Genomic DNA, 144179 nt, shown 5'->3' with positions numbered 1-144179 from the left:
GTAAATTAATCTCTAACCTCAGTATGGAGAAAGGCTTTATAAATACTAACATAAAATTGAGAGGCAGTAAGAGATTAAAGAAGTTTACTACATAAAAAATGGAAGCTTTTTGCACTGGAAAAAACCATCATAATCAAAGACAAAAGACAATTAACTGGGAAAACTATAACATCTCAAAGATAAAGAGTTAGCATATAAAGAATTCTTAAAATCTGAGAAAGGACCAAAAACTCATAGTAAAATGGGAATGACATGAAGAATATTCATAAAGATATTCAGGTGGTCCTTAAATACACAAAAAGATATTCTACCTCATTCATAGCTAGAGATGCAAACTACAACTAATCTGAAATACCATTTTTTACCTATCAGATTTGGCAAAAATTAAAAAGCATGATGTAAACATCCTGTTGGCAAGGCTGTGAAAAGAGGCACTCCCATACATTCCTGGTGGGAAAACAAACTGGTACAAGCCTTTTGGAGGAGAATTTGGCAATATCTAATAAAAGTACATATGCACTTATTATTTTGTCCCAGCAATCCTATTTCTGGGAATTTAGCTGAAGGAAGATACATCGCAACAATATGAAAATACACGTGCACAAGGTTATTCAATTATAGCACTGTAAATGGGAAAATACTGGAAAGGACCTAAATGCCCATATAGATTAAATGCATAAACTATAGTATATTCACACAATGGAATAGAAGAGTAATTGCATAAACTGTAGTATATTCACACTATATAGTTATTAAAAATGTTTTTGGAGCAAGATCTCCATGAACTGGTAGTTTCCAGGGTATACTACAAAGTAGAAAAAAACCACCAAACTATAAAAGAGTTAACTAAAACATGCTACATTTCATGTAAGAAAAAAAGGGAAATAATATCCACTCAGCTATTTATTCAAAAGAGGCAGAGGAAGAATATTACAGAAACCAGAGATAGATTACACATAGGGAATAGGTGCAAGCAGGACAGAAAGGCTAGGAGAAAGAGAAGATAGAAAGGATAGGGAGGTTGGACATGTTTTACATACAAAAAAAAAAACATATTAACAAAGGAATGCGTAGCATTCACTATGAAATACAAACAAAACCAACTATTTGCATTACAAATCAGTAAAATAACCATACTGAAAGGGGAAGCAAAGAAAAGAATTAACCCACATTACTTTGTAAAACAGTATTTTGTTATGCACTAGAAGAGTAAAAAAAGGGAAATATACACAAATACTACACTGTTAGTAGGCTGTTTTTCATTGGTAGATAGACGAACTAGTAATTCTGAAAGTATCTTACATGTATTCTAGAAATTAAGCAAATAAAAGAAATGAACACATTACAGATAGATTTCCTACTGTTGGATAAAAGTTCCAAAAACAGAAAGACTACAATGAACACTGTGGTATTGGTCTGGTACTAAAAGAATCACTATGAATTAATGGATATACACACAGACACACGGTATACACATACATATAATACAGATCTAGAAATAGATATACACATAGATCTAGAAATAGATGTATATATTACATTTTCTAGCTCCGTTAAGCAGGCTAGAAGCAATAATAGCTCAGTACTGATGACTACATCTAGTGCTGACTTTGGTTTCTAAACACCATTGTTTCATAGAAGGAACTATGGATACTTAGAAAAATCAGTTTCCAGGGCTGGAGAAGAGAAAAGACAAGATGAGTCCAGTCTATCTTTTGTTAGCAGAAATTAAGGAATATTAAAAGTTGGACACATAAAAAGACATGAGGGTCAACTGGAAAGAGTTCCCATGGGCAAATCTGGGACATTCTGAGTAACAAAGTAAATAATGGTAGGAATGGGTTGTAACCTATAGAATAATGTTAGGATACACAGGCCCATTATCAATAAAATAAATAATGAATGGAGGGTAAAACCTTCCTCATAACAGAGTTTCAACTACTAAAAGTAGAAGGAATGATGGAAACAGAAAATCATCATTGGGCCAATACTACGCTAACAACTTTTTCAGGAAAGAAACATGGGAGAAAAAGAACCATGAATGCCTGCCAATAGAAATAGGGTACTTACACAGTCCCAAGAATTTCTCCATAAGATACTAATTAGAAAGAAAAAATAGTAATCTGACAGGGGAGAAATCTGACAGACACCAGCTTAACCAAATGATGAAAATTAATATTACTAGCCAGGGGACAAATTAACATCATGCACTTTCTGCTACACTGAGGACACGGCAGTTCTGTGCTATTCTTGCCAGAAATGCATACACTGAACTTAATCATGAGGAAACAGGAGGCAAAGCCCAGTTGAGAATCTTTTACAAATAACTGGCCTACACTTTTTAATCAGGTCATGAAAGACAAACACTGAAGAAGTGTCTCAGATTAAAGGAGCTAGAGAGACAGAGGACAACTGAACAATGTGTGATAAGGAAGTGGATCTTTGATGAGAGACATTAGTGGAGCAAATAGTGAAATGTGAAAAAGGTCTGTAGAACAATAGTAAAAGGTGATATATTAAAGTAATGTAATAGTTAATTCCGATTTTGACAAATGTCCTGTAGTTACTGAAGATGTTAACATTTGGAGAACATGGAAATATCTTATAATATATTCACAATGTTTTCAAAGTCTGAGGTTTTTTCAAAATGAAGTTTAAAATTCAAAAGTCCCTTCACTTAAAAGTAACTTGGACAACCCCTCCAAACTAAATCAAACTAACCTTGATTATTAGAGTTAGGGAACAACATTTGAAACTCAGCCTTTATTTGTAATTATTCAAATTAGAATAAATCTTAATTCTAAAATGGAGTTCATTTTTTTATTTACTAAGACCTGACCTATTGGGAAGCATTATTATAAACATTCAGAAAACATATTATATGGAGCTAATGGATGACAGACACCAGTATACCTTCTAACACTTAGGGATTTTCAAAGATATGGTTTGGCAGGATTTTCTATACCACAGACAGACAATACTTTGGCAGTGGAGAGGGAGGATTTTGATTAAGTCTTTTCCAACCCCAGATATTATGATGCTATAGAACGATGTGCTAAGTTAGGTAGACTCCAATAATTTTTAAATCTCCCATTACTTTGGCCAACAATCTGGAAAAGAGCAACAATCATAACATCTGTCTCTTCTTTTATGTTAAACAAAAACAAAAAAACCAGCAACAATTAAGCAGAATAGAAAATAAGAACACTATTGAGTTTGACAAATTTATTGGTATTTTAGTAAAGACATTCATCTCAGTCGTTTCTCTCCCATCTTGACCTTAGGTTAATATTTGAGTCAAGAGAAGAATATGTAGGAGAGGGATGTTATTTTAACATAAACAGTAAAATGGACAAGAGTGGAAAGTTTGCCTACATTAAAGCAAGTTAAATTCATGTATCTTGATATAATTAAATCATGTAAGAACTAATAGTTCTATATACATTTTCATTGTTTTACTTGGGGCTTACTCTAAACTTAAATGCAAATGAACAAGTGTTAGAAATATATACAGGCTGCTTCTCCGGAGTTATTACCTATTAAAAGAGCTTGGCGAGTAGTTCCCACCAATAAACTAGTCTGAAGCTGCCTCCAAATTAAACATTGCAGGAGTTCTCAAGGAATTATACTGTATGTTCGTTCTTTTATCTGTGACTATGCTTTTAAAGATGTGTTTAACTATCACATTAAAAAAGAATTCATATACAAAAATTTAAAAAAAACCTACAATACACAGATCTAACAACATATATGTGGTCAAAGATTCCATAAAATATGTTTAAAGATGCATTTTCTTTTTATCTTCAGTACCTAAAATGTGCTTTTGAGAGGCCATTAGTTAATATGTATACTTTCAAATAAACCATAGTACTGTCCTAAAATAAGAATTCTTGTATTAAGTTCAAATCAAATTTGCTTTTACAAGTTAGTAACTTAAATTAAGCTTTAACAAAGTTACAGAAAGTGCATCTTTCTCATTTTCATCTTCATACAATGTTGTCTTTTGGTGTTTCTATCTTTTAAAAAATAAAAACAGCCACATATTTAAGTATTATGTACATTTAAATTTTTGGTGGTGGTTTGTATTTTAAAAGAAACAGCTTCCTTATGATTTGCCTCAAGATCGGGTGGAAATACTTGCAGCAACTAGCTAATAACAAAAACCAAGAGAAGCACATTCAAAATACTGATTTACTTTGGTAGCAAATGGTCTTTGAAGACTAATGACGGTAGACAAGACCCGTTAAGATGAAGTAGGCTATTTCAAATACTCAACAATTTACATAAAATTAAAAAAAAAAATTTTTTTAAGAGCTAAGCATCTGTACCAACTGATAGTAATGCAATACCTAGTTTTTGATGACTTGAAACAAAACAAATGCCCAATAAGGGAAAAAAAAAGCTATATTTTAATTTTACCTAATGTACTTTCAGTCAATAGTCCAGTAACATTTTCCTCCCAACATAATACTCCCTCTCTATAAGGCTGTTCCTGGGAGCCAGACACTTTAGTGTAATAAGGGAGTTAAGAGTAATTGCTTGCAGTTTAAATAGACAATAACTTTTTGCGTCCCTCTTAATGTGCTAATAATTGTGTCTAAAAAAATATGCAATTCTTAGAAAGGTACCATTTCTGATTTTTTTATTATCTGTAACCTTTGGAAACTAATCACATGAAACTACAAAATTAGCAAATGTCTTGAAATCTGTATATAAAACATAAATTACCTCTAATTTCAAACTCTCATTTATTAGTGTACCACTCAATCTTTAAAAAAAAAAAAAAAGCGGCTCCAAAGATAGTCTTATACCATTCTTTAAAAAAGGAAACTGTTCCTTTTAACTTTACACCCACCCCACACCCCAATTTCAAAACACATCATTTAATTGTCTTGGTCATGGACATTTCCAAGATGAGATTTTATATTTCGCTCCCATAGCTTCTGGTTATCAGAAAAACCATGCTTTCCTTTATTGAAGGAGTTTGGTCCTGCTGATGTTGGTGTATCCCTGTGTTAAAAGACAGGAAATTTATTTTAAAAGTTATATAAAGCCTTTCAAAACAGGTATGTTTAGTACGTATTATGAACATAGGCTGAACATCAAAATCCCTACACAATTTTTAAAGAGTAGCCTTTCTATAAGACCCATTCCTAAAATTTCAGATTCAGTAAGTCTGAGGAGGGACCAAGTAAATCTGCAGTTTTAACAAATATGTAAGGTGATTCTGACACAGAGCTAAAGGTGGCAACCATCACAGTTTTTAAAACTGTTGCTTGAAACCCATTAATAGGGTCATAAAATCAATTGACGGCCTGCCATCAGCATCCATAAAAAAATGAAATCAAAGAAAACATGAAGATGTATAACACATAGAAAGGTTCAGTGCCATTGCAGACTTGTGTTTTATTTATTTCAATTCTGTTTTACATGTTTTACACACACACACACACACACACACACACACACACACACACACACACTCAAACAAACAAACTGGGTGTTTAGACAGGGTTCTGCAGTAAGTCAGTCTACAGTCTTACTCTGGGTCCCGGTATGAAAGGAAGGTACTCCTTTTCTCTTACCAGGAGGGAAAATAAGATCACTGACAGCTCACAGAATTGTTTTGCCCAAATATGCAAGAAAAGTCTTGAATGCTAAAAGATCATTCTCTACAATTTTTATAAAAAAGTATATACCTTCCAATATTCTTCATCCTCATCTTTGCTTCTGGAGGCATTTCCTCTGGTTCACTCTAGAAGGGAAAAAAAGGGCAGAAATGACCCATTACAGGTTTATTAAAATTCACGTACTAATAATGCTAAATTTTGTAACTAAGCCTTTTAGCATTTTCAATATTGTAAATCTTCGTAAAAGGAGAAAATTATATATCATAACTAAATTTTAAAAAGATACACACAGATCTTCAAGTGTACTGATTTTTTTGAAAGAAAAAAACCTGGTAAAAACTTGGTATTCCAGACCCAAAACCATTTGTTTAATATTGCTACACATACATATTGTGCCAAATTCTTTAATATGCACTATCTTTAGAGGCTTCTGGGTGGCTGAGTCAGTTAAGCATCTGACTTTGGCTCCGGTTGTGATCTCGTGGTTCAAGAGTTCAAGGCTCACATAGGGCTCTTCTGTGCTAACAGCTCAGAGCCTGGAGCCTGGAGCCTGCTTTGTATTGTGTCTCCCTCTCTCTCTGCCCTACCCCTGCTTCTGCTCTATCATTGCTTCTCCAAAATGAATACATGTTAAAAAAATTTTTTTTAATTAATAGACACTATCTTTTTTTTTTTTTTTTTTGAGAGAGAGAGACAGGGAGAGAGAAAGACAGAGCATGAGTGGGGAAGAGGCAGAGAGAGACAGAGACACAGAATCTGAAGCAGGCTCCAGGCTCTGAGCTGTCAGCACAGAGCCCACTACAGATCCTGTCTCTCTCTCTCTGCACCTCCCCTGCTCACTTTCTCTCAAAAATAAACATTAAAATAAAGTAAAACCCTAACCACATCCTAAAACAAAACAAACAAAAACCCTCAAAACAAATAAACCCTAACAAATCCCATCATCACTTGCATTTAATTAATTTGAGAGAGAGAGAGAAAACTCACAAGTAGGGCAGAGGGGCAGAGAGGAAATCTCAAGCAGGCTCCACATTCAGCTTGGAGCCCAACACCCTGGGATTAGGACCTGAGCCGAAATCAAGAGTTGGCTGCTCAGGGCACCTGGCTGGCTCAGTCGGTTGAGCGGCTGGCTTCTGTTCAGGTCACGATCTCACTGCGAGTCTGAGCCCCATACTGGGCTCAGTGCGGACAGCTCAGAGCCTGGAGCCTACTTTGGATTCTGTGTCTCCCTCTCTCTGCCCCTCCCCCGCTTGTGTGCCAGCTTGTGCGCCTGCTCTGTCTCTCTCTCAAAAATAAACATTTAAAAATTTAAAAAACAAAAAACAAAATACAATGGGCTGCTGGACTGAGCATTGCACTTTAAAGGTGAGGTAAACAAGGTTAGTTTGTCCAAAGCCACAAAGCTAATAAATAGCAAAAGACACAAAACTAATAAATAGCAAAAGAGTTGGACGCCAAAGCAAAGAATCTTTGTTAACTTTATGGTGTTGCTCCTTCTAAAAATGTCTCCTTTACTATAAAGGTATCTTGAAAGTTCATTCATTAGTACTTTTCCATACTTACAGAGATGTTGAAAAGATACAGGATAAGTGAAATTCTTTTTTTTTTTTTTAAGTTTATTTATTTTGAGAGAGCGAGCATACGCAAGCAAGTAGGTAAGGGGCAGAGAGAGAGATAGAATACTAAGCAGGCTCTGCACTGTCAGTATGGAGTCTGATGCAGGGCTTGAACTCACAAACCATGAGATCATGACCTGAACCAAAGTCAGAGGCTTAATTGACTGAGCCACCCAGGGGCCCCATTAAATTCCTTTTAAATCTGTTTTTATGTATAAATGTTGCTGCTGAGGTAAATTTTTTTTTTTTTAAAGTAGGCTCCAAGTCCAACATGAGCTTGAACTCACAACCCAGAGATGAAGAGTCACATGTATGTCCTATTGAGTGAGCCAGCCAGGCACCTTCAAATATTCTTTCTCAAAAGAGTGTTTTCAAGATCTAGCCTAAAGGGGTTTCTACTGGTCAAATCTGGAACAAACTGAGCATTGTAGCTTACTGAATAAAGAATCAATGAGCCTAGGAGCCCCTGGGGGCTCAGTCGGTTAAGCATCTGACTTCAGCTCAGGTCATGATCTCATGGTTCATGGGTTCGAGCCCCACATCAGACTGTGTGATGCAGCGCGGAGCTTGGAGCCTGCTTTGATTCTGTTTCTCCCTCTCTCTCTCTCTGCCCCTCCTTTACTTGTGCTCTGTCTCTCTCAAAACTAAATAATAAACATTGAAAAAATTAAAAAAAAATCAATGAGCCTACACTTACATAAGTAAGAGGAAGAGACAATAAATATACAAGAGATAAAAGAATGAGAAAAAACATTTGGCAAACATCATTTAATTGATTCTGGTAGGAATTCCTCAAAAGATGTTAAAATTCATGAGAATGTTTGTTTCTATTATTACTATTTTCTTAAATGTTTACTTTTGAGAGAAGAAGAAAGTGAGAAGGGGAGGGGCACGGAGAGCAGAGAGCCTGTTTCAGGGCTCAAACTCACAAATCGTGAGATCATGACCTGAGCTGAAGTCAGATATTTAACTGACAGAGCCCCCCAGGTGCCCTGTATTTTTTTTTAAATTACAGATTTTATTTTTAAGTAATCTCTACACCCAACTTGGGGCTCGAATTTAAACCCCAAAATCAAGAGTTGCATGCTCTACTGACTGAGCCAGCCAGATGCTCCCCATATAATCTTTAATTACAGAAGGTAAAACAATAATTTGAAAAGCAGAAAGGTGCCTCAGTGGCTCAGTTGGTTAAGCAACCAACTTTGGCTCAGGTGGTGATCTTGTGGTTCATGAGTTCAAGGCCCCTTCCCTTCTCATACTCTCTGTGTCTCTTTCTAAAGTAAATAATAAAACATTAAAAAATCTAAAAATAATAATATTCCTTATTTTCTGTCATCTCTAACATTCTTGAGAGAGAGATTAGGTAGCTTTTTGGTATGTACAGAATGTATGAGGGAAGGATATTATACAAAAAAGAGAACAACATGTGTAAAAAGGCTGGAAATAGTAAGCACCTACATAATAGTAATGGCTTATTTTGAATGCCTAACAATTTGGATCTTTTTTCATATAATTTTATTTTATCCTCCATATATTCTTGTAAATAGTTTGATGCAGTTATTTCTGTTTTGCAAATGGAGAAATTAACAAGTTAATGATGGAAAAGGATATTAATTTTAACTTGTCTCTTAGATAAAAGAATGTATGTATCTAAAGTCATCTGGTTTTTTTCTTCAGAACATAGTTAAGTAACATGGAATATATATTATCTGGACCTAAAATATATTTGACAAAGAGGACATCCATTTAATTATTTTTCAAATTTAAAAATATATTTTTAGTTATCTCTTTAGTCTCCTTCAATTTGGAAAATTCCTTGGTATTTGTTTCATGACATTAACATTTTTGAAGAGTCCAGGCCAGTTATTTTGTAAAATTTTCCTTTGTTTGAATTTGTGGGATGTTTCCTTATGATTAGATTCACATTACTTACTTTGGCAGGACTATCGAAGAAATAATACCAGGTTCTTAATGCATTATATCAGGGTGCACATGTCAGTATGTCTCATTACTCACAGTGTTAACTTTAATCTTTTGGTTTAAGTGATGTCTGCCAGATTTCTCTGCTTTTCAAGGATTTTTTTTTTAAATGTTTATTTATCTTTGAGAGAAAGACAGTGTGAGCAGAGGAGGGGCAGGGAGAGAGGGAGACACAGAATCCGAAGTAGGCTCCAGGCTCTGAGCTGTCAGAATAGAGCCCAATGTGGGGCTCAAACTCACAAACCATGACATCATGCCTTGAGCCGAAGTCGGATGCTTAACCGACTAGTGCCCCAGAAAACATAGAAATGTTGATACTTTTCAAACTTTTTTTGAGGGGATGAATGAAATACTTTTTTCCTCAATAAAAACTTACTTGGGTGTTCAAGTATCAAACAAATTAAAGAATAGCTACAAGTGAAAAAGGGGCAGGAGACCAGAGCCCTGCTTGTCAGGCATCACCTATGACCACAGCAGCTCCTGAGACATTTCCACAGAATCCTACAACTCTGACAAGTAGTTTAAAAATACATGATTTAGGGGCACCTGGGTGGCTCAGTTGGTTAAGCGTCTGACTTCAGCCAGATCATGACCTCTGGTTCATGAGTTCGAGCCCCATGTCGGGCTCTGTGCTGACAGCTCAGAGCCTGGAGCCTGCTTCAGATTCTGTGTCTCCCTCTCTCTTTGCTCTTCCCTCACTTGCTTGCTCTCTCTCTCTCTAAAAATGAATAAATATTTAAAAAAATGATTTCAGAGCGCCTGGGCGGCTCAGTCGGTTAAGCATCCAACTTCGGCTCACGTCATGATCTCATGGTTCATGAGTTCGAGCCCCGTGTCGGGTTGTATGCTGACAGCTCAGAGCCTGGAGCTTGTTTCAGATTCTGTCTCCCTCTCTCTCAGCCCCTCCTCAGCTCATGCTCTGTCTCAAAAATAAACAACAACAAAAAAGATTTAAACTGAGCCTTCATTTTACAACTGAAAAACTAAGGCTCCAAAAAGGTAAAGTGACTTATTTCACAGGCTTTAACTAGACAAGACAGGAAAAGAATCCAGGTCTTCCCATTGCCAGTTCAGTGCTGGCATCTAGTTACTTAGCCTCTCTTCTTTCCCTGAATTTCTGTATCATTTCATGTCTTCAGATACTTCTGACTTTTATGTAGTACTATTTTATGCCCTATGAGGCTGAGTTCCTGGAGGGGTGTGTCTGAATTATCGTTGCAATCTCCTTATGCCTAGCATATAGAAATTGCTCAAATGTGTACAATAAGTTAAGTGCGAAGAATTCAATGACAACCACAGTAATGCTTTACCTATTGATCTGGCTCCAATCACCACGTATTTATCCTTGCCCAAACTTCTCTACAGAAATCTCCAGTCCAGACAAATACAGCTGCTAGTATTTACTACTTGTCTTACCTTATAAAAGTATTCTTTGGTCAAAACCCTGCCTAATGTTTTAGTATCTAACTCTTATATATATTCTTTTATATTCTTCTCTTTTATATTCTTCCCAATCATTACAGACCACAGTGTGCTCCTCTGAATACGTAATTCTTATCCATATTGTTTTTGGGAGCAATTACTCATGTACTCTGTTAACAGTTAATTGTTACACAATGGGGTCACATCTTAAGAGGGGGTTAGGTTCTAAAGTCAGAAACCAAAGAAAGAAATCAGTCAAAATGATGCTTAAAATTCCATACGTTATTCATAAGCACAAGAAGAGGGAAGCTGTGAGAGACATGAAGAAGCTAAGACCGTCTAAGAGAATAGCAGATAAGCAACTCATGCTCACTCTGGAACACATGCTTGATGTATATAACTTCTAGCAGGAGCACTATTAGCTATTTCCTCATGGGAGAAAGCACTATAGCTGCCTTTTGTAAGTTGAATGCATGATGTCTGATTATTGAAGACTCCAACTATAAAATAATTAAAGCCAGCAGCATTAAATTTGTCTTTTCTTAGATCTTACATATTTTCTAGCACATATATATATGTATTATTATTTGTAATAAGCATTTGTTGATTTGATTCTTGAGTTCACTGCCCCCAAAGGCAGTTATATTTTAAATAATCCTACAACCACATAAATATAAATATCCAGATTTTGCAGGCATCACAAAAAAACTATTCAGAATTACAAAGAAAATTCACTAGTACCATTAATACAACCTATAATCTGCCACTAACTTCATTAAATAACTAGTTAAAGTAAAATAAAACCAGGTATCGACTTACATCTTCATCTTCATTAAAAGCTGCTGCTACTGACAGGGTTTTTGGAGCAAGAGTTGGAACAGTTTCTTTAGGCTTCTGAAGAAGAAACACATTAAGAAGTATCACATACTGTTTACACAGGATGTTTAATGATACAAATAATTTATCTTCAAAGATTCAATTTTACGTTTTCATAGAAACATAGTAAGAAACTCAGAACAAACTTTAAAGAAATTTTCTCCTTTTAAAAATGTGGTTATAAAAAAAATATTAAAAAAAAATGTGGTTATAATATGGGTAGCTTTAACTTTATAAATTATATGTCCATTTGTTTTCATCCTGTAAAAGATTTTCTAGTCAGGATCTGTAATTTAGTATCATTTAGCTAAGGAACACCTGGGAAAGGTAAAGGAAAATAATTGGTACTATTTTCCCAAAGTAGCAAAGAATGAACTGCAATGTGACTTGAGAACATAAAAGACACCGAGGCTCCTCTCCCTACTAGCTAGCTTTCTGACCTGTAATCTGTACATATGCTTCTCTTCCATCTAACCTAAGTTTTTAGGTAAAGTGCCCTCACTATCCTCAAACTCTAACCATCCATCTGGTCTTTAACCCACTGCAATCAGGTTTCCTCCCTCATTCTCCCATGGCTCCTCACTCACCTAGAATCAGGTGACCTTGAGGTTTTGTAGGGTTACCAATGACTGGTATGCTGCTTTTGACTCTAATCACCAGCTACTTTTTGACAACACTACTACCTTGACTTCTCTGACACTGCTTTTTATAGGCTATTCTAATTCTCTGACATTTTGTTCTTTGTTTCCTTCTGTTCCTCCCTTAACTAACAGATACCCAAGATTCTGTCCTTAGTGACCTTTCCTTCTCTGTACTTCCCTAGTCAACTCCATTCACTCCATTAGTTTTAAATACCAAATCCTAAATGTCTACCCCCAAATAGGATGTCACATGCCTACTGGACAGCTCTACTTAGAGCTCCCATGGGTACTTTAGTTTGACAGTGTTCTAAGTACCCAAGCCAGAAAACCTTTTCCTCAACTTGCACTCTATCATAAAATCCTGTTAGTTAAATATTTAATAGACTTACATCTCCCTCTGCCTTCCCATCAGCTACCATGCTACCGACACCTAAGGCTCCTTACCATTCCTTGCCTAAAAACTACTGTTAGAAATACCACCTCTCTACTTTCAATTTTTTTTCCTTCTAATCCTCTATAATGGTACCAAAGTGATATTTCTAAAATGCACATCTGTTTAAGGGTTAAATTTCCTTACAACAGTTCCATAGCTCCACTAGAACTTAAAGAATAAAACCAAACTATACAAGTCCTTAATGATTTGGTTCTATGGTCTCATTTAGGGGGCTTTCCATCCCTACATTTGAATACCAATTTCCAACTACAAACATTTTCCTGAATGCACCATGTGGCTTCACATCTAAACTACTTTTGAATGAAATTCTTTTTATCTGAAATGCCCTTTGCCTCCTGTCTATACAGTTAAAACCAACTCAAGCATCACTTCACCAGTGAAATCTCTGATCTGAAACAAAATGAACCATACTTTCTTTCTATAACACAAACACTTTGTATTAATAATGCTTGCTTTTGAAGGAATAAAAACCATTAATTTGGAGATTATGCATAGAGACTCTAGAAATACCCTTCACTCTTTTGAAAGACGTCAAGTATCTGATGTTGTACATACACTTACGACAGAAGTTAAATATCTGCTGATCAACTATCTTTTCATATCATATAATAAAAGCAATAGTTTCAACTATTTTTTGTATCTTACATCTCACTTCCCTAAGACGACTGTTTTTATACTACAGTTTATTTTATGAAAACAGGTTTTTGTTTTCCAAAGATTAAAAAGTGTTACTGAGTAGGCTTTTTCAAACAAAACCCTCCCTTCTAAAATGATCAGCAATTACTAAATCATGTCAATGATTTAGAAAAAGTAGGGATTTGCATATCTAATTTAGGGGTGTGCTGAACCACAGCAGAATCTATTAACAAGGGAAACATCTATATTGAAGTGTTTGAGTATACATATTGAATGACTATCAAAAAAACCCACAAATATTTATGCAGTTAGGTCTATGCAACTTTATAAAAAAACATATTAAACAAAAAGAAATCAGCTCAAATAGGAAAAATAGTCATGAAGTAATGAAGTTATAAGCAGAATGCCTTTTGTTCAGAATACATTTTTTAAAGAAAGGAATTAAAAAAACAAACAGGAAAAAGGCAAAACAACATAGGGTAGGAGTGTAATTCAAACACATTGACTCTAGTAGGTACCTGATCCATATCATAATTTTTAAGATCTTGGAATAAACACCATACACAAAAATATGTGCACCTGGCAAATAAGCATTAAGTTTCACAGGACATGAATAAACAACTCAAAAGCAGTAATCCCAGTAATTTCAGGATCATTCTCCTTATGCAAGAATGTAACTATTTTCTAAAGCCAACAGTAATACACTGTTTAAGTAACACTTTTTTCCGAAAGATCTATGTGGTCGAAGCATATGAAATTGTCACTTTTGTAGGTCAAAATTAGTCAAATATCAAAACTTCATAATAAGTTTCAATCTAATATTTCAAAACTCTCTAGATACTCCATGGTTAATAATTATTAATTCAAGGTTTATATTTAAAACAAGGCATCAAAAGTTGATCTGTCATAGGATATATACAGCTCAACATCCATTTGTAGCTCCAAACTAAAATGATCAGGAAGCTCTTCAATAGCTCACTAGTATTGATTTCCAGGAATATTATTTTTAATTAATGGAATTCAAAGATAAGGAAAAAAACTGAAATTCTTTCTGAAATTATTTTTCAGAGGTTTTACCCAACTTTACTCACTTCTAAGCTGTTACTTTATAAATCATATATTCCCTATAATAGTTGCTCTTCATATTCCAAACTGTTTTGAAAAAGTTTTACTGTGTTACAATTTTCCCATACTGTTCTTGAATACAGAGCTAATAACTTCTTAAATACTTTAATATGTAAGTTCATGCACCAAAGTACCTTTTAACACTCAATTTACCATAACCCCATAAAAGCAGCATGCCAAAACAAATTCTGAAGATCCACTATGCACATCATATAGACAAAATAACAACTCACACTTGATCCAAGTTTGATGGATATGGCTGAGGCTTTCTTTGTCGTCTGACTACCTATGGCAAATCCAAACTTGGAGATCTTTGTAGGCTTTGTTGGGAGGTCTGCAGCTTCTTCTTCAGCTGATCGCTTCTCAGCGCTGCGACTGGAACTTTCCCCTCCATTACTGGAAGAAACAGTCTTAGTTTTCACAGGTTTTTCTGCTTCTTCTTCAGGTCCTGGTGAAGTCGAAACAACTTACCAAGATGAGCTATTTTTACTGAGCAGACTGATGGGAGCAGCAACCTCAAAAAGCATCGTTATAAAGAAGATACCTCTGCAGGTGTCACCTACTGACCCAACAGTCTCTTCCACTGTGTGTTAGAGTGCACAGCAGGAACTGAGATTGTGTGGCAGAAGAGGCTCCCATGAATTAACTAGCATAAAATACAGAGCAATTTAAAATTATAAGCGTAGAGTTCGTATAAGGCCCTTCAATTAAACACTTCTATAGAAGTTTAATAACCTAATTATTTGTAGAATTTTGCTTTTTAGAAATTAGGGCCTGTAAGTTCTACATAAAATTAGTTTGTGAAGATTAGTCACATCACAGGAAAATGCATTTAATTAATAAATTCTAACATTCTTCAATTATGTACTACTAGTTATACAAAGTACCTAGCTATGAATGGCCCATTATTACCAGAGCTATAGAGTTAATACAGCCTGTAGTAATTTTCTTCAGTGATGTGTGCCTCATGTACCTCTCACACAATTTTTAGAGTTGAAAAGGAAACTCAAGGAAGACTTCAAGTCACCCCCTCTTATGTAATTTAATTCTACTTTGAAAGCTTGGTTATCATCTGTTTTAACAATCATACTTAGGTTCATACACTACTTTTTCTAATGAAAAAAAGATGAGCTACTATTTGAAAGATTACAATTTCAAATAGTAGAAGCCATACATATGTAGATTAGGAATGCAAGATGGCTTTTGATAATTTGGCTTGAGTTTCTATTAATCAATAAGTTTGTATCTTGAGTATCTTTGGTCCTTTGCACAAGAAGTCTACTTAAGAACATACTAGATGATATGTCTTCCAAGACAGAAATTTGGTTGATTATTAAAAATTTTATTTTCTTGCCCCAATTCACCCTATAGAATGTTTTCTGCTACACTAGATGGTTTATGAAGACAAGATGCTCTAAGCAATAGACCTGACAACTGTTAAGAAAACAGGACATTTGGCTAGAATGGGGGAAAGTGGGAAATCAAACACAAATAAATGGACAAGTAACATTAAAAAATCCAGACTATATATCTTAATCCATATATTTCGGGAATGATGAGGTCTCTAATAAGCACTTTGAACAGAACATTTGATTTTGTTTATAGGAAAGATAACAGGAACTCTTTATTCCCTTTGGACAGGTGTGAAAGTTATAATAACAATGTAGAGGAGGAATTAAGCAGGATTAGGTTTTGGGATTTCCCCAGGAGACAAAGATAGGAAGGTGCCATTCACTTATTCATTTAAGTTGCTGGAGGTGCCATTCACTTATTTAGATAGGAAATTACAAAAGCACCTGAAGAATGTTAAAAACAGTATTTGATAGTTGACATACAGAAATCAATTTAGAATTTCTTAAAAATAAGACAGTATTATGCCAACATTAGTTTGTAACTAAAAGCAACGTTCTAAATTTCATTCTGCATTCTGTTTATAGTTTTGATCAGCATGAATTATACTGTAGAACCCAACAGTAATAACTATTTCTTCGTGAATGATAGCTAAAATTGAAAACTCAGTCTCTACGCATGGGAATATATATGAACATATAGAAAATAAACTGGGTTTACAAAAAGAAACTATATATACTAGGGCACAAGTTTTGTGTAAACACAAACTCTAAAAAAACATCAAAACAAATAGCATAAAGAACATTTAGTCTTGACTCAAGTATATAGAACTCTGCTTTTGTACTCTGACCCAAGAGCTATACATAATTACTCAGGATTTCCAATTCTCTAAAAAACCTATCTTTTCATGGGGCACCTGGGGGCTTAGTCGATTAAGCATCTGACTTCGGCTCAGGTTATCTCACGGTTTGTGGGTTCGAACCCTGCGTCGGGCTCTGTGCTGACAGCTAGTTCAGAGCCTGGAGCCTGCTTCTGATTCTGTGTCTCCCTCTCTCTCTGACCCTCCCCTGCTCACACTGTCTGTTGCTTTCCAAAAAAACCCAAAAAACCAAAAAACAACAAAAAACATTTTTAAAAAACTATCTTTTCTTAATTTTAGGTCTCCTTTTAGCCAGAAAATTCTGGAAAAAAGAATCTAGAAAAACGATAGCATAAATATGAAACAAAGTGAAAAACATAAATCTTACTATAATATTAATACCATTAAGTGTGATAACTGGCTGAACTCATATGTGATAATATATGAAACACAATACTATCTGTCCAAACCCATGATGCTATAGGGAAGATTTCTATAGACACTGCTGTAGAAAACGTAACATAAACAGGAGAGGTGGGAAAATTACAATTAATTAAGTAAACCAATTGGCAGCAACTCTATTTTATTTACATCTGCCCTCTTGTCACCTTAAGAGGCAAACACTTAAGACCACCCACATTTCTGGTCTACACTGAAGATGAAACATACTATGCCTAGTAGGTCATTTCTAAACACGACTGATTCCAGATCCAGCAATTATTTTTGGACATAGTTAATTACTGCTTGGCCTCGCTCTTCTTTTTTTTTTTTTTAAACAACTGTACTCAACAGCTTTAGAAAACATCCACTCTTCAGCAAAGGGATGGGGAAAAGGGAGGGAAGGAGAGTAGGTATACTGTTAGCACTCATTACTTAGCCTTAAATGGTTCAATGTATCACATGGATTGGAGCTGCTATTTTTTTCTCTTTAGGTAATCTATCAATTATGTAGTAAAATACACAAAACATTTAGGAAATAAAGCAAATGGAAACAGCAATGAAAACAGAAAAATGTGGGGCGCCTGGGTTGCTCAGTCGGTTAAGCGTCTGACTTTGGCTCAGGTCATGATCTCATGGCTTGTGGGTTTGGGCCCCGCGTCGGGCTCTGTGCTGAGAGCTAGTTCAGAGTCTGGAACCTGCTTCGGATTCTGTGTCTCCCTCTCTCTCTGACTCTCCCCTGTTCACGCTCTCTCTCTCTCTCAGAAATAAATAAAACATTAAAAAAAAAAACACACAGAAAAATGTGACAGACAAATCTGTTATCAACGTGACTGTTATTACAGTTTCTAAAAATCTATAGTTCATTAGAAGAGAAAATTTATTTCAACCTAATGTGAGCTTTAAAATATACCATTAAATATCAACACTAATTTCTAGGTCCATTAAAGTGTTTTTCTTTAAATAAAACGTGCTACACTTTAGCATGGGGGTTAATCAAGAACTCTTGTTTTCAATTTATTTAATGAGATCTCTGTATTTTGCCAAGTGAAAAATTTTTTAGATGACCATGGTTTAGCAATGTGAAAATTTTAGAAATATGACTTATGTTTTCGTTATTTAATAGGAATTTGAAATTTTCTTTATTTCTTATTCACTGAATCTCACTACACATCCCTCATTAAAAATAATTCAAGGCTGGAGCTTTTAGATTCTGAGGGAGAAGCAAGAGTCATCTGTCAGAATATCCATACTACAGAGAATGTGACTTTTACTTATTTTTTAAAGCTATTTAAAAAAATGTTTATTTTTGAGAGAGAGCAAGACAGGGAAAGAGGAGAGAGTGCAAGGGAGGGACAGAGAGAAGCTAGAGGATCACTGACAGTAGAAAGACCAATGTGGGGTTCCAACTCAAGAACCCCAAGATCATGACTCTGAGCCGAAGTAGGACACTTAAATGACTGAGCCACCCAGGTGCCCCTATTTATTTTTTTAAGTTTATTTATCTTGAGAGAGTGAGCACACGCGTGTGCAAGTGAGAGCTGGGGTCAGAAAAAATTCCAAGCAGGCTCCGCACCATCAGTGCAGTCCCAAACTCACAAACTGTGCAAAATTATAACCTGAGCAGAAATAAGGAATTTGATGCTTCTGAGCCACCCAGGCCCCCAGTAACTTAAATTTTAAAGAACATGTGACTAGTTTAAAAATAAGAAAATCACAAATCAATTTATAGCAAAATATAAATGCATAAAATTATATAAAATATTAGATTCTTTATAGAGGAATATTTTAATAAAAATGATTTTTATCTAGTTTGTATTCATTCTGAGCAAAGTATGTAGATTAATGTGAAATCAAATTACACATGGTACTAGTATATTTTTTTATTTCCATTGGATAGTTGGAAAGGTGGGCCTTGGAGGACAAAGTTACCTTATTTTGAAAAAAAATTAGCTAATAAATTTTAAGTCCATAAGGGTTTATTTTTCATGTTCCATTTGTATTTTGGTAGCTTCTTCAACTGAAAAAACGGCACACAGCTACCTCCCCAAAATGACTGACAAGCAGTGTAAATGAGAACAAATTCAAGAGCCTCCTAGTGGCTGGCATAATAAATGCCAATTTCATTCAGGTAGTTCTTAGATAACCTGAAACAGTATGAGCGGGCCATGATTATGATATGGACAGCTTTTCAAAAATTTCTATTTCAAGGAGCTACAAAAATTTAGCCAAAGGAGGAAAAAAATCTGCCCAAAGCCTTATCTACCCCCTTCTTTAAGGTAAGAGCAAGATCAAGTAAGCAGCTTCTCTTACTGACATAAATTCATTCAGAACTACTTATAGGAAAATACACTTCCAACTTACTGGACTGTTCAATAGGTACTAAAAATCAGAATATTCTCTAGGTAAGACCCTAATATAAGCTTGATATTGTTTCAAAACAGTGACTACTTGCCACAAAATTAGCAATTCAGCAATATCCACAGTGTTAATGTTTTAGCTATAAGTGCTCTGTACTAATTCATTAAAAATATTTGACATTCAAAAATGGTTTATATGCAACAGCACTATTTTCTTGTAAAGGCAAGCAAATCCAAGGCAAATTATGACGCAGTTATTAAGGGATATTATTCTAAATCACCAAGAAGGATACCATAATAATTGTTTATATCAATCACCCAAGATAACTTTATAGCACCACCACACACAGAAAAATATGCTAAAATAGAAACATCAATATTCATACTACAGAGCTAATTATCTCTAACTGAAAGGGTGGTGGATAAATTACACGGTGGAGTTATGTTGACACTTAAAGTACATTTTGGCAACACATTAAACACATCTCCCATATTCAAGACACTTAAAAAGCTATTTTACAAAAATAAAAGATAATCTAAAAGCCAGGTAAAATTCTTTCGGTTACAGATCTTTGTTTATCCTCAGACTACTAATTTTTTAATGTAATTTTACTCAATAATTTCCAAGCCAATTTTTGAGAAGAAAAAAAAATCCCTAACAAGGTAGTACTAGATGGTTTAAACTGATGTTTAATTAAGTTTTTGTTCCCAGGGCAATTCGTATTAAACATCGTGTTAGTAAGGTCCTAGTAACTGCTTTCATATGCTATTAATCTGTATTTTCTCTAAATACTTTCTGTATTTTCTCTAACTTGAGTAAGTTAGAATCTGAGAGTAATATTTAAAACGTTCTGAAGACATTATGATCACCTCGCACGTGTTAAGTTACTTGCCTTGTTACGACAAAGCGGGGTGAGCGGGCGCCTGTAAAGAGGTTTCTTTCCCTTCGTGCACAAGGCCCAAATTTATAGGAGTGGAGGACACAGAATGAAGACAAGTGTAACCCGAATTCACATCGTAACAAAATACAGGAAAAGTCACACTACCCTATTAAGCCACCTAAGTATCGGTCAGCAGTTAGCTGGCAAGAACCTAATTCAGAAAAAGCAGACACTTAAAGGCAACCAAACCCTAACCCTAGGCTCCGCAGCTTAAACCAGCCGACAGGCAAAGGTATTCTTTCCCTCCATCTCCTCGACCCAACCCGTTACAGGGTCGGTATTCGGCTTGAAAATCAAAGAGAAAAGGCCGGGGTCGTACACCACTTCAGCCAAAAGGCAGAAGCAAACTAACTCCTAGGTGTAACCTGGGAGGCCAGCACCGTTGGAAACTCGGCCTGTGGCCAGTTCCTGCGGCCACTGCTCGGTGACTCGTACTGTGTGTGTGCGCGTGTTTTGTGTGATGTGCGTCTCCGGTGTGGCGGTAGCGGCTCCTGCACTGCCGCTCCTGGTCCCACCCCGAGTTCGATCCCCCTTTCTGATACCCATCTCCCTTCTCCTCGGAAGCAGGGCCTCCGCTGGGGCCAGCAGGTGACCAACAGTGGCCGGCTCTCCCCCGGCAAGGAGGCGATGTGGGCCAAGATCCCAGCGGGCCGCGCCGGGCGTGCCCGGGTCTCGTCTGGGCCCAGCACCTGGCCGGGTGAGCGCCAAATCCGCCCATTCTCGTCCCCATCCCACTCCCCCCACCCGGGGGAGCTCAAAGAAAAGCCCAGAGCATCCCACGCAGCCCGCGACGCTGGGGTTGTGTTCACCTCCGGCGGCTCCAGCTCGCTGCGGCTTCTCAGGCTTCTCCTCTCCCGCCTTCCCGTCCGCCATTTTCCCCGCCGCGGCCTCCCCTGCAGCCACGCCAAGGACGTCATGGCCCCGCCCAGCAACCATTGAGTTTCGGAGCCGGCCTGCGAGGCAGCAGCCTAGAGCGGCCCTGGAAAGTAAAAAGATGCCCTTTTGGAAACGGAAGTGGATGTGACGGCATCCACGAGCCACTTCTGAAGGAAGGGTGAGGGAGTAGGTTGTGTTGTGTCTGTGGAGTTCTGGTTAGCGGCTTGTCTAGAGGTTGTTTGGATTTTTATGGCCCAGAAAGTGAGGGACCACTCCGGAAACATTGGTGGAGTTTTGTGTAAGGTTTTTGCAGACTAGGGTGTGGCTACAGCTGAAGCGATCAGGCTTTATTCATTAGACCACGGTGCTGGACCACCTGTGCTTTATTTCAAAAAAATAAAAGGGAGGGCCGTGGGGGATGCGTGGCTGGCTCAGAAGAACCTGCTACTCTTGATCTCCGGGTTGTGAGTTTGAGCACCAAGTTGAGGTTAAAAATAAGTAAAACTTTTTAAAGGTTGGCGGGGGTGGGGGGTGGGGGTGGTGCATTAAAAAAAAAAAAATCAACGTTTATCGAGCGCCCTCTTGTGTCAGACACTATCTTGTTTAATCCCAATAGCCCGTTGTGGAATTACTCTCTATTAGCTCTGAGGGTTGAGGCCGAAGAGTTCTTTGTCTAAGGTCACGTAGCCAAGTCATAAAACTACTTTTTCTACAGGTCGAAATTTTCCTATCAAGAGAAGTTACCTCATTTATTTAAGATTGCAGCAATTTCCGCGTTACTTAGAAACCTTTAATGGATCCCTAGGGTTTTTTAAAATGAAGTCCAAGTGTTATATTGGGCCCGAGCCCCCAGCCTAACTTTTTAGCCTCATCTTCCCTTTCTCTCTGTATTTATACTACCCTCTTGTCAGATGGGGGCAATTCCTTGCCTAGGGAACTAGAGTTTGTGGGTTTGCCCTACATTAAAAAGTGGGTGTTCCAGAAAGTTAGTCTTGGAGTCACAACCTGGGTTTGAATCCGTGAACTGGCCTTTCTTGGCTGAATAAACCTTGATGGTTTCTTACTGTCTACAGACCTATGTTTTCTTTATAAAACAGAAATAATATACCTCATCAAAGGGTGGTCATGGGGATCAAGTGAGAGAATTTCTATATACCACTCTGGTCACTTTATATTTCCCTCAAGTATGTGTTTTGAAAAACGTCTCTACATGGCTTGAAAGTTGTTTGACAACAGACACACACAAAAATATTTTTCAGGGCTCCTGGGTGGCTTAGCCAATTAAGCTTCTGACTTTGGATCAGGTCATGATCTCACGGTTTGTGTGTTGGAACCCACATCAGGCCCTCTGCTGTCCCCATGGTGCCTGCTTTGGACCCTTTGTCCCTTTGCTCTCTGCCCCTCCCCTGCTGGTTCTCCTCTTTCACTCAAAGAAATTTAAAAAAAATTATTTTTCTTCACAGCTCTTTGTATTGCATATTTCATATATGAAAAGTTGCTTAGTATTTATCCATGAATGACTCCTCTGCCTCCAAGTCTGGGGAATGGAGAAAGAATCAAAGTTGTTTCCCATGAAAGAAGTAGAGCAGTTTGGTGGTGATACGGTGCTGTTGTGATCTGAAGTCCCTGGTTCACCCATTTATGTCAGTATATGTAAACTCCTCAGCAGAATATTTTACAAAACAAGTATTCACATTTGTTTCTTTTTCCTTAGATGTGTTAATCACTGAGACACATTATTTTTAAATGGAGATATAAACATGACATTCTTATGTGACATTAAGTATTTATTTGTAGATGCTTGTATTTTTGAATGAGGAAAAATGAAGTTCAGAGAGGTTCCATACAGCTATCTAGCAGATCCAGTTCCATATACCACCTATAGAAGTTAAGGATGGAAAATAGTAATCCATTCACTTGTCAGTTCCAGGAGGTCATATGGTGCTTATCCTGCATAGCATTGTTTCTCCAGTACCTAGAATCTACCAGTTTCGATAAATATTCATTGAAGAAATGAGTGCAAGCCTCATTAACCCTTTACAAATGAGTTAGGCAGTGGAGGGTAGGGCAAAGAGCAGCAGTATTGCATTAGACAAAAATAAATTTAAATTCTAACTCTGCCATTTGCTAATTCTGTGAGTTTAAACTGATAAAGCAATCTTAGTGAATATATTTTAGCTACAAAAACGTATTAATATAGGATTACTTAGAGGATTAGGTGAGATCATACTGGTGAAAATTGTGATACAGGGCTTTGCTCATGGTGGGCACCTGCTTCACAGTAGCTATTTTTTGTCACCTCTAAAGAGCTATTCAAATAATGGTTTAAAAAGCTGGAAATAGAAGGCAATATGGACAACTATCGTTTTATTTTGTTTTATATATATATATTTTAAGTTTATTTATTTATTTTGAGAAAGAGGACGGAGAGAATCCCAAGCAGGCTTCACACTGTCAGCACAGAGCCCAACACAGTGCTTGAACTCAAGAATTGTGAGATCATGATTTAAGCTGAAGTCAAGAGTTGGACCCTTAACCGACTGAGCCACCCAGGAGCCCCTGGACAACTATTATTTTAATGTAGATGTTTAATTTGTGAGGTGATAGTATAATATCCAACATTTATTCATGTTTACTACATACCAAGCATAATTTGCTAGTTTTTAACATGAAATCAAGTACATTAAATCATCACAACAACCATATGAATTAAGTGCTACTATTCTCATTTTTATGGAAAAATAAACTGGGACACTGAAAAGGCAAGTAAGAGGTGTAGCTGAACTTAGAATTCAGGCAGAGAAGTACAACAAAATCAGAGGAAAAGTAGCTGATCAGGGTTTCACTGACCTCCAGTAGATTAATGTGTTTTATTTAAAATTTTATTGTAGTTCACATACAATGTTACATTAGTTGCAGATTTACAACATACTATTTGACAAGTCTACACATTAGGCCATGCTCAATGCAAGTGTAGCTACATCTGTCACCACAGGATGCTATTAAAATATCACCAACTGCATTCTTTATGCTGTGCCTCTTGTTCCTGTGACTTATTCATTCCATGTCTGGAAGCTTGTATCTCCCACCGTGAGTAGATTCTTTTTGTTGTTGTTAGGTTTATTTATTTTGAGAGAGAGAGAGAAAGCGCGTGCGCACACAAGCAGGGGAGGGTTGGGGGTGGGGGGGAGAGAATCCCAAGCAGGCTTTGCACTGTCCGCGCAGAGTCCAGTGGGGGCTAAAACCCATGAAACATGAGTTCGTGACCTGAGCCAAAACCAAGAGTCAGACACTCAGCCAACTGAGTAGATTCTCAGTATAGCCCTGTAATTTTATTATAGTTCCCAGTACCATCCTCAAATTTGATTGTACATCGAAATCACCTGAAGGGCTTGTTAAAACACAGTTGAAACTCTGGTACTACTGCTGAGATTGTGACTCAGGTGAACTCAGTGGAGCCCCAAAATGTGCATTCTAACTAGTTTCCAAATGATGTTGATGCTGCTAGACTAGGGACCACCCATTGAGGACCACTGCCCTAATTCCTTCACTTTTTTAGACTATTTCACACTTTCTCTGCTCTCCACAAAAGTCCAGCAGCAGCTACTCCCCCTCAGCTGATGACTTTGCTTCTTATTTTCATGAAAAAAATAATAGAAATGAAAACAGAATTTATGCGTATTCTCACCATATCTGTGGTGTTGTGCCTGCATTTGTACTTCTGTTGTCTTTTTCTCTGTTATTTATGGAGTAGATCCCATCCTTCTTGCTCATGCACAAGGTTATCACTTCTCTTACTCCAGTGTTTCATCAGATCATCAGCTTCCTTCCATAACTGGGCTATTCCCAACAGCATACATACATGTTTTTATATCTACCATCTTTACAAAACCAACAAACACAGAAGACTCTTCATCATATCTCCCTCTAGCTTGTTACCATTTTCATTCATAGAGCAGCCCTTGAAAGGATTATTCACATTCACTCTCTCCAATATTTCTTTGGTATGTGGTACCTACTGTGCTACCACCCTGGGCCAAACCACTATTATCTTTCACTTTTGTTACTGCAACAATTTCTTAACTGGTCCCTGTCTTAGAATCTTGTCTCAATACAACAGCCAAAGTAATCCTTTTAAGAGCAATCAGATTCATTCATTACAGAAAATTGTAAGTGCTTATTATGTGCTAGGCACTGTACTAGGCCCTGGGAATATAGCAGTGAATAAGAAAAAAAAAAGTCCCTGCCCTCTTGGATTCTAGTTATCCTATTAAAACATCAGGAGTATGTCATTTCTTTGCTTAAGACCATCCAATTTTCATTCACAGTAACAACCAAGAGGCACCTGTGGCCAAGAGCCACCTCTTGGTGGCTCAGTCGGTTACGCATCTGACTTCTTATCAAGAAGCTCAGATCATGATCTCATGGTTTGTGAGATCAAGCCCTGCATCAGGCTCTGTGCTGACAGCATGGAGCCTGCTTGAGATTCTCTCTCTCTTTCCCCCTGCCGCCTAAAATAAATAAACATTAAAAAAAAAAAAAAAACCAAAATCCTTACAATTGCCTAAGAGGCTTACATGACAGACCTCTAGCTACGCTAACTTCGTCTTCAGCTGTCTTTACTCCCTCTGCTTCAGCTCCAGTAAACTCCTTGTGCCTTGAGCCCTTAGGCTTTTGCACTTAATGTTCCCTTCATTTGTTACTCCCTTCATGTCAATATATCTCACCCCCACTTCCATCAGGTCTCTGTTTAAATGTCATCTTATCAGTCTTTGTGCAAATTAGAAAAGGAATACCCTTTTGCTGGATACAATTTTTTGAGTGCATGGCTTTTTTAGTTTATTTATTTGGAGCAAGAGACAAAGCACATGAGCCGGGGTAGGGGCAGAGAGAGAGGGAGAGAGAAAGAATCCAAAGAAGGCTCTGCACTACCAGCACAGAGCCCGATGTGGGGCTCAAACCCACAAACTGTGAGATCATGACCTGAAACTAAATTAAAAGCTGGATATGTACATGACTGAGCCACCCCAGAGCCCCTTAAGTATGTGACTTAGAGGCAAATAGTGCTTTGGTCCAAAGAAAATGGTGCTTCATCCTTCTAGCAAACACGGCCCTGCACCAGAGTGCATGGCTTGGAGATAGTAGTGTGTGTGTTCTTGTGCAGTGAGCAACCTGCTTAGAAGGTGTGCCTCAGCCATGATTTATAAAGTAGTAATGCCTCCTCACCCAAGCATTCCCCTTTCTCCCTTAACCTTGCTAAAGTTAATTTGATATTAGGACTCACAAAATGTAGGCTGCTCCAGTGGCCCAGCCAAAGGCACAAATCTAAACCTAAGTCAGCCTGTGCCTATGGGAAACACCTGTCAAGGAAACAGAACAGAAATCAGTCACAGTCTTCCAGCTCAGCTTTATAGCAAGTTTATCTTACTTAAGAAAATAAGGCCTCTTAGCCATGTTTTTGAGTTGCTGCTTCTGATGCTTCATAAAACTCCCTTTTGCCCCAAATCTCTCAGAATAATGTTCCACTGTTATGAGGCACTGCACTCCCCCAATTCACAGATTGTTTTCCCTTGAATAAAGGACATTAAACTTGTTGCTAAACTACATTGCATTATTTTTGTCATTTGACAACCTTCATATCACTGATTACCATCTGACATTTTACTTATTTATGTCTGTCTCCTCTCTGCTCACCAGAATTTAATATCCACGAAGGCTGGAAATATTTTGTTCACTGCTGTATCACCAACACCTAAAACACTTCTGGGCACATTGTAGGTGTTCAATAAATATTTGAATGAATGAGCCAGTGAGGAAGATAATCTGCTAACGTGGGAAAAATAAGACAATTACTGTGGTATGGAAGTCAAGGGAGAAGCATTCCAAAGAGGGAAGAGTTCAGTGTGATATGCTACAGTCCGTTAATTAGTAAGAAGTGGCTACTGAATCAGACTGGAAATGACAGAAGTGATGTAAGCACAAAAACAGATCACAAAGTTACCAAGCAGTAGACTATATAGCTGCACTATTCAACATGGCAGCCTTTAGCTACATTGTGACTATTAAGCATTTGGAATGTAGGTAGCACAACTGAAGAACTTTACTTTTTTAATGTTTTATTTATTTTTGAGAGAGAGAGGCAGGGTGGGGGGTGCAGAGAGAAGAGAGAGACACAGAATCCAAGGCAGGTTCCAGGCTCTGAGCTGTTAGCACAGAGCCCAACTCAGGGCTCAAACTCACGAACTGTGAGATCATGACCTTAGCTGAAGTCAGACACTTAACTGACTGAGCCAACCAGGTGTTCCTGAAGAACTGAGCTTTTATATTACTAGACTTAAATTAAAAAAAAAAAAAACCCTGAAGCAATTAGTTTTTGTTAAACACAACTCTATTTTTTTGGTATGACTGCATTTTACTTTTACTTTAACCACTGAAAATTTAGCATTCAAATTAAGATATGCTATGACCACATCTTAAAACACATACCAGATTTTGGAGGCTCTCAGTTTTCATACTGATTACAAATTGAAATAATACTGTGGGCATATGGGTTAAATAAAACATATTAAAGCACAGAGCCCAATGTGGGGCTTCAACTCACAAACTGCGAGATCATGACGTGAGCCAAAGTTGGAAGCCTAACCAACTGAACCACCTAGGTGCCCCACCTGCTTGCTTATTTTTATGTGGCTACTAGGAATTTTAAAAGCACATTTGCTGTTGAATAGCAGTGTGGGGAGAAAATGGAAAGTGTGTTCCGAATACTTGCTTGAAGGATATGGCTTAGATATTAAGAACTTAAGCTGGGTAACATAATAGGAATAATAATTAACAAGTAAAGACTTTTTTTCAATTTTTAAAAATGTTTATTTATTTTGAGAGAGAGTGAGAGTGTGTGTGCAAGCAGGGAAGAGGCAGACAGGGAGAGAGAGAACCCCAAGCAGGCTTCATGCTGTTAACAGAACCTGATGCAGGGCTCAAACTCATGAACCATGAGATCATGACCTGAATCAAAATTGAGTCAGATGCTTAACCAACTGTGCCACCCAGGCACCCTAAGACTTTCTTTTAAAATTGTTTTAATTATTAAAATCTGAGAAGTTGGTAGCATGTTTGAAATGAGCAAAAGGAGAGAGCTAGAAATAGTATTACATGAAAGTATACAATAGGTAAGAAGAGGAGATAATTAGAACATAGGCAACAAAAATTACCTTCAAAGTAGAAGAATACTATAAATTATTGGGTGTTTGAGATAGAGAAAAGCCACTTAGTGACTGGGAAATTGGATCATTTAGTTTGGAGAAATTGAAGCAGTATTTGGGGGTTCTGTTAAGTTCCAAATTCCAAGACATTTGGAAAATTAAAACTGTATGACTTCAAACTGTGAATGAGTTTGCCATTGTGACTTATCTGCATAAGAGGAGTCTTAGAAATTAGTTACTGCTTAGCTATTTGGAAGGAATTTATTTTTTTAATTCTAGTGTTACCTCAGTGAAATACCTTAGCATACATACCATTACACAGCAAGAAATAAAAATATACTCCTCAAAAGGACAAATAACTTACATATACCAGTATTAGAAAGTATACATTTTGCTGATGCATAGGGGCACATATACTCCAAAGTTCATAGCAGCACTCTCAACAATAGCCAAATCATGGAAAGAGCCTAAATGTCCATCAACTGACTAGCGGATCAAGAAGACATCGTTTATCTATACAATGGAATACTACATGGCAATGAGAAAGAATGAAATCTGGCCATGTGTAGCAACATGGATGGAACTCAAAGGTGTCATGCTGAGCGAAATAAGTCAGGCAGAGAAGGACAGATACCATATGTTTTCACTTATAAGTGGAACAGGAGAAACTTAACAGAGGACCATGGGGGAGGAGAAGGGGAAAAAATAGTCGGGGAGAGGGAGGGAGGCAAACCATGAGAGACAAATACTGAGAACAAATAGGGCTGATGGGGGTGGGGGAGAGGGGAAGGGGGTGATGGGCATGGAGGAGGGCACTTGCTGGGATGAGCACTGGGTGTTATATGGAAACCAACTTGACAATAAACTATGAAAGAAAAAAAAAGAAATTCCATACATCTTGAAGGTAGTCTAAACTAGATAACTAGTTAATATTTTCCTTAGCATTTATGGGCCAGACACCATATTAAATGTTTTATAAGTCAAGAACTATTTATCTCCTTTTCATTTATGAGGAAAACTGAAATTTCAAGACATTAAGCAATTTAGGTAACATCAGAGCCTTGGGAGCCAAAAGCCAGGGAGTAGGGCTGGGACCTGGGAGATCTAAGGCACGCTAGGAGCCTTGTTTGTCTCACTCTAGGTGCCAGTCCTGCCAGGCTATCCTAATCCCGTGTTCTGAACCACTGTGCTACTTTATCTTCATTGTGTCTCTAATGGCTCCAGTATTAGCACTTTGCCACTTAGCTGTGTCTAGCTGTGTCTAACAGTTGAAATTCATTCAGATCACCCTTATTCTTTGTTTACACATCACTTTACAAGGCCTTTCCTGATCCCACTCACAAGCTTAGATTAGGCATCTAGTATATTTCAATTGCACTTCATACTCACCTTATTATAGAGGGTATAATTTATAGGTTAAAAACTGGGTCTTTATTTTTTTTAATGTTTTTATTTATTTCTGAGAGAGGGAGAGAGAGAGAGCGAGAGAGCAAGGGAAGGTCAGAGAGGGAGACACAGAATCTGAAACAGGCTCCAGGCTCTGAGCTAACTGTCAGCACAGAGCCCGACGCGGGGCTCGAACCCACGAACCTGAGCCGAAGTTGACGCCTAACTGACTAAGCCACCCAGGTGCCCCAAAACCTAAGACTTTAAAGTCAGACAGATCTTTTGAATTCTGAGACTACACTTAAAGGCTGAATTTTGGGTGAATTTTTCTTATCTGTAAAAAAGGTACTATTAAACAATTACAGGTAGTTACAGTACCTGTAACTTAAATAATTCATGTAAACTGCATATTGTTTGGTAGATAGTAGTATTTGGTAAGAGACTAGCTGCTTTAAGAAATGTATTAGACAGCATAGCTCGTTAATTTCCAGTTCAGAAACTAGGTAGAAATAGCCATCCATCTCTATTTTCCATGTTTTCAAAAATTTTAACAGTGCAGGTAGTTGGCAATGAATTATTTCCTAAAATTTTAGGAACAAGTACACATTTTCTCAAGTATATTAGGACTTACTAGGCAGAAAGAGGCAGAAACCCAGCTTAAACTGGCTTTGGCAAAAAAGGAGGATCTATTAGAGGGATTATTGCATGAATTTTGAACAACCAATAAATACTAAAAGGTAAACGTATAGCTGGGCCTCAGGGATGACTGGGAGCAGTGATTTAAACAGCTCCAAAAATTGGTCTTATTTTTATATGCAATCTTCACTCTCTACTACTATAGCCTGTCTTCCTTCATAGTAAGAAAGGCCATCAATTCCAGAGTTTCCCATCTGTTACAGTTCACAATCAGATAGTGACATAGGTTATCTTAGTTCTCAAACCCAAAAATACTAGAAAAGTGTTGTGACTGACTGACCTATCTTAAAGTCAGATCCCCATCTCTAAGTTTGAGTGAGGTTTCTTCTTTGGGATATTCAGCTGTGGCCAGAACAAGGTCTGTAAAAATATGGCAACTTCCATTCAAATCACATGGCTGGAGAAAAGGAAGTTTTTTCCTGGAAAGGGAAAGCTATCTATACTCCAATTAAGGAAGTGCTGTATGCAGTATTTATCAAACTTTTTTCCTAAGACAACAAGAAATGAATTTTGTTCCCTCGAACACATTTTTCATAACATGGCCAAATCCTATGACATGCTATGGGAGGTCTTAAACTTTTAGCTAAGATTCAGTTAAATATACTTTAGTGCCTATGACATGCCCAGCACTGTACCAAATGTTACTCTAATAAGTAAACCACCACCTGAAGTTTAAAATCTTTTCTGTATCAATTCTTGATGAAAGGGCAGTTGTTGACATGGCTAAAAGAACATCTAAGAAGGAAAATGGAGTCTGAGACTCCAAAGTATTCATAAAAAAGCCACAGCAACAGTACAATTGTTTTACTGTACTAAAACTTGGATGACTCTTTTTACTTTCATATTAAGTTTATAACAAACAAACTATATTTCCAAAGTCCTGTGGCAATTTAATTAATTGGGGAAAGACACACACTTCAGTTTTTATTTGGAAAGACAACCTTTAAATTATTTTTAAATGTTTTATTTATTTTTCAGAGCAGAGCATGAGGGAGGGAGACACAGAATCTGAAGCAGGCTCCAGGCTCCAAGCTTTCAGCACAGAGCCCAATGCAGTGCTCAAACCCATGAACCTTGAGATCATGACTTGAGCTGAAGTTACAAGCTTAACCAAGTGAGCCACCCAGGTGCCCCTGGAAAGACAACCTTAAAAAGAATTAAGTGAATTCCACTTAAGAAGAAATAGACCAATAGAATTGTATTTCCACTCCATGTGCCTTTTTTCCTCCTATTTTATGGAGAAATAATTGACATACATCACAGTAAAAGTTTAAGACATACATATTGTGACCACTTATTTTTTAAATTATCAAATATTCTCATTCAAGCCACCTTTTCTGTGCGTGTATATTTAGAGAGCTTTTTGGAAATGAATTAAAAGTCTTTGACTTCTTTAATCTGTTGACAAGGTCTTGAGAATGCTGAGAAATTTCCATATAACCAGTATGTTTTCTCCTAGGAACAAACTTCAGAGCCTCTTCCCAACTACCAGTGTTTTTCAGACATAACAAAATACGCATCATCTGATCTAAGGTGAGATTTTTGGTACCAGTGTCCCACTGTAAATACCTATCTAATGGAAGGCATTCTGTCGCCAGCCTCAGCCGTTTTGCCTTGGCTAGGGATGTGCCTGTCTGCATGGCCTTATCAACAAAAGATCCCACTATATAAATCTTATCATGTTTGAAAGTAGTCATAACATTAGGAGAATCTGCAGTTAAATATATAATACTATCCTTTGGGAATAAGTCTACATGAGACTTTTCTGTTGCTGTTATAAGCAATTTGCCCCATTTTTCTCCATAACGTTTAACTAACTCTTTATGATAAGCACCTTCTATTTTAAGATTGCAGAAGTAAATATGGAAAGGGTCAACATCTCTTCTGTTCCATCCTTCACTTTCTAAAAGTTGAGATATAGTATTCTGAAGTTCTTTTGGTTTCATATAATTTTCATAATCCATGTCAAAAACTAAAGGTTGTCCAAACTGCATGGCCTGAACACCTTTCCAGCCCATGGCAATGTCCATATTCCTATCCCAAAGTCGTAGAAATAGAAAGTTTTGCTGTTTATCTTCCTTAGTGGTTTCTAGCAACTCATCTCTTTTGGCTTTTTCCTTTGATGCTGCTTTCATTTCCTTTTTCATTTGCTTAGTTTTTTTCATTTTTTCCTTAATATATAAATATTTTAAGTATTTTTTTTTTGATGATTTAGAAACACATTCCATTGCAGTTTTGAGTTCTTCTTCACTGATGTTTTCTGGTACCTCTTTGCCGAGCAATCTCCACATCTCAATCAACTCCTTGATGGCAGTTAGCGGATCTTCATCCTTGCTACTTGAGACTGCTGAAGCAGCTTCTTCTTGCACATTAGATTTCATTGTAATTTTCCACCCATCCAATCCCAGCTGTTCAGGAGGTGATGTCCTCTCCTTCTTCGGATCAGACACAGTTGGTATTTTGGAAGACATATATCTCTGCAGAGTTGTTGAACATAAAACCCTTCTCTTCCTGTGAATGGTAAATGGCACCAAAAATCTGCCAAAAGATCTTAAGGTGATACTACCACTCATTTTGAGGAAAACAGGCATGTAAGAAAACCCCTATAAAAAAAGCAAAATGTAATAAAAAGTTAGATAAAAATTTTTAAAACCTCTCAACTAATTGTGCAAGTATAAATTTGAGACACCGAAATGCAACTGATATTTGAAACACACAATAAGCACAACTTATCTGTTGTACCATTAATATTTCCTAGTCTCCTGTGGCCTAGAGCCTGTGATCACTCACCAGGCAAAACGTTTAAACCTTATTTGGGATCTTATTTTAAACATGAATTTCACTATTGTTTTAGGGAAAAGAATACCTTAAAGATCCTTTTCAGTTTTGCAACTAGAGGCCCAGAATATCAGTATTACTGGATAACCAAGTTAAGTACTACTGATATGGGTGAGATCATGATGCTAAGCCCTTAACAGATACAGACGCAAACACAAGATTCTTAACATAAATAACACATGAAGACAAGAACATAAAGTGCAGAAAAATTATAAAGGATGGCAACTAGTAAAAAGCACTTAGGAACTGCTGTATCAATGCCCTCATGTTTTCAAAATAGAAATATAGAGATCTACTGATTTAAAAACAAAATAAACCTCTTTTCTCCAGTTCAGAATTTATTTTGCAACAAAAAATGTTATTGCCAAAAAAAAAAAAAAATGTCCAAAATCAGGGCAAATATATATAAGCTCCACAATTTTTTTCCTTAAATAGTTTATTGTCAAGTTGGTTTCCGTATAACATCCAGTGCTCATCCCAACAAGTGCCCTCCTCCATGCCCATCACCCCCCTTCCCCTCTCTCCCACCCCCATCAGCCCTGTTTGTTCTCCCCCATGGTCCTCTGTTAAGTTTCTCCTGTTCCATTTATAAGTAAAAACATATGGTATCTGTCCTTCTCTGCCTGACTTATTTCGCTCAGCATGACACCTTTGAGTTCCATCCATGTTGCTACACATGGCCAGATTTCATTCTTTCTCATTGCCATGTAGTATTCCATGGTATAGATAAACCACATCTTCGTGATCCATTCGTCAGTTGATGGACATTTAGGCTCTTTCCATGGTTTGGCTATTGGTGAGAGTGCTGCTATGAACATTGGGTACATGTGTCCCTATGCATCAGCACTCCTGTATCCCTTGGGTAAATTCCTAGCAATGCTACTGCTTAAGCTCCACAGTTTTTATCCTCAAGGACTGGGAAGTGTATTGAATAATGAAGATGCTTAAAAATGTGAAACTAGGGGGTGCCTAGGTGACTCAGCTGGTTAAGGGGCCAACTCTTGATTTCGGCTCGGGTGGTAATCTAGTGTTTGGTTGTTGAGATTGAGCTCTGCCTGACTCTGCTGATAGCTAGGAGCTTGCTTGGGATTTTCTCTCTCTCTCTCTCTCTCTCTCTCCCCCCTCCCCCCCCCATGCACGCACGTGCATGCTATCTCTCTCAAAAAAAGAAACTTTAAAAACTGTGATACTAGTAGGAGACTTGAAGAAAAAAATCAACTTTTTACAAAATGCCACTGAAATACTTGAAAAATTCCTTCCTCTCTTGGCTTCATTTAACGACACTGCATGCTCTGGGGGTGCCTCTCTAACCTATGCCCTGAACCCAGATGTCTTCCCCTTCCCTTAAAAGCAAATGTGCCTCTGAATTTTGTGCTTAGCTCACCCCTTTTGTTTTTGCAATCTAAAATTTTCTGTATGAGGTCTTATCCTCCTCTGTGGCTTCAATCACCATGCATCAGAAAAAACACCGCAAATGCAACATATTAAAATAATCTCTCTCCGGGGCGCTTGGGTGGCTTAGTTGGTTAAGCGTCCGACTTTCGCTTAGGTCATGATCTCGCGGTTCGTGGGTTCGAGCCCCACATCAGGCTCTGTGCTGACTGCCAGCTCAGAGCCTGGAGCCTGTTTCGGAGTCTGTGACTCCCTCTCTCTCTGACCCTCCCCTGCTTATGCTGTCTCTCTCTCTCTCTCTCTCCTAGAAATAAATTTAAAAAAAAAACATTAAAAAAATTTAAAAATAATCTCTCTCCCTTCCCTTTCCAATCTGCTTCTCCTTTCACATGGTTTCAAATGTTATCTGTCTATTTGCTTAAGCCAGAAACTCTACCATCCTCTCTCACATCCCCCATATCTAATCCATCTGATTATATTTACTTTTCTTTTTTATGTTTATTTATTTTTCAGAGAGAGAGAGAGCGCCAGGCAGAGAGACAGGCACTGAATCTGAAGCAGTCTCCAGGCTCCAACCTGTCAGCAAAGAGTCTGACTCAGGGCTCAAACTGATGAACCTTGAGATCCAAAGTTGGACACTTAACCGACTGAACCACCCAGGCACCTCAATTCACTTTGCTTTCTAAATACAACTTGATCCATTCTCTCCTGGATCCCATTACCCTAACTGCATATCCTAGCCTCCAAATTTGCTCTGCCTCATCTCTAAGCCATTTGGAGTTAGTGCAAATCTCGTCTATGCATTGTATCATCCCCAATGTGTTATTTTTAAGCTCACTATTGCCAGGTTAATTTCAAACTTAGAAACATGGCTTTTAAAGATTTCCACAAAATCACTCTTTGCCTACCTCTTCAGCTACATCTCTAGCTATTCTTCACCTCAAACGTTAGACCGAGTATTCCTACTACTAGTTCTCATAGCACCCTGTACCTCTCTATGGTAGTACTTGCAACACTGTTTTGTAATTGCCTGCTTACTTATTTGCCTGACTAGACAGTAAACTCTGTCAGGACAAGGACTGTATTTATGTTAACACTGAACCCAACACTTGGCAGTGTATGGCTGACAGTAATCACTCAAGTTTATTTTTCAAATAAATATCCTGGACCAATGCTTTTCACATTTAAAACATGTTCAGACACCTGTATTTTTAAAATATTGTTTTATATTTATTTTGAGAGATAGAGAGCATGCAGGAGAGGGACAGAGTGAGAAAAAGAGACAGAATCCCAAGCAGATTCCACGCTGTCAGTGCAGAGCCCTATGGGGAGCCCTGAGATCATGACCTGAGCTGACACCAAGAACTCCACGCTGAACCGACTGAGCCACTGAAGTACTTCTACCCAGGAGCCCCCAATTAAAAAAAAAAAAAAAATCGCCTTCGAGGCGCCTGGGTGGCTTAGTTGGTTAAGTGTCCGACTTTCGCTTAGGTCATGATCTCGCGGTTCGTGGGTTCGAGCCCCGCGTCGGGCTCTGTGCTGACTGCCAGCTCAGAGCCTGGAGCCTGTTTCAGAGTCTGTTACTCCCTCTCTCTCTGACCCTCCCCTGCTCACGCTGTCTCTCTCTCTCTGCTAGAAATAAATAAAACATTTTTTAAAAAAATCGTCTTTTTTTTTTTAATGTAATCTCTCCACCCAATGTGAGGCACGGATTCACGACCCCAAGATCAAGAGTCACATTCTCTTTGGATTCAGCTAGCCAGGGGCCCCATGTTCGGCCACCTTTTATAGGCAAAACAATTTAGACTCCCTGAAGTATTTAACCGGGAGTCTTCAATCCCATTATGAAAACAAGATTTCAAAACCAAAGGTCTTTTGAGTTTCGCCTTTATAACTGGTGAAGATTTTTTTTTTTTTAGGATATAATAGCAATGAAACCCAAATTTTAAAGCAAATAAGGAAATCATTTTTGGTAAACACTGCTCTCGTCCCAGGTATTGTACTACTTATAGTTTATTAAGTCGCTGGGCTTCCACTTATCTGTGGGCCTTCTTAGCACGCATGCTCCACTAAGAGTTTCTTTGAATGGTTTCCCCAGGCCTCCCACCGCAACACACACAATTAAGATGACAAGAAACATGCCCATACCAGGAGTGCAGATACAGTGGCTCCGGTTGGTGCAAACCGCGGAGACCCGGAGAAGACGCAGAACTCTACAGTGAAGCGCTGAGCAGAGAAATAACGCGCCTCTCACGCAGCTAAGCCTGTCGGTTCACTTAGTTTCCGTCCCTGCGGGATGACCCGCAGCCGGAAATCCCTCCCTCTCTTCTCGGCGCTTCTCTATGACGTCCCGCCGCAAGGGGAAAGCTTTCTGGAGTGAAAAAAAGCGCGGTCGTTGAGAGGGCTGATAGCCGGCTTTGGGGCCGTGCCCACGACCCTCTTCACAGGGTGTGCTTGTAGCTGGTTTTATTCTATGACACAACTATTTAAAAAATTTTTATTTTCCTCCTTATTCTCTTTTTGGTCCCGTGTTTATGAGCATTTACTCGCATGGTGTTAAAATGTTTTCACAAGTCGAACTCAACTTTAAACTGATATGAAACTTTGTGCCTAGTTTATCACCATTACCTGGAACAATGCTTGGCGTGTGGTAGGCAACACTAACTCTCTTACTCGCCTTACCTCATTTGTTAAATTTAATGTGAAAATGAAATTAAGCCACATAGTGCAAATTATTGGCCTTCAGGTCAAACTCCAGTCTGTAGGTGTTTTGTTTAGCCAGCACATTTTCAAGTATTTTAATTCAGTTGTCATTATTAAATCATAAGGCACAACATCAAACATTGGGGAAAAGGACAGTCTCTTTCAAAGAATAGTGCTAAAGTTGGACCCTTAAAACCATATAAAAATAAAATGGATCAAAGACTCCAACATAAAAGTGAAAACTGTAAAACTCTTAGAAGGAAACATAGGGAGAAAACTTAATGACATTGGATTTGGTGATGTTTTCTTAGATGACCCCAAAAGCACAGGCAACAAAAGAAAAAACTGACATTTTGGACTTAACCAAAATTTAAAACTTCTGTATATCAAAAGATACTATTGAAAGTTATAGATTTGGAATGTATTTAAGAGGTAAAATGATAGAATTTGGCGACTGATGGGGATTTGGGGCCAAAAGGAAGAAGAAGCCAATATTCTAGTTTGAGCACCAGGGTAGACATGACTAGTAGTGCAGCAAATGGGGAAAAGGAGTGGATGGGGTGAGGGCAGAGACAGTGTGAGCATTTTTAGACCTAATGACTGAGCTCCATTCAAAATCAGATGTCTCCTTTACAGTATGGCAGTTGGCTGCATGGGTCTAGGGTTAAGGAGAAAGAGAATGGACCAAAGGCAGAGATTTGAGATCTTCGAAAGAGGCTTCAAAACCAGTCTGTGAAACTATATGGGTGGAAAAGATTACCCAGTGTCTGAGTAGAAAGGAAGAGTAAACAAAGGAGACTGAAAATGAGCAGCTAGAGAGATAGGAAGAAAATAATAAGAATATGACAGAAGCCAAGGGAAGAGTGGTTTAAGGAAGAGGGACCTAATGGGTTTCAAATGGGTCAGCTGGGTCAAATGCTGCCTATACATTATGTAGCACAGACTTAAAAGCATCTGTTGCATTGGAACCATATACTGAGGCTTGGAGGCTGAAGCCAGATGAGAGTGGGTAAGGAATGAGTGGATTATGAGAAAATGGAGTCAGGAAGCATAAATGTTTTAATGAAATTTGGCAGGGGTAATATACAATGGATTCAGTCCCAGGTGGGGCATCCAGGAAATTTGTGTTAATTATTATGGCTGTTATGTTGGGAGAAACTTGACCAACTGATAGGATTGAAAGCAAGAGAATTAGGAAAATAAAAGATAATGAGAAATGTGAACATCTTGAGAAGACTAAAAGAAGTGGTATTCAGAGGACAATTGGAGGGAATTGGTCTTGGATAGAAAGAGAAAATTCTACTTCTTCTATAACAGGAAGACAGGAAGAAATAGGGGGAGATAGAAGCCAATTTGTAGATGTGGCAGTTTACTTTGCATTTCCATTTCTGGAAATGGAATTAAGTCTCTTATTTTTAATTTGTATTTGTTTTTATATTATGTGGAAGACAACTGGAAGGATTGGTCTTGAGAGTGACATGCAATCCTTTCCTCACTACTGGACTTCTTTCTCACACCTCAAGACCTCTGCATATGCTATTTCTTTGCCTATGAATTTGTTTTCCCAACTGCTATCGTCCTTCAAACTAAGCATCATTTTCTCATGGTGGTATTACTGGGACCCCAAGGCTGTTAGTTCTCATACTAGCTGTTCCATGCACATTGTATTTCTGAGCACTCTTCACACTTGCAATTTGTTGTTCATTGTAAACTCCACAGGGATAAAGGCAATGTTGGCCTTGTTTGTGGGTGTCCTCAATACCTACTATTGATGGGTACATAGTAGACACTCAAATATTAGCTGAAGGTATGAATAAACACCTTAAATAAACTTAAACATAAGAATAAATTCAAATAGAAGAACATAAACATATAAAAATGGAGTTTATGACAAGTTTTATGTTCACTTATAATTTTATTATGGCATTAACAACAGAAATCAAAGACTAACTTAGTATTTAATTTCTTTTTTTTTAAATATTTTTATTTATTTCTAGGAGAGAGAGAGACAGCGTGAGCAGGGGAGGGTCAGAGAGAGAGGGAGTCACAGACTGAAACAGACTCCAGGCTCTGAGCGTCAGCACAGAGCCCGACGCGGGGCTCGAACCCAAGAACCGCGAGATCATGACCTAAGCAAAAGTCGGACGCTTAACCGACTAAGCCACTCAGGCGCCCCAACTTAGTATTTAATTTCTATTAACTACACTTTTAGTGTCATTCTATTAAACCACAAGAAAAAAAAAAACCACAAGAGAGCCCTTCAAAATATCCTCGAACTTGACGAATACTGTAAAATATTTATCATGGCATTGACGGATGCCCAGCTCATCAATAGGCTGCAAAAAAGAACATATTCACTTTTCCAAAAAAGTAACACATCAAACCTCAAGCCAGAATATAACAATGTGTATATTCTTTTCATTACATAATACTGTGAAATATTCTTTTTCTTCTACATCTACATTAGCAACATTTCAGTGGGAAAAAAAAATCTTAGGTGACAAAATAGTAAGCTAAGCACTTTGCTTTCTTTTTGTGGAGCTTCTAGTTACTATTGGCACTCGGGAAAAATTAATAGTTGTTTTGGCTTTCAAAGCTTTTTTAAAGTATTTAAAAATTGACTGAAGGCTAGAGGAAGGGGCTAAGTTGTGTTTTTCTGTACCAGCAGAAACCATAGGAAACTCCTGTTTTAAAACAGTAGCTGCAGGCTTATCCAAAGGCTTAGGGCTTGTCACCCATTCACGGCAGTGGTGTTTTATCCAGGCTAATAACTGAACATCACTTCCCAACTGGTGTCCTACATGATGTTCAGAGTCAATAAGTGCAACGGCATATACTTTGTTCATCACCTCCCACTTTCTACGAACAAGTAAGTCCATAAAAACTAAGCCTCCATAACCATGCACAATGAAGGCAACATCTTTGCCTTCAGTCTTTGAAATGAAGTAATCCCAAATGTAACCCATGTGTTCTTCAGGAGTGTTGCTGCATCGTTTAGGGATGCACTGGAGAGGTTGCTGGAGAGATAAAAAATTCTCTGCTGGAACCATTTTTAGGGAAGAGAACCCCTTATTTTGTGTTATAAGGCCTTTCCACTCTTTTTCCATGTTTAGGTCAATGAAATTGTCATTGGGGTTTAGCACAATTACGTCATAATGTGCCTGCAATGCCATTTGAATACACGGTATCTGACTTCCATGCTGGAGACCATGATGTATTATTGCCTGCTGACTCCACTGACCAGCTCTGAAGACTCCATGGTCTTGAAGAAGAACAAGAAGAACAGAATGATGACTTGTTAATGCTCTCTCACTCATGAAAAAGAAGCTTCTTGGTTCCTTATCAGCCTCTGGTGGGATATATACTTTTTGTAATTTGCATACTTTCTCCAAAAGCTGATAAATATATTGTTCAAGCAAATAGCCAAGGGCCTGGTAGCGCTTGCTATTCCTCTCAAAAACATTTTTATAATAGTTAAAGACAAAAGGCCTTTGTGTCTCAGTGTGTCTCAATTCAGCTTTTTCATTGAAGTCATATTTAAGTTCTTCTAGTAAGTTGGATTGTTCAATAAATTTTTGAAAGCTCAGCTCCCGAATAACTGGTAACCACTGAAAGTAAAAAGCAATAATATGTTAATGGTAGAAAAAAATTAAAATTCTGCTTGTTAAATTATTTCTGTGGGATATAATGCTAAAATTAAGTATTTCACTAATACATTACCCTTTTAATCTATGCTAAAGACTTTAACTCAAAATAATTGTGAATGATGCAAAGTAGTAAGACACAATGAAGCACGGGGCAATGGCCAGACCATATATAATGATGGAACTGACCCATAATCCATAGCAACTTGCCCAGGAAGCCAATCCCTTATCTACAATAAATAGCCCAGGAAGCCAGCCTGCTATAAATCTGACTTGGTAGGAAGTCAGACTACTACCACTAGTGACAATCCAGGAACCTAAACAATAATGTCTGTTACAACTGGCCACAAATGGCCAAGACTTGACTAATAACTGAGAGCTTCCCTAATTTTAATCCCTGCTTCCAACTTAAGACCCATGAGAGAAAGCCAAATACGCATCCCTAACCAATCACACAGGATACTCTTTCTAGTCAGCTCACCTGCAGCTTCCCCAGGCCAATAGCCTCCAATCAGGACATACCAACAGTCTTTCTTATTCCCCACTATAAAGTTTTCCACTTTTCTGCCTACCTTTGAGTCTCTGCCAAAATGCAAGTGATGGCGGTTGACTACTTTCATATAGTGAGCACAGAATAAATAGTATTTTTTTCTCATTTGGTTGGGCTTTATTTCCACAGTCAGCATTTAATAATTTTTGCAGTTAAAATAAATGATGGGGGGTGGCAGTGGGGGTGAAATGTGAACCAGGCAGTACAGGTTATGATCAATTTATCTTACAGTGGAAGATATGGTTATTCAGATGTCTGAGAAGAAAAAAGTAACTGACTAAAGAGTTAATTTAAACAGTTATTGTGGATGAACCCTAGAGGGAAAAGAAAAGACTTTGAAAGGTTAAGTGGCTTGCCCTGAAGATTATTCATTAAATTATTATTAAATAAGTGTTGGTTATTCAGGCTGTCTGACTCTAAAATTCATGTTCTTAACAAATACATGAATATGTTCTCTGCTGAATTTCTTAACACTGACACTGGCAATCCATGACCTACTTCCAATAAGTAGCACTGAAGATGATTTTTAGTTACACTCAAGGTACTATCAAGGCTTATGGCAAAATTACGATGGTGTTTGCTTGGTTTATTTTCTTAACTCTTTTCTCACTTTCTGAATCTTATTCTGATTCCCATATGTAATGGCTATTTTACAAAGGTGTTTGGTTGTCCAAACCACCCAGCCTATCTAGACTGTTCTCTATTCCCTCCTGTTCCATTAAAAAACTTTTTTTCTTCTTGTGTTGCTGATCACAGGTGCCATTATGTAATTAATGTCTTTTTTCCAAAGTGTAAATGACAGATAGACCTAATTATTCTTTAAAAGGAGAAGCCTCTTGGAGGGAAGGTGGGTGGGGGATGGGCAAAATGGGTGCTGGATACTAGGGAGGGCACTTGCTGTAATGAGCACTGGGTATTGTATGCCTAAATTCTACTCCTGAAACCAATATTACACTATATGTTAACTAACTAAAATTGAAAGAAAGAAAGAAAGAAAGAAAGAAAGAAAGAAAGAAAGAAAGAAAGAAAGAAAGAAAAAGAAAGAAGTCTCTTGAATTAGATTGATTTAGTTTTAAACCCTAGCTTCAAATTTTGAGGTCAAGGGACTTTCAGAAGGTTCTTACCTTCTATGAGTTTCTTCAACTTCTGAGCTTTACTTTATTTATGCTATTTAATAATGATCCTTACTACTCTCTATCTTGCTACTGTGCTTTATTTTTCTTCATAGTCTACATTACCACTTAATACATAATTGCTTGTATATATTTTTTTTTTTTTTATTTCTAGGAGAGAGAGAGAGAGAGAGCGTGAGCAGGGGAGGGTCAGAGAGAGAGGGAGTCACAGACTGAAACAGGCTCCAGGCTCTGAGCTGGCAGTCAGCACAGAGCCNCAGGCTCCAGGCTCTGAGCTGGCAGTCAGCACAGAGCCCGACGCGGGGCTCGAACCCACGAACCGCGAGTACATGACCTAAGCGAAAGTCGGACGCTCAACCGACTAAGCCACCCAGGCACCCCTTGCTTGTATATTTTTAAACTTTACATCTTCCTTCACTAGAATGAAAGCTCTAGGAGAAAAGGAATTTTATTTAACTACTATGTCTTCAGTATTTAGAATGCCCTCTGGCACATGTTATATAAATATTTTTTGAACAAATAAATGCAAAATAGGGATAACTTTATGCATTTCACAAGGCTGTTGTGAGAAATTAATGCATGTTGGTAAAAACCATATTACATAGTGTCTCACACATGGAAAGATCTGTGAAATTAGACAGGATGATATTCATTTTTGAGAAATGTGAAATAAAAAACCATATGTATCTCTTTCCAGCCTTCCTTATTCGCTTTAACATTGTGATATTTATCCATGTTAATAAATGTATTTCTACATCATTCATTTTGTATGTTTTTGGTATTCCATTTCTTGAATATACTATAGTTTAACTATCTTCCTGTTGAACGACACTTAGGTTTCTCTAATTTTCTACTATTATAAACAAAGCTGCAATGGACATTTTTATAGCTATATTTTTGTGCACATGTCAAAAATTTCCCTACGCAATATACTTGAAGGTGGAATTTCTAGGTTATATCAGCATCTTTCACTTCACCAGACATTGCCAAATTGTTCTCCAAAAAGGAAGGTCTATTTTTTAAATTGGTATGGATGACAAGGTTTGCACAGAAAAGGATTAGTCTCTCAGATCTAAAATACCCTGTTTAGGGGTTCTTGACTAGCTCAGTAGGAAGAATATGCGACTCTTGATATTGGTGCTGTGAGTTCGAGCCCCATGGAAGGGGTAGAGATTACTTAAATAAAAAATTACTGTTTATTCAGATGCTGGTCTGAAAACTACCTTTTCATGTACTGAGATACAGTATATTTAAAACTCAAAGAACTAAGCAAAGAATCTTGTTAGCTAACTGTTTAACATTTCTTTTAATCAGAGAGTAAAATAAACAAAATCAGCACTTTCCTTTTTTTACATCAGTATTTTCTAATAGCACATAGCACAACATTTAATTATCTTTTCCACTTTTGTTCAGTGTTTGTACTTGGTTGTTGAGACGCTTCTCAGGGCTAAAGAACGAAGAGTTTGCAAACTAGAAAAGCAAAATGGCACATAGATATATAAAGGACAGGTGGAGATGGGATGGATAGGAGCAAGGTAGAGAGTATCTTGCAGAATGAAAACCTAGATGATTCTTTAAAATTTATTCAGCACATTTTGCTTGGTTAATATGCTCCAACCTGAAACTCTCCTCTAAATTCATATCTAATTGTCTACTAGGTATATTTACTTAGTTGTCAAATAGCCATCTCAAGCTTAACATGCCCCAAATACCTCTTTCAATCTACTCTCTCTACTCCTTACTATCTTAGTACATGGCAACTTTATTCTTTCAGTGGCTCATGCTTCAAACATTCCTCCTCTCTTTTACACTCAAGCCAATCACTCTGTTATTTGTTTTTTTTTTAATTTTTAAAATTTATTTTAATTTTTTATTTCTTGAGAGGGAGTGTGTGTGCGTGCTAGGGAACGGGGGAGAGGGACAGGGAGAGAAAGAATCCTAAGCAGGCTTCATCTCAGGAACGTGAGCTCATGCTCTGAGCCGAAATCAAGAGTCAAATGTGATACTCAACAGGCTGAGCCACCCAGGCATCCCTAGGCTCTGTTATCTGAAATATATCTGTAATCTAATCACTAATCACCTTTCCACCTCTATCACCCAAGTTGAAGTCAACAACAACTCTCACCTACATTATCAAGTCTCCTATACAATCTCTTATTACCATGCAGTCTGTTCTCCACAGAGCAGCTAGAGTGATCTTTTCAAAATCTCTAAATTGATTCTCACACACCAGTTCAAAATTCTCAATGGTTTCCCCTCTTAGAATAAAAGATTAGGTCCTTATCACTGCCTGCAAGGCCCCACATGACCCTTAGCTCTTCAATGTCATTGCCTTACTTGCTTACTCATCTAGCTATATGATCTGTGTCATAGCTCTTTCTCAGGTGTCATTTCCCACTATGCTTTTGCCTACTTCACTCTAGCCACACCTTGCCTTTTTGCCTCCAACTGTGGAGCAAGCTCCTGTTTAAGGGAGCTCCTTGCTGTGCCCACAGGTTGGAACACTCTTCCTATAGACATTTCATTTCCTTCACATTTCTGTCCACTTGTTATCTGATCAGAGATCTGAGCATTCTATCTGAAAGGACAATTCTAATTCTTCCTCATTCACCTATCTATGCTTAGCTCCTTATCTTCCCTTCTCTTTTCTCACTCTCTCTACCTCTCTTTTTTAAAGCACTTATTCCCTACCAGCTGACATATATTTGCTTATTTTCTGCTCCCCCTGCCCCCCGCCAACCCATTAGAATATAAGTTCCATGAGAACAGAAACAAAGGCTTTGATTTGTTCACTACTATATCTCTAGTTCTTGGAATAATGCCTGGTGCATACTAGGCACTTAAATATTATTGTTAGAAATTTATGATTTTTGCTAAGGCATAAGGAAATAAAGAGCAAAAGACTTCTAGCTGCATATACAGGAGAAAAATGTACACAAAGCTCTCTAAAAGTTATAGAGGCTTCTTGTATAATTTTAAAGTTAATGCCAATTTATTAATCATTCTTAGAGAATATCCCCTATGCATTTACATGTTTTATCTTTTACAAATCAAGATGGTTCATTTAAGTAAAGGAGAGAAATTAAACTGTTTTTAGTTGTCTAAAGAATGATTTGGAATAAGATAGCTTTAGGAATAAGATTATTAGAGCTGCAAAAGATGTTATTGGTATTCATAGTTAATTTTTCTTTTACAGAGAAGTGAGGCTTTTAAAAGTAAAATGACATCCCAAAGTAACTACGGCAGCTCTAGGAGCCTGAGAGAAGATTGATATTTTACTGGTGATCTTCAAAGTGCATAAAATTTAACTTATTTCATTTATCTGCCAAAAGTTTAGTTAAGGTATTTGTTAGATACTTAGTGTCTTACATCAAGTATCCTAGTCATTTTACACTGAATGGAATAATGGAGAATAATATATAATCATTAATGAGAATTTCAGGGGCGCCTGGGTGGCTAAGTCAGGTTAAGCGTCCAACTTTGTCTCAGATCATGATCTTTCAGTTCATGAGTTGGAGCTCCCTGTTGGGCTCTGTGCTGACAGCTCAGTGCCTGGAGCCTGCTTTGAATTCTGTATCTCCCTCTCTCTCATTCTAGTAACCTGGATTAGGTGGTTGACACAGCTGTTATTTTTTGTTTCAGGGATGGCTATTGTTTTTAATTATTTATTTAAAAATTGTGATATAATATACTAAAATTTACCATTTTAGCCATTTTTTTTAGTTGTAGAGTTCACTGGCATTGAATAGATTCATATTGTTGCTCCACTGTTACTGTTATCCATCCACAGAACATTTTTCATCTTGCCAAAATCTAACTTTGTAGTCATTAAGGGATAACTACTCATTTCCCCATTGCCCCAGCCCTTAGCAAACCATTCTACTTTCTAGAAATTTGACAAGAGAGAAGGTGGGGCAATAGAATCACAGATGCACATAATTTTAATTAGCTTGATTTTAAGCAGCTCCTTTCCTCTCTAGGATTATCAAGTGGCTTTACTTAACAATATTTTACATTCTTCACAGGTAAACAGTAAGCTTTTATGAAAATATAATTTTACAAGAAGTTAGCATCTAAAACCCTTGTTACTCAGAATACCTTATTACAGTGATTATAGTCCTTTGGTATACTTAGGAGGTCTTTTGTATATCCTATGTCATTAGGAAGCACAGAATGAAGGATGCTTCCTATAAAGAAAATTTAGGACTATCTAAATGCTTTTTATTACAATGGCTATGATTTTCTTTCTTTCTTTATTTAGAAAAACAAAATAAAGAATCCTAGAAAACATATCCTAAGAAAATAATTACTATTTTGGTACAAAAACAGCATTATTATTCTCAACACAGAATGCAATTATGAAGTTATTTTTTACTACAATTATGCTTGTATACAATTTCATTTAGTAAATTACAGAAAATATTAGAAATGATAAAGCTAATGAAATAACATATGTGGAAGATTCAAAAAAAGCTAACTAAATCCCTTCCTTCTAGGATTCCTTCTCCCTACCTACCTCTCCCCAGGAAAGACTAAAATGGCTAAATTTAATCTAGCTGAGGTAAAGAAATAGAACTAGAATATTAGAAAGAAAAATTGAATAGAAATAGAATATTAGAAATAGAAAGAAAAACATTTGATGTCACCAAATTTTGGGTTTTTCAAATTTAAGGATGCAGAATTTTCTAGGAAAGTTAAAAAATAAAAAGTTTAGTCAACTATTACAAAGAGAAACATCCTGTAACCACTGATGGCTGGTGTTGTCAGCCATCTCTAAAGAGCCTTCCAATGCTTCTCTCTCTCTCCTAAAGTAACCACTCTGCCATTTTATAGAGATCAGTGCTTTGCATTTCTTTATGGTTTTATCTTCTAAGTGTACAGACCTAGAAATCATAGTTCAGTTTTATAGTTAAAAAAAAAGATTTAAAAGGTCTGAAGTAGGACTTGGAAGGTAGGTAGTTTAAGAAAAAATGCTCCCAAATTATTCTGAAAACTAGATTTTTGGATTTACCTACTTTGTCCAGTTCTAGACCCCACATTTCGTGTTTCTTGATTTGGATTATTCCAGAGGTAAGCGGGTACCAAAAGTTAAAGGCTAAAGAAGATGAGACTACCTAAAGCCTCAGTTTTACTAACAATAAAAACTGACATTTTTCTCTTGAAACTATCAAATGTATTAAGGCACAGAAATGCTAAATAAATAAACCTAACATTTTAAAATAGGACACTTCAAAGAAGTTAGTGGTAAATGTACAAGATAACCTTGGGCTTGGCCCCAGGGCCAAATGACAGTTTGGATCTTAGGTTAAAGGTTTGTGCACAGATTCCTTCTATTGCTTTTTGGACAAAACATTATCCACCTACCACTCAAATACCTAGAGTTACTGCAGGTTTTCATGACTTGTGGAAACAGGCTGTTCCACTGCAGGGCAATTACAGTTTCTTATTTTATTTTTTTTAAAGATATCTTTAAAACTAACTCAAAAAAGAAAAGATACCTTTAAAACCAAACAACCTTATGTATCTTTTCATGAATTACAGGTTACTTCACTTATATGTGGAAGAAAAACTTCACATAAGAATTCTTGGTATTTTATTTATTTATTTTTGAGAGACAGAGTGAGACAATGTGAGCAGGGGAGGGGCAGAGAGAAATGGAGACACAGAATCTGAAACAGGCTCCAGGCTCTGAGCTGTCAGCACAGAGGCTGATCCGGGGCTTGAATCCAAGAACCCGTGAGATCATGACCTGAGCTGAAGTCGGGTGCTTAACTGACTGAGCCACCCAAGTGCCCCAAGAATTCTTGGTATTTTAAAGGTAACAGTCAATTACTAATGAAAATAAAGCGAATAGCAACATAACACAATGCTCCATAGATCTTTGCAAACTCTAGATTTTCCTGGAGCCCATGGTAAGAAATTCCACATTGTTTCTTTTAGCTTTTAAAATAGGAAGTTCAGATGTCTACAGTGCCCACCTAAACCTCTTTACATTCATACTGTACTTCAAAGTTATTTCACTTGTGATGAGAAAGGGCCTTTTGCAGATTTTATTAAGCTCTCTTCAAAGAAACTGTTAATCCAGAGGTAAAATAAAGGGTTGATCAATTTCATACTGCCTGTCTTTAAACTATTAAAACTAAACCCACTGCATAGAACAAACATAAAAATATAATATGTAACTACTTTTAATGTACTTTTAACACTCAATAAAGAGTCGTACCCATTAGATAAAACCTGTCCATCGTCTCCTCTTATAAAATACCGGACTGATGAATTTCTAATCTCAAATAATTTTAATTTGAAAAGTTCTATGCAGTGTGAGTCAAATGTACATAAGCGAAATGACACTATCCCCAAACATACTAAGACAATCATTTACTTTTTTTGGTCTTTCTTATTTTTCAAGTAAGAAACTTCTCACCTGAGCATCACTTACTTTCATGAAAGGCAAAATGAGGTTGTTAAATGACTCTCTCTAAAGTAGAAACTGAATTTTTAGTCCTTTAGTTGTTCGCAGTGCAGTTAACTATGAGACAGAGATTAATGCTATAACAATAAAAATACTGAATTTGAAAAGCAAATTTGAAATTCCTGAGCTTAAAGTTCATTTATTTTCAAGTGCCATTTGAAACATGTTCCAATTCATAGAAACAAATTGGCTAAGTCTTCATTTGAAGGACTGGTATATTTATCTCAAGAAGTCTAAATGATCTATTTGCAAACGGAATAATTTAATTAACTTCTAATAATTCATTTCTTATAAGTTAACTTCTTACTACTAAAGTTTAAAACCACTTACTTTTATGGAAGCTGCTAATTTGGGTGGAAATAGATAAGGCCTACTTACACTTTCCTTTTTTATGTTCCCATCTCTCCGCTCTACTTCCATCTTTTGCAGTTAATTCGCTTCCTGCAATATTGGCAAATGAATTAAGCTGGTTTGATGCTGGGGTTAAATTGTTCAATTAAAAAAGTCGATTTATGAGGAAATTTAAAATTCAGATTTTTTTTTATCTGTAAGCAGTGTTTTGGTTTGTTAAACAGAAATAAACTAGGGCATCTAAATGAAACCCTTGTAGTGAATTTCAATCTTATCAAGCTCTGAAATATTCCTGCTATTCAACTATTCCTGCCCCGTAAAACGCTCTCCCAAGACCAAATAGGCTTTAACACCTGGAGGCTTACCTATACATCGGCTCACGTCACACAGTAGTTAAGAATGCTTGACTCCAGAAGCAGAAGACTGGGCTCTAGGGTGAGTTAGGTTAAGTCCCTTTATTGACCTTGGTAAAATGGGGAAAGGGGGATGGGATGATCAGCTGAAGTAGTTCCAGGATCCCTTCTGCTTGGAACATTCTAAGACCATTTTGCCTCTAATTATGTTTAAGCTGAATTATGTTTAACTTAATGTGATCACATCTTACACTTTTAAAAAATTACTCTAAAATTTCTATGGTGGCCAATAAAACAGGGTAATTTGCTAAACCCTTTGTAAGAACTGAAAAAGAAAAATCAGTCTAAAAATAGATGAAGTTCATTGAGGATTGGGCTAGTCCCTTAAGGACTTTAATAAAAGTTAGTTGAGAATTCCAGTTTACAGCTATCCACTTTCTATCACCTCAGCATTTTATGTTTTAAAATTTTGAGTTCTAGTTTACCTTTTTTCTTCTGGACCTTTAAAACTGACGAGTGTGAATTTTAAAAAGAGATTCTCTCCGTTATGACATTTTTTCCTCAGCTAACCAAATACATTTCCACTCCAAATGCTAAGCCAATATCTAGGCTAACAGGTGGATTTACCGTCTTTTAATTTCTGAGTTTGAGGACGCTCTGGGGGACAAGAATATGGGATAGACCGTGGAGTATTCCTTTTATTCTCATTTTTCTTGGCCACCCCGCGAGAGCCATTAAATTACAGGAATTCCTAAAGATTCCTCTCTTTCAATTTCCAGTCTTCAAGGTAAACAAGCCTCGGACGATCTCTGGCTAAAACCAGGCACACAACCTCACTTTCCGACAAGTGCGAAGTTAATAAGAATAGTACCACGAAATAAGCATTTCTCTGCGGCAACTCGCAGAGAAAACAAGTCCCAGGAAGTGATTTCCGGGTGAGGTGGGAGGGGCAGCTAATTTCCGGTCTGAGGGCAGGCGACGGCTCTTGCGCAAGCGCTGTTCGTACTTTCCTGGCTTTTTTTTTTCCACCCCCCTCCCTCTCCCCTCCCCCTCCCTTCCCCAGCCTGAGGGGTCTTGAGGTGACAGCGCCCGCAACTGCGACTCCAGCAGGAGGAAGGGAAGATGGACAAGGGGAAGGCCGGGCGACGTCGATCTTCATCCGGTGAGAAAGGGTCCGAGGAGGGCTGAGCATATTCTCTTCGAGCTTGGGCAGATGGGAGGTACAGGCGGCGACGGGTGCTGCGGCCCGGAGCTGTGAGGACTCCGGTTCTAGCTCCCGCTGGGGCTCGGGCTCCCGTTCGGGCGGGGAGGGCACGAGTGGAGGGGCGCGCACAATGGAAGACTCCCGGGTCGCCCCCGCCTCTGCGAGTCGACGACCAAGTTCTAGCTGTCATCAAAGCCCTGGCCGCTCTTCGCCCCAACACCCCTCCAGGTTTTCCGTCCTCCCCCGAACACCTTGCGTGAGTCTGTCTCATCGGCCCAGGGATCTTCCCGGTTGGCTTGCCGCTCCCCTGCCACGCCTTCCTCCAATTCCACCAATGTAGCAGTTTCACTTCCAGCCCCTGGCCCCACTTTCCCTCTGTTCCTTTGACTGTCGATTTGGCTTCCTTCTCACCCCCTTACCTCCGGGCAGGTAGCAGCGGCTGCAAAGAGGGAAAGGCGGGGCTTGCTAATTGACACTTCATCGCTCAGATAAATGCTGCAGCGGCTTTCGTTCTTCTGAACGGGCCCTCTGAATAACCTTTTTCTTTTCCAGCCTCCTGCTGCTTCTTCCAGAAGTGATTAAAAAGTCGAACAAAGGATTTGAAGCTGTGCTTCCATTGTGTTTTTATTCTCACTATATTTTTGTTTTTGAAATTGCTTTTGAAGCTTTTATGGCTTCAGTTTGGGGTACTACCTCTTGGAAACACAAAAGTGGAGTTTTAAGAGTTGAGGTGGAGCTTCTCCTAGTCCACAAGATTTTGTCAAAGATCTCCTCTAACTAAGAGTACCTCATTTCCTCATGTTAAGTAAGTCCTGTGGATGCACCAGAGGAGAAGAGGGGGAGGACTCTATTTTTAATAAGCTTACAGTTCAGTACACAAACGAACACCTAATGAAGCAGTTAATTCATCGTCTCCTTTCTTACTGTACCGTTTATTTTTGCAGAGGCGGTCTTAGCAATTACAAATTTATTAGGAGTCCCTTACGGCAGTGCATCTCACACATTTTTCTGCCTTATTTGCAAAGGAGAAGGGAACAGGATTTCTGGGACATTGCTTGAAGCAGTTCAAAACCTGAATCCCTTTTCATAAGCAACTATTGTGTGTGTGTGTGTGTGTGTGTGTGTGTGTGTGTATGTTTCCTAGAGATAGTCTTTGCCTTTGGAAGTATGTGTATTATATGTATGAAAGTACAGGCCTCCAATAGATCAGTGTTTGTTTTAATATACTTTTTTTTCTCCTCTAAGACCTTCATATAAAATTTACACATTAGGAAAATGCACATTGTTTATCTACTGTCATTTGTGTGCTTTCTAACAGAGCTTTAGGGATTATTCTTCAGCTTAAGAGGCACACACAGCCTTTTTTCAATAAGTGCATTTCATCTTGGCTTAATACATTTTTTTTCGAGTGGGAGCAGCAAGATATTAACCTTGTCCTTTAGCAAATCCCATCTCCTTTCACTTGTCACATTTATTTATTACATGATGCAAGTAGCTGTGGGAAGTAAAATTTGAAAACAAAGCTGTTATTTCATAAAAGATAATTGATATTTATATTACCTATCTGGAGGTGATTTTTTTCCCCCCTGATTTTCTTTCTGGAGCTGTCCTTTTTGAAAAATAATTGTTATTGAATAAAACCCATTCTGAAATCTAATATTACCTAGCTGTTCTTCAGTATTGATCTGGTTTTAAGAGATGAATATTAAGTTTTAAGAATGATTCAAAATAATGTATGTTTAATTTTCTCCACAAATTATTAGAAATAAAACTAATCAATTGGTTTGGAGGGATTCTGGATTCTGTGTGACATTTATACACATGTATTTATTTGCCATTTCATTAGGAGTGGTTGCTAACTTGAACTCATGACTGGAAGTGACGTTTGTGGTCATCAGAATTTCCTAAGTACCCAAAGAGAGGAATTTGATTAATAAAACAGGAAGAATTCTAAGTTAGAAGTAGCATGTGGATAGCAGCAGGGAAGAAAAACAATCATGATGTTTCAAAGTTTCTTCTGTGAGACTGCACTAGGTTTCACTAAACATTCTCCTAAGGAAGAAGAATTGCTTATAGCTTTTAGTTGCAAGTAGCACTCAATTCCAATTGGTTTAAGTTAAACACAAAACAAGTATTTATGGACTCCTGTAACTGATAACTTTAAGAGTGGTATGGTTTCCAGAATCTGCTTTAGGCACTGGTTCTTAGGGTGTGGTCTAGGGACCTCCGGGTTTCCTGAGACCCTTCTGAGTCTGTGAGGTCAAAACTGTTTTTGTAACAATTCTAAGACATTGTTTACCTTTTCCTCTTCTCCCACATGTATACAGTAGAGTTTACCAGAGGCTACATGACATGTTTTGCAACAAATTGAATGCAGAAGCAGATGGGGGAAAACAGTCATCTTTTATTAAGCCAGACATTAAAGAGATTTGCAAATAAGTAAAATAATCCCATTCTTTTCAGTATTAAAATTAAAAGAAAAATTATATAAGTAGAGGAATTGCAAAAGCTCTGATTACCTTACTTTTCTGTAATGTGACCATGAATCAGGAATTAAGGACGAAACACTTTTGAGCAGTGAGAGGAGAAATTACAAAGTCTTTATGCTAAAGTTTACTCATGGGAAATTTCTCAAGCTTTTCTTCAGAGTATATTGAACCTATATTTTAAAATTATTTGTAGTCTTAGCATGAATATCTTATTTCCAAGTTCACAACATATCAAAAGCAGTAAATTAAATGGAACACAGATAAAAAAAAATTACTGGTGCCAGAGATGGGTCCACTAACAACTGAATGAAATAATAATTAAATGCACAAGTCATTCAAGGGAGAATGACCATTAAGAAATGCTTAGTAACAACAAAAATTTAACAGATAAATTAGAGTCATAGATAACAATTTTCAAATGACTCTTTGATTTCAAACAGGAACGTTCAAGTGAATTTCAGGTTTTCGATGGATTGCTTCAGGCAACATCCAAGGAAATCTGTGTTCACTTTCCTTAAGTTAAGGGTACATATGTTTTTTTGAGTACTTCGGTACTAAGCGGTGTACTAAGAATTGTACAGACTTTACTTCTTTCAAAAACCCTGTGAGGAAACTGGATTTAGGGAGGGTAAGCAACTGTTAGCAATAGCAAGTAAGAAGCAGAGCCAGCATTCAAAATCTGGTCTGCTTACAAAATATATAATTTTAACTTCTTTTACTGTCACAGGGCTTTAGTGAGTCTTATTTGGAAAAAAGAAGTTTCTGTGGACAAATAAGTACGAGAGTTGTAATTACAAGAAAAATTTATTTATTGCAGGATTTTTAGAGCCTTTGTTATGCTATAGTACATTCAGCCTCTGCAAGAGAGTAGCTGAGGATGTGGTGTTATTCAAACTTGTTGGATTGTGAAATTCATCTCCCCCCAGTTTTATCGTGAGAATCTAGCATCCCATGATGATATCCTTTTATTTTTTTCAGTAGGCGCTGGTGCTGTCTGCATATTTTGCATTATAAGTATAATGAACCTTACTTGAAGGGCAAATTAGAATCTGCAGTTAATTGTGATAAAACTACATTATATGCATAGATGTTAGCTGAAGCCCTTGGCATGAATGGAATTACCCACTGAAGGTGTAGAGTGAAAAAAGTCTTGAATCACATACATTTAAATTCAAAGTAAAGACAAAGAGACATTGGTAGGCAGATAGGCAAAGTAGGAAACAAGATAGGTTTGGGAAACAAGGAGAGTGAAAGCAATGGAAATTACAGAGTTAAAATAGTATGAGGGTGGTGAATTTGGCAGTTAGGAGGACACTTTTACCACTCATTTTAGTAGGACATCAGCCAGATTCAAGAGGCTGAATGAAACAAGGAAAATGAAAGTAAAAAAAAAAAAAAGAGAGAGAGATTTCTGGAACAAGTTGGAGTAGGACATTAGGTAGAAAGGAATTTTTTAAAAATTCTAAGAGACTTAAATCAGATTGGCATGGAGTGGGAAAGGGGTCAGTGGAAAGAGAAAGATATTAAGTGGGAGGTAATTGATGGGGTGAGGTTTCAAAAGAAATGGGAGAGATTGGAATCAAAGTTTCTTGAGATGTGTGTGAAGGAGGGAAGATGGATAAAGATAGAAATAAATTTTGAGAAGTTAATGATATTACAGTCATGGCTTCTAAATGAAGCAAGGAAAGATCATCTTTTGGAAAATAAGAACTTTTAAGTGGTAATAGTAGCTCAAAATGGAGTAAGTGGTCAATTAGGGATGAATAAAAGAACTGTTAAGTAACTTTGAAAGTTTGTTAAAACAGGTGTTAGTTTTGGGGAGCCTGGGTGGCTCAGTAGTTTAAGCAGCTGACTTTGACTCATGTCATGATCCTGTCGGCCATGGATTTGAGCCCTGTGTCAGGTTCTGTGCACATAGCTCAGAACCTGGAGCCTGCTTCAGATTCTGTGTCCCTCTCTCTCTCTGCCCCTCCCCTGTTCACACACACTCTCTCTCAAAAATGAATAAACATTAAAAAAAAGTGATTTTTGTAGTTAATAGTAGTAGTATTTGTAGTTACTGTTATGTGACTTTCTTCAGAAGTGCTAAGAAGTCTAGGAGCAAGAATTTGGAAAAAAAAATTTTTATGAAGGGAGCTAATAACACAAGTTTTCAGATTTTTTCCCCAAGCTTATTTATTTTGAGAGAGAGAGAGAGATAATCCCAAGCAGGCTCCACACTGTCAGTGCAGATGTGGGGCTCAATCTCAAGAACTGTGTTGAAACCAAGAGTTGGACACTTAACTGAGCCACTCAGGTGCCCCTGAAAATGCTTTTGTAGAATATTCCTAATGTACCTCTCACCTTTTGCTTCATTTCCCTTCCCCTCGCCCACCTTCCCAATTATAAAAATCTATCTGGTCATATGGGTCACCTAGCATTTGTTGAACTCCTATTGGACTTTTGCCAGGGAATATCTTATTTAGTTCTTAGAGCCAAGTTTTCTTCTTTTTTCTATTGTCAACATACATAGGTTATTTAATGAAGGCATTTTGCTACTCTTTAGATTATTTTTTGACCTTTATGTTTAGTGCATTAGGTTCTATAAAATGTATCAATGTAAATTCTAATTCTAACAGGTTAATTTAAAACAAAGGATAGCTGTGAAAGGATTTATTTAATTACATTGTGTATTTCATTTAGATGTTAAATGATAATTTTTACCATGTCTTTGTAGAAATTGTCACAGAAGGAAAAAGGAAAAAGTCTTCATCTTCTGAGTTACATAAGGTATGCATTAGTTTTGGTTTTAATCTATTATCTTTAGAGTTACTAATATTGAAAGTTTTCTATTTATTTTTTAAACAATTTTAAAGAAAATATTATAAAAACTAATCAATGTTTTACAGGGAATGGTATACCCTGATCATTTTAAGGGTTAACCAAGAAAAGTTCTGGGATCTGTCTTGTTTAAATCATTGTGAGATGTATCAGTACAGTTTCCAGACCTTATTTTAGATTTTATATAAAACATAATCCAGCATTTCTTTGATAACTGAATATATTAGCTCACCTCACATTCATTCATTGTAATACTGTAGATACAGAAAAGTTGTGCTCAAGCCATGTGCTGAAAATTAGTATTTAAAATATTTCCTGTGAAATGTTTAAAAAAATTTATTTCTTTCTCTCATGTAAGCCAAGAGTAGCAAAAGAAGAAAATGAAGTTTCTACCTATGTAGGAAGTGTTTGAAAAATATAATTTATTTTTAGAAAAATGATCTTGTTTTCCTCTAGAATTTTGTGATATTTATTTATTTATTTAAGTTTATTCTGAGAGAGAGGGAGAGAGAATGCAAGTGGGGAGGGGCAGAGAGAGAGAGAGAGAGAGGAAGAGAGAGAATTCTAAGCAGGCTCTGTACTGTCAGTGCAAAGCCTGATGCAGGGCTGGAACCCATGAATCATGAGATCACAGCCTGAGCTGAAGTCCAACAGAGCCATCCAGGGCCCTTAGAATTTTGTGACTTAAACATAGTAGTACCCTGAAATACATTGTAATAATTTATTAGATACCTTTTTCTGAAGCATTCCAAATCATGCAGAGAGGACTTGTCATTTGACAGAGAGAACTTTAATTTGGTTTCGTGGAACAAAGAGGGAGAAGAAACCATAAAGACGGCTGTGAGAGAGAATCAAGAGCACACAGACCACATGACCAAATAGAGAGTATGGCTTTAGGTACTCTTCTGCCTTGGCTTACTTCACATTTGTGCGGTGTAGTTTCTTTACTTAAAATTCTGGATTTGGCTTCAGTGACATAAATGAAGGAGGATAAAAAGAAATTCTTACATTGCTACCATTCCCAATTTTAAATATCTCTGTACTGACTAATGCTACTTTTGTGTTTAATACGTCCAATGAAGTGAAATGCTCTGTTTTATTTAGGTTGTTGCTTCATGCAGTTGAATCTGAAAGTCCACCATTTGAAATTCATAGTATTGAGTAAATACATTTCTCTTATTTTTAGATGAACTGCCCTATTTTTTTACTTTTTATTTTGGAATACCTTTAGATTTACAGAAAATTTACAGAAATAATACAGAGTTTGCATCTACCCTTCACTCAACTTCCCCTGGTGTTAGTATCTTACATAACTACAGTGCAATGACCACAGTTAAGAGATTAATGTTGGTACAATACTTCAGACTACAGACATTCTTTGAATTTCTTAAGTTTTTTTAAAGATTTTATTTTGGGGACACCTGGGTGACTCAGTTGGTTAAGCATCTGATGTTGGCTCAGGTCATGATCTTATGGTTTACCAGTTTGAGCCCTGTGTCCAATTCTGTGCTGACACCTCAGAGCCTGGACCTGCTTCAGATTCTGTGTCTGCCTCTCTCTCTGTCCCTCCTCCACTAGCACTCTGTCTCAAAAATAAATAAACATAAAAAAAATTTATTTTTAAGAATTCTCTACACTCAATGTGGGCCTTGAACTCAAAAGCCTGAGATTAAGAGTTACATGCGCCACTGACTGAGCCAGCCAGGTGCCCCAGTTTTATTTTGTTTTACACTAATGTCATTTTTCTGTTCCAGGATCCCACATTGCATTTAGGTGTTGTGTCAGTTTCCTTCGTTCTGTGACAGTTCTTCAGTCTTTGTTCCTTCATGATCATGACATTTTAAAAGAGCACTGTGATTTTGTTAGTATTTTGTTGAATATCTCTCAATTGGTGTTTGTGTCCGGTTTCTTAGGATTCGATTAAAATCCTGGCTTTGTGGAAAGAATATCATGTGATGTGCCCTTCTCTCTCAGTGTATCCTATTAGGGGTACCTGGTGATGACAGCACTTATTACTGGTGATGTCAGTCCTGACTGCTAGCTTAAGATGGCTTCTATCTGGTTACTCCTTCGCTTTGTAATAGGTATCTTGGGAGAGATACTTTAAATCTATGCAAATATGCTGCTGCTTAAACTTGCACTCACTGTTTAACCACCTAGTGGTGGACCTTGCCTATACAGTTGTATGTATGATAGTCTATTGGTGATTTTCTACTTCCCTCATTCCCATCACATTTATTAATTGAAGTTTTTCTGTAAGGCAGACCTGTCCCTCTTCCCTCCTTATTTATTTATTCAGTTATATATTTTTATCAATATGGTCTCATAAGTATTTATTTTATTCTGTGGATTATAATTTAGTAGAGCATTATTGGTTTTGTTGCTCAAAATGGTCTAGTTTCGGTATTGGCATATCTTTTAGTTTGCCTCCTATGCCGTTTGGACATGTTCCTTTTTTTTTTTTTTTAAGTTTATTTATTTTGAGGGGCAGAAAGGGAGGAAGAGAGAATCCCAAGCAGGCTCCACACCGACAGTGCATCTTGAATCTGTGAGATCATGACCTGACCCGAAATCAAGAGTTGGACCCTTAGACGACTGAGTCACCTAGGTGCCCCTCAGTAATGATACTTTTGATTCTAATGCAACTTCACAGAGCTTATTCAGCCTTCTCCCTTTATTATTTTTAACTTTTAAAATCTTATTATCTACGATCTATTTACTTAATTTGTTCAACCATAACATACACATGAAGTTATACTACTGCATTTAAAAAATGTAGAATTTCTTATAAAATTAGCATATTAAATTCTTAAATTTTTTCAATGTTTATTTAATTTTGAGAGAGAGAGAGTACAAGCAGGAGAGGGGTAGAGAGAGAGAGAGAGGGAAACACAGAATCTGAAGCAGGCTCCAGGCTCTGAGCTATTAGCACAGAGGCTGAGGTGGGGTTCAAATCCACCAGCCACAGGATCATGACCTGAGCTGTAGTTGGACACTTAACTGACTGAGCCACCCAGGTGCCCCCAGCATATTAAATTCTTGTTAGTAGTTTATATTATTGCTTTTTTTCTCAAGGCAGCTAGGGATATAAATTACTGAAAAAATTAGGGCTTTAATGGGTATAGGCACAAGACATTGATACATTTTAACTTTTAAGTATTTAAAAAATATTTCTAAAGGGATACCTGGGTGGCTCAGGCATCTGACTGTTGATTTCAGCTCAGGTCATGGTCTCATAGCTCACGAATTCGAGCCCTGCATAGGGCTCTGTGCTAACAGTGCAGAGCCTGTTTGGGATTTTCTGTCTCTTACTCACTGTCTCTCTGCCCTTCCCATGCAGTCTCTCTCTTTCAAAGTAAATAAATAAACTTAAAAAAATATTTTTAAAGCAATACCAGTTTGCTGTAGAGAAATTAGAAAAGTGAGTTTAGGAAAAAAGAGACCACCCAGACAAAACCAAAGTTAATGTTCGGATGTATATCTTTCTAGTTTTTCTATCTATATATCCATGTATAATAAACACATGTTTTAGTATTAAAAATAGAAAACCACAGAATACTGTTTTATAATTTGCTTTTTCTGCTTAACTATATATTATTAACATCATTTTCTGATATCATATTTAAAGCATGGCTCAGGAGATGTTTGTTGAGTATTTAGTTATATATTAGACACTATACAAGGATAAGTACCAGGACAGTAGCGAACATATTTAATGGTTCCATTGTGTTCAGTTATATGGGTGTATCACATTTAATTTAACCAATATCCTATTGTAGTTTTGAGGGTTTTTTTTTGTTTTGTTTTTTTGTGAAGTAAACTATGCCCAACATGGGGCTCAAACTCATGATGCTGAGGTCAGGAGTCACATGTTTTACTAACTGAACTAGCCAGGCACCCCTTGAGTTGTTTTTAATTTAAAAAAATTATGAATAGTGCTGTAGTCACTATCCTTGTAGCTAAATCACTGGAACATCATTATTTCCTAAATTATTCCTGGCCTTTTTTCCTAATTTTTAAAAAAATTTATTTATTTATTTTGAGAGAGAGAGAGAGAGAGTATGAGCAGGGGAGGGGTGGAGAGAGTGAGAATCCCAAGCAGGCTCTGTGCTATCAGTGCAGAGCCTGATGCGGAGCTTGAATTCACAAACTGTTAGACATACCTGAGCCGAAACCAAGAGTTGGATGCTTAACTGACTGAGCCACCCAGGTGTGCCTGGCCTTTTAATATTCAAGGCTGATCTCCCTCCATCTCTCTTTTTTTTAAGTTTATATATTTATTTTGAGAGAGAGAGAACATGAGTGGGGGAGGAGCAGAGAGATTGGGAGAGGGAGAATCCTAAGCAGGCTCCTTGCAGTGTGGGCTGGAATTTACCATGAGGTCATGACCTGAGCTGAGATCATGAGTCAGATATTTCATCTTAACTGACTGAGCCACCCAAGTGTCCCAAGGCTGATGATATCTTGGTATATGTGGAGTAAGAATGTGAATATCTTGAATTCTGCTGATGAGGAGATCCATGGTTTTTGGATTAGTGTATGAGGAAGTTGCTATTTTAGTTTGGATATTGAAAAATGAGAGTTTTTTTGTAAAGTTTATTTTGAGAGGGTCGGGGGAAAGAGGTTCAGAGAGAGAGAGAGAAAGAGAGAGATTGAGAGAGAAAATCTCAAGCAGGCTCTGCATTTTCAGCGCAGAGCCTAATGCAGGGCTGGATCTCATGAAGCATGAGATCATGACCTGAGAGAGATCAAAAGTCTGACACTTAATCAACTGATCCAACCAAGCACCCTGAAAAATAAGACTTTTATTCGTCCTTGGTAAGTCATAGCCATCCCTTCGGGAAGACCCCCAATTTTCTTTAAATAAGAGCTTTATATTTATGTATCTGAACAAGTAAGTGATTAAGCTTCTGAAGTTCTGTATTAAGAACATGGCAGAGATCATTTTAGCTTGAACAATTTAAAGAGTATATGTTAGCAATGTATAGCTTGTCAGTGGATTCCGGCATCTTTTTTTCCTCCTAGATTATCTGTTTTTGATAGCATTTTTCTTTTTGAAGACTATACTATAATGAATCAGGTATAAAATGAACCTGCATGACTTGATCTGCTGAAGGGCTTATTTAATACTACATTTGAACATTAGTAAGTAAAATAAATTTCTTGAGATTTGTTTTGGGGGAAGTTATTAGAGTTCTGTGATATATTTAAGTATAATATTAAGGGAAGGCGATTTAGAACCCATTTTTGACTTAAAAATTTAAATTTGCATCTTTAACATATTAGAAGACTATTGAAATACTTGAGAGTATTAGGAGTCCATTCTGATTCTTGTAAATGGAATTATAGGCTTTATAGAATCATGAGTAGCTTAGAATCTTTATTGATTGCACACAGCAGAGACTATGATTAAAGTTTATGTAAGAACAGATAAGATTGTTGCAAAAAGGTTTACATTATTTTTTACCAATCATTAAGAAAAAAATTAGTGTGGAAAAAATTGACAGTAGTTGTACCTCAAATCTGCTTGTGCTTTTCTTGTATACACTATTAGTGTGAGAGATTTAAATCTGTAATTTATTAGTCAGCTACAGCAGAGGCTTTTCTGGAGCTTTAAATGTTAAAATTTTTTTCCTTACATTTAACAGTTGCATTGTGTCCCTATTAAAAAAATAAAATATTGGAAAGCTAGGATAACACAAATATGAAAATAAAATTCACCTTTTATCTCAGTAGAGATAATCCCTGTCAAACATTTTTGAGTATAACCTTTCATATTTTATTTCTATTTATGGATTTTTTTTGCCTTATAAACAGAGATCATTCTGTATCTATGTTTTTCTTTCATACTTATTGTATTTGAAATAATTTTTAAAAAATATTTCTTTACTGTTTTTGGTAATCTCTGCACCCAACATGGGGCTCAGACTCATGACCCTGAGATGAAGAGTTGCATACTCTTCTGACTGATCCAGCCCGACTCCCCCTAAATAATTTCTTAATATCATTAGCTTAACGTGTTATTTAAACTTTTTTTTAAACTTTTATTTTTGACAGACAGAGAGACACAGAGCATGAATGGGGGAGGAACAGAGAGAGAGGAAGATACAGAATCCCAAGCAGGCCCCAGCCTCTGAGCTGTCAGCATAGAGCCTGATGTGGGGCTCGAACCCACAGACCGTGAGATCATGACCTGAGCTGAAGTCGGATGCTTAACTGACTGAGCCACCCATGTGCCCCTGGAACATGTTATTTAATAACAACTGAATAGTATCTTACTTGGTTTAATTTTACCATAGTTTCGTATAATTTTTAAAAATTATTTCTAGTTTTTCTATATTAAAATAATTTGTAGTCTGTATCCCTTTTCATAAATATTTATATATAGTTTTATTTTTAAAGCTTTTAATGCTAGTTTATAGAGTTTTAATAAATATCCATATTTTATGTGTCTGTGCTTTGGAAGGAATAGAGAACTGCTCTTTTTTTTTTTTAATGTTTATTTTTGAGAGAGAGAAAGAGCATGAGCAGGGATACGGCAGATAGAGAGGGAGAGTAGAATCCCAAACGGGCTCCTCAGCGTCACCACAGAGCCCAACGTGGGGCTCTATCTCACAACCATGAGATAATGACCTGAACTGAAATCACTTAACCAGCTGAGCCACCCACGTGCCCCTAAGAACTGCCCTTTTTGAAAATAGGATAAATTACATTTTGTGTCTGTCCTAATGGAAGTATACATGAATATTTATTAGGGTAGATAATTCATTGATACTGAGTCTAAGCCATTCATAGATAAAATGATTGAAAACTAGTTAGTATGAAAAAAGAATATAAAATCTGCAGAAGACATCAGCAGTATTTTATAAGAAACTAACTTTACAGAATACGCAATACTTATTTTTTCTAAATTTTAGTTGTCCTACAAGTTTGAACTGGGTAACATTTTTTTTCTTTTTTTTATATCCAAGTTAGTTAACGTATAGTATAGTATAGGTTTTAGGAGTAGAATTTAGTGATTCATCACTTACATATAACACCCAATGGTCCTCCCCAAGGTGCCCTTTTTATACCCATCACCCATTTAGCCCACTTCCCTACCCTGCTCCCCCCAGCAACTCTGTTTGTTCTCTATTTAAATCTTGTATGAAAAAAAAAGTCTCTTATGGTTTGCCTCCATCTATTTTTTTAACGTTTTATTTATTCCTGAGAGAGAGAGAGAGAGAGGGAGGGAGGGAGACAGCGTGAGCAGGGGAGGATCAGAATCTGAAACAGGCTCCAGGCTCTGAGCTGTCAGCACAGAGCCTGACGCGGGGCTTGAACCCACAAACCGAGAGATCATGACCTGAGTCAAAGTCAAACACTTAACCTACTGAGCCACCCAGGCGCTCCTGCCTCTGTCTGTCTTTAACTTATTTTTCTTTCCCTTCCCTTATGTTCATCTGTTTTGTTTCTTAAATTCCACAGATGAGTAAAATTGTATTATTTGTCTTTCTCTGATTGACTTATTTCACTTAGCATAATACACTCTAGCTGCATCCACGTTGTTACCAATGGCAAGATTTCATTCTTTTTGATCGCTGAGTATTATTCCATGGTGTGTATACCCCACATCTTCTTTATCCGTTTATCAGTCGATGGACATTTGGTCTCTTTCCATAATTTGGGTATTGTTGATAGTGCTGCTATAAACACTGGGGTGTATGTGCCCCTTTGAACCAGCAGTTTTGTATCTTTAGGATAAACACCTAGTAGTTCAATTGCTGGATCATAGCGTAGTTCTATATTTAACTTTTTGAAGAACTTTCATACTATTTCCCAGAGTGGCTACACCAGTTTGCATTCCAACCAGTAGCATAAGAGGATTCCCCTTTCCTTGCATCCTCCCCAACATATGTTGTTTCTTGAGTTGTTAATTTTAGCCATTTTGGCAGGTGTGAGGTGGTATTTCATTATGGTTTTGATTTGTGTTTCTCTGATGAGTGGTGTTGAGGATCTTTTCATGTTAGCTATTTGGATGTCTTCTTGGGAATAGTGCCTGTTTATGTCTTCTGCCCAATACTTCACTGGATTATTTGTTTTTGGGGTATTGAGTTTGAGAAGTTTTTTAAATAGATTTTGGATACTAATCCTTTATCAGATAAGTAATTCACAAATATCTTCTCCCATTTCATAGGTTGCCTTTTAGTTCTCTTGATTGTTTTCCTGAACTGGGTAACTTTTTAGGTTATTATAAGAGCCATGTAACAAATTATCCCCAAACTTAGTGGTTTGAACTTATTTTACTCAAGAATCTGCAGGTTCAATTAGAAATAACTTCTTTTTTCACTTGGGAGTTAGTTAGGTTGGCTTGGAGGCCAGGGCTTTCGATCACCTTGAAGGCTTGGTTACTCAGTTACCTTGATACCTATGCTGAGAAAACTCAGTATTGTGGTGTAGATCTATTTCTTTTTCAGTCTTTCCAATATAGTGGCTTAAAGGTGCCCAAGATTTTTTATCTGTTAGCTCAGGTCTCCTGAGGAATGTGTATCAACGGAAAGGAAAAAAAAAAGAGAGCGGAAGGGAGAACACCGAAGCATGTGAAAGCCAGGCTTGAAGTAATATAAACATTGCCTTTAATGATCTAGCCTTGGAAGTCACAGGCCTGCCCAGATTCAAGGGGAAGGAATGTAGACTGTACCTGATGTTGGAGGACTGTCCTTGTCACATTGTAAGAAGAATATGTGGAATGTGGAATATTGGTGTGGCTATTTTTGGAATATATAATATAGGCTAAATTATCCAATATAGGCTAAATAACTTGCTCACAAAGGGTCCATGGGTGTGAACAGCCTAAAGACCTTACCTTTACCCTTTGAGAAAGCATTTGTTATTACCTAATTAAGAGTATGAAGGAAATGACTTAGAGATAATACTGTCTTTTGCAGATGAAAACTTAAAAAGAGATACCTTTTATACAGATTAGGTATAAGTAATTTATTAATGCCTTGGAGGATCAACTCAGATTACTGTGAAATGAGTTGAGATAACCTTTCTTCAAATTTACTCTGTTCTCCTGACTTATGCTTTACTCTCATTGAAATCATTTTATGGATTGTTAATGGTTGTAGTTGATATAATACTTATTATATTATATTTTGTAGACTGAATTTGGTGCTTAGCTGTCATTTGTAACTTTCTCTTAATGTGAAGTTTAGGGTATTTAATTTCTAATCAGATGATTTCAAACTTGTGGTTGTAATCCATACATTTATTTGTTTATTCAGCATACATGAAACATACTCTTCAGCGATCTAAAGGTAACTAAGTTAGGGCCATCTCCTTAAGGACCTCCATGGCCTGGAGAAGAAGATGGACAAAGATTTATAGTGTAATATGATACATGTAATATAAATAATGTAATAAAAACGTACTAACTACTAATATCCAGAGAAAAGATGCCTTGGTTTGGGAGTGACAGTTGTGTGGATGGGAGACTAATTTTGAGCAGAATCTGAAGTATTTTATAAGGGACAAGTAGAGGGAAGGGCATTCTTCATACATACATAGAAAGGTCTGGAGATCTGAAATAATATGATGTGTTTGAAGGAGGATGAGTAAACACTGTAGTGGGGTGTGATGTTGTGATGTGTGGGTGATGTTAAAGAGCCCAGATTAAGAGTTTTATTTGTAAGTAGTGGGTACCATTGTTGTATGATAAATATTGTAGCCATATTTAGATTTGTGTATTAGGGAACTCTGGGGATAGTGTTTGAAAGATTAGGAAGGATAGAGATTGCAGGTAAGAGAATAGTTAGGAAGCTATTGTGATACTTTATTTGTATACCATAATACTGAATGAGAGGTTTTTAGAATAAAATTATATTAAACTGCCCATAAATTAAGCACTGAATTTAAAACTACTTAAAACTAATAGCAAAATGGGGCATATAGTTGACTTAGTAGAAAATGCAAGTGTTGATCTCAGGGTTGTGATTAAAGCTTCATGTTAGATGTTGAGCTTATTTAAAAAAAAAAACTAAAAAACTAGTAGCAAAATATTAATGCAGGTAATATAATGGTTCTGTTAGCTGATTCAGCTCTTATTTATATTTCAGTTAGAACAATTATTTTCTCATTCTGATTTCAGATAACAAAGATGTTAAATGCAAAATCAGAGGATGTTCGTGTTCAGTCACCACTGTCCAAACTCAGAAGCTCAGAACACTGGGATTTCCCTTTGCAGGGGGTAAATAAAAACTTTTTTTAAAAGTACATAGTATTATTTGGTGTGTTTAAAATGTTAAAATTTTTTTTTTAATGTTTATTTAGTTTTGAGAGAGAGAGAGACAGAATACGAGCAGGGGAGGGGCAGAGAGGGAGACTCAAAATCTGAAGCTGGCTCCTGGCTCTGAGCTGTCAGCACAAAGCCCAAGTCAGGATTTGAACTCACAAACTGTAAGATCCTGACCTGAGCCAAAGTTGGATGCTTAACTGACTGAGTCACCTAGGTGCCTGGTGTGTTTAAAATATTTTAATAAAATTGAATTTTCATTTTTTTTATATGTCCTTGGTGTGTGTGTGTGTGTGTGTGTTACTTAATTGCACGTTTTTAATTACTGTGTTTCTGGTATTTGTTGAAGTGATGAGGGGTTAGGATCTCCTTTAGTTTAAATCTAAGTATACCTTATTTTGCATGAGTGTTTTCCTGAAATTTGAATTTCATTACTGTACGATGTGTTTTAAATATATAAGAATATTAAACTTATTAGAATCATTTGCTCTTTTGCTCTTGTTTTATAAATTCGAGAGAGTATATTTTTAAATGTGACACAACTATACTTTAAAAGATATTCTAATTATAAATTTGGACTTTAATTTTATCACTATTAAGGATTATTGTAGCTTTTTTGAATACGTCTTAAGATGGCACATTTTAAGTATATATTTTTTTCCTGTCAGCTGGTCAGTTTTTAAAAATAGAATTTTTCTCAGATTTTCCAGTTTATCCATTTGATTTTATCCTGTATTGGTTTTCTAGGGCTAATGTAGCAAAATACCACGGTCTGGGTGGCTTAACAGAAATTTATTTTCTAATAATTCTAGAGGCTGAAGTCCAAGATCAAGGTGCTGGCAGAGTTGATTTCTCTAAGGCCTTTCTCTTTGGTGTAGAGATGGCCATCTTCTTGCTGTGTCTGCCTATGACCTTTTTTCCCCCTGTGTACCTACATTCCTGGTGCTTCTCTTCGTATAAGGAAACGAATCCCTGGATTATATAAGTCCCTATCCTTATGACCTCATTTACACTTAATTACTTTTGTAAAGAACCTATCTCAACAAACAGTTGTCTTGACAGTTAGGACTTCAACATGTAGAATGGGTATGGGGAGCACAATTCTGCTCACATCATCAAATAATACATTTGTTTGTTTTTTTTATACAAAGCACAAACGAGAAATGATAAATGAAACAGATGAATTCTGTTGACAGAAAAGAAATTGTGTAACGTTAGAAAATTCTGGGTGTATAGAAAGGTACAGGTGAAAAGAACAAAGAATCTTTCTCTGTTCCTTTTTCCTAAAGGCAACCACTATTAATAACTATTTTTCATTCCTTTCATGAAAAAAAATACATATGCCGACATAAATAATAATTTATATTATTTTTTGGTTGTTACAGAACAGGGATCGTGAAATCTATACTAGTCTCTGCTTTGTTTTCATTTAATATTTCTTAAAATTTTTTATTAACACATTTAGATCTACTTTTTTTTTGACTTTGTAGTACTCTAAAAATATATGAAATATTATAATTAAATTTTTTTGAATATAGTTGACACACAGTATTATGTTAGTTTCAGGTGAACTCACCATATGTGATTTACTTAGTGCACTGGTAGTAGACAGTTGTTTCCAGAGTTTTGCTAATAGAAACAATGCTGCAGCAAACATCATTTTTCTTTTCTTTTTTTTTGAACATCATTTTTCGTGTGTAGAAAACTATTTTTGAGTGGGATTACTGGCTTGAAAGGAATTTGTATATTAAATTTTAATAAACATTGCAAAATTGTCTCACAGAAACTGTGCACCAATTTATATTACCTCCAACGAGAGCTCCCATTTTTCTAGAAACTTACTGGCACTGGATGTTATCACACAATAAAATTGCTGCCAATTAAATAGGAAGAAAAAAAACATAATTTTAAGAAAATTTAATCTCATTGCATGTACGTGTTTTGTTAGGACATTGAATTTATTGTGAAATAAATGTTATATATGCAGGCAGAGAAGGACAAATATCATATGTGTGCACGTATAGGAGGACTAGGAGGAACTTAACAGAGGACCAACCGGGAGAAGAAGGGGGGAAATGGTGGGGGAAAGGGAGAGAGGCAAACCATGAGAGACTCTTGAATGCTGACAAAAACTGAGGACTGATGGATGTGGGGGGGAGGAGGGATGGGCATGGAGGAGGGCACTTGTGGGGATGAGCACTGGGTGTTATGTGGAAACTAATTTGACAATAAACTATTTTTAAAAAAAAAAAAAAAAGAAAAAAAAATGTTATATATGCAATATATATAATTTTAAATACACATACACGTATACACTGTCTCTTGAAAGTAGATAAGGCTTTTCGTTGGGTTTGTTTTCTTAAGCAGAATCTTATTAAATGTTTTTTTTTCCCTTTACCCTTAAGTCATACATGTCATCCTTCCTTCCTTCTTTAGGTATTAAGTCTTTGTGTAACAATCTTTTGCCTTCTCTTTTTCCTTAACTGTTTATTTCAGCAGTCTCCTTTTCCAGAGGAACGAACCATTTATTTTCTTCTTTAGTTCCTTCTAACCCACTGAATGCAACAAGATCTTGCTCATGACTAGTTTCCCACCCCAGCTGGATGTCTTCCTTAAAATACTGTTACTTAACTTTTTGGAAATCTGTATCCTGTTTGAGTTTTGAAGTGGCACATGTGTCAGCATTGCCATTCTCTCTTGGTGCTTTAGACTTCACGGCATTTGTTAAGTATGCTTCACAGTTTGTAGAGTTTGAGGCTGTACCAGTATCTTGCTTCATTGTTTCTCCCATACACCCTTTTAAAAATTGTTTTTAGAGAGTTTCAGTGAATGCATTCTTTTTGCATAGTCTTTAGAATTTTAACTCCTTTATTTGCATATTTATGATTTTTATTGAGATAAAATGATATGAAATAGTTTACACAGGTCTTAAGTATATAATTGAATAAGTTTTGACTAATGTGACATATGTAACCAATCCCACTCAAAAATAGTTCCCTATAATATGAAAAAAGATGTTCACTGTTACAGTACTTCCAAAGGAATAGAGCAATTGTGAGCCTTGAGCGTTCCCTCGTGTGCCTTTCCATCGTATATTTTCCTCTCTCCCTGTCCCCACCCCATCACCAGCAACCACATTTCTGAATCCTATTTCTGTAGAATAGTTTTGCCTGTTCATACAATATATACTCTTTTGTGTTTTGCTTCTTTTGCTTAGCAAAATGTTGAAATTCATCCCTGTTTTGCATCAATCAGTGGTTTGTTACTCTTTATTGTTAAAGCATATTTCATTATGTGGCTATAATACAGTTTGTTGAATTCTGTTGATAGGCTTTTGGACTTTTTTTTTTTTTTTTTTTTAAGAGAGAGAAGGCACATGTGCGCATGTGCACATACCAGGGAGGAGCAGAGGGAGAGGGAGAGAGAATATTAGGCAGGTTCCATGCCCAGTGTGAATCTCATGACTATGAGATCATGACTTGTGCTGAAATCAAAGTTGGATGTTTAAGACACCCAGGTGCCCCTGGACTTGGTTTTAATTTGCATTTGCCTGGTGACTAATGGCGTTAAAACATTTTATATGTTGATTGGCTATTTTTTGTGACATGTGTGTTCAATTTTTTTCACCCTTAATTTTAAAAATAAATTTTATTGAGAATTAATTTACATACAATTAAGTTAATCTATTTTAATTCTTATTTGAATTTTGACAAGTATATATGCTTTTGCAACCACCACTATAATAAAGGTGTGTGTGTGTGTGTGTGTGTGTGTGTTTGTAGTTTTTTTCTCAGTGTACAGCTCTGAGTTACAAGGTCTATATAGGCTCATATAAGTATTATGACAATGAAGACACTACTATACATAGTTCTACCAGTCCAAAAAAATTTCTTTGTGCTGTCCCTATGTAATTATTCCTTGGCTCCACTTTTCATGCATGGTAACACTGTTTTCTGTAGCTACACCTGTACTTTTTCCAGAATATCACATAAATGGAATCATAGAGTGTGTAATGTTTTGAGAATGACTTTTACATTCAGCATAATGCCATTAAAATTCATTCGTGTTTTTGTGTGTGTCAGTAGTTTATCTATTTCTGCCATTGAAATTCGTAAAGGTTGATTATAGCTTTTTGGCAATTGAGAATGAAGCTGCTATAAATATTTTCATACTTTTTCTTGTGAGCATAAATTTTAATTTCTCTAGGGTAAATACTTAGGAATGGGATTCCTGGAGTATGTGGTAAGTGTATATTTAACTGCCATACTGATTACCATAGTGGTTTTATGATTTTGTATTCCTACCAGCAATATATGGGGAATTTTGGGTGCTCTATATCTTTATTAGCACTTGGCATTGACAGTTTATTTACTTTTTTTTAATGTTTATTTTTTTTGAAAGAGAGAGAGGGAGATAGAGTGTAAGCTGGGGAGGGCAGAGAGAGAGGGAGACACTAAATTTGAAGCAGGCTCCAGGCTCTGAGCTGTCAGCACGGAGCCTGATGTGGGGTTCGAGCTTATGAGCTGTGAAATCATGACCTGAGTTGAAGTTGGACGCTTAACTGACAGAACCACCCAGGAGCCACCAGTTTATTTATTTTTAAATTAACAGATTCTGGGGACGTCTGGGTGGCTCAGTCGGTTAAGCATCCGACTTCAGCTCAAGTCATGATTTCACGGTTTGTAGGTTCGAGCCCCGCGTAGGGCTCTGTGCTGACAGCTCAGAGCCTGGAGCCTGCTTCGGATTCTGTGTCTCCCTCTCTCTCTGACCCTCCCCTGCTCACACTGTCTCTCTCTCTCAGAAATAAAGAGAAAACATTTTAAAAAATTAACAGATTCTATTTTTTAAGAGTAATGTTAGGTTTACAGAAAAATTGAAGGGATAGTACAGGCAGTACCCATAAACCCCTAATTCCTCCTCTCCTGTAACCCCCACACAATTTCGTTTATTAATATCTTTATTACAATTGATGAAGCAATACTGATATTATTTATTGAGATATAACTGACATATAACATTGTATTAATTTTAGGTATATAACATAATAATATGATATATGTATATATTGCAGAATGACTAGTGCAGTAAGTTTAGTTAACATCCATCACCACGCATAGTCACAGTTTTCTTATGATGAGACTTTTAAGATCTCCTCTCTTAGTAACTTTCCAACAGTCAGTATCATTAACTAAGTCACTATGCTGTATATTACATTCCCAGGATTTACTTATCTTGTAACTAAAACTTTGTACATTTTGACCCCGTTCACCCACTTTGCCCACTCTCTGCCTCTGGCAATCACAAATCTGTTCTCTCTGTAACTTCGGATTTTCTTTTCTTTCTTTTTTTTTCTTTTTTCTTTTTCTTTAGATTCCTCATATAAGTGAGATCATATAGTATTTATTTGTTCTTGGCCTGATTTATTTCACTTAGCATTATGCCCTCAAGGTCCATCCATGTTGTGCAAATGGCAAGATTTTTTTTAATGGTTGGATAATACTCCATTGTGCAGGCATACCACATTTTCTTTATCTATTCATCTATTATTGGTGGACACATTGTTTCCATGTCTTAGCTATTGTAAATAATGCTGCAATGAACATGAGGTTGCGTATATTTTTTTGAAATGATGATTTCATTTCCTGAGGACAAATACCTGAAAGTGGAAGTGGAATTGCTGGATTATATGGTAGTTCTGTTTTTACTTTTCTGGAGGAACCTCCATACTGTTCACAGTGGTTGCACCAGTTTACATTTCCACCACAGTGCTTTCTCCACATCCTTGACAGCACTTGTTATGTCTGTGTCTTTATGATAATGGCTGTTCTAACAGCCATTGATGATTAATGATGTTGAGCAGCTTTTCATGTACATATTGCTCATTTGTATCTTTTTTGGAAAAATATTCAGACTGTGCCCATTTTTCAGTTCTTTTTGTGTTGTTATTGAGTTTTATGAGTTTTTTTAATTTACTTATTTTTGAGAGGGTTGGGGAGCTGGGGAGGGACTGAGAGAGAGGGAGACTATCTGCTATCAGCACAGGCCCAGTGCAGGGCTCAAACTCAAGAAACTCTGAGGTCATGACCTGAGCCGAAATCAAGAGTTGGATGTTCAACTGAGAGAGTCATGCAGGTGCCCTGAGTTTTATGAGTCCTTAATGTATTTTGAATATTAGCCTCTTATTAGATAGGATTTGCAAATAATTTCTTAGATTCTGTAGGTTGCCTTTTCATTTTGCTGTATAGAAGTTGTTTAGTTTGATATAGTCCCACTTACTTCTTTCTTTGTTGCCTTTGCCTACGTGTCTGATCCAAAAAACCATTCCTAAGACCGCTGTTAAGGACCTTACCATTTTCTAAGAGTTTTATGGTTTCAGGGCCTATGTTCAAGTCTTTAATCCACTTTGAGTTGATTTTTGTATATGGTATAAGATAGCAATCCAATTTCACTTTCACATATGACCGTCTATTTCCCCACACTATTTATTAAAGAGACTATTCTTTCCCCATTGTGTATTTTTGGTTCCTCTTATATAATAATTGAACATATATGCATGGGTTTATTTCTGGGCTCTGTTCTGCTCCATTGATCTATGTGTCTGTTTTTATGCTAGTACCATTCTGTTTTGATTACTGTAGCTTTGTAATATAGTTTCAAATGAGGAAGTATGATGCCTCTGACATTTTTCTTCATTTTTAAGACTTTGACTATTTGGGACCTTTCGTTGTTTCATACAAATTTTAAGATTATTCTATATCTGTGAAAAATGCTTTTGAAATGTTGATAGGGATTGCATTGAATTTATAGATTGCTCTGAGTAGTGTAGACATTTTATCAATATTCTTCTAATCCATAAGCACAGGGTTTTTCATTTATGTATTTTTCAGTTTCTTTTTCAGTGTCTGTTAGTTGTCAGTGTGTTGGACTTTCATCTTCTTGGCTTAATTTATTGCTAGGGCTTTTTTGTTTTTATTTTTGTTTTTGTTTTTTGCTGGGGTTGTATATAGGAATGTTTTCTTAATGTCTCTTATAGTTTGCTGTCAGTATATGGAATGAAATTGATTTTTGGATATTGATTCTGTGTCCTGTAACCTTATTGAATTTGTTGAATAGTTTTAACAGTTTTTCGTGGAATCTTTAAGCTTTTATTTTTTAAAAAAATATTTACTTATTTTGAGGGACAGAGAGAGCATGAACATAAGTGAGCTGGGGAGGGGCGGAGAGAGAGGGAGAGAGAATCCCAAGCAGGCCCTGGGCTGCCATGGGCTTGATTCCATGAACTGTGAACTCATGAGCTGAGCTAAAATCAAAAGTTGGGTGCTCAACCAGCTGAGTCACCCAGGTGCCCCTTTAAGCTTTTCTATATATTATATCGTATCATCTGTGAATAGAGACAATTTTACTTCTTTTTAATTTGGTTGTCTGTTATTTATTACTTTTTTATGCATACATGCATGCCTAATGTAAGATTTGGTTAGGACTTCTAGTATTCTGTTAAATAAAAGTGGGGAGAGTTGGAAACCTTGTCTACTTTCTGATTTTAGAGGAAATACTTTGAACTTTTCATGATTATGATAGGAACTGTCATCTTGTGATACATGGTCTTATTATGTTTAGGTACGTTCCATTTATACTTTGTTGAGAGTTTTTTATTATGAATGGATGTTGAATTATGTCAGATGCTTTTTCTGCATCTTTTGAGATGATCATATGTTTCACCTTTTATTTTGTTAATGTGGTATATCACATTGATTTGTGGATGTTGGAACCTTCCTTGCATCTCTGTAATAAATCCTATTTGATCATGGTATATGATTCTTCTCTGTTGTTGAATTGGGTTTGCTAATATTTTTTTGAGGATTTTTTTTGTATCTGTTTTCATCAGAGATCTTCCTCTGAAATTTTCTTCAGTGCACTGGTCTGATTTTGGTATTAGGGTATTGACGGTCTCATAAAATGAGTTTGGGAGTGATTCCTCCTCTTCAGGTTGAGAAAAATTGGTAATAATTCTTCTTTAAATGTCTGATGTACTTTACCAAGCAAGTTCTCTTGTCCTGTACTTTTGTTTGTTGGGAGTTTTTGATTACTCATTCAATCTTAACTAGTAATTGTTCAGATTTTCTGTTTCTTCATGATTCAGTCTTGGTAGGCTGTGTTTCTAGAAATTTACTCATTTCTTCTAGGTTGTCTAGTTTGTTGTATAATTAATTTTTTTATAGTAGCCTCTTATGACCTTATGTAGTTTGGTGGTATCATTAGTAATGCCTCCTCTTTCATTTCTGTTTTGATTAATTGAATTCTCTTTCTTATGTTTCTTGGTGAGTTTAGCTAAAGGTTTGTCAGTTTTGTTTATCTTTTCAAAATACCAACTCTTAGTTTAATTGATTCTCTTTCTTTCTTTGTTTCTTTCTTTCATTTGTTTATTTTGAGAGAGAGAGAGAGAGAGGACACAAGTGGGGTAGAAGCAGAGAGAGAGAGGGAGAGACAATTCCAAGAGAGAGGGAGAGAGAATTCCAAACTGGAAGCGCAGAGCCCGATGCAGAGGTTGAACTTATGAACTGTGAGATCATGAGCTGAGCCGAAATCAGAGTCTGATGTTTAACCAACTGAGCTACACAGGTGCTCCTCATTGATCTTGTTTTTGTTGTGTCTTTGGCTTCTATTTCCACTCTGATCTTTGTTATTTCCTTACTTCCAGTAACTTATGGGCTTAGTTTGTTCTTTTTTTAGTTCCTTATGGTGGAAAGTTTCATTTATTTGAGATCTTTTTTGTTTCTTAATGCTGTGTTTATTTCTGTGCTCTTTTAGTACTGCTTTTGCTGCATCCCATCAGTTTTGATATATTTCCATTTTCATTTATCTCAAGATATTTTTTAATTTTTATATCTTCTTTGGTTGTTCAGGAACATGTTATTTAATCTCCACATATTTGTGAATTTTTCAGTGTTCCTCTTGTGATTGATATGTAATTTCATACTAGTGTGTTTGGAAAAGATGCTTGGTATGATATCAATCTTGTTATGTTACTTATTTAAAACCTTTTTAAATTTAGGGGCCCCTGGGTGGTTTAGACAGTTGGATGTTCAACTCTTTATTTCAGCTCAGATCATGATCCCAGGGTTGTGAGATCAAGTCCCATGTCAGTCTCCATGGTCAGCTAGCTTAAGATTCTCTCTCTTTCCCTCTGCCCCCTCCTCTGCTTGTTGCTCTCTCTCTCTCAAATAAAAAATAAAAGATTAAAAAATTTAAAACATAAAAATTAAATTAAAAAATTTTTCTTGGCATCATCACCCACCCACACCCATCCTCCCACTGGTCTAGTTACATTCATTAAGACTTGTTTTGTGGTCTAATGTATGATCTGTCCTGGAGAATGTTCCATGTATGCTTGAGAAGAATGTTATGTTCTGCTGCTTTTGGATGGAATGTTCATGTAAATATCTTTTAAGTCTATCTTAAAATATCTAATATGCTGTTTAAGTCCAATGCTTCCTTACTGATTTTCTTTCTGGACAATCTATCCATTGGTGTGAAAGTGGGGTATTGAAGTCTCCTACTATTATTGTATTGCTGTGTATGTCTCCCTTTATATCTGTTAATATTTGCTTTACATATTTAGATTCTTCTATATTGGGTGCATAAATGTTTATAAGTGTAATATCCTCCTGTTGAATTGACTCCTTTATCATTATATAATGACCTACTTTGTCAATATTGGAGTTTTTTGTTTTAAAGTCTATTTTATCTCATTAAGTATACCTACCCCAGCTTTCTTTTAGTTATCCTTTGCAAGGAATATCTTTTTCCATCCTTTATTATTATTATTTTTAATGTTTTTATTTATTTCTGAGAGAGACAGTATGAGCAGGGGAGAATCAGAGAGAGAGAGAGAGAGAGAGAGAATCCGAAGCAGGCTCCAGGCTCTGAGCTGTCAGCACAGAGCCCGATGCGGGGCTTGAACCCACGAACCATGAGATCATGACCTGAGCCAAAGTCAGATGCTTAACTGACTGAGCCACCCAGGCACCCTCCTTTTTTATTTTTTTAAGTTTTATGTATGTATGTATGTATGTATTTTGATTTTCACAGAGACAGAGACAGAGAGGGCAAACAGGGGAGGGGCAGAGAGAGAGAGGGAAAGAGAGAGAATCCCAAGTAGGTTCTGGACTGTCAGCACAAAGCCTGATGTGGGGCTCAAACTCATGAACTGTGAGATGATGACCTGAGTCAAAATCAAGAGTCAGACTGGGTGACTGAGACACCCAGGCATCCCTTTATTAGTTTTATGTTTGACTTAGAAGTGATTAGCCCACCAGAATTAAATTAGATTATTCTGAATTATGTATTTACCTTTACCAATGAGATTCATGCTTTCTCTTTTTTTAACAAATAATCTTATTTTATTTTATTATTTATTTTTTCATTTATATCCACATTAATTAGCATACAGTGCAGCAATGATTTCAGGAGTAGATTCCTTAAAGCCCCTTACCCATTTAGCCCATCCCCCCTCCCACAACCCCTCCATTAACCCTCTGTTTGTTCTCCATATTTAAGAATCTCTTATATTTTGTCCCCCTCCTTGTTTTTATATTATTTTTTGCTTTCCTTCTTTTATGTTCTTCTGTTTTGTATCTTAAAGTCCTCATATGAGTGAAGTCATATGATGAGATACATACTTTCATGTTTTCTGGTTACTAATTAGCACCTTTTTGTTCTGGGTTAAGGAAGTCTTTTTGGCATTTCTTATAAAGCTGGTCTAGTTGTGATGACCTCCTTTACCTTTTGCTTGTATCAAAAAGTTTCTATCTCTCCTTCAATTATGAAAGACAGCTTTGCCAGTTTTATTCTTGTTTTGGTAAAGCAGTTTTTAAAAACGATTATTTATTTTTAAGTAATCTCTATCTCAGTGTGAGGGTTGAACTCATGACCCCCTGAGATCAAGAGTTGTATGCTCTACTGACTATACCAGCCAGGCACCCGTGTTTCAGCACTTTGAATATATAATGCCACTTCCCTCTGGCCTGCAAAACTTCTGCAGAAAAATCTGCTCATGATCTTAAAGGAGGGAGTTTTCTTGTACATAACAAGTTGTTTTTCTCTTGTTGCTTTTTAGATTCTCCTTGAGTTTAACTTTTTACAATTTAATTTTTTTTAAATTTTTAATGTTTTATTTATTTCTGAGAGAGAGAGAGACAGACAGACAGACAAACATGCGTGAGCAGGGGAGAGTCAGAGAGAGAGGGAGACACAGAATTGGAAACAGGCTCCAGGCTCTGAGCTGGGTGTCAGCACAGAACCCGGATGCTTGGCTCAAACCCAGGAACCGTGAGTTCATGACCTGAGCTGAAGTTGGACGGGTAACTGACTGATCCACCCAGGTGCCCTAACCTTTTACAATTTAATTATAGTCTGTCGTGGTGTACATCTCTTTGGATTCATCTAATTGGAACTTGTTGAGCTTCCTTTCTCAGGTTAAGGAAGTTTTCAGCCCTTATTCAAATAATTTTTTGCCATTTTCTCTCTCTTCCTTCTGGGACCCCTATAATGTGAATATTGTTCAACTTGATGTTATTCCTTAAAACTCTTAATATATCTTCTCTCCTTTTCATTTCTTTTTGGTCCTCTGCTTGGGTGAGTTCTAGTGCTCTGTCTTTGAGTTTGCTGATCGTCCGCTTCATCTGGTCTACTGTTGAATCTCTCTATTGAATTTTTGAGTTCTCTTATTGTTTTCTTCAGCTCTGTGATTTCTGTTTGGTACTTGTATATTCTCTTTGTTGAAATGTTCACTTTGTCCTTGCATTCTTCTCTTGATGTTTGTTAGCATGTTTATTACTGATATTTTGAACCATTTATCAGGTTAAGTCATTTATTTCCATTTCATTAAGGTCTATTTCTGAGATTTTATTTTGTTCTTTTGTTTGGAACATATTCCTTTTCTTCATTTTCCTTCACTCTCTGGTTGGTTTCTGTGCATTAGATGAAACAACCACTTCTCCCAGTCTTGAAGATACGATCTTGTGTAGGACCCCTGAGCATATATCCCACAGGCCACCACAGCCAGTGGTCAAGGGACGTCTCCTAGGTAGCAGCTGCAGAAACTGGGGTGTTCGACTGGTGCATAGGCTCCTTTTCAGGAGATAGTGGCAATCTGGAGTAAAGCAGAGGGACAACACAAAGATGGCGTCTGTGCCTCCGTGGTCTCTGGAGAGAATGGTAGTTTGTTTCTAGATGCATGTTAAATTAGAAGCCTGTCCTCAGGCAGCCGCTTTTAAAATAAACAGGGGCGCCTGGGTGGCTCAGTCAGTTAAGCATCCGACTTCGGCTCAGGTCATGATCTCATGGTTCGAGGATTTGAGCCCCGCGTCGGGCTCTGTGCTAACAGTTCAGAGCCTGGAACCTGCTTCGGATTCTGTGTCTCCCTCTCTCTCTGGCCCTCCCCTGCTCACACTGTCTCTCTCTCTCAGAAATAAATAAAACATTAAAAAAAATTAAAAAAAAAACAATTAGACCTCTTTCTGGGTGTGTTTTAGTTTGCTACCTCTGTGCTGGGTCCTGGAGTGTGAGCTGTGATGAGTCTACATGAACCTTTTCAGAACTGTCAGTTTGCTATAGTCTTGTGAGTCTCATGGATGCAAGCCTCATTGGCTTTCGAAGCTAGATGTTTTGGTTGCCTGTCTCCTTGGTGATAATCTTAAAGGTTGCGGTGCCAGATGTCAGGTTCAAATCCTTTGCACCTTAGGCAGAAGCTGGGAGTTGTCAGTTTCCTCCTGGTTGTGTTCCGGAGGTGGCATTTATAGCAAGATTACCTCAGCTTCTCCTACATGTTTCAGTGTTATTTTTTCATTCCCATGATATTAAGAGAGGGTGGCTCAGCTAATTTCTGGATTTTTTTTCAGAGGGAATTGTTCTGTATGTAGCTGTAGATTTGATGTGTTTGTGGAAAGAAGTGATTTCAGGAGCCTCCTACATTGTTATCTTGACCTGGAACCATCCTTGTAGATTATTATTAGTTGAAGTCCACAGTTTACATTAGCATTCACGTTTTGTCTAGGATATTCTGAATTTTGACAAGGGTATAATGACATGTATCTACCTTTATAATGTAATACAGAATAATTTCACTGTTATAAAAATCATTTGTGCTCTCCTTATCTTTTTAGTATCTCCATAGTTTTGCTTTTTCTATAATGTCATATGGAACCATATAGCCTTTCAGATTATCTCCTGTCACTTAGCAATATGCTTTTACAGTCATTCCTTTTTTTTTTTTTTCGGCTTGATATCTTGTTTCTTTAAAGAAAGAATTTTTTACAAAAGACTATTAAACATTTTTTTAAATGTAGAGTCCGATGTGGAGTCCAAACCCACAAACTGTGAGATCATGCCCTGATCCAAAATCAAGAGTCGGACGCTTAACCGACTGAGCCACCCAGGTCCTCCCAAAGGACCTAAAAAGACTATTTTTTAGAGTAGCTTTAGGTTTGCAGCAAAATTGAGCAGAAGGTACAGATATTTCCCGTATGTCCCTTGTCCCCACACATGCACAGCCTTCCCCACTGTCATTTGTTTTTATTGCTGAATAATATTCCATTAACTGGACGTACCACAGTTTGTTCATCATCTGTCAAAAGACATCTTGTTGCTTCCAAGTTTTGGCAGTTGTGAATAAAACCACTGTAAACATTCATGTGCAGGTTTTTGTGTGGATGTAATTTTCTAACTTATTTTGCTAAATACCAAGGATTGCAGTTTCTGGATTCTGTGTTAAGGGTATGTGTAGTTTTATTAGGAACTGCTAAACTGTCTTTCAAAATGGTGTAGCATTTGCATTCCCACTAGCAATTAGTAGGATTTATGAAGCTCTACATTTTAGTTGATATTTGGTATTGTCAGTGTCTTTGGTTTTAGTCATTCTAATAGGCGTATAGTGGTATCTCATTTTAACTTGCAGTTCTCTGATAACATATTTTCTTAAGCTTCTTTATATATATGTGTGTGTGTGTGTATGTCTTCTTTGGTGAGGTATGTCTTAATATCTTTGGCTCTTTTTAAAATTGGGTTGTTTTCTTATTTTGGAGTTTTATGATTTGTATATTTTGGATACCAGTCTTTTATCAGATATGTGTTTTGTAAAGATTTTTTTCCCTAGTCTTTGTGTTATTTTTTCATTCTTTTAATCATCTTTAAAAGTACTAATTTTAGTGAGGTCCAGATTATCAGTTTTTTTCTTCATTGATAATGCTTTAGTTATTATACCTAAGAAGTTTGCCTAACTCAGGATCACTTACATTCTCTCCAATGTTAGCATTTAGAAGTTTCATAGTTTTGACTTTTATCTTTAGATTGCTGATCCATTTTGCATTAATTTTTGTTAAATATGTAAGATTTATGTCTCAATTTTTTCATACATGTATATCAGCACTATTTGCTGAAAATACTAGCCTTTCTCTATTGAACTGCCATTGTTCCTTTGCCATAGATCAGTTGGTTACATTGTATGGATCTATTTCTCATCTATTTTGTTCTATTGATCTATTTGTCTGTTCTTTTGTCAATGCCATGCTGTCTTGGTTACTGTAGCTTTATGGTAAGTCTTGAACTTGAGAGTATAAGTTTTCTGAGTTTTTCTTCAGTATTGTGTTGGCTATTCTAGGTCTTTGGCTTTCTATTTAAAATTAGAATAGCTTTGTCAATATCCACCAAATAACTTGCTGGGATATTGATTTGTGTTGACTTTATAGATCAAGTTGGGAAGACATCATTGCAATATTGGGTCTACCTATCCATGTACATGAAATATTTCTCTATTAGGTCTTCAGGACCCTTTAACACAGCTTTGTGGTTTCTGTCATACAGGTTTTATAAGTATTTTATTAGATTTGTTTATAAGTATTTACTTTTTTCTTTGCTAATATAGAGAGTATTGCTTTTAATTTCAAATTCCAATGTTAATTACTTTTTAAATCTATTTATTTATTTTTTAATTTTTTTAAATGTTTTTTAAAAATTTATTTCCTTTTTTTAAATATTTTTTATTTATTTCTAGGAGAGAGAGAGAGAGACAGCGTGAGCAGGGGAGGGTCAGAGAGAGAGGGAGCCACAGACTGAAACAGGCTCCAGGCTCTGAGCTGGCAGTCAGCACAGAGCCCGACGCGGGGCTCGAATCCACGAACCGCCAGATCATGACCTAAGCGAAAGTCGGACGCTCAACCGACTAAGCCACCCAGGCGCCCCTTAAAATTTATTTCTGAGAGAGAGAGACAGCATGAGCAAGGGAAGGTCAGAGAGAGAGGGAGACACAGAATTTGAAGCAGGCTCCAGGCTCTGAGCTAGCTGTCAGCACAGAGCCCGATGCAGGTATTGAACCCACAAATTGTGAGATAATGACCTGACCCAAAGTCGGATGCTTAACCAACTGAGTCACCCAGGCATCCCTAATTACTTTTTAGAGAACAAAGTTATTTTGTTTCTTGCACCATTACTATAATGACTTCTCATTAAAGAAGTTTTGTTTGTTTGTTTTTGTTTTAATTTTTTTGCAGTTTCTTTCTTTCTTTTTCTTCCTTCCTTCCTTCCTTTTCTTTATTTTATTACTATTTTTCAAATTTACATCCAAGTTAATTAACATAGTGCAACAATGATTTCAGGAGTAGATTCCTTAATGCCCCTTAACCATTTATCCTATCCTCCCTCACACAACTCCTCCAGTAACCCTCTGTTTATTCTTCATATTCATGAGTCTCATATGTTTTGTCCTCCTCCCTGTTTTTGTATTATTTTTGCTTCCCTTCCCTTATGTTATTCTGTTTTGTATTTTAAAGTCTTCTTATGAGTGAAGTCATTTGATATTTGTCTTTCTCTGACTGACTAATTTTGCCTAGCATGATATCCTCTAGTTCCATCCACATAGTTGCAAATGGTAAGGTTTCATTCTTTTTGATTGCTGACTAATACTCCATTGTATGTATATATACCACATCTTCTTTATCCATTCATCCATCGATGGACATTTGGGCTCTTTCCATACTTTGGTGCAATTTTCTACATAGACAATTATGTCATCTTAAATAAAAGTTTTATTTCTCTCCCCAACCTGTCTACTTTTTTTCCCTTTCCTTTTCTTACAACATTGCCTAGGACTTCTTGTGTGAGGCTAAATAGTAGTGTTGACAGGGTACATCCTTGCTTTGTGTTTGATCCTTGTGTGGAAGCATCTGGTTTCTCAGCCATAAGTATATTTTCTGTAAGTTTATTGCAATTTTCTTTATTAGACTGAGAACATTCCCCTCTATTCCCACTTTGCTGAGAATTTTCTTTTTTCTTTTTTTAAATTTTATTTGAGAGAGAGAGAGAAGGGAAGTGGAGAAGAGGAGCAGAGGGAGAGAGACCAAGAGAGAGAATCTCAAGCAGGCTCAGCACGGAGCCTGATGTGGGGCTTGATCCCATGACCCTAGCGCCATGACCTGTGCCAAAATCAAGAGATGGACACTCAACCAAGTGAGCCATCCAGCTGCCCTGAGAGTTTCATTAAAAAATGGTAAATGGTGTTTGGAATTTGACAGATGCTTTTTTCTGCATCTTTTGACATGATCATTGGCTCTTTCTTATTTAGCTTGTTGACATTAATGGATTTTCCAGTGTTTAACCAGTATTGTATATTTGAAATAAATCTCACTTGTTCATCATCTATAATTTTTTAAGCTTATTTATTTATTTTGAGAGAAAAAGAAAGAGAGAGAGAGAGAGAGAACAAGAGCAGGGGAGGAGCAGAGAGAGAGGGGGGCGGACAGAGGATCCAAAGCAAGCTCTATGCCGATAGCAGAGAGCCCAGTGTGGAGCTCGAACTCAGAAGCCATGAGATCATGACCCAAACCAAAGTCAGATGCTTAACCAACTGAGCCACCCAGGTGCCCTTATGTATAATTCTCTTTATACATTGTTGAATTTGATTCTTTTGAGATTTTTATATCTGTTTGTTAGAGGGATTGTGTAGCTTCACTCTCTTATAATGTATTTTTCTGATTTTGGCCTTGAGGTAATGCTGTCCTCAGAATGACCTTCGAAGTGTTCCTCTGCTTTTGTTTTTTGCAAGAAATTGTTAAGAATTTGTATAAATGGTTTCCTTATATATTTGGTAGAATTCACCAGTGAACCAATCTGGGCCCAGTGCTTTCTGTTTTTGAAGGTATTAAATATTGATTCAATTTCTTTAACAGATATTAAACAGTTCAGATTATGCATTTCTTATTGTGCAAGTTTTGGTAAATTGTATTTTTAAAGATACGGGCCCATTTTATCTAGTTTATCAAATATGTGGGAGTAGAGTTGTGTCTAGCATTTCTTTATCATTTTTTATATAGTGTCCATGGGATTAGTAATGATCACCTTTCCTTCATTTCTGATATTAGTAATTAGAGCTTATCTTTTTATCTTAGTTAACCTGGGTAGAAGTTTGTTAATTTTATTCATTTTTAAAGAAGCAACTTGAAGTTTTATTAATTTTCTCTATTGATTTCTTGTTTTTGATTTTATTGATTTATGCCCTATTTTTTTTTTAACAGTTTCATCTCCTTACTTTTAAATTAATTTGTCTTCATTTTTTAGTTTCCAAAGCTGGAAGTTTAGATTATTGATTTTAGAATTGTCTCTTTTTTTTAGCAGATGCATTCAGTGCTTTAAGTTCCCCTCTCAGCATATGAGCTTGAGAAGAATGTGTATTCTTCTGTTTTTAGATGAAGTGTTCTATAAATGTTAATGGGATACAGTTGATTAATGGTGTTTTTCAGCTTAACTCTGTACTTACTGATTTTCTGTCTGCTGGATCTGTTTCTGAATGAGGGGAATTGAAGCTGTAATTGTTGATTCTTTTATTTGTCCTTATATTTCTATCGGTTTTGCCTTATGTATTTTGGTGCTCTGTTGTTGAGTATATATACATTAAAGATGGTTATATCTTCTTGGAGAATTGACCCTTTTTTATCGTTACGTGGTATTTCTTTTTATCCCTATATCTCCCAAATTTGGTATTTTACTTTCTCTGAAGTTTGTTGAGTCTGAAATTAGTATTTGTACTCTAGCTTTCTTTTGATCTCTGTTAGAATGGTATATCTTTATTCCTTTGCTTTTCATCTACTTATGTCTTTATATTTAAGGTGAGTGTATTGTGCACAATGTATAGTCGGGTCTTTTTCTTTTTCTTTTTTTTGGATTGATCTTTGAATATTTAACTACCTTTCTGTCCTGGTATAAACCCTAATTGTATGTATTGCATTATACTTTTTATGTATTGCTTGTTTTGATCTATTGATTTTGTTGTTGTTGTTAAGTCTTTTAGTCTATGCTTATTACAGATATTGGTCTTGAGTTTTCTCTTCTTGTACTGCCACTCTATGGACTTAGTTATCAGTGTAATTGCTTGCCTTATAGAATGAATTGGGAATTGTTCCCTTCTCTTCTAGTTGATAGAATAGAGTGTTTAGAATTCATTTTATTTCTTACTTAAATGTTTGTATGAATTGCTAGGAAAACTCTCAGCATCTATAGGAGCTAAGAGTTAGTGGGAGGGAGGGTGGCAGCTATGTTTATAAAAGGATAGCAGAAAGGATGTATGTAACACAGCTGTTCTATATCTTGACTTTGGTTGCAGTCACAGAGGTGTGCACATATAAAAGTGCACTGAACTAAATATGCATGCACACACAAATGTGTGTGAAATCTGGGGTGCCTGAGTGACTCAGTCAATTAAGTGCCCAACTGTTGATTTTGGCTTGGGTCATGGTCTCATGATTTGTTGGATTGAGCCCTGCATTGGGCTCTCCTGCTGGCATGGAGCCTGCCTGGTACTCTCACTCTTCCCCTCTCTCTCTGCCCCCAATCCATTCATTCATACTCTCTCAAAGTAAATAAATAAACAATTTAAAAAATATTAAAAAAATAAAAGATGAAATCTTGATAAGGTCAAGATTGTATCAATGTTAATTTCCTGGTTATATATTTTTCTGTAGTTATGCAAGGTGTTTGGGGAAAACATTGGGGAAAGTGGTTGAAGAATTTACAGAATTCCCCAGACATTATCCCATAATTCATCCAGTGGTTCAATAGTTATTGGTTAGCAAATAGTTTCAGCTTATGGTTTTTGTTAAGTGTTTTCAGTGTTGGCATTACGTGTTTCTTACTTTGGAAACTGGGTAAAGGATCAATAGATTTGAAATTCTGATTTAAAGTTACATGAGCATTCATGAGAAGGGAAAGAAAAATAAGCTAAAAACAGTCAGAAAGGCAAACCATAGTCCTGAAACCAGTACTACACTATATGTTAACTAATTTTAATTTAAATAAATAAATTTTAAAAATCTGTTGGGATGCCTGGATGGCTCAGTTGGTTAAGCCCCTGACTCTTGATTATGGGTCAGGTCATGATCTCATGGTTCATGAGTTTGAGTCCTGCATGCAGCTCTGTACTGCATCCAAACTCTGTCTGGAGCCTGTTTGGGATTCTCTGTCTTCCTCTCTCTCTGCTCCTCTCTTACACTATCAAAATAAATAAACTTAAAAAATCTATTAAAAAAAGTTAAATTCAGACTAATAATCTCAATTGATTAGAAAGTCATCATACATTTTTATTACAATAAGCTGTGACAGTGGTAAGTAGTTGTGAACAAAGTCAGTATTTTCCTCAGGATACAACTTTATTTCCTTTTTAGTATCTATGAAAGCACTCAGTTGAGGTTGTGAACCCCACACCACGAAGAATGCATATAGAGTTGATTTTGTTCAAGAAAATTTTTAGTCAGGGTATTATGGAGTTTTTATTTTAATTAGCATAATATTTTATTTTGGCATTTTTGTCAGAAGGAAAGCCTCAAAAGTAGGTAACTGAATGCTTTGATCTTGTTTGTAAACAAAGTCTTTTATTTTTCCAAAAGCTTTTTTCATATTTAAACATACCATGTTAACTTTCCTAGTGTGGTCAGGTAGCTTTCAGAATATTTATGTGAATAAATTCCCATTCATAATCAATTTGTAGGAGAATTCTTTGTTATCTATCTGATTTTTATTTTTCAGAGCTAGTGTATAATAGTTTCACAGACTAAAAAAACCAAATCATAAATGTGAAAAATACAAATTATTAACTGAGTCTGTAATTCTTGCCTAATTTTTAAGAAGAAAATATATAAATATTTTAGTGTGACAATATCTGTAAGAAACAATTGATCAAAGTCTAAGTGAATTTTGTTTTTGTTTGATAATATTTCCAGATATACTTCAGGTTACCCTTGTATGTGATAGGTTTCAAGAATTTGGAGTTAATGACATTTTAATCAATTTCCCTCCTATTAAAGCTATCTCCAGGTTGTCTCCATGAGTTCGTCTTATTTTGGTCATAATTTAAAACTTATTATTATTTTTTGCCCCTTTTTGGTGGGAGTAATGGTTTTTCCCCCCTGTATAGACTATGAGGCTCAAAGCCTAAAACTTTTCATCATTTTGCACAGAGGCAAGCCTTATTACAATATGATTAATGTAGTACAAAAAATTCAGTGACATAAAATGTGAAGGTTGCATCTTACTGTGAGATTAGTGGAACAATTGCAAGTACCTAATTGGCCAGTAGTTTTAAGAGTTGAAGCCCTTGAGCCAAATCATTCCCAGTCCTGATTGTAGTTTTGATGTAAACAGATAATATAATTCATTGTGAGAAGTGTTATCAATAATAGAGATATATAAAACTTATAATGGTATTGTAGAAGAGATTGATTCACTCTGCTAGAGGGTGAGGAAGGTTTCTTGATGGTACTAGAATGGGGCTTAATGGACAAAGAGGATTAGGGACGGCAAAGCATATTCTAGTAAAAGGAAACATGTTGAAGGATGAAACTGCATGGCTTTTTGAGGGAATTACAAGTAGTTTAGTTTGGTCAGAATAGAAGATACATGGGAAACAGAAGTGAGAAATGAAAACACAACTCCCCCCCCCCCCCCCCCCCNCCTTGCAGAGCTCGCAGACACATTTGGAAACAACTTGCTCAAGCCAAGTGCTTTCTAGCTCCCTACGCTCTTTCCCCACTCAGTGCCTCCCCCCCCCCCCCCCCCCCCTTTAGGTCATCAGGATAGAAATTTAAGTGAGAATGATAACAGATTTACATTTTTTAAAGATTTAACTTTCATGATGGAGTAGATGTTAGATTAGGGGGGGTAAGAGACCATTGACAGGGAATCTCATTAGGTTAACATTGTAAGAGTCCAGGTCACAAATAAGAGGCAGAACTAAGACAGTGGTAATGAAAATGGAGAGAAGATTTGGTTTTAATCTTGTTATATTGATACATTTTCATTTTGTAGAGGAATGAGATTGACAGATATTTGTTTAGGTTGATATCTTGATTGGGGATTTCTGAGAATTTGTATAATTTAGAATTAAAGCATCGGAAGAAACGTCGGCTTTTATGGGGATCAGACTTGGGTTCACTGGTCAAACCTCACTTTCCTTTGATTAAAGTTATGTTTTATTCCATGCAGGAGATAACATAATGAGATAACATAATGCTTGGAAAATTAAAAAGCGTGTTTATTGAGGGCTGTCATTGTTCAAGACAGTGTTTTGTTTTTCATTACTTAAAATATTTTTTCTTTTGTTAAGTGACTTCTTTTGTTTGTACAAGTGAAAATGAATTGATTTACCTTTTTAATTAATTTTTTAGTTTTTATTTAAATTATGGTTAGTTAACATATAGTGTAATACTGGTTTTAGGAATAGAATTTTGTGTTTCATAACAGATAGCACCCAGTGCTCATCATATGTGCCCTTCCTTTTTTTTAATTTTTAAAAATGTTTACTTATTTTTGAGAGAGAGGGAGAGAGTGAGTGAGAGTGCATAAGCAGGGGAGGGGCAGAGAGAAAGGGGGACACAGCATCTGAAGCAGACTCCAGGCTCTGAGCTGTCAGCACACAGCCCAATGCAGGGCTCTAAAACACAAACAGTGAAATCATGACCTGAGCTGAAGTTGGATGCTCAACTGACTGAGCCACCCAGGTACCCCTCACGTGCCCATCTTAACACATATCACCCATTTAGCCCATGCCCTGCCTATTCCCTTCCAGAAATGCTGTTTGTCCTCTGTAGTTAAGAGTCTCCTATGGTTTCTCTGCCTGCTTCTCTTTTTTTTTTTTTTTTTTACTGCTTCCTCTATATATACTGATCTATTTTGTTTCTTAAATTCCACATATATGTGAAAAGATACGGCATTTGCCTTTTGCTGACTTATTTCACTTAGCATAATATACTCTAGCTCCATCCACATCATTGCAAATGGCAAGATTTCATTCCTTTCTATGGCAGAATAATATTCCATTGTGTGTGTGTGTGTACACAAATGTGTACACACACATATATATACATAACACACATGCATACACACACACATATATATACACATACACATACATACACACCACATCTTCTTTATTCAGTCATCAGGTGATAGACATTTGGGCTCTTTCCATAGTTTGGCCATTGTTGATAGTGCCGCTGTAAACATTGGGGTGCATGTTCCCCTTCAAATTGGTATTTTTGTGTCAGTTGGGTAAATACCTAGTAGTGCAATTGCTGGGTCATAGAGTAGTTCTATTTTTAACTTTGAGGAAACTCCATGCTGTTTTCCAGAGTGGATGCACCAGTTTACATTCCCATCAACAGTGTAAGAGATTCCCTTTTCTGTGCATCCTTGCGAACATCTGTTGTTTCCTGTATTGCTAATTTTAGCCATTCTGACAGGTGTGAGGTAGTATCTCATTGTGGTTTTGGTTTGTATTTCACTGATGATGAATGATGTTGAGCATATTTTCACATGTCTGTTACTCATCTGGAAGTCTTCCTTGGAAAAATGTCTACTCATGTTGTCTCCCCCTTAAAAATTTTTTTTTTACATTTATTTATTTTTGAGAGACGGAGTGAGACCTAGTGTGAGCGGAGCAGGGGCAGAGAGAGAAGAAGAAATAGAATTTGAAGCAGACTCCAGGCTCTGAGCAGTACTGAGCTTAACATGGGGCTCGAACCCATGAACCATGAGATCATGACCTGAGCTGAAGTTGGATGTTTAACTGACTGAGCCACCCAGGCACCCCCTTCTCTCCCTTTCTTCCCTGGATTATTTGTTTTTTGGGTGTTGAGTTTGATAAGTTCTTTATAGATTTTGGATACTAACCGTTTATCTGATATGTCATTTGCAAATATCTTCTCCAATTCTATAGGTTGCCTTTTAGTTTTGTTATGTTTCTTTCATTGTGCAGAAGCTTTTTATCTTGATGAAGTCCCAATAGTCCATTTTTGCTTTCATTTTCCTTGCCTCTGGCAACGTGTCTAGTAAGAAGTTGCTATAGCTGATGTCAAAGAGGTTGCTACCTGTGTTCTCCAGGATTTTGATGGTTTCCTGTCTTGGATTTAGGTCTTTCATCCATTTTGAATTTATTTATTATTATTATTTTTAATGTTTATTTATTTTTGAGAGAGAAAGAGAGCGAGAGAGAGACAGACAGACAGATAGATAGACCAACTGAGCAGGGGAGAGGCAGAGAGACAGGAGGGCAGAGAGAGAGGGAGACAGAGGATCCAAAGCAGGCTTTGTGCTGATAGCAGAGAGCCTAATGAGGGGCTCAAACTCACAAACTGTGAAATCATGACCTGAGCTGAGCTTGGACACTGGACAAACTGAGCCACCTAGGCACCCCTTGAATTTATTTTTGTGTGTAGTGTAAGAAAGTGGTTTAGTTTCATTCTGCATGTTGCTGTCTGGTTTTCCCAGCAACATTTGTTGAAGAGTCTGGCTTTTTTCCATTGTATATTCTTTCCTGTTTTGTCGAAACATTGTTTCTTATCTTTTAAAAATTTATTTTAAATTGTGGAAAAATAACAAAATTTATCATTTTAACCATTTTTTAAAAGTTTATTTATTTATTTTGAGAGAGAAAGACAGACAGCACCAGTGGTGGAGAGGCAGTGAGAGAGAGAGAGAGAGAAGGAGAGAGAGAATCCCAATCAGGCTCCATGTTGTCAGTGCAGAGCCTGATGTGAGGCTCAAACTCATGAACTGTGAGACTATGACCTGAGCCGAAATCAAGAATTGGATGCTTAACTGACTGAGCCACCCTGGTGTCCCATTTTAACCACATTTCTATTCATTCATTTCTTCCTTCCTTCCTTCCTTCCTTCCTTCCTTCCTTCCTTCCTTCCTTCCTTCCTTCATTAATGAGAGCATGCAAGTGAGTGAGGGGCAGAGAGAGAGGGAGAGAAAGAGACTCCCATCAGGTGCAGAGAGAGAGGGAGAGAGTGTGGAGACTGGAGCGGGACTCGAACTCACCTGATGCAGGGTTGAGCGCACAAACTGTGAGATCATGACTCCAGTTGAAGTTAGATGCTTAACCAACTGAGCCACCCAGGCGCCCCCATCTCCCATTTTAACCCTTCTTAAGCGTATGATTCAGTAGCATGTAGTATATTCACATTGTTATGCAACATTACCACCATTCATTTCCAGAACTCTTTGTATCTTGCAAAAATAAAGCCCTCTACCTATTAAATGATGCTTCTCTATTTCCCCCTCTCCCTGCCCATGGCAACCACCGTTCTACTTTCTATCTTCATGAATTTGACTACTTTAAATACTTCATATAACTTGGATCATACAGAATATGTTGTTTTGTTACTGACTTATTTCACTTAGCATAATGTCATTGTGTGGGGGAAAAACCTAGTCTTCCTCCCATGTTTCTCCTTTACTTTTACACTACTATCATATTTACAATACTTTTGATACCAAATGTATGTGGGTTTCCCCCACCCAGCAATCCTCTGTGACACCGACTGTGTATCCTACAATATAATTCTATTCTGACACTACTTGGAAATAGTGTCAGATCCCACAAGTTAAGAGCTCAGTCACATAAGACTGCTCCCACACCACTTCAGATGCCAGTCACAAGCCAGTCACCTGTGCTTGTGATGAACTGGTTATAAATCTGAGGTTCTACAGCTCCCCCCACCGCACCACAGGTTCAATTAATTTATGCTAGAGCTACTAAGAGAACCTAGGGAAACACTTAAATTTATCAGTTTATTAAAGGATCATCAAACAGCCAGATGAAGAGCTACAAAGGGTGAGGCCTGGGAGGGTCTCCAATGCAGAAGCTTCTGTCCTTCTGTCCTTGTGGACTTCGGGTATGTGGTATGTGGTATGTGAATGTGAATGTGTTCACCAACCTGAAAGTGTTCTGAACTCCATACTGTTGGGATTTTTATGGAAGTTTCCTCAGGTAGTTATAAGTTATTAAGTCTATTTTCAGCCCTTTTCCCTTCTCTAGAGAATAGAGGGTAGAGCTGAAAATTCCATGCTTCTAATTATGGCTTAGTCTTTCTGGTGACCAGCTCTCATCCAAGAGCCTTCAGGAACCCATCCAGAGTCTCCTCATGAGTACAAAAACACTCCTATCACTCAGGAAATTACAAGGATTTCAGGAGCACTGTGTTAGGAATTGGGATCATAGACCAAATAATATAACAAAAGATGCTCCTATCACCCAGGAAATTACAAGGGTTTCAGGAACTTTATGCCAGGAACTGGAGGTAGAAACCAATATATATATATATGTTTTTTGTTCTTTCACAATCATTGAGAGCCATTCATGTTACAGCATGTGTCAGTTTCTTTTTTAAGACTGAAAAACATTTCATTGTATATACTTCATTTTGTTTATCCATTTACTGATTGATGGGACATTTGAATGCGGTCTTTTAGCTGTTGTGAACAATGGTGCTATAAACACAGGTGTACAAATCTTTAAGGAAAACTTATTTTTTAAATTTTTAAATAAGTTTATTTACTTATTTTGAGAGAGACAGAGACAGCACGAGTAGGGGAGAGGCAAAGAGAGAGAGGGAGAGAGAGAATCCCAAGCAGGCTCCATGCTGCCAGCTTGGAGCCTGATGTGGGTCTTGAACTCATGAAACCGCGAGATCATGACCTGAGCTGAAACCAAGAGTTGGTCACTTAATCGACTGAGCCACCCAGGCACCCCAGGAAAACAATGGTTTAAACTTACTACATATATAGTCATCTTTACATCCTTGTGAGATAGCTATTATTACTTCCATTTTTTCAGGTAAGGTAACTTATGAAAGAAGATCAATAATTTGTCTGGACTGATACTGTTTTGTATTAAATAATTTTAACTATTGTATCTAGTTAGATTAAATATAAACCCTGTTAATAAGATGTCTCTTTCCTAAAATTTTCCACGCAGCAATTCATTGGAAACAGTTGTAATCCCTTTCAATGATTATAAATACAGTTACTTCCAAATCACAGACCCTATTTAACTTGTCATATAATAATTTTTCTTATTTTCTTTAAACTCAAAAATGTTATAATTATGTAAGCTTTAGAATCTCAAAATGTTGATTTCCTGACTTACCTGGGATTTTTAAATATCTTTCTTCCTTTTTTTTTTTTTTTGATAGACTTACATTTCTACACTAGCAAAAGAGCCAGGTGGTGTAGGTTGCACTTGTTTTCCTCTGTGAATTTACTATGAATTTGGCTGTTTATCTTGAATTTCTAAATAAAAACAAATTTAAGTGCTTCTTAATTATCATATTGTTATACTCAGTATTAATTTGTATTTCTACCCCCCTCCCCACAGTGGCAAAGAAGCCTAAGAAATAAGGTCCTCTCTCTAGACCATAAAAGTAGAAAAAGTGTTCGTGGGCATCCTGTCACCTCTAAGTCATCACCAGAAAGGTAAGATACATGTGTGTAGGACATAGGGTGGGCTTACATTGTGTATAAATAGTGTGACTGAACATGGTGATTCATTTAGCTTCTTTGGATCTCAGATACATAATTTTGAAAAACAAAGACTAAATTCAGTGGCCTGTAAGCTTCTTTCAAGTGTGAACTCTCTGTGATTCTAAGTCAGCCCTCTCTTTGTGTATTTGGAACATCTTGATTAACTTTAGCTGATAAAATGAAAGTTACATATAGACTTGATTATAATGCTTGATTCATCATTTGTGGTCTGCAGTGAAAAAGATGCTGAAATTAGCGCTTAGTGTTAATAAATTACTGTTACACTAGAATTAAATATCTGGGAGATTCAAATATGTAAAATTATCAGAAGGAATTTAGAGCATTTCAGGATTGGACATCTGTAAATGATTAAAAAGTTTTTATTATACAAAAGAGTATTGAATTTTCTTTTTTGGAATAGTGAATGAGTAAAAAAATGAGACTAGCAAAGTAAAAGTTATATATATGGGAGATCACACAAATTAGAAGACTAATTGAAGTTCTTAAATTTATGTCAGAGCACATTGTAAGGTACGTAGTCTTATTCTCCCTTTTCAAGTAAATTGTCTTTAGGAAATGAAAAACATATTGGTATTCCATATCCTTACCAATACTTCATTCTCTTCCTTCCTTCCTTTTTTCCTCCCTCCCTCCCTGCCTTCCTTCCTTCCATCCATCCTGCCTTCCTTCTTTCCTTCCTTCATTCTGTAGATGTCCATGTGGGTATAAATCTGTGTCTCATTGTGGTTTTGATATGCATTTCCCAGTGAAGTTTGTCTTTTTATGTGTTTGTTGGTGACTTTTATATCTTCTTTGGAGAAATGTCTACTTAGATTTTTGCCATTTTAAAATTGTGTTATGTTTCTATTGAGTTGTAAGACTTTATGTATTCTGTATACAATTCTTTATCAGATACATGATTTGCAAATATGTAATCCTGTTCAGCTTTTCACTGTTTTGATGTTGTCTTTTGAATCACAGAGATTTTTTTCATTTTGATGAAGTCCCATTTATCTACTTTTCTTTTGTGAGAGTGATTTTTGTTGTCATATCTAGACTATTGACTAGTCTCAGGTTAGAATGACTTATTCTTGAGTTTTCTTCTAGAAACTTTTAAGGTTCTAGCTATTAGATTTAGGTTTTTATTCATTCAAAATTAATTTTTGGATATGATATGAAAAAGGCATCCAAATTTATATTTTTGTTTTGTGAATATGCAACTGTCTTAGCACCATTGGTTAAAGAGGTACCAGTGTTTTGGTGTACCTTTATTGGAAATCAATTGCCTTTAAATATAAGAGTTTATTTCTGGATTTGAAATTTTATTCCATTGATCTATATGTCTGTCCTTATGCCAGTACCGGTTTGCATTAAGTTTTGAAATTGGCAAACGACAGTTTTCCAACTTTATTATATTTTTCAAGATTGTTTCAGTTGTTCTAGATTCATTGCATTTCCATTTGAATTTTGAATCAGTTAAAGTTTTGTTAATTTTAACAAAAAAGCCCGTAAGGATTTTGATAGAGGACGTGTTAAATCTGTAGACTAATTTGGGGGGAGTTTGGCCATCTTTTTTTCTTTAATTTAAAAAAAAAATTAAAATTTTTAAAAAATTCATTTCTGAGAGAAAGAGAGAGACAGCGTGAGCAGGGAAGGGTCAGAGAGAGAGGGAGACACAGAATCTGAAACAGGCTCCAGGCTCTGAGCTAGCTGTCAGCACAGAGCTGGATGTGGGGCTTGAACCCACAAACCGTGAGATCATGACCTGAGCCGAAGTCGGACGCTTAACCCACTGAGCTACCCAGGCGCCCCTGGCCATCTTAATATTAATTCTTCTGATTTATGAACATGAGATATTTTTCCATTTGGATCCATTTAAATTTCTTTCTGCAACTTTTGGTAATTTATTTTCTTCTTTTTGATGCTGTTAGTGGAATTGTTTTCTTAATTTTATTTTCAGACTGTTCATTGTTAGTGTACAGGAATTCACTAGATTTATGTATATGAACATTATATGCTTGTTTAAGGCTTCCTAGATCTAGAAGTTTTTCATAGATTGCTTAGAGTTTTATACATAAAGACAGTTTTACTTTTTTATTTCCAACCGGATGCCTTTAATTTTTTTTCTTTGCTTAATTGTCCTGTGTAGAATATCTAGAGTGATGTAGAATAGAAGTGGTGAGAATGAGCATTTTTGCTTTGTCCCCACTCTCAGAGGGAAAGCATTTGGTAATTTTTTTTTTTTTTTTACAAATAGTTTATTGTCAAATTAGTTTCCACATAACACTCAGTGCTCATCCCCAAAGTTCCCTCCTCCATGCCCATCCCCCCTGCCCCCCACATCCATCAGTCCTCAGTTTTTGTCAGCATTCAAGAGNCATGCCCATCCCCCCTGCCCCCCACATCCATCAGTCCTCAGTTTTTGTCAGCATTCAAGAGTCTCTCATGGTTTGCCTCTCTCCCTTTCCCCCACCATTTCCGCCCTTCTTCTCCCCCTTGTTCCTCTGTCAAGTTCCTCCTAATCCTCCTATACGTGCAAACATATGATATTTGTAGCATTTGGTAATTTTAACAGTAAGTATCATGTTAGCTAGGTTTTCATAGATGCTTTGCTATGGTTTGAATGTTTGTCTCCTCTCAAAATGTTTATGTTGCAATCCTAATGCCCAGTGTGATGGCGTTTGGAGGTGGGGCCCTTCGGAGGTTAAGTCATGAGGGTGGAGCACTCATAAATTGGATTTCTGCCTATATAAAAGAGACCTCACAGAGCTTCCTAGTTTCTTCCACCTCTTGAGGATCCAGTGAGAGCTTAGCAGTATGTAGTCCAGAAGGGGGCCTTCACCAGGGCCTGACCATGCTGTCTGGCACCCTGATCTTAGACTTCCCAGCCTCCAGAACATGAGAAATGAATGTCTGTTGTTGATAAGCCACCCACTTTATGGTATTTTGTTATAGTAACCCAAATAGACTAAAGTATGCTCTTTTTCATCAGTAGGAAATTCCTTTCTATTCCTTATTTGTTGAAGGCTTTTTATCATGAATGTGTGTCAGGTTTTGTCAAATACCCTTTCTGCATTTATATCATGTAATGGGTGTCCTTTAATTAATATGTTACGTAAACTGATTTTTAGATCTTAGGTCAAATTTGCATTGAGATAAATCACACATGATCCTGATTTATGATCCCATTTATATGTTGCCAGATTCAGTTTGCTAGGATTTTGTTGAGGATATTTTCACTTGTATTAAGAAGATAAATTCGTCAGAGGCAGTGGCTCAGTTGGTTAAGTGTCTGACTCTTGATTTTGGCTCAGGTCATGATCTCACTATTTGTGAGATTGAGCGCTGCTGTGCTAGGTTCTGTGCTGACAGCGAGGAGCCTACTCGGGATTCTCTCTCTCCCTCTCTCTTTCTGTCCTTCCCCCCACTCACATTCTCTTACTTTCAAAATAAATAAACTTAAAAAGCAAGAGAAATTCATCTGCTGTTTTCTTACTTTGTCTTGTGTGGGGTTTGGAATCAGACTAATACTGGCCGTGTAGAATGAGTTGGAAAGTGTTCTTTCTTCCTTTGTTTTCTGGAAGAAATTTTGGAGAATTGATATGAATTTTCTTTCAATTTATTTTTGTTAAGATTTTACTTTTAAGTAATTTCTACACCTAACTTGAGGTTTGAATTGATGATGATTAAGAGTTGCTCGCTCTACCAACTGAGCCAGCCAGGCACCCAGCTTTTCTTTTTTTGTGTGTTTGTTTATTTTTGAGAGAGAGAGAGAGAGAGAGAGAGAGAGAGAGAGAACACAATCGGAGGAGGGGCAGAGAGAGCGGGAGACACAGAATCTGAAGCAGGTTCCAGGCCCTGCACTGTCAGCACAGAGCTCGACTTGGGCCCGAACCCATGAGCCATGAGATCATGACCTGAGCAGAAGTCAGATGCCCCTCCAACTGAGCCACCCATGACTCCTTGCTTTTTCTAAATCTTAAGGTATATGGTGAGGTTATTAATTTGAGATCTGTCTTCTTTTCTAACATAGCCATTTTACAATTTTAAATTTCATCTGAGCACTGCATTAGCTGCATCTCATAAATTTTGGTGTGTTGTGGTGTTTTATTCATTAATCTCAAAAGTGTTTTCTAAATTCTGGTATGATTTTTTTTTACTCATTTGTGGAGAAAGTGTATATTATTTAATTTCCACATTTTTGAAAACTTCCAAGATTTTATTGAGGTATAATTGACATAACATTATATTAGTTCAGGTGTACAGTGTAGTGATTCATTACTTGTATATATTGAGGAATGATCACCATAGTAAGTCTAGTTAACATCTGTCACCATGCATAGTTATACAGTGTTTTCCTTGTGAGGAGAACCTGTAAGATTTACTTTCTTAGCCATTTTCAAATATAGGATACAGTTTTACTAAGTACAGTCACCATGTTGTGTATTATATTTCCATGACTTACCTGCTAATTTTTAATTGAATTCCATTGTGGTTTGAGAACATTCTATATAATTTCCTTTAAAAAATTTTTTTAAGTTTATTTTGAGAGAGAGCGAGAGAGAGAGAGTGAGAGAGTGAGCGCACACGTGGGGAAGGGGCAGAAAGGAGAGACAGAACCCCAAGCAAACTCTGGACCATCAGTGCAGAGCCTGGTGCGGGGCTCAAACTCACAGACAGCAAGATGATGACCTGAAGCAAGATCAAGAGTCAGTGCTTAACTGACTATGCCATTCAGGCATCCCTGTATGACTCCCTTTCTATAAATTTACTGAGTTTTTGGTCTTGCATGTGGTCTTGCTTGCAGAATGTCTTGTGTATTTGGGAAGAATGTGTGTTCTGTTCCTATTTGGTGGAGTCTTAGATTGAATTGGATGGTACTGTTATTCAAGCTCCTGTTATCCTTGTCGATTTTCAGTCTAGTATTTCTGTCTGTTATCAAGACTGGTATTTTGAAGTACCTAAATATTATTGTTGAAATGTTAAATTCTCCCTTAGGTTTTATCAGTTTTTGCTTAATGTATTTTGTGGTCCTGTTGTTAAGTATATGTATACTTGTAATTGGTATATCTTTCTGATGAATTAGCCCTTTTATCAATGAAATGTCCCTCATTGTCTCTATTTTCGTGTGTTTTAAAGTCTGTTGGGTCTGATATTGATATGATTACTCCATTTGTCTTAAGGTTGCTGTTTGCATGGTATATCTTTTTCCATCCTTTTACTTTGAACCTATTTATTTCTTTGAATCCAAATTCTCTCTTGTTGAGAGCCTTTAGTTGGATCTTGCTCTAGTCTTTTTGGGCTGCCATAATAAAATACCATAGACTGGATGGCTTATAAACAACAAATAATTATATTTTATAATTCTAGTGGCTGGACAGCCCATTATCATGGTACCAGAAGGTTCAGTTTCTATGAGAGCTTCTTGGTTCCTACAGATGGCCATCTTTTCATTGTGTCCTCAAAGGGTGGAAGGGGCTTCTCTTAAGCCTTCTTTATAAGCACACTAATACCATTTATGAGGGTTCCACTGTGATGATCTATTCACTTCCCAAAGGTCCCCCTCCTAATACCATCATTTTGGTGGTTTAGGATTTCAACATATGAATTAAAAGAAATTTTTCAAAGTGTTTTATTTATTTCTGAGAGAGAGAGAGACAGCATGAGCAGGGGAGGGTCAGAGAGAGAGGGAGATACAGAATCTGAAACAGGCTCCAGGCTCTGAGCTGGCAGTCAGCACAGAGTCCTACATGGGGCTCGAACCCACAAACTGTGAGATCATGACCTGAGCTGAAGTCGGATGCTTAACTGACTGAGCCACCCAGGTGCCCCTATTCTCCAAAATTTCTAATGAGAAATCCTACTATGTCTTTGAACATTCTTGTATGTGACAAATCACTTTTCTTTTGCTGCTTTCAAGTGTGTCTTTCAAAGATTTGATTATAATGTATTTCAGAGTGATAATAAAACAATAGACACTAAAAGTAAATTAAAAATAAAAACAATAACAAAACTTTTATTTATTTGTAAATAAAACATTCATTGAATTATTTTAATTTGAATATGCTCTTTGACTTTTTTGTGTGTCCCTGACTAATACAGTGCCAGGCACCGATATTCTCAGCCATTCCATGGTATAGATATTGTTTATTCAAGGGAAAGTCAGATAACTTCTAAGACTTAGTTGCTGATCTGTGAAATTAGGAGAACAGTCATTAAGGCATCCTTCAAAATTTGCTGATTCTTTCTTCTGCCTGCTCATATCAGCTTTTGAATCCCTCTAGTAAATATTTCATTTTAATTACTGTACGTTCAGCTCCAGAATTTTCTTTTACTTTCCAGTGTTCGATCTCTTGTTGGTATTTCTATTGTTAATAAATCACTTTCTTGACTTTTCTCAGATCTTCTTACATTCTTTGATCATCTTTAAGACATTTGTTTTAAAATACTTTGTCTAGTAGATCTGACATCAGGTCTTTTAGTGACAATTTGATTGATACTTATTTTTCCTTTGCGTGATACTTTCCTGTTTCTTTGTTGCATTATGATTTTTTGTTGAAAATCGGACACTTGAATCTAAAAGTGTGATAACTTTGGAAATCAGATTCTGTCTCTTTCCCAGAGTTTGCTGTTTTTATTTTTTATTTTGTTTATTTATTTTTTGTTGTTGGAGGCTGTCTCTTTGTCAAAGTTCATTATGACATTAAGGTCTTTCCAGGTTTTATTTGAGCCTGTGCCTTTCCCTATGTATATGTGGTAACTTTCTAATTTCATCTTTTTACGCATTCACTTTTGAATGTTTTAGTCTTTAATGTCTGGCTCCCAGATGGGGGAAAAGGGAATAATGAAGAGATGAAAAAGGGGCATTAGCTTTTTAAATTCCCTGGAAGTTACTTCTCCTAGAAAGGGTGAGGTTTGCAGTGTTGGGGTCAGGTACGACCCCCATGATTGGTGGCCTCTTTTTCTGCACCTCTGACATAAGAAGTGGTAATCAGTGATCAGAGCACAAATCCCTATTATTTAAAGGATAAGATTCTTTTTTCTACTCTGGTTCCTACAATGCTGTGAGTGTAAGATGTTCCTGTAACATATGGTCAGCTGTTGCTAAGTGTCTGGGGATTTGGGATGGGTTGCTTTTACTGCACTAAGCACTGAAATTGACCAAATTGACCAAAAACCAATGACATTTTATTGCCCAAGCCTTTCCTCAAAGTTGTAAGCCTTTAGAAATATCCAGATTTCCAAAAACAATTGTATCAGACAGATTTTGCTAGTGCAGTTCTGTGGGTTGGGAGAGAGATTCTTGGTGGGTCCTACTCCACCATCTTCCCAGAATCTTTTTTGTATTGCTTTATAAGAAAGAAGTATTATCTTGAATATTTGTTGAAATGTATGGTGTGCTTACATTCAATTTCAACAATTTGTGTTTATTTCTTTGTTCTCTTTTCCAAACTTCATCTTTTTCCTACCATCAATAAAAAGTTAGAAGTAAACTTTGCCAGCCAGGGAAAAACTATCTATATTAAAAGGGAGGAGTCAGAAAAATACGACACAAGACTTAATGCAGTTTAGAGACAAAATAAGAAGACAATAACTGTGAAGAAGAACAGGAGTAAAGGAAGAGAGAAAGGTTAGAGCATTTTTCCCCCTATGTGTTGTCTTATCTTTCCTAAACACTGATATTTCTTTAAAAAACTCTTAGTTTTTCCTTTGCCTGTTATGTAAGTAAAGTGGGATGGGAAATTTAAGACATAACCAAGTAGCCAAATATCTTCTCCCATTCAGTAGATTGCCTTTTTTGTTTTGTTGATGGTTTTTTTTTTTTTAATTTTGGTGTAGTCTCAATAATTTATTTTTGCTTTTGTTTTCGTTGCCTGAGGAGACATACCCATAAGTATGCTGCTAAGACTGATATCCAGAAGATTACTGCCTATGTTTTCTTGCAAGAGTTTTAGGGTTTCAGGTTTCAACTGAGTGTGGTGCTATTCAGTTCTGACATTCTACCAGGAGTTAGTATCAGATCCCACAAAGGGCTCATTCCTATTAAGAGAGCACTCACATCATAGGCTAGCTGAAAGTCTCAGGTTGTTACTGGTGTTTCTGACTAGCTGGCTATCAATTGAGCATTTCCATGACCCCCTCTTCAGCTTTGCTAATTTGTTAGAATGGCTCACAGAACTTAAGACAACACTTTACTTATATTTATAGGTTTATTATAAAGGATACAACCCAAGAACAGCCTAATAGAAGAGATCTACAGGGCAGGGTATCGGTTAGAGGTGGGGAGCTTTCATGACCTCTGTGGGTGTGTCACCCTGCCTGCACCTTGATGCGTTTACCAGAGGAAAAGACCAAATGTATATTTCCCATTCTTTAATGTTGTATTTTATATTTGAGAGAGACAGAGAGAGGGGAAGACAGAGAGAGAGAGAGAGACAGAGACACATAGAAAGAGAGAGACAGCATGAGCAGGGGAGGAGCAGAGACAGAGACAGAATCCAAAGCAGGGTCCAGGCTCTGAGCTGTCAGCACAGAGCCTGACACAGGGCTCAAACCCATGAACAGTGAGATCATGACCTGAGCTGAAGTCAGACGCTCAACTGATTGAGCCGCACAGACGCCCCAACATCTTCCTTTCTTATGTCATCTCTTAATTTATTATGGTGTTTTTTATTTATATCTATATGTTGTTCTAAGTAAAATAAAAAATTTAAATTATTGGAATTAATGTTATTGTTCACCTTTATACTGTTCAATTCTCTTTAAATGAAGATATGAGCATAATGGCACAATTACTGAAATTGTACAATTTATATTTCACAGTTTATATATATATACATATTTTGTTCTTACCAGAGCAGTGGAAATACTGCATAAAACGTAGCTTTTATTTTATTTTCATTTCTTTTTAAAAGTGTTTATTTATTGATTTTTTAATTTACATCCAAGTTAGCATATAGTGCAATAATGATTTCAGTAGTAAATTCCAGTGATTCATCCCCTATATATAATACCCTTTGCTCATCTCAACAAGTGTATTCCTTAATTCCCTTTACCCATTTAGCCTATTCCCTCACCAACAACCCCTCCAGCAACCCTCAGTTTGTTCTCTGTATTTAAGAGTCTCTTATGTTTTGCTCCCCTCCCTGTTTTCATGTATTGTTTTGCTTCCCTTCCCTAATGTTCATTTGTTTTTTTAAATTCTACATATGAGTGAAGTCATATATTTGTCTTTCTCTGGTTCCATCCATGTTGTTGCAAATGGCAAGACTTCATTCTTTTAGATTGCCGAGTAATACTCCATTGTGTGTGTATGTGTGTGTGTGTGTGTATACATGTGTGTATACATGTGTATATAAACTTATATACACATATAAATTTATATACATACACCACATCTTCTTTATCCATTCATCTGTCAATGGACATTTGGGCTCTTTCCATACTTTGACTATTGTTGATAGCACTGCTATAAAAATCGGGGGGGCATGTGTCCCTTCAAAACAGCACACCTGTATCCCTTGGATAAATACCTAGTAGTGCAGTTGCTGGGTTGTTGGGTAGTTCTATTTCTAACTTTTTGAGGAACCTCCATACTGTTTTTCAGAATGGCTGCACCAGTTTGCATTCCCACCAGCAAGGCAAAAGAGATTCTATTTCTCTGTACCCTCGCCAACATCTCTTGTTGCCTGAGTTGTTAATTTTAGCCATTCTGACTGGGATGAGATGGTATCTCATTGTGGTTTTAATTTGTATTTTCCTGATGATGAATGATGTTGAATATTTTTTCATGTAAGCCATATGGATGTCTTCTTTGGAAAAGTGTCTATTCATATCTTTTGCGCATTTCTCCACTGGATTATTTGTTTTTTGGGGGTGTTAAGTTTACTAAGTTTATAGATTTTGGATACTAACCCTTTATCTCATATGTTATTTGTGAATATCTTCTCACATTCTGTTGGTTGCCTTTTAGCTTTGCTGATTGTTCCCTTTGCTATGCAGAAGCCTTTTATCTTGATGAGGTCCCAACAGTTCATTTTTGTTTTTGTTTCCCTTGCCTCTGGAGACATGTCTAGAAAGAAGTTGCTGTGGCAGAAGTCAAAGAGGTTGTTGCCTGCTTTCTTCTCTAAGATTTTGATGCCTTCCTGTCTAGCATTTATATCTTTCATCCATTTTGAGTTTATTTTTGTGTATGGTGTAAGAAAGTGGTCCATGTTCACTTTTATGCATGTTACTGTCCAGTTTTCCCAACACCGTGTTTTTATTCCATTGGATATTCTTTCCTGCTTTGTCAAATAATAGTTGGCAATACATTTGTGGGTCCATTTCTGGGTTCTGTTCTGTTCCATTGATCTATATGTCTGTTTTTGTGTCAGTACCATACTGTCTTGATGATTACAGCCTTGTAATAATATATCTTGAAGTCCTGAATAGTGATGTCTCCCGCTTTGGTTTTCTTTTTCAGGATTGCTTTGGCCATTCAGGGTCTTTTCTGGTTCCGTATAAATTTTAGGATTATTTGTTCTAGCTCTGTGAAAAATGCCGATGTTATTTTCATATGGATTGCATTGAATATGTAGATTGCTTTGGGTAATCCTGAAGTTCGGAATTGTGATGCCTCTAGCTTTGGTTTTCTTTTTCAACCTTACTTAGGTTATTTGGGGTCTTTTCTTGTTTCATACAAATTTTAGGATTGTTTGTTCTAGTTCTCTGAAGAACGCTGGTGTTATTTTGATAGGGGTTGCATTGGATGTGTAGATTGCTTTGGATAGTATTGACATTTTAACAATATTTGTTCTTCCATTCCATGAGGATGGTATGTTTTTCCATTTCTTTGTCTCATCTTCAGTTTCTTTCATAAGCTTTCTATAGTTTTTGGTATATAGAGTTTTTCACCTCTTTGGTTAAGTTTATTCCTAAATATTTTATGGTTTTTGGTGCAATTGTAAATGGGATCAATTCTTTGATTTGTCTTTCTGTTGCTTCATTATTGGTGTAAGAGATGCAACTGATTTCTGCGCACTGATTTTATATACTGCAACTTTGCTGATTTCATAGATCAGTTCTAGCAGTTTTTTGGTGGAATCTTTTGGGTTTTCCATATAGAGTGTCATGTCATTTGTGAAGAGTGAGTCTGACTTCCTCTTTGCCAATTTGGATGCCTTTTTCCCCCCTTTGTGTTGTCTTATTGCTGAGGCTAGGACTTCCAATACTATGTTGTGTAATAGTGGTGAGAGTGGACTTCTCTGTCGTGTTTCTGACCTTAGGGGGAAAGCTCTCAGATTTTCCTTATTGTGGATGATGTTAGTGGTGGGTCTTTCATATATGGCTTTTATGATCTAGAGGTATCATTCTATTCGTACCTTTTTGAGGATTTTTATGAAGAAGGGATGCTGTATTTTGTCAAATGGTTTCTCTGCATCTATTGAGAGGATCATGTGGTTATTGTCCTTTCTTTTATTGATGTGATGTATCACATTGATTGTTTTGCAGATATTGAACCAGCCCTGCATCCCAGGTAACCAAATCCCACTTGGTTGTGGTGAATCATTCTTTTAATGTATTGTTGGATTTGCTTGGCTAATATCTTTTTGAGGATTTTTGCATCCATGTTCATCAGGAAAATTGGTCTGTAGTTCTTCTTTTTAGTGAGGTCTTTGTCTGGTTTTGGAATCAAGGTAATTTTGGCTTCATAGAATGAGTTTGGAAGTTTTCCTTCCATTTCTGTTTTTTGGAACAGCTTCAAAAGTCTAGGTGTTAACTCTTCTTTAACTTTTTTAATGTTTATTTATTCTTGAGAGAGAGAGAGAGAGACAGAGACAGAGAGAGTGAGCATGAGCAAGGAAGGGTTAGAGAGAGAGGGAGACAGAATCTGAAGCAGGATCCAGGCTCTGTATTAAGCACAGAGCCCGATTAAGGACTCAAACCCACGAGCCACAAGATCATGACCTGAGCTGAAGTTGGACGCTTAACCAACTGAGCCACCGAGGTGCCCCGGTGTTAACTCTTCTTTAAGTGTTTGGTAGAATTCCTGCAAAAGGCTTCTGGCCCTGGACTCTTGTGGTTTGAGAGATTTTTGATTACTAATTCGATTTCTTTACTGGTTATGGTTCAATTTTTCTATTTCTTGTTTCAGTTTTGGTAGTTCATATGTTTCTAGAAATTTGTCCATTCCAGTTTGCCCAATTTATTGGCATATAATTGCTTATAATATTCTATTATTATTGTTTGAATTTCTGCAGTGTTGGTTGTGATCTCTCCTCTTTGATTCTTGATTTTATTTATTTGAGTCCTTTTTCTTTTTGATCAAACTAGCTAGGGTTTTATCAATTTTGTTAATTCTTTCAAAAATCTAGCTCCTGGTTTCATTGATCTGTTCTCCTGTTCTTTTGATTTCTATAGCATTGATTTTTTTCCTTTAATCTTTATTATTTCCCATCTTCTGCTGGTCAGGGTTTTATTTGCTGTTCTTTTTTCAGCTCTTTAAGGTATGAGGTGAGGTTGTGTATCTGAGACCTTTTCTCTCTCTTTAGGAAGGCCTGGATTACTCTATACTTCCCTTATGACCACCTCTGCTATGACCCAGAGGTTTTGGGCCATGATACTATAATTTTCATTGGCCTGCATGTACTTTTTAATTTCCTCTTTAACTTCTTGGTTAGCTGGTTCATTCTTTAATAGCATATTCTTTAGTCTCCAAGTATTTGTTTTCTTTCCAAATTTATTCCTGTGGTTGATTTCGAGTTTTGTAGCATTGTGGTCCAAAAATATGCATGGTATGATCTCTATCTTTTTGTACTTGTTGAGGGCTGATTGTGTCCCAGTATGTGATCTATTCTGGAGAACGTTCCATGTGCATTGGAGAAGAATGTATATTCCACTGCTTTAGTATAAAATGTTCTGAATATATCTGTTAAATGTATCAGTTCATTGTGTCAATTAAAGCCATTGCTTCCTTGTTGATTTTCTGTTAAACTGATCTGTCCATTGCTGTAAGTGGGGTGTTGAAGTCTCCTACTATTATGGTATTATTATCAATTAATTTCTGTAGGTGTGTGATTAATTGATTTGTATGTTTGGGTGCCTTCACGTTGGGGGCATAAATATTTATAATTGTTAGGTCTTCTTGGTGGGTCGACCCCTTAATTATGATATAATGCTCTTCTTCATCTCTTGTTACAGTCTTTATTTTAAAATCTAGATTGTCTGAGGCATCTGGGTGGCTCAGTCGGTTAAGGTTCCGACTTCAGCTCAGGTCATGATCTCACCATCTGTGAGTTCAAGTCTCACGTCAGGCCCAGTTCTGAGAGTTTAGAGCCTGGAGCCTGCTTAAGATTCTTTCTCTGCCCCTCCCATACTCATGCTCTGTCTCTCAAAAATGAATATATGTTTACAAAAATTGAAAAAATCTAGATTGTGTGTCATAAGCATGGTTACTCTGGCTCTCCTTTGGCGACCATTAGCATGATATATGGTCCTCTATCTCCTTACTTTCAATCTGAAGGTGTCTTTGGGTCTAAATGATCATCTAAAATGATCTCCTGTAAATAGTATATAGATGGATCTTGTTTTCTTATTTATTCTGTTACCCTATGTCTTTTCACTGGAGCATTTACTTCATTGACATTTAGAGTGAGTGCTGAAAGACATACTTTTATTGCCATTGTGTTGCCTGTAAAGTTGGAGTTTCTGGTGGTGTTCTCTGGTCCTTTCTAGTCTTTGTTGCTTTTGGTCTTTTTCATTTTGTTTCATCTTTTCTCCCCTTAGAGAATCTCCATTAAAATTTCTTGCTGTGCTGTTTTTTTAAAAATTTTTTTGTGGTTTTTATTTATTTTTGAGGCAGAGAGAGACAGAGCATGAGCTGGGGAAGGGCAGCGAGAGAGGGAGACACAGAATCTGAAACAGTCTCCAGGTTCTGAGCTGTCAGCACAGAACCCAACGCGGGGCTCGAACCCACGAACCTGAGCCAAAGTCGGATGCTTAACCGACTGAGCTACACAGGTGCCCCTCTTGCTGTGCTGTTTTAATGGTCATGAAGTCCTTTAGTTTTTGTTTGCGAAACGTTTTATTTCTCCTTCTATTAGCTTTGCTGAATAAAGAATTCTTGGTTGCATATATTTTCGATTCAGCACATTGAATGTATCCTGCCACTCCATTCTGGCCTGCCAAGTTTCTGTGGATAGGTCTGCTACAAACCTGATCTGTTTTCCCTTGTAGGTTAAGGACTTTTTTTTCGTTGGCTGTTTTCATGATTCTTTCCTTGCCTGAGTATTTTGTGAATTTGACTATAATATGCCTTGTTGATTGTCAGTTTTTGTTGAATCTAATGGGAGTTCTTTGTGCTTCCTGGATTTTGATGTCTGTGTTTTTCCCCAGGTTAGGAAAGTTTTCTGCTATGATTTGCTCACATAAACCTTCTACCTCTTTTTCTCTCTCTTCATCCTCTGGGACCCCTATGATTCAGATGTTACTCCTTTTTAATGAGTCATTGAGTTCTCTAATACTTATATCATCCTCTTTTGCCTTAGTCTTCCTCTTTTTTTCTGCTTCATTATGCTCCATAAGTTTGTCCTTACTGTATTGCTGATTTGCTGCTCTGCTTCATCCATCCTTGTCACTGTGACATCATTCAAGATTGCACCTCAGTTAGAGCAATTTTAATTTTGTCCTGATTAGACTTTACTTCTTTTATCTCCACATCAAGGGATTCTAATCTATTTTCAACACCAGCTAGTATTCCTCGTTTTGTGATTCTAAATTCTGGTTCAGACATCTTGCTTGTATCTGTGTTGATTAAGTCTCTGGCTATCATTTCTTCTTGCTCTTTCTATTGGGGTGAATTCCTTTGTTTCATTGTTTTGGAAGAAGAAAAATAATAAAGTTAAAAAATTAAAATTAAAAATTAAAAACAACACAAAAATACCAAATAAAGGATGCTAGATCCTAGGTGTGTTCTATTCTGATTGCTGAAAGGAGCTTTATAGAATAGAGAAAAAAAGGAAGGAAAAGAATAAAAAGGACAAAAAAAAACCCACTTGAAAATTTAAAAAAATGAATACAATAATATGGAATAAAATCAAATAATGAAAGTAAAATAAAATTTAAAAAGTTCCCAAAATTGAAAAGTATAGTAGAAAAAATAGAAGAAAAATCTTTTTTATAAAAACAGAAAATAATTTTTTTCATCCTGTATTCAAGAATAAGAAAAAAAATATGAATAATTGAACCAGTGAACAGAATGGTATATGATTGAAATTACATCCAGTTTCCCCTAGAAGTTTAACTATGAAGCACTTTATAGTCTTTAAAGTAAGCAGGCAGAGAGATTTGTGGTGTTTCTCTAAAGAACACTGTTGTGTTGTTGGACACAGCTTGGTGTAACTCTCTGTTCTCCATTAGATGGCGCTGCTTAGCCTACTGGGGTGGATCACTGTAGCATGTGTATGTGTGTATGTGCATGCAGGAGAGGTGAAAATGTCAATACCCAGCTACCCAGTTTCTAACATCAGAACTCTGTGCTCTTGCTGACCGGCAGTCGTGCACCCCTCGTTTGTCTCCAGCTTCTGTCCACTCCCTGTTTCTATGCTGTCTGAGTCCAAGCCTCACCATGCCAGGTGGTACCTCCCTCCCGAATTTTATCTTAGATGGGGCTTTATTTCCAAACCCCTCACTTTTGAGGGTCCTATGGTTTTGACCTGCTTAGACACTCTGGGGGAGAATCTCTGCAAGCAATGACTGGGTGATGGCCTGCCCCCAAGAAGGTTTGCGTGACTACACTGCTGCAGATGCCCAGTGACTGTAGCCAGGTGCCAGCCAGCCCATGAAAAAGTTCATACAATCGTGTAGCAGCAGTGTTTCAAGGATTATGTTAATCATAGCACATATCTGGCATCAGGCTTCACTGCCCCTTAACGTCCTTATTCTGACACCAGCAAACGTGGCTGTTCTTTGGGAGCCAATGGGACCTTTGCCTGTGGTGAAGTCACAGAGTCTCTACCACATGTCCTCACATTTGGGGAACCAAATGACCTCACTGTCTGTTCCTGGGGATTTGCCCTTCCCACCAGAGGTCTGCCAGGTATCAAGCTGTGGAGTTTCAGACTCTGCATTCCCCTGTTTATAGAGTCTTAATGGTATTTAAACTCTCTCCTTTCTCAAGTCCCTCCTGGGTGTTTTACTCTTTCTCTTTCTCTCCAGCTGATTTCTTGGGAAGTGCTTTTCCTGTACTCTTACCCTGTCTCTGTCTTCTGTCTTCTTGCCACAAGCAAAAAGAGCTCCCTACCCTCTGCACCTTCTCTCTCCCGCAGTTCACCCCTCTGTGCTGTGTACTTGCCAAGTTCTGTGGTTCAAATTATGCAAAGTGTTGTTTAATCCTCAGATCAATTTTCTAGGTATACAAGATGGTTTGGTGTTGATCTAGCTGCATTTCAGAGATGAGAGGAACAAAAAACTTCCATGCTGCTCTGCCCTTCTGGCCCCTTCCCACTTAGCTTTTCTTTCACTTTTTGTCATATCTACATTCTACCAACACTTTCGGTCTTTGGCATAATGATACGTAAAAAAATGAATGAAAGTAAAAGGAACTAAGAGTTGCCCAGTCATTCTTTTTCCTGCTATGTCATCATTTTCAGCCTAAGTGGTTGGCTTGCACAGGGAAGTAACATAGCTAAGAAAGGATACAGTGGGATGCCTTAGTCATTTGTGTTTCTTAGGATACAATTCTTTTTTTTTTTTTTCTTTTTCTCCTGGAAAACTTTACTGGTTTATATGAAAAAAATGTGGCCTGTCAGGACTTTCAGTGCCTCTGCTTGCCTTTTTTTCATTTTGAATTTTATGGAACTTCCACATATAGTGAATCCATCAGAATTTTCTGCTTATAGACCTCTCAAATATTATATGTGAACGGAGCAGTCAGGAATGTTTGGACATGCATTTGATGAATATTTTCTCTGCTCGTGTGCATGCTCCATTGTTTCATGAATTTCACTTACAAAGTACAGGTTCAAAGATAAACTTTTTAAGAATTTCAGGATAGCAATGGCAGAGCATTAAAACAAGCATGGGATCTTGAGCCTTGGGTTCTGTATGCTATACAGATTGCACGTCTATGAAGCTGGTGCTGGCGGCAAGTAAAATAAGATGGTAATGTTTACTCAGAGCAGCCTAATAGGAAAAAAAAAAAAAGATTTATCATCAATAGGTGATAAACTTAAAGTATAGCTGAAATTAAGTGTATGCTACGGATTGAATGTTTGTGTCCACCCCATAATCTGAATGTTGAAATCCTAATCCCTAATGTAAAGTATTAGGAGATGGGAAGCCCTTGGGAGGTGATTTGGTCATGAGGGTGGAGCCTCTAATAAAATCTCTTATAAAAGAGACCCCAGAGAGCTCTTTCATCCCTTCTACCTTGTGAAGATACAGCGAGAAGATGGCCATCTGTGAAACAGTAAACTCTTACCACAAATAGAATGTGCCAGTTCCTTGATCTTGGACTTCCCAGCCTCCAGAGCTCTGAAAAATACTTGTCTGTTGTCATGCCATCCAGTTTATGGTATTTTTATTAAAGCAGCCCAAGTGGACTAAGACAGTAAGAAAGGGGAATAGGGCAGAGGCATGCAGTATACTGTGTTAACTATATGGATTATGAATTAAAATTATTCACTCAAATGTGGATTACTCAAAGTTCAAGCAATGTAGTGTAGGTGTTAAGTACCAGGTTTTTTAATTTCAAAGAATCAGCTTAAGTACCTTTCTTATTCAAAAGGTGCATCCTAAGGCATTTGGCCAGTTGCCAGGTAACAAATTCATGTACTAGAAAGGTGGCATCTAAGGCATACTGCAGTGGTGATTATTCTTTAGACTCCTTGAATTTATTCTAACTAATGAATTTTCAATTCAAATCTTAGCAAAGTATACTTGTATAAATTAATAAAACTGTTACTTATTTAATTCATTTAGTTTGGCTGTGATGAGGTAAACTCATAGGTAGGCTTATTTAAAAAAATTTAATGTTTTATTTATTTCTGAGAGAGGAAGAGAGAGAGAGAAAGACAGACAGACAGACAGCGTGAGCAGGGGAGGGTCAGAGAGAGAGGGAGGTACAGAATCTGAAGCAGCCTCCAGATTCTGAGCTAGCTGTCAGCACAGAGCCCAACATGGGGCTTGAACCCACGAACCATGAGATTATGACCTGAGCCGAAGTCAGACGCTTAACCGATTGAGGCACCCAGGCGCCCCAAGGTAGACTCATTTTCTAAAGGCAATAGAAATGTTTTCACATATTCTCAATGACTTTTAATCACCTTTATTGATGTATAGTTTATATATATTAAAGTATACATGCTTTATGTGTATATTTTGATGAATTTGTATACCCATGTTACCACTACCACCACAATCTAAAAACATATCCAGTTCCCCAAGCCTTTTCATTTGCCCTTTCCCACTTAACCCACAGCCCACCTACCTCCAGCCCTAGTCACTGATCTGCTGTTACTAAAGATTAGGTTTGTCTTTCTAGAGTTAGACATATATGAAAGCAAAGTATGTGTATTCTTTTATGTTTGGGTGTTTTTTTTTCCTCTGAGAATAATTTTGGAGATTGTCCATTATTTCTCTCATAAATTCTTTTGCTGGGCCTGTGAATTAAACTAAGAGCAACAGGAAAAAGGCATACAAATATTTAATTTTTTTAAAGTGCACAAGAGCTTTCATAGGAAAAATGGAGACCTGAGGACATGGCTAGGACCGAAAGCCTATATATTTTTTTAATAAGGAACGATAAATTTGTGAAGTGACAAGACAAAAAGGTTTGTTTCCAGGCACAGTAAATTGTGGGAAAGTGATTAGAAATGTATGGGGGACACTAATGGAAGATAAGGGTTATCTTAGTAGGTTTGTTTGTACAGATCCATTTTGGTGTCTACTCCCAGTCTGCAGTGATAAGAATGTCTTCCTGGTATAGAAAGGGCACCTTTCTCATGGGAAATTTTATGACTTGCCTTCAGGTAGAAAAGGGGAGGCCAGAGAGCCTTTCCTGCATCTGCTCTTTCTCAGGTGGCTTCAGCTCAAAATAATATGACAGAGTAGTGTATTTTGAGGTGACGTGTTTTTACCCTCTTCAAATCCATTCAGGTATTGGTGGACATCTAGGTTGTTTCCAATTTTTTGCTACTATGAATAAAGCTGCTGTGAATATTCATTTACAAATGCTTATATGGACATGTTTTCATTTCTTTTGGGTAATTACCTAGGAGCTGGATTGTTGTCATTGAAAGTGCATTTTCAATTTTGTTGGAAACTGCCAAACTGTTTTCCAAAAGTGATTGCGCATTTTGTATTCCCACCAACAATGTAGGAGAGTTTTACTCCCTCCATACTCTCCTTTGTTATAGATTTGTAGTTGTATCTTGTGACTTTAATTGCTTTTGCTTGATGAATGACAATATTGAGCATCTTTTCTTGTATTCAATGGTCTTTTGTATCTTCTTAATATATCTGTAGACATTTTTTGCTCTCTCCATTCCCCCCCCCCTTTTTTTTAAGTTTGTTTATTTTTCGGAGACAGCGCGAGTGAGTGTAGGGGCAGAGTGAGAGGTAGAATTCCAAGCAGCCTCCATGTGGTCAGTGCAGAGCCCAATGTAGTGCTTGAAACCATGAAACTGTGAGATCATGATCTGAGCCAAAATCAAGAGACGATTGACTGAGCCATCCAGGCACCCCATCTCTCTCCCTTTTAAAAAAAGGAACCTTTTTTTTGTTAAGACCAGAAAGACATGATAAATAATATTGAGTATCTTTTCATATGTATGTTGGCCATTCATATATATTTTTCTTGTGAAGTATCCAAATACTTTGTGTAGTGACAAAGCTTTTTCCCTCTATCCTCCTTGGTTCTCTGACTGAGGCCTTGCAAATTAGACTGACAAAATACAGATTTCATAGAGAAAAAACAGTTTACTAACACATCCAACGTGCATATATGAGGGAGAAATTATGTGATGAGTAACCCAAAGGGGTAGCTACAACTTGTAGTGTCTAACAAAGATTACAAAAATTTTTAGATAAGACTTGAGCCTTCCAAGGATGGCAAACTGTGAGAAAGTAAATATATGGGGAAATCTAGTGAAAATAAGGTTTAGGCTTATGATATAGATTCCATCTCTGATCTCATAAGAATTTCTAGCGATGAATTGTCTAAGCCTATATTTAGACAAATGGTGAGTGGACAGAGTTGGTTTTTTTTTTGTTTTTTTTTGGCAAATGCTGTTTCTCAGCTTTCTTCACTTCAAATCAGTACTTGTTGTGCCACAGTGACATATTTTGGGGTGACATACTCTGATTTCCTATACCCATTATTTTTGAAGGACAAGAGATGCTCTCAATTAAATGATGGAAGAAGAAATTAAAATACTGCTTTTATTCTGGTTAGTTGCCAGAACCAAAAAACAGGACTCCAAGAGAATGGGTGAAGGGAAGAGAGAGGAAGACAGAAGATCCAAAGCAAACTCTTCACTGATAGCAGTGAGCCCGATGTGGGACTCAGACTCAACAACTGTGAGATCACGACCTGAGGGGAGGTTGGACGGACACTCAATAGACTGAGCCACCCAGGCGATCCAGGACTCCCAAGTTTTGAGGAGTGGTTACTTTTTCTGATTCCTCAATTTATTTAGACAAGTTATATATTTAACTCATACTTATGTATTCATTGAATAAACTGCTTTTGTTGAAAATTATAACTAAATTTGAACTTTTTTAGAAAACCTAATATATGTGTTTTGTTCATAGGCAAAAAATTGATTTTTTTTTCTGTTGTGGTTATGAGTTTTCCTACAATTAGAGGTTTTCAAGTGTATAAAATAGTACACTAGAAGAAATATAGTATAGTTTTTTATTTTTAGGAATGATATTTTTTAGATTCTGAGACATAGATCAGTGATGTTTTCTCTTGTAAATGAAATTACTTTTTTTTTTTTAATTTTTTTTTTTAATGTTTTATTTATTTCTAGGAGAGAGAGAGAGACAGCGTGAGCAGGGGAGAGTCAGAGAGAGAGGGAGTCACAGACTGAAACAGGCTCCAGGCTCTGAGCTGGCAGTCAGCACAGAGCCCGACGCGGGGCTCGAACCCACGAACCGCGAGATCATGACCCAAGCGAAAGTCGGACGCTTAACCGACTAAGCCACCCAGGCGCCCCGAAATTACATTTGATCCTTGAACAATTTGGGGTTTAGTGGTTCCAGCCCCTTCTCAGTTGAAAATCTGCATTTAACTTTCTTTTTTAAAAATATATATGTATATATTTTAATGTATATTTATTTTCGAGAGACAGAGTGTGAGCAGGGGAGGGGCGTAGAAGGAAGGAGACAGAGAATCTGAAGCACACTTCAGGCTCTGAGCTGTCAGTGCAAAGCCCAGTGTGAGTCTCGAACTAATGAACCATGAGATCATGACCTGAGGTAAAGTCAGATGCTCAACTGACTGAGCCACCCATGCATCCCTGAATTAAACTTTTGACTCTCCAAAAACTGAACTACTAATAGCAATTGTTTACTGATGACATAAATAGTTAACACATATTTTGTATGCTATATATATCGTATACTGTATTCTTACAATATGATGCTTGAGAAAAGACAGTGTAATTAGGAAAATCATAAGGAAAGGGAAAACACATTTACAGTACTGTACTGTATTTATCCAAAAAATAATCCTCATATAAGAGGAACTGCACATTTCAAACCCATTTTGTTCAAAGGTCAACCATAAATATTTAGTAGTATAATGGTTGACATCTTAGAGGGGGATATTTTGTAAACAGATAATTAGATGTTTCTAAAAAGCCTGGCAAAGTACTTTAGCAAAATTGGTATATAATGTGGGGTTAGATGGTATATAATGTGGGTTAGCTCTTCTCTATTCTTTATTTTTACTGTGAAATGTAACACATTTACCAAAAAGGTGAATAAAAAGTAAACAATTTAATAAATTAGTTATTATAATGTAAAAATCTTTTATAAGTTAAATATACTTAAGTAACCACCATTCAGGCACAAAATAGAAAACTCTCCAGAAGTTCTCTTGTACCTGTGCAATTATAACTCCTTTTCTCTCCTTTATTTTTTTATTTTTCATTTATTTAAAGTTTGTTTATTTATTTCAAAGGGGCAGCAGGGGCAGAGAGAGAAGGAGAGAGAGAACCCAAGCAGTTTCTGCACTGTCAGGGCAGAGCCCCTGTGAGGCTCTAACCCACTAACCGTGGGATCATGACCTGAGTCGAAATGAAGAGTCAGACACCGACCTGACTGAACCAGGCACCCCTGACAGTTCCTTTTAAAGGAGAGTAAAGGAAGGGCACCTGGATGACTCAGTTGGTTAAGCATCTGACTCTTGATTTCAGCTCAGGTTACGGTCCCAGGGACATTGGATCAAGCACTGCGTCAGACTCTATGCCGAGTGTGGAGGCTGCTTAAGATTCTCTCTCTCCCTCTGCCCTTTCCCAAGCTCACTCGCACTCTGTTTCTTAAAAGAAAAAAGAAAAGAAAAAAAAGAAGAACCTGTCTCTTGACTTCCTTTGTTCCTCCCTCCCTCTCTCTTTCTCTTCTCTTTTCTTTCTTTCTTCCTTCATTCCTTCGTTTGTTCGTTCCTTTCTTTCTTTTGTATAGTATTTCTACCTAAGCATAGTTTCCAAAATAAAAAGTTTAGATTTTATTTTGCATGTTTTGAATGTTGTCCCTTACACTTAAGTTTCTATTCCAGTATCCATAGAAATCTTATGGCATTTGAATGTAGAAATTAAACATTTTTTACTTTATTATTTTGGGGAAAAATTGCTGACTTGTGCTTTAGCTGTGATTAGTGAGCCAAATTATAATAAGGCCAAATATATAAACATGAAATTTCCTCCAGAGAATCCAAATTGTCTGTTTCATTAGAGTTACGTTTTTAGAATAATCAGTAAAATCGGCAATAGTTTGGTATTTTCCGACACAAATTTTTAATTGGTCTGGGTGAACAGAAAAAAGGCTTTTTCCAGCATTGGATATTTTCATATTTAAAATTATTTTACAATTACCATTGAGATATAGTTTTTCAAATAATTAAGCAAATTACTAATTTTCAGTACCTGTTAGACCAAAAGTAAACCTTATATATCCTCAAGATTTTGTATTTTTATTTTATTATTTAGAATTTTAGGTTGTACATTTGTAAAATATTTTAAATGAATAGTCTAATTTCCTGAATGTAAAAAATACATATTCACTAGTCAACTGATATTTTGGACAGGTAAACCTGAATTATTTACCATTCTTTTCTCTTTTTTTTTTCTTTTTTTAGAGAGAGGGCGTGAGTGAGAGAGGAGCAGAGAGAGAGAGAGAATCCCACCAGGGGCACAGAGAGAGAGAGAAGCAGGGCTCACTCAAAGTGGGGCTTCTGTGTTTTTTGTTTTTTTACCTTAAGTGGGGTTCATGCTTACCCAAAGCAGGATTCAAGCTCACCTGAAGCGGGGCTTGTGTTCACCCAAAGTGGGGATCCAGCTCACCTGAAGAGGGGCTTGGGCTCATCCAAAGTGGGTCTGGAGCTCACCCTATGTGGGACTAGAACTCATGAACCATGAGATCATGACCTGAGCCAAAGTCAGGTGCTTAACCCTCTGAGCCACCCAGGCTCAGTTGACCATTCTTTAAAAAAATTAATTAGTTGACCTTTCTTTTCATATGAATAGTACTTGCTTTGTATAGAAAACAGAAATAAAGACAAGTAGAAAAAAGAAAACAGAGAGAGCAAACCACTTAAAATTTAAAGTATAAGATTTTAAGAGACTAATAAGTAACATTTCATTAAGTGGATTTATCCTGGCTTACTTAACCATTCTGCTGTTTCTGGGTAGAAACAGCTTGCTTTTAGTTTGCTACTTTTATAAATTACACAGTCATGAATATCTTTGTGCATAAAACTTCTCCCTGTGTTTCATACGTTTCTTGGTATTCGATTCCAGACATGGGATTATTTTGTCAAGAGCATAACAAACATTCATATATATTCTTCATCTAGATTCACCAGTTGTTAGGCCTTCTTTCAGTCTCTTCATATGTGTATGTAAGTATATATCACATATGCACATGTAAATAGGAATATGGTACACATTTTCCCCAGAACCATTTGAATGTAAATTGCATCATGGCATTTCACCTCTAAATACTTCAACCTACGTTTCCTAAGAACAAGGACATTTCTTTTATCTAATGCTGCAATATTTTGTGAAGAAAACTAACAGTAATCTCGTTTTATCCTCTAATATGAAGTCTAGAATCAATCAGAATTCACTAAATGTCCCTAAAATGTTTTTTATTTTAATACTTTTTAAAATTTAGTGGGGCACCTGTGTGGCTCAGTCGGTTAAGTATCGGACTTTGGCTCGGGTCATGAACTCATGGTTTGTGAGTTTGAGCCCCATGTCGGGCTGTGTGCTAATAGCTTGGAGCCTGGAGCCTGATTCAGTTTCTCTCTCCCTCTCTCTCTGCCCCTCCCCCATTTGTTCGTGCGCGCTCTCTCTCGAAATTACATAAACATTAAAAAATTTTAAATCTAGGATCAAATTGAAGTTTATGCATCATGTATTTTGGTTATTAAGTCTCCGTAGGCTCTTAATCTTAGAATACCCTTGCCTGTGCCTTTTATTAAAAATCATGTCATTGACTTTTTTGAAGAGTTTAGGCCAGTTGTCTTAGATAATGTCCTGTGTTCTAGATTTTTATGATTTGTCTGAGTTTGTCCTTATGGATTAGGTTCACATTACATTTTTGGCAAGAATACATAATAGCTGCTGTCACTTGCTTACTGCATCATATCAGACGATACATAGTGTCTGCTTGTCCCACTTTTGGTGGTTCTACATTTGATCATTTGGTTAAGATTGCTTTATTATGAAGATGCCTTTCTCTTCTGTAGTTAATAATTGCCTGTGAACTTAATTATCTTGTTTTCATTGGGCTGACACTAAGGCTGGGCATTGCTAGAAAAAAAATCACAAAACAGAGTCTATTTGTGGCATTATAAATTCATGATTATTAATCTCACTGCATTCCTTGCAATATATAGCAAAGTAATCCTACTGTGTTTCTCTAGTCACCTTGTGTCCCCCCTCTCCACCATGATTTGAGATCTTTCTCTTCTCAAGCCTTTGTTCATTTACCTTTTGTATCACTTCGAAAAGGTGATCTCGAGGGACGCCTGGGTGGCTCAGTTGGTTAAGTGTCTGACTTTGGCTCAGGTCATGATTTCATGGTTCGTGGGTTTGAGCCCTGCATTGGGCTCTGTGCTGACAGCTAGCTCAGAGCCTGGACAGCTAGCCCTCTGACCCTCCCCTGCTCGCTTGCTCTCTCTCTCAGAAATAAATAAAACATTTAAAAAAATTAAAAAAAAAAGAAAAGGTGATCTTGATTTCTTCTATTTCCTGGAAGAAGGAAAGGAGTGCCTCTTCTTCTATCATAAACTAGCATGGTGGAGCAGTTAAGAGTGCTGGCAATAGAGTTGAGAGTGTATAGTTTTGGATCCCACTTTGACTACTCACCCATTTTACTTTGAGCTTAAATCATTCTATCGTGGTCTTAATTGCAGGAGAATTACCATTGTACCTCATAGAGTAGTTTGTGAGGTCAAATAAGGTAAATCATTGTAAAATCATTAGTATAGTGCCTGGTATGTAGTGTATGTTCAATAGATATTAGCTCTTATTATACCATTTCTTAAAAGATTTACTGTGTGAATTATCCTGTCTCCTATATCTTCAACCTCTCCTATTCTGTTGACCTCTTCCTTAGGCACTTAAACTTAACACAGCTTCAACCTCTCCTATTCTGTTGACCTCTTCCTTAGGCACTTAAACTTAACATTTACGCATCCCATTGTATTCTGGTTTTTGCTCCCACCATTCCAGTAAACTAAATAAAGTCACTGTGACATCTCTAAATATATTTTTATTACCCTTACCCTTAGTGCTTCCCATTTCATTCTTCATTAGAGATCAATGGTGCAGCTGTGAGCTCATCATTCTCTTGTAAAAGCAAATGGATTTCTATTGTTTTTGACATAAAATCTCAAATCATTAATAATAGTTCATCGGTCCTGCTTAACTACCCATCCTTATCTTTTACACATTTCCTCATCAGTCTGAGCACTTGAACCTGGTAAGTCCTTTGATTTTCTTCAACAAGCTTTACTCATACCAGAGTATTTGCATTTTGTACCCCCTTTTGGACCACTCTTTATTTTCCACCTGTTTATTTTGGATAGTGTCTGGCTTCAGCTCAAAGGTCATATTCTCAGTAAAACTTCCCCTGACTTATGTCAGAAGAAGTGCAGCAACTGTACTTTAACTTCTTATCTTTTATTACAATTATAATTAGTGAATTGGGTAATTCTTCTCTAGAATGTGAGCCCATCAGGCACTGTAACCATCTTGTTCATTGATGTATCTCCAGATTTTGCTAGTACAGTTGTTTTACTAGAAGGTATTTGGTAAGTATTTGTTGAATGAAGAATGAATTACTATTATTTATTCATAGAAATATCACTCATCTCTTCATTATTTATTTGGGGTTCATTGTATTTTATGGAGGTTCCCTGAAGACTTGTACCACCTCTTTACAGATAGTCTGAAAGTATAGCTCTAAGTGGCTGCTGCATACTAGTGATATCTTTGAAATTGATTTTATCTTAATTTTTAAATTTTTTTTTACATTTATTTTTTTTGAGAGACAGAGTGAGGCAGAGCATGAGCAGGGAGGGGCAGAGAGAGAAGGAAACACAGAATTTGAAGCAGGCTCCAGGCTCTGAACAAGAGTTCAGCGCAGAGCCTGACGAGGGGCTCAAACCCATGAACTGTGAGATCATGACCTGAGCCGAAGTTGGACACCTAACCTACTGAGACACCCAGGTGCCCCTATCTTAATTTTTAAAAACTATTTACTTTTGAGGACACCTGGGTGGCTCAGTCGGTTAAGCATTCGACTTCAGCTCAGGTCATGATCTCACAGTTTGTGGGTTTGAGCCCCGCGTCAGACTCTGTGCTGACAGCTAGCTCAGAACCAGAGCCTCTTTCAGATTCTGTGTCTCCCTCTCTCTCTGACCCTCCTCTGCTCATGCTGTCTCTCTCTCTCTCTCTCTCTCTCAGAAATAAATAAAACATCAAAAAAAATTTTTTAAATGTTTATTTTTGAGAGAGACTGTGAGTAGGGAAGGGGCAGAGACAAAGGGGGACAGAAGATCTGAAGCAGGCTCTGGGCTGACAGCAATTAGCCAGATAGGGGCTCAAACTCATGAACTGTAAGATCATAACCTGAACTGAAGTCAGACACTTAACGGACTGAACCACTCAGGTGCCCCTCTTTAATTTTTTAAATTTAATGTAATTTATTTAATTTTTAATTTTTTTATGTTTATTTTTGAGAGACAGGGAAGGAGAGTGCATGTACGTGGAAGGGGCAGAGAAACAGAGAAGGGAACAGAGGATCTGAAGTGGGCTATATGCTGACAGCAGAGAGCCCAAAATGGGACTTGAACTCATGAACTATGAGATCATGACCTAAACTGAAGTTGTCCCCTTAACCTACTGAGCCACCCAGGTGCCCCTTTGATTTTTTTTTTTTTTAAGTAAGTTCTAGCCCAGTGTGAGGCCTAAACTTCAGACCCCCAAAAATCAGGAGTCATATGCTTTAACCAACTGAACCAACTAGGCGCCCCAAGATCTGTTTTATCTTTAAAATACTTGAACACTTTGCCTTCTGTTTTGTAATATTCTCTTTTTTAAAATATTTTAAGTAATTTCTACATCCCATGTGGAACTCAAACTCATAACCATTTGATCAAGAGTTGCGTGTTTCACCTACTGAGCCAGCTAGATGCCCCTGTTCCTGAAGTCTTATTTATTTATTTAAAGTTTTTAGATTTTTTTTGAGAGAGAGAGAGAGAGAGAGAGCACATGCATGCGCATGGAAGCTGGGAGCGCAGAGAGATAGAGGGAGAGTGCAAATCCCAAGTAGGCTCTGCACTGTCAAGATGGAGCCTGACACAGGCCTCAAACTCACAAACTGCGAGATTATAACCTGAGCCTAAATTGAGTTGAATGATTAACCAACTGGGCCACCCAGGCACCATCTTACTTTTGTTAAGCAAACAATCCCTTGGTATGCCTGGGTGGCTCAGCTGGTTAGGCATCTGACTTTGGTTCAGGTCATGAGCCCACAGTTAGTGGGTTCAAGCCACATGTCAGGCTCTGTGCCAACAGCTCAGAGCCTGGAGCCTGCTTGGGATTCTGTGTCTTCCTCTCAGCCCCTTCCCTGCTTGTGCTCTGTCTCTTTCTCTCTCAAAAATAAAAAAACATTAAAAAAAAAAAAGAATCCCTAAAACTGGTTATAGGACAGTTTTATAGATAAAATAGAACAGACACTCTTTTGATGAAACATTTCCAATTCTTTAAGATATTTCTCATTTGACATGGACTCAAGTCCACTTGGTAGCCTATCCAGACTACGCAAGAACTATTCTCTGGTTCCAGAGCTGAACACAGCTCTTCAAATATTACCAGCAAAAGATACATTGAATGAGTAATGGCCAAAATGCAATGAGACAGAAAACTGGTGCTGCTTGCATTTATGTTTTGCTTATCAAAAGGGTATAGGTACAGTAAAAGTAAATGCTTTAAATTGATCTATTTGTAGAAATAAGGTAAAATTAAGTCTATATCTTAAGATTATGAAGACAAAGACTATGTAGTTGTAGTAAGGCTGTAGTTTCACCTTTAGTTTTAAGAATGCTTTCCAAATTAACAAATGCTAAAACAAAACACATTTACGTTGTAGAAAGTGGTTGCCTTTGTAATGAAATATGCAGATGTGTACAATGGTTTCACTGAAAGTGTAAATAGGTGCAGATGAGTTACCAGGACTCCCAACAGCTATACATGTGTGTGGCCATAGTTCTAGTGTACCAGACAGGATTCTGAAGAAAATTCCAATATAAGTGAAATAGGCTTTACTTTTTAATATATATTTGAGAATGGTTAAGCAAATATTTTACTTATTTACCACTCTAGTTAATTGCTTGAAGAACTGAAACCAAGAATACCTGGAGGTTTTCTTTTGGTATAGTTTGTGATTAATTCGTATAATATACACTGTTTAGTACTTTATGTGTTAATTATTTATGTGTGTAACAGGCAACTCAGAGTTGTGTTGACGAATGTCCTATGGACGGATTTAGGACGAAAATTCAGAAAGACCCTACCTAGAAACGATGATAATTTATGTGATGCCAACAAGGTGCAATCAGACTCATTGCCTTCGACATCTGTTGACAGCCTAGAGACATGTCAAAAATTAGAACCTCTTCACCAAAGCCTTAATTTATCTAAAAGGTATGTTGTTCAGTATTGATTTTGTTCAACTTACCGCATTTGAAATAATAAAACTCCCAATAATCTTAAAATTGTTAAGATTGTTGGAAATGATTTTTAAGAAAATCTGCATATACAGGTATGCCCCACTCGAAAGCAAATCTTAAAGCTGACAATCTCAGTTTACAAAGTTAACAGTACTTTTGCATTTCATTAAGTAATTTGACATAGAATTATTTTGAAAACCAATTATCAATATATTTATATTACTTTATAATTTGATTCACATACACATATTCTTACAGACTCATTTATGATATAAAATGAAGATATATAGATAGATAGGTAAGGACTTAGATTAAATAATTTATGAAAGGTATGTTAAAGATGGAGAAAGTAAAGGTATATATATCTATTTATGTGTTGACAGAATTGAGAGAATTAATAGTTTATTTTTTATTTTCTGCATCTTTAACTTACCTATTAAATATTGTTTAATATACGTCCTTACCACTTTTAACTTTGTATTTTATGTGCATTTTCAAATAAAAGAGGTGATAATTAAAATAATACCCCTAGATTTTTAATAATAAATATCTAGTTTAATTTTATAAATAAGACCAGTTTTGTTTTATATTTTTTAAAGGAATTGTGTATGGAATTTGGGGCTCAAAGTGGGAATTAGCTCTGGGAATTTGTGATCTGTAACATAATATTTTTAATGTATTTCTACTTACAGTTTTAACCCTTAAATGAATGTTTTGAGGGAAGTACTTTGCTTTTAATTAGAATAACTTGTCATTAGCTTGGTAGTGCTTTAATTATATGGTCTATAACATATAAGTGCTTCAGCCAAGTCCAGATAAAAACTGATAGATTTCTTTTTTTTTTTTTTTTAATGTTTCTATTTATTTTTGAGAGAGAGAGATAGACAGACATACAGACAGAGTGCGAGCTGGGAGGGACAGAGAGAGAGGGAGACCCAGAATCCAAAACAGGCTCCAGGTTCTGAGCTGTCAGTACAGACCCCGAAATGGGACTCGAACTTGTGAACTGTGAGATCTAGAGCTGGGCCGAAGTTGGATGCTCAACTGACTAAGGCACTTAGGCACCCCAAAACTAATAACGTTCAACACAATTATTTTAAAAGTAAAAATAGAACTCTATCAAATCATCTGAATGTTGTATTATACATTAATTTTAAGAGGATACTTCTTTTAAAAAAGGCAAAAATGAAAATATAAGTAAAAGAATTTCCTTATGTGTTCATGAAATTAAAATACAGTATGAAGTTAAAAGTCTCAGTAAGATTCTAATTTGGTTTTTACAGTGTATGTGTGTGTGTGTGTGTGTGTGTTTTCCCTTTCACTTCACTGCTAGCTAGTCCAGACCTTTTCTCTCAGCTCTAAGGCTCCTAAGTTGAACTTGCTCCAAAGTGAATGCAATATCTTTGTTCTCAGACTTATTTCTATTTCCATATCCCCTTCCTGTGTGAGTATATGACTTCTCTTTCTTTTTCACCCTTTATATCTAGTCATTTTTCATGTGTAGTAATTTTTGCCTCCTAAATCTGTTTTTGAAATGATCTTGTCTACTTTTTTTTTTTTTTTGCCATTGCCTCAGTTCAAGCCCTGATAACTTTGTGCCTTTATTACTATTAGTATTGGGCTTCCCACGAATGGCCTTTTCTTCTTGATAATTTCCCTGTATTGTTGTTAAGTTAATCATTCTGAAAGGCAGATGTTACTTTTAGCTCTCTAGTTTAACATCTTTCTGTGGCTCCACGTAACCTTCAAGATAAACTTCAGACTCCTCAGTTTACCATAGAGGGTCCTTAATGATCTCCTGTTTGCCTGTCTCTAGCTTTGTGCCTGTCTACTCCACATTCATAACTGAGCTTTAGCCTATAAAAAACTGGTGGTAGCTCAGTGAATGTATAGTGCTATTTTATACAGCTGAGTATATTCTGAGCTCATTCTGTTCTCTTATCTTGGAAACTGTTCTCCTTTCCCTTTTACTGATATTTTTTATTCTTTAACATTGAACTCACATGTCATCTTTTTGAGACAGCTTCCTTGATTCCACCTCCCACATTTGCATTTAATCCCATTTTTTGCCTTGTTAAGCAGCCTGTTTATATATCATAGCACTTATCACATTTATTATGATTTTTAGTTTCTTTGCCTCCTTCCAAGGGAAGCTTGCAAGGACTACATTTTATTATTTTTTACTCTGATACTAATACCTAGCACATTGCTAAGTGCTTACTAAATGCTCAATCAATATTTGGTGAATTCAAGGAAGGTTGCTTCTCAGCAGAGTTACATTTCCAGTCTCTTTGACTGAAATATATTTTCATCCATTACAACCATTTATTTGCTCTGTAATTTTGGTGACAACCAGGAAAAGGGATATTATAAGTTTCAAATAAGAAAATTGGAGAATGGTTTAGGATATAGGTTTGGATAATGTTTTCTTCTTCTTTTTTTTTTTAATATTTTTATTTATTTCTAGGAGAGAGAGAGAGACAGCATGAGCAGGGGAGTGTCAGAGAGAGAAGGAGATACAGACTCTGAAATAGGCTCCAGGCTCTGAGCTGGCAGTCAGCACAGAGCCCGACATGGGGCTCGAACCCATGAACCGCGAGATCATGACCTAAGCGAAAGTCGGACGCTTAACCGACTAAGCCACCCAGGCGCTCCTGCATAATGTTTTCTTTTGGAGACATGCTACCTGGAATTATCTGGAATATCTGGCATATTCTTTCTTCGGTCTTTGCTTAACTTTTGCTTTTTGTTTTACTTTCATTTTTACTTAGCTAGGACTTTATTATTTCAGAAAGATGAAAGGGAGAAAAATTTATTTTTGGTTTTTAAAATCTTAAAGTTTGAGAGGCCCCTGGGTGGCTCAGTCAGTTGAGCATCTGACTGTTGATTTCAGCTTAGGTCATGATCCCAGGGTCTTGGGATAGAGCCCTGTGTTGGGTTCTGGGTTGAGCATGGAGCCTGCTTAAGATTCTGTATGTCTCTCCCACTGCCCTTCTTTCCCACTCATGCACTCTCTGTTAAAAAAAAAAAAAGACTAGTGAGTCAACCAAAATTACTCATTCAATCCCAAAAATGACATTAATTTTTAGAAATTTTATTTGCACTTTAGATTTTTTAAATGTTTATTTTTGAGAGAGAGAGAGACAGAATATGAGCAGGGGAGGGGCAAAGAGAGAGAGGGAGACACAGAATCTGAAGCAGGCTCCAGGCTCTGAGCTGTCAGCACAGATCCCGATGCAAGGTTCAAATTCACAAACCTCAAGATCATGACCTGAGCCGAAGCCGAATGCTCAACCAACTGAGCCACCCAGGCCCCGTTTATCTGCATTTTGTTGGCTTTTATGTTAGGACAGTTTAGCCTTTTAATTTCTGAATAACACTGAGAAGAAAAACAGAAAATAAATCTATCTTCTTAAATAATGAAGAAAAGGGTAAAGAGTTTTAGAAATACCAAACTAGCAGTATGTGGAATACACACATTTCTTTTAAATAAGTGAACAATATTTTAGTTTAGCTTTTATTTCCATATGTGTTTCACATCTGTTTTCCTGAGAGATGACTTTGAGGCATTTATAAACCTTGATTATTAGGCAGGAAAGAGCCTAGTAGGACACATACACAAGGCTTTTGAGAAGATAAACTATCTTTCTTCTCTCTTCATCAATTGGCATCAGAGATTATTAGAGAAAAATGGAGACAGTGTACCCATATTCCATTAAGAAAAGTTAGGTCCCAGTTCTTGGAATTTCCCTAATTATATTTATTCATTTTCCCTTAAATTTACATATATTTGAAGTTTTAAAAAATTACATAATTTAGATGTTGTGATGGTAAGACTTTTGGGACACTACAGTGTACCTGTAACCTTAAGATTTCTTTAAGCCAGTATATGGGGCGCCTGGGTGGCTTAGTCGGTTAAGTGTCCGACTTTCGCTTAGGTCATGATCTCGCGGTTCATGGGTTCGAGCCCCGCATCGGACTCTGTGCTGACTGCCAGCTCAGAGCCTGGAGCCTGTTTCAGAGTCTGTGTCTCCCTCTCTCTCTGACCCTCCCTTGCTCACGCTGTCTCTCTCTATCCTAGAAATAAATAAAAATAAAAAAAAAAAAGATTTCTTTAAGCCAGTATAAATTTAGTTTAGTGATGATTTATTCATTTAAAATTAGCATAGTAAGAGAAAGGAGCAAACTTAGAAAATCCATGAATAACAGTTACTCAGCAATTAAAATTGTTTTCACTACATAGCTTGAGAAACTGATTTAGAAAGTACATTTTTTAAAAGTTTATTTTGTGTGAGAGTGAGCGAGCGAGCATGAGAGTAGGTGAGGGGCAGGCAGAAAGAGAGGGAGAGAGAGAATCCTTCACTGACAGCTCTGAGCCCTCTGCAGGGGTCGGTATCAGAAACCATGAAGTCATGACCTGACCTGAACCAAGAGTCAGATGCTTAACCAACTGAGTCACCCAGGTACCTCATAAATGCCATTATATTTTACTTACTGTTATTGTTTACATACTAAGGAAAAAATTGGATACACTGTGAAATGACAGTTTTTTAGCCCTTTCTTCCATATTGAATTAGTATGAAAGATGAAATATATACTGTTATATATTTCTTGTGAAAATTTAGAATATTTTGTAATTCTGGCTAGCTGTGGAATTTCCGTGGCAGTGCTAACTTATATAATTGTACACAAAAAGATAGCTTAGGTATTATGAACTAGTCAACACTACATGGATTTGTATTCTATAAGGCTCTTACAGAGGGCTCTGTTTCTTCAAGGTAAACAAATTGCATGCATTGCAAATGGTTGATGAAAGATGTTTGGGCTATGACTATGTGTGTGAAGAGCTGGGTGTACTAAGGGCATTACTAAGTGTTTAATTATGTGCTTTTCAAATAAGCTGTTTTCATCAAGATTACAGAGTATGATGAATTAGGACAATTAAGCACCATTTGCTCTTTTCTTAAGGTTATTTATTTATCTTGAGAGAGAGAGAGAGAGAACGAACCAGTGGGGGAGGGGCACAGAGAAGGGTACAGAGGATCTGAAGCAGGCTCTGTTCTGGTAGCAAAGAGCCCGATATGAGGCTCGAACTCATGAACCATGAGATCATAACCTGAACTGAAGTTGGATGCTTAACCGACTAATCCAACTAGGCACCCAGGACAGTTAGGTACCATTTGAAAGTAAACTTTGTAACTTTGAGGAAGACTTCAATAGTAGGAAGATTAAAGTGATTTTCTTGTTACTGTGTACCTAGTACATGCCAGGACTTGTACCAACTGCTTTACATCTAATTTATTTAATTTAGTCTTAACAACTTTGTAAGGTAGATTTCCTCCTAATTTTAGAGATGAGAAGATCAATGCTAAGAGGAATAAATTATAGTACATAACTTGCCTAAATTATATTATTAGGTGCTGAAGTCAGAACCTGACCTCTATTATTTTTCTAACTCTAGAGTCCTTATTCTTAACCCCTGTACCATAGTGATTTTCACTCTCTGAAATTTAATTTTTTCAAAAGTAGGAATTGGGCTTTATTACTTTTTTCTATGATACCTAAATTATTGACCTTTAAATATTCTAGTTATTCTTTAATTTTTTTCTTTTGACATTTTGTTCATGTTGTAATAGATTGCTGTCTTATGGAAAGATCTACCACGGTAGACATGCTGAGTGCCTGGAACCTTCTGATAGCTTCAAGGGCCCTCTACGGCTCTTGTGCTGTAGAGCTGCAGATTCTACTGCAGCTTTGGTATATCCTCTTTTTAACTGGTGTTTGGGTCAGTTTTGATACTTTTCTCTTCTAGGAAAGACTTTCAGCTATTTGTTTAATCATTTAACTTTGTCTCTCCTAGGAAAGACTTTTAGCTAGTTGTTTCAGCTATTTGTTAACTTATTTGTCTAACTTATTTTTATTTTTTTTTAAATGTTTTATTTATTTCTAGGAGAGAGAGAGAGAGAGAGAGAGAGAGACAGTGTGAGCAGGGGAGGGTCAGAGAGAAAGGGAGTCACAGACTGAAACAGGCTCCAGGCTCTGAGCTGGCAGTCAGCACAGAGACTGATGCGGGGCTCGAACCCATGAACCGCGAGATCATGACCTAAGCGAAAGTCGGACACTTAACCGACTAAGCCACCCAGGCGCCCCTTATTTGTCTAACTTAAAAGGTCTTATTTATCCTCCAAGATTCTTTTTTTTCATATCTCCTTCGCTTTTTTCTTTCTTTAAATATGGTGGCAAAAGAAACCATACAAGAATAAGATGATGATCATTTATTGCTCAGAAGAGAATTCTAATCTTTAAAAATTTTCCCTTTCCTTGCTAATATTTGTGCTTGTTTTTGTTGATTATTCTTTTCAACATTTTGTACAAAAGTGACCATTTTGTATTGAGGCTTGCATTTCTCCTATTTTGGGGGACCACTTTTTTAAGGGGCTCAACATTTTAAAACATACTTAAACATAATATAGTCAGGCATTTAAACAGAGATACAAAATACAGTTGACATTTCTTTGATGTGTCTCCTTATCTGTCTCAAATTTTCTCTTAAATACTACAGTTTTTGGATTATTTTTCTTATGAGCCACACTTTAGAATTCAGTAATGGTAGGGGACCATAAAAATAGTATATTATCAGTTCTTAAAATGAGTTATCAACTTAGTATATTAGATTCTCTCATCTCTTAAAAGTAAGTAAAATTTATTTACATTAAGGTATTTATCTGGAAAAAATAGTTCTAACCTCTCCTATATTCCTATATTTTCCCTAAAATATTGAGAAACACATATGAGCTTTTATTGAATTATAGTTGAATCTTTTTAGTGATTTATTTCATAGCAATTTCTAGTGTGAGATTAGAGAAAAGAAATCTTGAGACTCCTTACTGGTTGTATGTTACCTCCATTCCCACTTTGGATCCAGGATTTTAAGGAGGGTTCTGTCAGGCATTAGTTACACAAAGCACACAATGATAACTAGGATCCTTAGAGATTTAAATCACGTGAAAAGGTAGAAAAATATCTCTGCCTTCCCCTCCTTATAATTGTTGGTTATACTAGATAGCTAACTTCTTTCTTCACTCAAAAACCTCTGAGTTTAAGGAGTTGTATTTACTGCCTTTGCTTTTACATTATACATGCTACTTTTTTTTGGTTTATTTATTTTTGAGAGAGATAGAGACAGGGCATGAGGATGGGAGGGGCAGAGAAAGGGAGACACAGAATTTAAAGCAGGCTCCAGGCTCTGAATTGTCATTGGAGAGCCCGACGTGGGGCTCGAACTCCCAAACCACGAGATCATGACCTGAACCAAAGTCGAATGCTCAGCTGACTGAGCCGTCCAGGCGCCCCTAATTCATACATAATACTTAATCATTGCAATATTTTTTTTGTGGAGTTTCTGCTAGAAAATGCATATTTTCAAGGATTCCCTGCAGTATCTATAGGAAAGCTGAGTCATCTGGATCCTTTGGCACTTAGTATTAAGAATACCTATAGTGGAATAAAATAAAGAAACCAAAATACAATAGGCCCAGGTTCTTCTACTAGGAAGAGTTATACCTTCAGCCATTTAACTTTTCTGAGCTTTGAATTCTTCATGTTTTAAATAAAGGTAAGACTAAATTATTTTAAGTTTTCAACGTCTGAAATTCTGTGCTGTCTAGAACATAGTGAAAAGAACATAATGCCTCTATGTAGTAAAAATGAGTACCTCTAGGTACTACAGCAAATATAACAAAGTATAACAGGGAAGTTCACATGTTTCACTTAAACAGAAGTACTCCAGCCCTCTCTAAGTATTTTCTGTTGTTTCTCACATAGGGTCAATAAAGTGCTGCAGGTGACATATTGATAATGTCAAGGGGAACATCTGATGAAGAGGAGATAGGAAAATTTTAAAAATTCAGTAACAAGAACTAAAAACTAACACAGTAATTTGGTTTGTGTTGGTCAGTTCAGGGTCAAATAATTGCTTGAGATCATCATTGTAGTGTGGCAAAGTATATCATGGGTGTTCATAAAAACAGTTGGCTAACCAAGAAAAGATTATATTATCCTCTTCTGTTTAGGAGATAGCAGGCTTTTATGTAGTACATTTGATGTGAACTCCACCAATTTTAAAAAGTGTGGAGCTTTAAAAATACACTTTAATTTTCTAGACATTTGATTTGTTGGCTCTTTCCTTGGTGCTCTTATATAAAGCATATATATTACAATGACTACATGTCCTGTTTTACTTATGGAATCTATCATTACCACAGATGCCATCTGAATGATGTCTTTCCTATTGGATTTAGCATTTCTCATTTGCTAATTACAAGTATGTAATTACTCATCAAGAACCTTTCTGCTGAGTGAGAAGAATGAAGATTTCTTGAATTGGTTTAATCTGTGTATTTAATAATTATTGGGCAAAAAAACAATTTTTGAGAAAAATTGGTTAAAGTTTTAAGCACCCCAATAGCATCATTAGTTGAGTTAAAGCCATTATTGTGGCAGGCTAATCTGTACCAATTTATAAGACACTAGTACTTCTAAAAATAAAAAATAAAACCAATGTGTTCATACAGAATTTTGAGTATTTATGGGTTGATTTCTAGAGTGGTATACTTCTAATTGCTTACTGTGCTAAGATGAAAATGTTTGAAAATTCAACTTCTTAGAATACTTTGTTGACTGCAAACTTCAGTACAGTACAGTGTTTGTTATTTTGTGTGAACAGGATACCCAGAGTTATATTGACGAATGTCCTGGGAACGGAGTTAGGAAGAAAATACATAAAGACCTCATCTGTAACTAAGGCCAGTTTGGGTGATACAGACAACTTGCAATCAGAGCAGCTTTCTTCATCATCTGATGGCAGCCTAGAATCTTGTCAAAATCTAAATCCTCACAAGAGCTCCTTTTTATCTGAAAGGTATGTTTAGTGATAACTTTATTCAAAATAAGTATTATACTTATTCTAATGAGCCACTCTATTTTTCCCCCATAGATGCGTTATTCCTAAAAGTGAGGCAGATGTGCTCTGGTGGCTAGTATGACTTTTCTCTCCCAGTAGCTTGAGATGACTGTGGGAACCAACAGTCTGTGGCTAATAATCAGTTTCAGAAAGTTCACTGTACTTGTGTTTTGGGAAAATAGATGCAGACTTTAATGAAAACTTAGTTACCTATTTCAGTTTGGGTGATAAAATTGAAATCTCTTCTTTTGACATTTTTCTTTTCTTCCTCCTCTGTCCTATTTATACATCTGGCCATCTATTGGTCTGTCTATCCATTCATTCATCCATCTTGCCATCTTGACACGATCACTGTTTTTATATCCAGATTCTGGCACTAGACCTGGCATTTAGTACTCAGTAAATATTTGCTGAATGAATTGCTGAATGTATTCCTCACAAAAATGGTTTGGGATTCCATTAACAAACAGGGCTTGCTTAGCCAGTGAGTGAAATGGAAATCTGAAGTTGCTTTTATTTCAACTTATAAGAGATGCTTCTGTGGAGACTACAAATAAAAAAGAAATTGTGGGATAAAGCTGAGGGATGTCATTTAGTAAATACTACTAAATCTTTTAACTTTCATTTACCATGAACTTCTCTTGTTAATTTTATGCCCTCTGCTAGTATAATAAAGTAGTTTTGATTTTAGTAAAAAATTTTTGATCCATTCTTTTTTTTTTTAATTTGCCCTGAACCATCCACAGGTATCTTCTAGTTTGTATTTTTCTTGTAAGCCTAATTACATTAAAGAGTATTTATAGCTAACTTTTTAAAGATCTATAATAAATTTCTTACATTTCTGACACTTTTATTTTTATAAACTGTTTATTTCTTATGAACTTATAAATTTTATAATTTTTTCTCCTTTTGGAGAATATTTTTTGTTTCATATCAGTTCTACTTAGTGAGTTGTTAATGGCACTTTTAACATTATACTTTATTAGGTGTTTTCTGAATTTACCAGAAGAACTGAGTTTCAGTAGCATTATCCAATTATTAATGTATTTAATGTATAAATTAATGTATAATTAGAGATATTAGAAATGCATTTATCAGTTTGTACTATAGATATTTGTTTCTGCCTCCTCTACTAGTCCGCGAGTTCCTTAAGGAGAAGCATTATGTCTTAATTATATTTATGACCAGTGTTTAGCTGAATACATACTTTAATTTTGTGTACTTTGATTAATGTTCATGTCATTTAATCTTGAGCTTTGGTTTCCTGAGTTGTAAGAAGAGAAATGACTTTTTATATCACACAATTATTTATTATCTTTTTAATTTAAATATCATATGTCAGAATTCTTTGTGTACATAAAACATTTAAAAATGTTATTATTGATGATACTTTGTATAGAAAAAGTCACTTATTATGTACTGTCCCAGTGGAATTCAAAAGACATTGGTGCACATTCATACTGTTAAGAAAAATAGCACTGTTATGAGGATTCTTTGGAACTATCAAATTGTAGACTACTGTACAGGTTTTGTACCAATTTGGGGCTAAGATTTAATAATAATAAATCTAAAATTTCTGATTGTTTCTAAAATCTGTTCAGTGAGAACTCTAGCTCTCTTCAAGTCCTTTCTAAATAGTTATGAAATTTCCAGGTGGTATTTGATGTGGGCTCTGCAAATTCATTTTCTTGGTGGTGGTTTGCTTTGTTGCATTTAGAATAGGCATAGACTTTGGAGCCAGACATCAGTATTGCAAACATGCTGATTTACCTTGAGCAAGTTACTTTGATTTTTAAAACATGGATAGTAACACACATCTTAAAAGATTATTGTGCAGAATTAAGGAGATAACTATGTAAAATTCTTAATATAATGCCTGAAACTTAGTAGGTAGTAGTAATTATTTTTGTGTCTCTCTTATTTATACCAAAAGTACCATTAAAGGCTGGTGCTGTATGTTGATGCTACTGAAGTCTTCTATTGTGAAGATACTGATCCTTCTCACCTTCTGATCGTGAGATCACTGTTACTCCATTACCATTACAATACTGCCAAGGCAATTGTCACAGCTATACTAAGTATTACCATTTGGTTTAAGGAGGAGTACTGTAGTACTTAAACCAAAATTTAGTTCTCTCTTACCTTAAAATGAATTCACTTTGAGGAGAATCCATAGTGCCCTATGGAAATAAATTGCATGTGTGGCCATAGCATCCTTCAGTTAGATGTGTCCCATTAGAACTGAATATAGCATGGACGCAGGGTAGGCTCAAGGATGGGACTCCTCTAACCAGCCTCCTCCCAGCCTGCCTATCTTAGTCAAAATCAGGAAGAGGAAATATAAATTATTTAGATCTTTTTCAGAGACACAGGTTCTGACACTATTGTAATTGTTATTGAAGAGAATGTGATAAACATGTCCACTCTTTGTTATAAAGAATGTCGAGTAACAACTAAAACTCCGTGGGTAGGAGAATGGAGGCTATGACTGAAAACTGAGGAAGTTTTCTCTGAAAACCTAGCACTTATGCCCTTGATGATATTTATGGAAAAGTGTTTTATAAAGGCTAAAAGTCTATTTTATATATATATAGATTTATATATATATTTTGTTTTTAAAAAATATTTTTAATGTTTATTTATTTTTCAGAGAGAGAGAGATTGAGCACAAGTGGGGAAGGGGCAGAGAGAGAGAGGGAGACACAGAATCTGAAATAGGCTCCAGGCTCTGAGCTGTCAGCACAGAGCCTGATGTGGGGCTCGAAATTGTAACTACAAGATCATGACCTAGGTTGAAGTCGAACGCTGAACCAACTGAGCCACCAAGGTTCCCCTGTTTTATGTATTTTAGGGAGAGAGAGAGAGAGAGAGAGAGACAGGGAAGAAGAGAGAAGGGGAGGGGAAGAGAAAGGGGGACAGAGGGTCCAAAGCATGCTCTGTGCTGATGGCAGAGAGTCTATTATGGGGCTTGAACTCACAAACTGCAAGATCATGACCTGAGCCTAATTTGGCTGCTTAACTGACTGAGCTACCCAGGTGCCCCAAGGCTAAGAGTCTTATCTTAACCTTAGCCTGTCTTAGTGTTCAGAACTGTTATTGTTGACTATAATAACAACTGAAATGGACTTATGCAGGAAAAAATATTCTGTTTTATGCCAAAAATAAAGGAATAATAAAAAACCAAGAATGAATAGGAAATTTGAATTAAACTGGTCTCTTTGAAGTAGCATATTTGTTTTTTTATAGATGGCAATTTTTAATTTAAAAGATAAACTTAATTATTAAACTTTATATTACTTCTTTAAAATCTTTTAACTAATACTTAAGTATTTATGATATTACACTGTGATAAATGAATTTCATCTCAGTCTATTTGCTTAATTTCTTTCCCTATGCCTCAGTTTACCTCATCTGTAAATTACATAATAATACCTAGGTATTCTGGAGAATGAAAAATTAGCATTTCTCTTTTAATTTGATAACTTGCCAGTCAATACATTGAGATATATCTACTTTTACAAATACGTATTTCCTTATGAGTGAACATTTATGTATTTTTCATTTTTTGTCTATATAGCATTGCTGCAGTAAGTTTGTGTATTTATTTTTATAAATTTTTATAGTGCCATTCTTTTAACCAGAATTAAGTGTTATCATTGAAAAAATTTTTTATTCCCTATTGACAAAAATAAATATAACTTTACAGAAAATTGTTTTCATTTCAGCTGTTTTTTATTTTTAGTTAAGATATATCTTGATTTTGTATTTCCTATATGAGTTTTCTCTTTAGTGTTTGTATGTATTGAGGTGTTCTGTTTCTTACTGACATGTAAGAACTCTTATGAAAGGTATTAACTCGTTACATGTGTTGCAAAAGTTTTTTCAAGTTTCCTTTTTGTTAATTTTACTTTGTTTATAGTATCTTCTGTAGTATAAATTTTTAAATTTTATTTTGTAAAATATGTTAGGACTTGACCCCTGTGTTTTGGTTTATCCTTGGAAATACCTCTTCAACCCCAAGTACAGAAATAGGTTAATCAACCGGTATCTTATTTGTGATGATTTAGATGATGTAACATCCAGAACAACAGTGTGGAGATCATTTCCCTAATTGAGGTTCTGATTCCTTTTTTGCCTCTCTGTAGTCTGGTATAAACATCTTTGGACGGTTGGATTGCTTTCACCTTTTGGCTATTGTGAATAACACTGTTAGGAACATTGGTATGCAGGTATCTCTATCCCTGCTTTAAGTTCTTTTGCATATATACCCAAAAGTGGTTTTTCTGGATCATATGGTAGTTCTTTCTAGTAGTAATTTTTGAGGCACGACCATTACTGTTTTCTATAATAGCTGCACCATTTTACCTTGCCATTAGCAGTGGATAGGGGTCCCAATTTCTCCACATGCTTGTTAAAACTTGTTATTTTCTGTTTTTATGTAATAGTTATCCTAATGGGTGTGATATGATATCCCATTGTAGTTTTCATATGGATTTCCCTAAAGATTAGTGATGCTGAGCATCTTTTCATGTGCATATTGGCCATTCTTATGTCTTTTTTGGAGAAATGTCTGTTCAAGTCCTGTGCCCTTTGATGAATTAGGTTATGTTTTGAGTTTTAGGAGTTCTCTATATATTCTGAATATTAATATCTTCTCAGAAATATGATTTTCAAATATTTTCTCCCATTCTTCTCTGACCACATGGCAGGAAGTTAGAAATTATTAACGGAAGGAAAATTGGGAAACTCTCAAATTTGTGGAAATTAACACACTTAAAGTAACCAATGGGTCAAAGAAGGAATCACAAGGAAATTAAAAAATGGTTAAGAATGAATGAAAATGAAAATATATCAAAACATATGGTATGCACAAAAGCAATGCTAGAGGCAAAATAAATATATAGCTGTAAATGCTTACATTAAAAAGAAATATCTCAAATCAGGGGCGCCTGGGTGGCTTAGTCGGTTAAGCGTCCGACTTTCACTTAGGTCATGATCTCGCGGTTCGTGGGTTCGAGCCCCGCGTCGGGCTCTGTGCTGACTGCCAGCTCAGATCCTGGAGCCTGTTTCAGTCTGTGACTCCCTCTCTCTCTGACCCTCCCCTGCTCACGCTGTCTCTCTCTCTCTCTCTCCTAGAAATAAATAAAAAAAAAAAAACATTAAAAAAAAAAAGAAATATCTCAAATCAACAACATCTTAAGGAACTGGAAAAAGAAGAATAAATTTGCCAGATACAGGATTTCTAGTTGACAGGTTTTTTTCTTCAGTACTTTGAATGTACCTACCCAGTGCCTTCTGGCTACTATGGTTATTGATGAGAAATCTCATAATCTTATGGAGTATCCTTGGTATGTGATGAGTTGCTTCTTTCTTGGTGCCTTCAAGATTCTCTTTGCCTTTTGTCATCTGACAACTTGATTATAATGTTTCTTGGTACAGGTCTCATTGAGTTTATTCTGCTTATAGTTCTTTGAACTTTTTTGGTGTTTATATTCATGTCTTTCATCAAATTTGAAAATTGTCTTGTGATTATTTATTTCAATAATTTCTTTGCTCCTTTATTTTTTCTCCTACTGAGATAGCAGTGTTGCATATATTGGTCTGCTTGTTGGTGTCCCATAGGTCCCTTAGGCTCTGTTCACTTTTTTCACACTTTTTTTGTTCCTCAGATTGGTAATTTCCGTGATCATATCTTCAAGTTCTCTTCCTTTCCTTTCCCTTTCCCAATCCCATTCTCATTCCCATTTCCATTCCTAATGTTTTTTTTTTTTTTTAATTTCTAGGAGAGAGAGAGAGAGAGAGCGTGAGCAGGGGAGGGTCAGAGAGAGAGGGAGTCACAGACTCCGAAACAGGCTCCAGGCTCTGAGCTGGCTGTCAGCACAGAGCCCGACGCGGGGCTCGAACCCACGAACCGCGAGATCGTGACCTGAGCGAAAGTCGGACGCTTAACCGACTAAGCCACCCAGGCGCCCCTCCCATTTCCATTCCTAAACCCAGAATTGATGATGGGTTATTTCTTCTGCCAGTTCAAATTTGCTTTTTAAAAGTAATCTCTATGCCCAATGGGGGGCTTGAACTCATAACCCCAAGATCAAGAGTCTCATATTCTCCCAAATGGACCCACCCAGGTACCCCATGAGTTTTTAATTTTAGTTATTATACTTTTTAACTCTAGAATTTCCTTTAGATTTATTTATATATTTTGTCTTTTGATATTTTCATTTACCCATTAATCATTTTCTTGGCTTTGTCCAAGAAATTTTTTTTTGGTAGCTTTTGGAGGATCTTTAAGAGTTGTTATAATATCTTTTTCTTCTCTTGAGTCTGCTTTCTGGATTTTTTTTTTCAGGGACACATTCTGTTGATTTGTTTTTGTTTTCCTTTTGAATCATCTATGGTTTCCTGTTCGTATGCCTTGTGATTTTTTTGGTGTTGTTGAAAATGTAACATTTGAATCTTAGAATGTGGTAAGTTTGGAAATCAGATTCTTCCCCTTCCCAGGGGTTTGCTGCTTTTTTCCTTCCTTCCTTCCTTCCTTCCTTCCTTCCTTCCTACCTTCCTTCCTTCCTTCGTTCCTTCCTACCTACCTTCCTTCCTTCCTTCCTTCCTTCCTTCCTTCCTTCCTTTTCCTCTCTCTCCCTCCCTCCCTCCTTTCTCTCTTTCTTTTCCTTCCTTCGTCTCTCTCTCTCTTTCTCTCTTTCTTTCTTTATTGTTAACATGACTTTGTTCCACTCATCAGCTTGATATATAAATATAAGTTCTTCCCAGGTCCTTTATAAGCTTATGCCTTTAAAAAAAAATTTTTTTAAATGTTTATTTATATTTGAGAGAGAGGGAAAGAGCGACAGTGCCCAAGCAGAAGAGGGGCAGAGAGAAAGATGGAGTTAGAATCTAAAGCAGGCTCTAGACTCTGAGCTGTCAGCACAGAGCACTATATTGTACTCAGACTCATGAGCCATGAAATCATGACCTGAGCTCAAGTCTGATGCTTAACTGACTGAGCCACCCAAGCACCCCTTGTAGTAATGTCTGTGCCTTTCTGAATTCCCTCATGTATGTAATTACTTTCTAATAACCACAATCTTTAAATGTTTGGTTCCCAAAAGGAGGAAAGGGGAAAAATGAAGGGGCGGGGGTGTAGTTAAAACTTTAAGTCTCTCGGAAGTCATTTTAGCTAGATGAGAAAAGTGTTGTAACAATGGTGGTGGTTGTTGCAACAATGGCCTTTCTCTGTCTGCTCATCCATGAATAGAAACAGCAATCAGTGGTCAGAATACAGATTTCAAATATTTGGAGAATAAGGTCCTTCTTGCTTATCTCAGTGATTGGAAGCTTGTGCAAACTATTTTAGGAACTTGACACTTGTTGCTTGCTTTGCTGCTAGGGATAGGGCACTGGGTCACTGCTACCACTGTTAGAGCTCAAATTGACCAAAATTAACTGTTGAACCTTTTGATTAGTAGTTGCAGGTCTTCAATAGACTATAGAATTCCAAAATAGTTACATCAGACAGATTCTGCCAGTGTGGCTGTTGTCTAGGTGGGAAGATGGTAGGTGCTTCTGACTCCACAGTCTTCCTGTGCTCACTTGGTATATGTTTTATAGTTAACTGTACAGGGATCCTTGATTTATTCTTGGTATCTGAATTTTTAAAAAATGTTTTATTTATTTCTAGGAGAGAGAGAGAGAGACAGCGTGAGCAGGGAAGGGTCAGAGAGAGAGGGAGTCACAGACTGAAACAGGCTCCAGGCTCTGAGCTGGCAGTCAGCACAGAGCCCGTTGCGGGGCTCGAACCCACGAACCACGAGATCATGATCTAGGCAAAAGTCGAACGCTTAACTGACTAAGCCACCCAGGTGCCCCTCTTGGTATCTGAATTTTTTAGTGCTTATAAAATGATGTACAAATTTCCATGTTCTTGAATAGTTTTGAAAATGCAGCAAATACTATATAATATATTCTATTGTAAGAGAATAATATAGGTTAGTAATTTTATATAGTTTTTATTTCAAAATTTTTGCCTAGTTTAATACCATAATGAGTTGTTTTGTTAATAATTATTATGAGTTAGAGTATTGTGTGTATAAAGATTTAATTCATTCTATGGCTATTTTAATTAGTACCAAATTGCTTTCTTAATGTTTTGTAACAATTTATCTTTAAAAGTTAATAATTTTACTGATATATTATTGACAGAACATTGTTTTAGCTTTAGGTATACAATATAACCATTTGATGTATGTTTATATTGTGAAATTATTATTATTATTTTAGAGAGAGAAAGAGCATGCACAAGTGGGGGAAATGGGCAGAGGGAAGAAAGAGAATCATAAGCAGGCTCCATGTTCAGAGTGGAGCCCAATTTGGGGCTTGATCCCATGACCCTGGGATCATGACTTGAGCTGAAATCAAGATTTGGATGCCCAGCTGACTGAGCCATCCACGTGCCCCTATATTGTGAAATTAACATAATAAATTTAGTTAACATGCATAGTTATAATTACTAAATTTATTGTGATAAGAACTTTGAAGATCTATTGTTTTAGCAACTTCCAAGTAAATGATACACTATATTAACTATAGTCACTATGCTCTATGTATGTTATACTATTAGCACCCATCTTAATACTAGAAATTTGTACCTTTTTAACACCTTCGCCCATTTCCACCCAGTTCTCTCCAACTCCCCCATTCTCTAACAAGACTACCAATTTGTTGACTGTATCTACGTGTTTGTTTTTTTTTTAACTAAAACAGTTGACAATTTTATTTTCACATTTCACAATACAAATGAAAATTGCTTTTTTCGTTGTTGTTCCACTACTCCTCCGCCAAAACAATTCTGTCTTTGATAGAAAGGGGAGCAAGTCTTCCTTGTCATGCTGTTAGAAAACACTCAGAGTCACAGCACTATGATCTTTTGGTGAAACATGTAATATTAGAACACGTAATATAAAATGAATATAAAGAGGTTCACATTTTTCTTTATTAGTCTTGTTGAGTCTTTCCTGGCCAAGTAGACACCATCATGGGATGGGTAGGAGGTCTCATCATTGGGGGCTCAAGCATAATTGGCATTTGGCCTCCATAGCTGGCCTCATTCCAAGAGCAGGTCTCACTGGCATCATCACAGGATGAGGAGGGCTCATCATTGGAATCATGGGAGGGCCCCCAATATGAGGTGCTGGCGTCATACCAGGGCAAGGAGGACCCAGGAGACTGGGAAGAGGTGGGATCATTGCCCCTTAGGAGGAGCAGAGAATCAAGTAGGAGGTATCTTTCCTTGTTGAAATGTAGCAGCTCTTTTGTTGATTAGGCTCTAAGCCTGTTCTTCCGTTCATTTCTGATAGTAGTCTTTCACATTCTCTTTGTGTTTCCTACCACTGCTCTGTGTTTTCTCACAGATGGAGAGTCATGGTTGAGATATGTGTTGAAATAGTTATAGTAAAACTTGGACATGTTCTTCTGTAGGCTATTGGCCACTCCCTCCTGCTTTTTTTTTTAAAGATTCACACAAAAGAGACCATACCGTATTCGTCTTTCTCGTTCTGATTTATTTCACTTAGCATAAATGCCCTCAAGTTCCATCCATGTTGTTGTAAATGGCAGGATTTCTCTCTTTTTTTTTTTGTGGCTGAATAATATTCCTGTGTGTGTGCCTTATATTTTCTTCATCCATTTATCTCTTAGTGGACATTTAGGTTGTTTCCATGTCTTGGCTATTGTAAATTGCACTGCACTGTATATGGAGGCACAGATATCTTTTTGAGGTAATTATTTTGTTTTCCTAAGCGTAAATACCCAGTAGTGAAATAACTGGATCATATGGCAGTTCTATTTTTAATTTTTTTAAATTTAAATTTGTTAGTTATATATGTTAATATAGTATAGTGTTGATTTCAGGAGTAGAATTTAGTGATTCATCACTTATATACAACATCCCAGTGCTCATCCCAGCAAGTGTCCTCCTTAATGCCCATCACCGACCTAGCCCATCTCTCACCTACCTCCCCTCCAGCAGTTCTCAGTTTGTTCTTTGCCTTAAAGAATCTCTTACGGTTTGCCTCCCTGTCTGTTTTTAACTTATTTTGCTGTCCCTTCCCCTATGTTCATCTGATTTGTTTCTTAAATTCCACACATATGAGTGAAATCATGTATTTCTCTTTTCTCTGACTTATTTTGCTTAGCATAATACACTCTTAGTTCCATCCACATTGTTGCAAATGGCAAGATTTCATTCTTTTTGATCACCAAGTAATATGCCATTATGTGTGTGTGTGTGTGTGTGTGTGTGTGTGTGTATGTGTGTGTGTATACGTAATATATATATGTACGTATGTATGTATACCACCTGTTCTTTATCCATCAGTCGATGGACATTTGGGCTCTTTCCATAATTTGGCTATTGTTGATAGTGCTGCTGTAAACATTGGAGATGTATATGCCCCTTTGAATCAGCGTTTTGTATCCCTGCAATACCTAGTAGTGCAATTGCCAGGTCATAAGGTAGTTCTATTTTTAACTTTTTGAGGAACCTCCATACTGTTGTCCAGAGTGGCTGCACCAGTTTGCATTCCCACCAGCAGTACACAAAGGAAACTCCCTTTCTCTGCATCCTCGCCAACATCTCTTGTTGCCTAAGTTATTTTTAGCCATTCTGACAGGTGTGAGGTGGTATCTCATTGTGGTTTTGATTTGTATTTCCTTGATGAGTGAAGTTGAGCATCTTTTCATGTGTTTGTTAGGCATCTAGGTGTCTCCTTTGAAAAATGTCTATTCATGTCTTATGCCCAGTACTTCATTGGATTATTTGTATTTTGGGTCTTCTGTTTGATAAGTACTTTATAGATTTTAGATACTAACCATTGGCAAATATCTTTTCCCATCCCATCGGTTGTCTTTTAGTTTGTCTGAGTATTTCCTTCACTGTGGAGAAGCGTTTTATCTTTTGCAGTCCCAGTAGTTCATTTTTGCCTTTGTTTCCCTTGCCTCCAGAGATAAGTCTAGAAAGAAGTTGTTGCAGCCAAGGTCAAACAGGTTGCTGCCTGTTTTCTCCTCTAGGATTTTGATGGTTTCCTGTCTTAACATTTAGTTCTTTCATCCATTTTGAGTTTATTTTTATGTATGGTGTAAGAAAGTGGTCCAGTTTTATACTTCTGCATGTGGCTGTCCAGTTTTCCCAGGACCATTTGCTTGAAGAGACTTACCTTTTTTCCATTGGATATTCTTTCCTGCTTTGTCAAAGATTAGTTGGTCACACATTTATGGGTCCATTTCTGGGTTCTCTCCTCTGTTCCATTGATCTGTATGTCTGTTTTTGTGCCATTACCATACTGTGTTGATGATTACAGCTTTGTAATACATCTTCAAGTCTGGAATTGTGTGGCTCCAGCTTTGGCTTTCTTTTTCAATATTACTTACGTTATTAGCAGCCTTTTCTGATTCCATACAAATTTTAGCATTGTTTGTTCTAGTTCTGTGAAGAATGCTGGTGTTATTTTGATAGGGGTTGCATTGAATGTGTAGATTACTTTGAATAGTATTGGCATTTTAACAATAATTGTTCTCCCAATCCATGAGCAGGGGATGTTTTTCCATTTCTTTGTGTCTTCTTCAGTTTCATTCATAAGCTCTCTATAATTTTCAGCATACACATCTTTTCCTCTTTGGTTAGGTTTATTCCTGGATACCTTAGGGTTTTGGGTGCGATTGTAAATTGGTTCAATTCCTTGATTTCTCTTCCTGCTGCTTCATTTTAGGCATATAGAAATGTAAGTTATTTCTGTTGATTTTATATCCTGCAAGTTTATTGAATTCATGTGTCAGTTCTAGCAGGTTTTCCGTGGAGTATTTTGGGTTTTCCACATAGAGTATCATGTCATCTGCAAAGAGTGAAAGTTTGACTTCTTCCTTGCTGATCTGTATGCCTTTATTTCCTTTTGTTGTCTGATTGCTGAGGCTAAGACTTCCAATACTATGTTGAACAACAGTGGTGAGAGTGGACATCCCTGTCATGTTTCTTTTTTTCTTTTTTTTTTTTTGCGATGTTTGCTTTGTCAGCATTTATTTTTTTTTTATTTTTATTTTTTTACAAATAGGTTATTGTCAAATTAGTTTCCACATAACACTCAGTGCTCATCCCCACAAGTGTCCTCCTCCATGCCCATCCCTCCTCCCCCCCACATCCATCAGTCCTCAGTTTTTGTCAGCATTCAAG

The 144179-nt window shown here is 36.7% G+C and overlaps 4 protein-coding genes and 1 pseudogene across 6 annotated transcripts; 1 reads left to right on the top strand and 4 right to left on the bottom strand.

Moving 5' to 3' along the window:
- Nucleotides 1-3210: 3210 nt before the first annotated feature.
- Nucleotides 3211-21222, bottom strand: LOC120224046 (PEST proteolytic signal containing nuclear protein). Of its 2 annotated transcripts, none has more exons than XM_039222274.1 (5): nt 21138-21222; nt 14614-14828; nt 11468-11542; nt 5700-5755; nt 3211-5010 (listed from the first exon to the last, which is right to left on the bottom strand). In XM_039222274.1, the coding sequence occupies exons 1-5, from the start codon at nt 21199-21201 to the stop codon at nt 4884-4886; spliced, it is 537 nt and encodes a 178-aa protein (XP_039078205.1). In that variant the 5' UTR covers nt 21202-21222; the 3' UTR covers nt 3211-4883. The 2 variants fall into 2 exon arrangements, with proteins under 2 accessions (XP_039078205.1, XP_039078206.1); XM_039222275.1 differs by lacking the exon at nt 21138-21222 and adding an exon at nt 14852-14945 and having other exon boundaries at nt 14614-14776.
- Nucleotides 21223-31576: 10354 nt separating this feature from the next.
- On the bottom strand, nt 31577-37009 carry TRMT10C (tRNA methyltransferase 10C, mitochondrial RNase P subunit). Its single transcript, XM_039222270.1, has 2 exons — nt 36867-37009; nt 31577-33091 (listed from the first exon to the last, which is right to left on the bottom strand). Exon 2 carries the CDS (start codon nt 33077-33079, stop codon nt 31808-31810), a length of 1272 nt encoding a protein of 423 aa, XP_039078201.1. The 5' UTR covers nt 33080-33091; nt 36867-37009; the 3' UTR covers nt 31577-31807.
- A 2618-nt stretch (nt 37010-39627) lies between these two features.
- On the bottom strand, nt 39628-50956 carry LOC120224041 (putative protein FAM172B). 2 transcript variants are annotated; one of them, XM_039222268.1, is made up of 4 exons: nt 50410-50956; nt 49937-50034; nt 49599-49661; nt 39628-41029 (listed from the first exon to the last, which is right to left on the bottom strand). In XM_039222268.1, exons 3-4 carry the CDS (start codon nt 49638-49640, stop codon nt 39935-39937), a joined length of 1137 nt encoding a protein of 378 aa, XP_039078199.1. In that variant the 5' UTR covers nt 49641-49661; nt 49937-50034; nt 50410-50956; the 3' UTR covers nt 39628-39934. The 2 variants fall into 2 exon arrangements, with proteins under 2 accessions (XP_039078199.1, XP_039078200.1); XM_039222269.1 differs by having other exon boundaries at nt 50552-50956.
- A 41-nt stretch (nt 50957-50997) lies between these two features.
- SENP7 (SUMO specific peptidase 7) lies at nt 50998-131930 on the top strand. The gene is made up of 6 exons (XM_039222273.1): nt 50998-51086; nt 56334-56386; nt 66567-66665; nt 93409-93506; nt 122777-122974; nt 131726-131930. Exons 1-6 carry the CDS (start codon nt 51047-51049, stop codon nt 131928-131930), a joined length of 693 nt encoding a protein of 230 aa, XP_039078204.1. The 5' UTR covers nt 50998-51046.
- Nucleotides 131931-140950: 9020 nt separating this feature from the next.
- Nucleotides 140951-141421, bottom strand: LOC120224053 (annotated as a pseudogene).
- Nucleotides 141422-144179: the final 2758 nt, after the last annotated feature.

Source organism: Hyaena hyaena, unplaced genomic scaffold (assembly GCF_003009895.1).
Source record: "Hyaena hyaena isolate Hyena2069 unplaced genomic scaffold, ASM300989v1 scaffold_1095, whole genome shotgun sequence".
Lineage (NCBI taxonomy): Eukaryota > Metazoa > Chordata > Mammalia > Carnivora > Hyaenidae > Hyaena > Hyaena hyaena.
Note: the sequence above shows the minus strand (reverse complement) of the source record. Positions and strands in the feature narration are given on the sequence as shown.

What these genes read in the sequence shown, in the direction of transcription:
- LOC120224046 (XM_039222274.1), bottom strand. Translation starts at nt 21,201, where the DNA reads ATGGCGGACGGGAAGGCGGGAGAGGAGAAGCCTGAGAAGCCGCAGCGA. An exon ending in GCGAGCTGGAGCCGCCGGAG is followed by an intron (nt 14,829 to 21,137) that starts GTGAACACAACC and finishes CGACTTCACCAG; the next exon opens with GACCTGAAGAAGAAGCAGAA. An exon ending in CCATCAAACTTGGATCAAGT is followed by an intron (nt 11,543 to 14,613) that starts GTGAGTTGTTAT and finishes TTTCTTCTTCAG; the next exon opens with AAGCCTAAAGAAACTGTTCC.
- TRMT10C (XM_039222270.1), bottom strand. Translation starts at nt 33,079, where the DNA reads ATGCCTGTTTTCCTCAAAATGAGTGGTAGTATCACCTTAAGATCTTTT.
- LOC120224041 (XM_039222268.1), bottom strand. Translation starts at nt 49,640, where the DNA reads ATGGAAGTAGAGCGGAGAGATGGGAACATAAAAAAGGAAAGT. An exon ending in GGAACATAAAAAAGGAAAGT is followed by an intron (nt 41,030 to 49,598) that starts GTAAGTAGGCCT and finishes TTTTACTTTCAG; the next exon opens with TGGTTACCAGTTATTCGGGA.
- SENP7 (XM_039222273.1), top strand. Translation starts at nt 51,047, where the DNA reads ATGGACAAGGGGAAGGCCGGGCGACGTCGATCTTCATCCG. An exon ending in GCGACGTCGATCTTCATCCG is followed by an intron (nt 51,087 to 56,333) that starts GTGAGAAAGGGT and finishes ATGTCTTTGTAG; the next exon opens with AAATTGTCACAGAAGGAAAA. An exon ending in CATCTTCTGAGTTACATAAG is followed by an intron (nt 56,387 to 66,566) that starts GTATGCATTAGT and finishes TTCTGATTTCAG; the next exon opens with ATAACAAAGATGTTAAATGC.